This window comes from Vicugna pacos, chromosome 6 (genome assembly GCF_048564905.1).
Source record: "Vicugna pacos chromosome 6, VicPac4, whole genome shotgun sequence".
Taxonomy (NCBI): Eukaryota; Metazoa; Chordata; class Mammalia; order Artiodactyla; family Camelidae; genus Vicugna; species Vicugna pacos.
Genome location: NC_132992.1, coordinates 71,396,816 through 71,498,808, shown reverse-complemented (window position 1 = coordinate 71,498,808; position 101,993 = coordinate 71,396,816). Strand labels below are relative to the sequence as shown.

The 101,993-nt window shown below is 46.3% G+C and overlaps 4 protein-coding genes, 1 long non-coding RNA gene and 1 pseudogene across 13 annotated transcripts; 5 read left to right on the top strand and 1 right to left on the bottom strand.

The window, feature by feature from the left end:
- Positions 1–294: 294 nt before the first annotated feature.
- On the top strand, positions 295–19,006 carry PGF (placental growth factor). 7 transcript variants are annotated; one of them, XM_072963440.1, is made up of 8 exons: positions 295–516; positions 1,717–1,759; positions 6,040–6,236; positions 7,004–7,080; positions 9,105–9,134; positions 9,239–9,301; positions 17,268–17,346; positions 18,745–19,006. In XM_072963440.1, exons 1-8 carry the CDS (start codon positions 442–444, stop codon positions 18,778–18,780), a joined length of 600 nt encoding a protein of 199 aa, XP_072819541.1. In that variant the 5' UTR covers positions 295–441; the 3' UTR covers positions 18,781–19,006. The 7 variants fall into 7 exon arrangements, 6 of the variants coding, with proteins under 6 accessions (XP_072819541.1, XP_015096269.2, XP_006206139.2 ...); XR_004190436.2 differs by lacking the exons at positions 17,268–17,346; positions 18,745–19,006 and adding an exon at positions 11,948–13,076 and having other exon boundaries at positions 9,239–9,376; XM_015240783.3 differs by lacking the exons at positions 17,268–17,346; positions 18,745–19,006 and adding an exon at positions 11,948–13,073 and having other exon boundaries at positions 1,720–1,759.
- Positions 19,007–26,366: 7,360 nt separating this feature from the next.
- On the top strand, positions 26,367–43,388 carry RPS6KL1 (ribosomal protein S6 kinase like 1). Of its 3 annotated transcripts, XM_031679246.2 has the most exons (12): positions 26,392–26,491; positions 27,907–28,191; positions 29,438–29,562; positions 30,513–30,605; positions 37,386–37,433; positions 37,811–37,943; positions 38,747–39,355; positions 39,781–39,870; positions 40,036–40,118; positions 41,483–41,578; positions 41,846–41,952; positions 42,407–43,388. In XM_031679246.2, the coding sequence occupies exons 2-12, from the start codon at positions 27,927–27,929 to the stop codon at positions 42,570–42,572; spliced, it is 1,815 nt and encodes a 604-aa protein (XP_031535106.2). In that variant the 5' UTR covers positions 26,392–26,491; positions 27,907–27,926; the 3' UTR covers positions 42,573–43,388. The 3 variants fall into 3 exon arrangements, with proteins under 3 accessions (XP_006206138.3, XP_031535106.2, XP_072819537.1); XM_006206076.4 differs by having other exon boundaries at positions 26,367–26,491; positions 41,846–42,579; XM_072963436.1 differs by lacking the exon at positions 38,747–39,355 and having other exon boundaries at positions 41,846–42,579.
- A 1,399-nt stretch (positions 43,389–44,787) lies between these two features.
- On the bottom strand, positions 44,788–62,336 carry DLST (dihydrolipoamide S-succinyltransferase). The gene is made up of 15 exons (XM_031679247.2): positions 62,209–62,336; positions 61,608–61,641; positions 58,991–59,039; positions 56,350–56,405; positions 56,143–56,217; positions 55,859–55,914; positions 55,243–55,354; positions 53,565–53,720; positions 53,110–53,186; positions 52,131–52,228; positions 49,308–49,438; positions 48,372–48,445; positions 47,979–48,062; positions 47,418–47,585; positions 44,788–46,405 (listed from the first exon to the last, which is right to left on the bottom strand). The coding sequence occupies exons 1-15, from the start codon at positions 62,269–62,271 to the stop codon at positions 46,271–46,273; spliced, it is 1,368 nt and encodes a 455-aa protein (XP_031535107.1). The 5' UTR covers positions 62,272–62,336; the 3' UTR covers positions 44,788–46,270.
- Positions 46,274–49,433, top strand: LOC116281004 (uncharacterized). Its single transcript, XR_004190435.2, has 3 exons — positions 46,274–46,489; positions 48,999–49,145; positions 49,251–49,433. It is a non-coding gene; the product is annotated as an uncharacterized lncRNA (long non-coding RNA).
- An 8,745-nt stretch (positions 62,337–71,081) lies between the features above and the next one.
- Positions 71,082–71,427, top strand: LOC116280887 (pancreatic progenitor cell differentiation and proliferation factor pseudogene; annotated as a pseudogene).
- Positions 71,428–77,864: 6,437 nt separating this feature from the next.
- PROX2 (prospero homeobox 2) lies at positions 77,865–85,451 on the top strand. Its single transcript, XM_006206074.3, has 5 exons — positions 77,865–79,178; positions 80,236–80,247; positions 83,082–83,183; positions 83,597–83,791; positions 85,266–85,451. Exons 1-5 carry the CDS (start codon positions 77,865–77,867, stop codon positions 85,449–85,451), a joined length of 1,809 nt encoding a protein of 602 aa, XP_006206136.1.
- The last annotated feature ends 16,542 nt before the right edge of the window (positions 85,452–101,993 follow it).

Here is a 101,993-nt window from a genome sequence, read left to right as displayed (position 1 = left end):
GGAGCCTCGTCGGCGGTGGGCGGGGCGGGCCTGCAGCCCCGCCCCATTCGCGGCCCCTGAAACCCAGCCGCCGCCAAGCTTCAGTCCCAGAAGAGAGCTGCTGTCTGAGGAGGAAACTGCATCTTCACTGGCCAGCCACAAGAGGACCTAGGGTCGCGCTGGGCGCCCGACGGACCCTCCCCAGGGAACCGCCTGCCTTGCACCTCCTGGCCCCGCCGGGCCCTCCACATCAGGTTCCCCAGCCACAGCCTCACCTGCGGGCTCCAGAATTTCCAGGGCTTTCAGAGGATGCTCGGGCCACCAACGGGGACCTCGGGGCAGCAGTAAAGGGGGGCATCCAGCCCCTCATTCACCTCCTGTCCTCGTGTGCCAAGGACTCCCCCCAGGGGACTAGCATGGTGGTTTTCTCTTGGAGCCCCCAGGCTTAGTACGTCTGAGAAGATGCCTGCCATGAGGCTGTTCACTTGCTTCCTGCAGCTCCTGGCTGGACTAGCGCTGCCTACTGTGCCCCCCCAGGTAAGAACCCACCCGCAGCCTGGCTTCCCTGATCTTCCCACCATCAGCACTGGGAGCAGGGGTCTCTGAAATCACAGACTCATTCCAGGGACCGGCATCTCCAAAGATGTCCACACACTTCCCAGGAGCCAGGCTGGACCGCCTCGTCTGGGAGACCTCAGGCTAGGCTGTCCTAGACTCCAGCTTTGGGGTCTGTCTTGGCGGGGGCGGGGAAGCCGCAGGGAAGGGAGGGAGGTTTCCTGTCTGGCCCCCAGAGCCCTGGTGGCTTTGCTTAAAAGCATCTCTCCACTAATCTCAGGCAAGTCCCTGGCCTTGTGGTCAGGGTCAAGGCCCCATGACCAGGCAGGCGCCCCCAGGACCTCTGACCCGGCCTGGTGGAGGGGAAACCGGCAAAAGAAGCCATTGGTGGAGAGGTTAGGCCCTGCCCCCACCAGGGTTCCTGGCTGAGCCCATGGCTTCTGGGTGGGCTAGGGGCGAGACAAGGGTCCTGCTGTGCCCTCTTCCCCGGGTGGGCAGCCGGAGGTCCTGAGTGCAGGGCCTGGGGAAGTGAGCAGGGCCCTTTTCCCAGGAGCTGGGTGAGTCTGGCCAGGAGCCAGTTTGGGCAGTGAAATCCTGACAAAGCCAATGTGCTCCCTTCCCACTGTGCTGTCCTGCTGCCCTGGGAGTCCTGGGCCCCAGCCTAGAAGTGGGTGGGCTGGGCAGTCCCACAGGGGCGGAACAGCCCTACTACCCGCTTGCTGCAGGGCTGGTTAGAGGTGTAACTTCACCGGCAGCACCAGCTCATGGTGCTACCTGCTCCAGCACCTCGGCTCCCACCAGCTGATCGCCTCCCTCTGGGCTCTGGCACCCAGCCAAGGTGGGATGCACAGGGCCCAGAAAGGCTGCCTGGGGGCTGGGTAGAAAGGAGACCCCAAAGGATGTCAAGGTCTTTGGGGCACAGCAGGCAAAGGTCTCCAAAAGCCTCCAGGCTCCCACCCTTTCCAAATGATGAAACTGAGGCCAGAGAGAAGGGTGGAACCCTCCCAGGGTTCACTGAGTTTTCAGTTGCACCTGGAAAGAGTTGTCTCTGAGACAGAGTCGAGCATGTGCAGCGGGTGGGAAGGAGCTCAGAGAGGCCTCTATGCTCTTGCCATCACACTGGGTTCCAGAGCGCAGAGGCCCCAGGTTGTTCCTCTCATCTCTGCACCTTTCTGTCCACAGCAGTGGGCCTTGTCTGCTGGGAACAGCTCGTCAGAGGTGGAAGGTAAGCTGGCTGGGTGGGGAAGGGGGGTGGTGTGCATGAGCTCACCAAGCCTTCGCCTCCCAGGCCTCTGTAGAGGATGGGAAGAGATTGGCATGTAGGGTGGGAGTAGGCTGATATTAAGTTGGGGAGAGCCTGTAAGCTGGCTGATGCCCTGGCTGACAAAGTTGGCAGGGCCTAAGACCCTGAGGGGACCCACTGTTGGGACCCAGAGGCCTAGAGAGGTATATTCCTGGGCCAGGGTCACCTGGCACACAGAGAGCAGGGCTGGGGCCCACATACCCAGGGTTTGTCAGGTTAGCTCAGAGCCCTTTCCCAGCATGATGTAAGAAGGCAGATGGGGTCTTGGAGGGCAGTGTAGGCAATGAGTGCCAAGGGCCACCCTGGAGGTCTAGGAGCTGGATGCAGTGGGTGAGCAGTCAAGAGAATCAGGGAAGGGACCTTCCCAGCAGCCCAACCCTGGAGAAGCTGCAGGAATTTGTCCAGGTCTTTCCATTGATTACAAACAGACAGAATGAGTTGTGCCCTCCCCAGCCTGGGACTGCATCAAGAAGGAATCTTCAAAGGGCGAGACATTTGCCAAAGAGACATACGTGCAGAAGGCAGGAGGCCTATGCCAGGCCCCCTGCCTTGCTCCTCCCTCCCAGCCTCTCCAAGACGTGCAGCCGGGCCACACACCACTTCCCACAGAAGAAAGGGAGCATGTAGGGACATGCACACGCACACGAGTGGTAGCCTCTTCTAGCTGGGAACACCCTCTCTCTGCTGGCCTGCCCACACACACCCCCACCTGCCTGGTAGCCAGCCTCTCCTGAGCTGAGCTGGGCTCTAACATCTCAGTCCCAGGCCCCTTGGGCACTGAGATGGTGGGGGTGGGAGTAGCCTTTGACTTCATTGACACTCTCCCCCTCCCCCTGCTGTGCCTTCTGGAACTGGCACAATATTATGTTTTCTGGAATTTGGAGAAGCATCCATCATCCATCTCTATCCACCCCTGGCCTTTTTGATGCTTTTAGTATATTTCAGGCAACAGCTACCAAAGACATCTGAGCCTCAGTTTCCTCATCTGTAAAATGGGAGAGTTAGACTACATGCTACCTAAGGTTCTTTTTCTTAGATTGTAGGATTCTCTGACTCCAGTGGAGTCAGACACAGGGGTATATATCTACCAGGGACTTGGGTGAGGAGGCTTGGAAGTGTTAGGGCAGCTCACCTGTCATCCTGATCAATAAGGGAGCCTATATTATGACCAGGGAAAGAGGTTTGGACCCCAGTTATCAAAATCCGAAAAGTGTCATCCCCCCCTAACACCAGGCAAGAAACAGCATAGCCTGTCCTCCGTGGCCACAGACGCTGATTGTTACTATTACTACACATGGTGACGGTACTAGGCATTTACTCTAACTTTGTGCTGACCACAGGCTGTGAACAAGGAAGGCACTCGTATTCTCCAAGAGGCTCAGAGAGGTCCTGGGGTCACCTGAATCCCCAGACACCCCTCAGTACATGTGGCAGAGCTGGAGTGCTTGGCACCAAACCTCCCCATGGCTCACGGCTGAGCAGGCATAAGCAGAGTGTCCCTTGTGGTGGGCTGGCTGTGTGCCCTGCCAGTGACCATGGAGAGAACACCTGCTGGGCTTGGGCCAGTGGCCAGTGGCTCTGCCCAGTCCTGTAACCCCCGCCTCCCAGCAGCCTCCCCAGAAGCTTGTGCTCAGGATGAAACATTTCCCTTCTGGGGTCTCCTCCATCCTGGGTGGTAGGCAGCTGGAGCCAGATAGGAGGCTTGCCCACAAGGTTGGCAAGAGAGCCGAGAGCCCATTCATGGCCCTGGGAGCAGCTAAGCGCCTGCCTGGGCCACAGCCTCCCGTTCCTCTCCGCCCACCCCAGCCTCTGAGCAGGTCTGGGGCTAGAGGAAGTGCTCTCAGGAGTGGCTGAGCAGAGCTTTGCTGAGGGGCTCAGCCCACATCTGGGAGCGGTCACAGCACTCCCTCAGCCGGCCCCTCACCCAGCCCCCTTTGTTTCTCCCACACACCCAGACAGCAGGCCCCATGGATGAGCTGCCCTCTTTCCTAGTGGCTGCCAGGTAAACCAGGCCCAGCCCACCTCCTTCTCAGCCCTCTCACAGCACCGACAGGCCATGTGGGCCAGAAAGTGGTGAATTTCAGGGCCCTGGAGCCTGGGTCCTATTGACACAGTCTGCATGGTGGGTGTGGGGGTGAGGAAAGGAAATCCCTTCTTCTGCCGCCAAGGCCCTGCGGCTCTGCTTAACCTGGCCCTGGCCCGACAGCCCGGCTGGGTGGGCTGGGTGAGTCTACTTGCGGAATAGTAGGAGACTGGGGTGCCCCTTCTCTGCTGCTATCCCCTCCCTGATGGCTGGTCCCAAGGCAGGAGCCTGAGCCTTCAATGGCACTTTGGCAGCTGGCTATTCCTCCACTGTTATTTATGTTTTCCAAGGCGAAGATTAAATGTTCAGAGTTACAAAGTGCTCGTGAAGATTTTAGACTAAACATGCACTCACAGAGTTACAATAGGGAGGTGCTCCTCCGAGCTCTCTTTGCAAAGGCCTCTTCCCTAGATCTTTGGGCCACGTATGGGGAGACGGTCCAGGGAGAGTGAGCCAGTGACCTAGAGAGGTAGGATCAGGGAGGCCTTTGGTCCCCGCCCACTCCCAGGCCCAGCTCTAGTGCCCCCTAAGCAGACAGGGCAGAATGGAGCAGCAGACACCCAGATAAGCGTCGTTTATTGCTCCGTGGCCGCCTCAGCCAGCTCCATGTGGACACGCCGCCTCTTGGGTATTTTCCACCAGCTTGCAGCCTTTCCTGAGGGCCTCTGCTAGGGCTGAAGTTTATTTTTCTTCTGAGATTACCCTGCAACTCACCTCCTCATAGGCTCAGTGGAATGGACTTTGGCCCTTCTGCCTCCTAGGAAGGGCCATGGAGGGAAGTGAGGGGCTGCTAGGAGAGGCCGTTGCTCTTGGGCCGAAGTGTGGGGTCCCCAGGTATGCCAGCTTCCCCATCCTCCCCTACCAGCCGAAGACACCCAACAAGTGCGAGGCAGGATGACCCAGGGCTGGAGATGTGTCTCTGCCCGCAGTCCCAGGGCTGGGCTGGTTGCACAGATCACAGTCTGTCTGTCAGAGCTGGGAGGTCCCTTAGCAACCATCTATGCCCAACCTTCTTCTTTCTCCACAGCTAAGGAAACTGATATACCCAGAAAAGTGAAGTGACCTCCCCAAGGTCATACAGCCACTGTAGGGCCAGGATGAGGAGCCAGGTCTTCTGGCTCTGGCTACTCACTTTCTGTGAGCCTCTGTTTGGGGCCAGTCCCCAGGCCTTCCCCTGAAGGACCAGTGTTTTTTGAGAGACTCCAAATCAGTCCCCGAAGGATCCCAGCCACGCCCACCAGGACATCGTGGTGGGTCAGGGATGTCCCTGTGAATCTTCTACGTAGCCTATGTTTACGGGGTGCTTGGGTCCCTGTCTTCAAGGAGCCTCGACCTGCTTGTAAAGGAGATAAAAGTCACCAGTGACAGAGATAAGGCGAGCCCTCGGGGCCAAGTTATGCTCAAAACAGGAACATCTGTTCGTACTGGACAAGTTGGAGAAGGCTTCAGAGAGGAGGCAGGGAGGCAGGCCTTGAGAAGTGGGTGGTGGGCTTTATTTGGTTAGAAATGAGAAGAGGGCAAGGAGCCCGGACCAAAGGTGGGAATTATGGGGGTGCAGCCCAGGCTCGTGCGCGGGTGGTCTGACCAAAATGGAGAGTGGGGATGGGGCATATTGCTGGCTGCAATCTTGGCCCCCAGGCAGAGGAGCTGGCTAAAGTGGGGCAGGAAATAAGGATTGAGGGGAAGGCCAACCCTCCCCTTGGGACTCTGCCAGCCAATTGTACAGAACTTGCAGAACTGACTGTTTCCTGCCAATTCCCCAAGACCGAGGAAGCACTAGGTCAGGCCTGAGAAAGATCCAGAGGGCCTGGGGAGTTGCCAGGGCATGCTCCTCGAAGCCCCAAGGCACCAAGGCAGACGTGGGTGCCTGAGTTGAGACGAGAGCTGAGAGGTTAGGACGTCGTGAAATTCTGTTCCGCTGGGATTTCCATTAGGTAGATGAGCTGAGGGGTCCAGCAATAGTCCCAGAGGGATCACATCACGAGTTCAGAACTGAGGGAGCATACATAGGCTGGGGGCTTCCTGGAGGAGGGGTGTGGGCTGAACCTGGAAAGCCCTGCAGGGGCTTCAAGGAGCTGGCCCCTCTTGGCCTGACCCCGCTGTCTGTGCCTCCTCACAGTGGTACCCTTCCAGGAAGTGTGGGGCCGCAGCTACTGCCGGGCACTGGAGAGGCTGGTGGACATCGTATCCGAGTACCCCAGCGAAGTGGAGCACATATTTAGCCCGTCCTGTGTCTCCCTGCTGCGTTGCACCGGCTGCTGTGGTGATGAGGACCTGCACTGTATGCCGGTAGAGACAGTCAATGTCACCATGCAGGTAGGGAGGATCTCCTAGTGTCCTGTCCCGGCCCTCCCTGCTGTCCACACTCTGCTCATCAGAGGGCCACAGAACCTCCCCCGAGAAGGGACCTGGAGAGGGAAAGAGGGCAGACCAGGGTCCCAGGCTCTTCTGCCACAGTTCCCCTCCTTCTGGAGCCCCCTCACCTTCTTACTAGCTCTCTCAGGCTCTGGCTTAGCCCTACCCCAGGACCCAGGATATCTGGTTGAGGTTGGAAAAGAAATCCATTCAGATTCAGGAAGTCCCTGTTTATACCAGGAGCATCTGGTGCCCTGAGCTTTGCTTACATACCCATACCTACAGTGGTGTTTTGAGCACTCATTGAATAATGCCAAGCACTGTGCTAGATGCTTCCTAAATGTTACCTCAACTTCAGTCCTTCGAGCCAAGTGATATTCTTGTTTCACAGATGAGGAACTTGAGGTTCCAAGATGTTATTTCACTGGCTCAGCAGGTGGAAGAGCCAAGATTTGAACATAAGTCTCTCTGACTTCAGAGCATGGGCCCCCTCCTACAGTATTGCTATGCTGGTGGCCCTAGGAACGGAGGGACAGGGGCCTCCCTCAGATCCACATGGAGGGATGGGGGAGCTTTTTGTCCCACACTCAAAGCAGAATGAGGGTGTGTAGTCCAAAGGCTGGAGGGAAATAGGGAATCTGTTTCTCCCCAAAGTGGACAGTGGAAAGAGTATGGAAAACCCATGGGCCAGCCCCCAGTCCAGGCATCCAACCTTTCTCTCCTCACAGCTCCTAAAGATCCGCTCTGGGGACCCGCCCTCCTACGTGGAGCTGACATTCTCTCAGCACGTGCGCTGCGAGTGCAGGTGGGTCCTCAAGTGTGGCAGGACACCCGCCACCCACTTGGCAGCTTCAGCCAAGGGGCTGCCCATCCCTTCTTCAGGCTGCATTGCCTTCCTGGCTCAGGGAGACCAAGGAAATCAGCGACCAGTTGCAGCTGCCTTTTGTCTCCCTATCAGACGATTTTGCCCAGAGAGGTGGGCCCAGCAGCTGGAGCACAGCTGCCGAGAAGCTACAGGGACAGAGGGGGTCTGGGTCCCTCCCAGACTCACAGGGGTGTGGGGCACACCACCTCCCTCCCTGAGCTGGGAGGCAGCTACCATGGCCCTGGAAGAGGTGCCTGGACTTTGTTCTGGCCCAGGGTGGTGCCCACGGAGGGGGCGACTGGGCTGAGGAGCCCAGAGACGGACAAGCCGGGGCGGGAGGAAAGGGGCAGAGAGGGAAGGAGACACTGAGCCACCACCTGGCAGAGCCTCTCACCAGCACCAGTCCTGCTGCCAGTGCCAAGGGCACTCTGAACATTAGCTACCAGGAGCAGCAGGCCTGGCACTGCCAACCAGGCTCAGGGAAGAGAGAAATGGGCTCAGATGCTCTCCTGGTACCCTCAGACCATGGATAAAGTCACCAGAATAGAGGTCTTGAGCCCTCTCCTGGGGTGGGATGATGGGGAGGGCCACCATTTATGGTGTGCCTCCTCTGTGCCTTGTCCCACACTGGACATCTGAATATGTTTTCTCATTTACTCAACAAACATCTATTGAGCACCTACTCTATGCTTGGCACTATCCCAGATGCTTGAGATACAGTGGTAAGCAAGACAGACAGGTCCCTGTTCTCATAACAACCCCAGGGAGGTAGGTACTGTTGTTATCCCATTTCACAGATGAGGAAACAGAGGCTTGGTATGGTTACACGATTTGCCACAGCTAGTGAGTGAACCCCAGCCTAATCCAAAAGTCTGCCCTTTCTCATGCTACCTCTCGTGGCTGTTACCACACTCTCCAGGAGCCTCAGTACTGCCCGGGGCTTGGTCTTGCCTAGTGTCCAGGGCTCTGGCCACACTCTTGGACCCACCCCACTGTTAGAGGCCCAGCTTCAATCTGTTTCCTCCCATCCCCTCTTGCCAAGGCTTGGCTCTGTAACAATAGTTCAGTAATGAACCCTTCTGGTCACAGTGCTAGACAGTGACTTTTCACCTTCCACATCACCTCTGCCCTCACAGCCACTCTGTCGAGCAGGCAGATGAGGAGACTAAGGGTCCAAGAGTGTCTCTGACAGATCCCAGGTGGCAGAGACATGACCAGGCAGTCCCAGGAGGCCCTGGTACCCTGCCCTGGCTCCCAGGGGAGGCAGCCAGCCCAAGGCAGCCTTTCCTGGCCCCAAAGCTGACTGTCACCACACTGCCCCACGCTCCCACCGTGGTTCCCAGGGAAGACTGAGGCCCTGGCCCCTTCCAGAGGGTTGGGCAACAGGGCCACCTTTCTTATTTCTTCTGGGCCAACAGCCACAGCCCTGGGAGGCAGAGCCAGGACAGGCCTGGTGACTGTGGGGCTCTCGCTCCCCTCCCCTCACCCCACCCCTTCACCTGTGCCCCCTGTGGCTGCCTGCAGAGTCACAGGTCCCCAGGGTAGGGGTGGCAGTTGTGCCTTGACAGGTGGCCTTGACCTCATTCACCGTCCCTGAGGAAACTCCCAGAGGGCACCTTGGAAGGAAAGGCAGGTGAGGGAAGGAAGTGATCAGGGAGAGATAGCAGAGAACACTCAGTCCCCAGATCTGATGCCAAGAGGCAGAGGAGAGCAGAGGGGTGTGGAAAGGACCCCCAAGAGGGCATTCTCGCCTCTTTGGCTGGGGTCACCAGAGCCTAGAGTGGGAGTGGAAGCCCCCAGGCCTCTGGGCATCTCTCCCTCACTAGCTCTATACTACCCCCTAGTGGCTTCAGTGCCAAGTACAGGACCAGCACTAGCGATGTCCGCGGAGAAATGGCCAGGGAGCAGGGAGCCCCCAATTACTGCTTTCCTCATTCTCTCCTCCCCTCTCTTTGTTTTCTTAGGCCTCTGTGGGGGAAGATGAAGCCAGAAAGGTAAGTGGCCTGGCTGGGGCACCGGGTTGTTCTTGGGCCTGACAGCCCTTGTCCTAGCATGGGGGCCCCCAGCTACTTTGTCCTGACGCTTTGGCTTATTGCAGGAGGAGACCCAAGGGCAGGGGGAAGAGGAAGAGAGAGAAGCAGAGACACACAGACTGCCACCTGTGAGTGCGCGGGGGTGGGGCCCAGGGATGGCAAGGAGGCTGGGCCAGAGGGGAGCCCCCGCCCTGCCAGCAGGGGTGAGTGGACGGGAAGGGGCAAAGCGAGGCTGGGGCAGTGTCAGGGGCCAGAACAGGGAGCTGCACACCTAGAGATCCCAGGGTCTAGCAAGCCTCAGGTGAACCAGGACAAGAACCAGAAAGCTTTGGTTCTTGTCCTGGCTTAGCTCTAAGTCTCTGTGTGGCCTTGAGCAAGTCACGTCACCTCTCTGAACCTAGTTTTCCTCTGTGCGTAGAATGAGGTGTCAGGGGGTTCGCCAGGCATTCACTCATTCTACAAACATTCACACTTATGTCTGCCAGGTATGTCAGTGGGCAAACCAACGAGATTCCTACTCTCACAGTGCTTTCATTCCAGTGATAAAAAGTCCAACAGCTGCAGGCTTAGGCTGGGCTGCTTCCTGGTGGCCCTGGGAAAGGTGCAGTCCTGCCATGGGCTTCCAAACCAGTATTTCTTCCACCTTGGGGTAGAAGCCCAGGGTCCACTCGCTTCCCTTTCCCTCCCCATGTTACCTGCCCATCCAGATGCTTCACATCTGGAGGCCTAGGCAGAAGTCCAGGCCTGAGTGGCTGGGAGAGAAGGATTAGAGAAGGGAAAATACACACTGTGAGAGTAGAAAGAAAATATTTCACAGGCCCGGTAACTCAGTCTCCCCGCGGTTCTCCTTCAGGGGCCGTCTCCTCCCAGCAACAAGACTCAAGAAATCATTTCATGCCATGGGACTGGAGCTGATCCAAGTCCTACCACATGAGCCCGTCCTTGCACTGACAGGGACTTCCACTCCGCTCCGTGCAGATAGAGATTCTGGGGAAGTTGGTCCCCCGCAGGCATGTGGCCCTCATTTCTCCCCTGGACCAAATCAGTGACTTGGGGAGGAGCTGGAAGTGTAGTCAATGCAGGGCTCCCCTGCTGGGCAGCCCCAAATAGAAAGCAGCCTGTCGCTTTAACTTGCTAGGACAGCAGTCTTCAAACGTTTCATTCGGGAATCTCTTGAAAGGACTTTAGAAGCCCATGTGCTTCTTTGATCATTTTGAAGTTGACAATGAAATTTTAATCAAAATTGTAAATAGTTGCAAAGGATATAATTTCTGACCTATTATGAATATTATATTTTAATGTAATATTTTATTTTATTTTATTATATATTTACATTTTATCATATTTAATATAAAGCCATTATTTAACTCTTCAGATGTATCCTGTGGAATAAGCCATCCTAATTTAATACTCACTTTCATCCACCTTTAAAAGAATGAACAACTGCAACAAGAAAAATACATGAATGCTCTCCTTTAATATTTCCATTGCTTCTTCTTTCCTTGAACTTGTATTTCACTTTCCCCACCGAACTTCAGCATAATATAATTTTTTAAAATATTCAAGTCTTTTTTGTATCACCTTGTCATAGTTATCTGTCACAACAATGGTATATAAGTTTGAATTATTTTAAATTTCCTCTGAGCAAAAAACTTGAAATTAAATTTTCTCTTGGAATGAATTATCACAATAATTGCTAGTGGTACCGATTGATCAAAACAGCACAAATACATCGTATTTTACTAAATGCTAAACACAAAAGCACAGTCAATCTTAATTAGGAATGCATCTCAGTGAAATCACTATAGCTGCTTCATTTCAATTAGTTAATGAATTCAGTAATGAATGTTACCTCCTGCCAGACTGAGGCAGGATTCAGCATTCATTCCACTCAGTCACTCGAATTCCTTCCAAGTTATTTGACAAAAACTTCAAGGTGATCTGCTACAAAAATTACTTCTCATGACATATTAACTGACAATTTGGTTACCTTATTCTTCAACTTTGTAGAAAGCAGACTTGGAAACCACCCAGCCTGCAAAAGGCTCATTTACCCACTCACCATATTTCTTTTCTCAACACCTATACCCATATCTCAAATTGTTCTTTTATGCAGTGTCCCCTGGAATCCTTTTTACCTTGGGTCAAAGTACTGTTACAGAATTTGGAATGAACGTGATAATTCCTCCCTTTCTAAGGGAGAAGGGCAATTGGAAATGAGATGGTAGGAAACAAACCTCTCATGCAGACAATTTTCAGGCCGAGAACCTGTGGAGGCTGAAAACAGATTCCTTTAAAACTATCAATACTCACATACACCTTGGACAATCTTCCTGTCCACCTAGGAGTGCCCGTATCCTCGTTTGAAGACAGCTGTCCCAGTGTAACCAGAGGCATTGGTGCATGGAACCAGACTGGGTTCAAAGCTGGCTCTGTCACTGACTAGCTGTGTGACCTTGGGCAAGTTTCTTAACCTCTCTGACCCTCCGTGTCCTCATCTGCAAAAGGTTGATAGTGGCAGTGCCTTCCTCTTGGGCTACTGTTAAGGGCAAATGAGAGAGTGCTTAGCACAGGGCTGGGCACCTGGGCAATTGCTCCGTGAAGGGCGACTTCTAGCTTCTTCTTGGCCTGGTGCAAGCAGACAGCCAGGAGCGCTGCAGTCTCCCTGCGCTCCCTGTCCAAGCTTCCCCTCTGGGTTTGTCCCCCCTCCCATAGGAGGGACCCCACCCTCCACCCTGTGCTAATACCCGCTTTCTGTGTTTGGTCTCTGGCAGGTGTGGCAATACTGTTCCCCGGAGGTAACCAGCCCCTCGGAGGAGAGACCCCACACCCGCCTCGTGTATTTATTACCGTCACACTCTCAGTTACCTCCCTGCTGGCACCTGCCTCTATTTATTAGCCAATTGTATCCCTGCTGAATGACTCACCCCCTCCAAGATGAGGAGCAGGAGGGAAAGGACCCTCAGGAATTCAGTGCCTTAAACAGAACGTGAGAGAAAGAAAGAAGACAGACCCAGGTGTGCTTCAGCTTGGGAAGAAGCCAGCCATGTGGCTTTGTGAGGGGCGGGCCAGGCCCCCGGGGCCCCGGAGGTGTCCAGGGGGCTGGAGAGGAAAGGACATAGAGACCCACAGCCTGTCCCTGGGCCTTGGGCTCTTCACAGACAGGCAGCCCTTGCTCGGGGAGCTGCTGGCCAGGGTGGTGTGGAGGAGCCTGCTCTGGCCGCCAAGGACCCTGCTGGGAGGGAGGGCAAGCAGCAGTTCTTACAGCCTCTTCCTGGTGGCAGCTCTGCACCCTGGAGATCAGAACGTTCGGCTCTGGAGAACAGTGGTTGCCTGGGGGCCTTTGCCACTCCTTGTCCCCTAGGTCTCACCTCACATCTTGCCACTGCTTGTGCTGGGACATTGTTCTTTGTAGCCAAGGCATCACCATCCTGCCCCTCTCAGGGACAAGGCAAGGGTGGGCCCCAGGCTGGACATGGAGCAAACTGCCCCCACGTGGCTGTCTGACTGCCAAGTCAGATTCTCTTGAATAAAGTATTGTAGTCTGAATACAGCTGTCCAGCGGAGTGTGTCTGCCGGAGCAGTGGGCAACTGCAGGAAATGGAAGCAGGACAGAACAAAGGGGCTGTGGGCTCCCGGGCTGCCCGGGGGGTAGCTCCAGCCTGTTCCTGCAGCTCCCTGGGGTGTCTACTTCCCGGTTGCTTTAGGCAAAACCCTGAGGTCCACTTTTCCCATAAGAAGGGGTTCCTGAGATGGAGTCTTGGCCCCACACTTGGGGGCTCTGACCCCAGCCACCACTGGCTACCCTCAAATTCAAAAGCACCGTCCCCTTCCCCTCCCCACAGGGCTACCCAACACCCAGCCCGATGCCCAGCCCTCTAAACCCAGCCTGAATGGGGACTCCTAGGTTCCACAGACCCTGGCCCCAGGGTACTGAACCACACCATGTCCGGCTCACTCCGGCTGCTGAGTGCAAGGACTGGCAGATGCTGCCTGATTTTGTCCTCATTCTGTCTCCCATCTTCCATCTTCCTCTGTCTTCCTCCTGAGCGCCTTGACATGAAATGAGAAAAAAATGCTTTTTGTTTTCTTTTTTCAATCCAAACCACTTACTGTAAGACTCCCTTGTGCCTCTGACCTGCAAGGTGTGTTTGTTTTTCTGTTGTGTTGCGGGAGAAGGGGAATCCCCATTCTCTCTCCTTGGAGGCTGCTCAGGACAAAGCCATAGGGCCCAGGGGGCAGAGGCCACCTCAGGCTTTGGAGGGGAGCCATGGACGGTCCAGTGGGGTGGATGGGGTGGGGTGGTCCTGCTGAGGCAGCTGCCCTTGGTGGTCAGTTCACCGAGGCCTGGGCCCCCTGGAGGACACTCTGGTCAGAATGTGCTTCTGGCTGGTGATCACAGTGGGTGTGGGCCAGCCCTGGGGGACAGGCTTTGCAGAAGAAACTCGCTTTGTTTCCTGCTTCTCCACTCTGGGGCGGCACCCATTCTGAGCTGTTGCCTCTGATGGACTGAGAGGTGGGATGAGCACCCCTCCCCTTTGGTCAGGCTCTGACAGGGCCCCAGGGACCCCTGCCCAGCCCTTGCAGGCTTGGCTTCAAAAGTCACCCACTTGGAGGTCCACCTCCCCACCCAGACCAGCCACCCCTGGAGAGAACTAACAGAGACCAGGGGAGCATCCAGAGGCCAGAAACAAAAATCTACATCCGTGGCCAGGAGCCGCACAGCAGGAGCGCGTGGAAAAGGAACTCACTGTCCCTCTGCCACACTGGCCGTCCTTTCAAATGGTTTAGGTCCTCGAAGCCCTGTTTCATTTGCTCTTTCTGTATTTGTGGAGCCCCACCTGTGTACCTGATGCTGTCTGAGGCGCCAAGGACCTAGCGGGGAATAAAACACACAGGATCTGCTTTCACGGATCTTGTATTTGAGTGGACAGACAGACCAAAATCAGGTGTTACAGGATGTTGGGTGGACTTTATTGTTTTCCGAATTGGGGACTGGACCAGAGCTTAGGAAAAAGCAGTCTTGGGTCTTCCATGCTCTAAAACAAAGAAGAAACAATTTAGGGCTGGACACATCTGCCTACAGGATTAAGAGATGGCCAGAGTAATTCTGCTAGGCCCAAACATCACCCAGAAACCCCTGCCTCTGTCTCCATAAACAGACGACGAGGGAGGGGGAAGGGAAAGAGAGGAAGGTGAGGTCCCCGGAGACCTGGGTTGCTGACCCCTTCTCCTTCTCTCCCTGGAGATGGATTTGCCATTCAGACTAGCCCATGTGCTACCTGGCTGGGAACTGGGGTAGGGGAGAACAGAATAGTGACAGAGGACAGAGACAGCGGACACCTCGGGGCATCCGCAGGAATTTCCTATGGGTCAGGGGGACATGGGGGAAGGTGGCTGGCAGTGAGCTGCCTTGCCCGTGTTCTCCCAAGAGGGAGACATGCAGGTGAGGAGACCACACAGGCTACAGGCTGTGGGTGCAGGGTCAGGGTCAGGGCAATAGAGGGCGGGTGTCAGGTATAGGTCTGGAACGGGAACACATCAGGGAACAGTGCTGCGGGGTGACCCTGTGGTACACCCACATGAGAGTTGGCATCTGGATGCCTGTCATATCAGGCACATTTACAGCCAGAGAAGAAATGGGCACAGCTGAGAGAGACATTCCCCTCATTTCTCCTTCCTGACCCTGAGAAAATAGAAAAAGGGACTCTGGAGAGGAGTACAAGGGCAGACCATGCCTCTTCCTGCTCCCTTGAGCCAAATCCAGGCCCTGCCTAGGGGGAGAGAAAGTGGTTAGTCTTAAATTGTGTAGATCAGCCTAGATGGGGCTGGATCTTTAATAAATTAAAGTGACAAGAACATCAGAAGATCTGCCCAAAATGCTATTAAGAAACAGGAAAAGGAGAGTCCACACGGTTCAACTAGAAACAATGATGAGAGAAAGAAACTGGTTTGTTTGTTCTCCCACTGTTTGCTCAATAAGCAATTTATACATGTAAACAAAGAAATTAATGAGAAAATGTCTTATGGCCAGAATATGGTTCTGGCATATTAGAGATGGCCTCCCCTTTGAATCTGAGTTGACCAGGGTCTGCTTTTATCAATAGAATATGGCAGAAGGGACCCTATAATGGTTCCAAATCCTTTAAAGAGGACTGGCAACTTCTGCCTTGGTCTCTTGGAACCCTGAGCTGCCATGTAAGAAGTTCAACTATTGTGAGGTCACCATGTTGGAAGGAAGCCCAAGCTTATAGTTGTGTGGGGAGGAAGGAGGGAGAGAGAGAGAGAGAGAGAGGGGCTCAGCCAGCCCCAGTTGCTCCAGCTCCCAGGCATTACAGTCATCTCAGCTGAAGCCCCAGACCCCACAGAGAAAAGAGAGATGAGCTGTACCCACTGTGCCTGGTTTGATTTCCTAACCTGTAGAAATAGGAGATATAATAACAATGTGTTTGGGGTCTGTTTGTTATGCAGCAATAGGGGCTGAAGGGAAAGTAAGGAAAGGTGATGAGACAATGTTTGGGGAAGGTTGTCTAGACCAGGAGGTCAGGGAAGGCCTCTCTAAGGAGGTGATATTTATGGTGAAGTTCGAAGGACAAGAAGGAGCTGGTCATGTGATGATCACTCCAAAACAGACAATAGCCTTCCAAACAGAAAACTCAGTTGATGCAAAGGCCTAGAAGGAATCCCTGTGTGGGTGGAGTGTGCTGGGCAAGGGAGGAAGGGCCAGGAGATGTGAGTTTGAGGCAGGCAGATCATGGAAGCGCTTTGCAGGGTAAGGAGTCTGCATTTTTTTATAATGTGGAGGGAAACTATTGGATGGTTTCAAGCAGGGGAATGAAGTGACATTTGAAAGATCATTCTGCGGTCTGTGTGGCGAATGGACCCTAGGAGTGCAGGACCAGAGGTACAAATTCCACTTAGAAGGGACAGCAAAACCAGGCAACCAATTATGGTGGCTTGTTTAGGAAGAAGTACTGGAGATGGAGAGAAGTACATAGTTTGGTCTTAATTATGCACGTGGGCTCCCTGATCACTCATTTATGAACATTTCTTGAGTCTAGGACCAGGCATTTTGTAGTAGATACATGTGTGAAGGGACATGATATATTAGTACATGCAAGTCTCCCCACTTACTAAAGAAGATCCCGTTCTGGAAGAAATAAGCACAAGGAGAGAGGTCTTAGCTGGACAGGCTCGATGTCTACCTACAGAAGTAAGAGAAAGGAGACATGATGGGAGAGGAAAATGAAAGACCTCAGGGCGAGAGCTAGCGAGAGAGCCTTGTGTTTTGTTCGGAGCTTCTGATGATAAGACATCGTGGGAAGTGAAGGGTTTGGGGAATGTTGCTACATTTCCCTTGTGTTGAAGGCCCTGTTGTTCTCAGGCAGAGACCGAGCCCAGTGGAACACCCGGATTAGCCAGGGTTGCATGGAGATAGCTGACATTGTCCCTGATCCTAAAGTTAGTCAAAGGGGTCAGATACGCACAGGTGATCATAATAGAAGGAAAGAAGCCCACTGAGCTTACGGAAATACAGGTGAATTGCTACTAAAGCAATCTGGGCCACCTGAGATGATTGACACGTGGGGGAAATCAGGGTCAGCTTTGCAGAGTCAGTGACATTGAGGGCTAGGCAGGTTGGAGTGTGAGGAGCTGGCTGAGGAAGGCGTTGTAGGGGCAACCCGTTAACAGAGACCCAGAGGTGGAAAACCCAGGGATTTTCAAGTGCTTCAGTTTGGCTGATGCTTAAGGTATGTGAAGCAGAGGCGTGATGGACAAGGCTGGAAGCTGGGCTGGGCCCTGGACGCCATCCAGGGAGTTAGGGCTTTGCAAAGCAGCGGGAGGCACTGAAATTTTTTAAGCAGGAGGGTGACATGATCTTGGAATTCAAGGCTGAAAGAAAATGTGCAAAGAACCCATTTCTGCCTCCTCATTTTACAAATGAAGAAGCTGAGGGCCAGGTGTGTTCAAAGTCATGGTAGTCAGGTGGGCCAGAATTTCACAGCTTATCAGTAAGTGACTGAGATGGATCTAAATCCAGATTTGAATCCAAAACCTGTGCTTTCTACCCCTCACCACATCATCTCTTCTCAGGATGGAGAGCAGAGGAGAGCCAGAGGGGAGGAGGACTGTGTCTGCCCCAAACCTGAGAAACAGGCCAGACATCTGTGAGGTGGGTCAACAGAACAGGCCCCTCCACAAACTCTGGTGGGAAACCCAGGCTCCAGACAGGGCGGTGACAGGACCCAGCCTTGGTGTGGAAAGATGGCTCTGTCAGCACCAGAGCCCAGCAGCTGTTTTCCTGGAGAAGGCTGACCCTTCCCTTTCCTGGGGGAAGCCTGGAGCGTTCCCCCTCCCCCGACATTGGCTATGTCTGAGGCAGATGGGAGCCTGGCCCCTGCTAATCATCTGTGGGCCCCACCTCACAGGCCACGGGGCTCCAGGCCAAAAAGATGGTGCGTTTCTAGTCCCTGAAGTAACTTCGTTACTATGGAAACACCAGGGAGGCCAGCCAGGCAGAGACGAGGGGGAGCGCTTCCTCACAGAGTTGGGCACACCCCCATTTCTCTCACTGACAGGGTGTTACCTGGGTGACAGGGACAAGGCCTCTATACTGACCTCTCACTGAGGCCCTCTAGAGAATCAGTCCTGTCCTCACTGGGCTCAGAGGAGGAGAGACACCCCCCAACCCCCATCCCCTAAGTCTTCCCTTCTTTCTTCTCTAAGGCCCCTGTCCCACCCACCCAGCAGTCAGCCTGGGCCACCCATGAGTCACCATGTGGGCCACTCTGTAACGGGAGCCTCCGCTCACACAGCCCAGGCCAGCAGTGCTGGTTGTTTACAGACATGTGACCGCCTGACGCCCCCAGCGGGGGTCTGAGGTTTAGACTGTAATGGTGATATCCTCCCCTCCTTGAGCTCTTTATCCCTTTCAAAGCTGTCTCTGCCACAGTCATCTTCTGAAGCCTGTGAAGTCTTCTCATTTGCCAGACAAGCTGGAAGGAAGCACTGAGAGGGTGAGAAACCCGCCCAAGGAATTTCAGCCCCAGGGTCTCTGGAGGGTCAGGGAGCTGACAGCTGGTGGAGGCTGCCCCACAGCGAGGCAGAAGCTGAGGCCTCGCCGGCTCCGACTCGCTTCTGAACCCAGGGCCAGCCTTGTGCGGTTATGGCGGTCACCACTCAGGAGGGAGGGAGGACCCAGGCAGGACCTGGGGTGGGGTCACCCAGGAGCTATCCCCCCGGATCAACTGGAGATACAGCTTCTCACCAGACCTGGGGGTAGGGCTTTTCTCACAACCAAGTCCTGAGTCCAAATCTAGGAGACTCTGGGTGTCTTTGGAATTCTTCTTTAGAAACCAGTCCTAGCCCACCAAGATTAGCTTCCACACAGAGGCTGTTGCCCTGAGACCCTTCATCTTGATGTCTGTATAGGCTGCCCTTCCACCTCCCTTCTCCCCTGAGAAAATAACATTCCCATCCTTGTAGGAAAAGACGAATGGTTATGTGGCTAAAATAACAAGTAATTCTTAGCACCAGTTCTAAACCTGGCTTATACGACCTCTTGTTTCAGGAACCACACTCCTGGAACCGTGCACTCAATCAGTAATAGCCCACCCTTCTGAGAATCCACAGTCAGCAAGAGCCTCACCCCAGTGACCGTATTTCTAGAGCCAAAGCTCGACCATTCCTCAACACTCTGAAGGTTGACCCATCCCCGAACTCCATGCTTCCCCACAGACTACATGACATGAACTCTCTGCGTTGCTCAGAGACTGCCTTGCAAGTACAGCTCTCCTTTGCCTAAGCAAGCAGTAAACTCAGACTGAGCAATACTTTTTTTTCTTTTTTTTTTAGTTTTGGTATAAGATTGGTCTTTACGGGAGCCAGAAGTGTCTTCCTTACTTTTATCCCTTTGAGCTCCCCCAGCATCCCAGCTCCATCCCGGACCCACATGGAACACCCACAAGACAAAAAACCTCTGTTTTAATAAAGTGGATCACTTTCCTTGGCATAATTTTTATCATGTTGCATTATGTCAAAAGACCCTCTCCTCCCACCACCACTGGGCATGAAGATAGGGAGAAAGGAGGTGATGGAGGAGACATCTTTCCACATGTACTTAATTTCTGATACCAAAATGAGATCGTAATATACTGGTTATTTTAAAACTTGCTTTTTAAAACTTAATATATTGTTGATCTTTACCCATGACAATAGATATTCTTCTATAGCATGATTTTTTGAGAACTAAATTGCATTCCATCCCTTGGATATCCTGGAATTTGATGAACTGATCAGTTGTTGGATATTTAGGTTATCTTTTTTGTTCTTGATGTAATAAACAATGCTATGATGAACATCCTTGTAGATGTGTTATTGTGGGTAAAAGTCTTTCCCGTCATAAGAATAACAACAGCAGCAAAAGTTAAACACATCCCTCAACTGTGCATTCAGCCCTCCAAGGGCCTCCCTGTCCCAGTCTTGTGCTTCAGACCCACGTGTTTTGAAAGGTGTCTACACTTTGTCTCTCTCGGCATTTCCGCTCACTATCATGACACAGCCCTGCAAAAGTGACTCCAGGGATTTCCATGGTGCCAATCAATGTCCAGTTTTCTTCTTACTCAACAGCACACGCTCTTCTGAGAATTAAACTCACAGTCCTTTCCTGAGCCCACAAGCCTCCATGAGGTCAGATCCCTGCCCACCTCTCCAACCTCATCTCAGGCTGTGCCCCTTCTTTCTCTAAGGTCCAACACATTTGCCTTTTCTTAATTCTGGGAATTTGTGGTGCCCCCTCAGGGCCTTAGCTTATGCTGTTTCCTCTGCCAGGAAACCTTTCCCCATTCTGATACCCAACTCCTCAGCCTTGCTGACTAATACACACGCATCATCCATGACTCAGCTCAAAGACATTTTCTCAGGAAAGTTTCCCAAACACCGCTCCCCGTCAAACTGGGTCTAGTCCACCATTAGAGGCTTACAGAGCACTGTCTACTTCTTTGTAGCACTAACCGTTATATTCTGAAAAATAATTATATAATTTCATGTATATATATTTAACATACAAGTTTTAAAAACTGATTTATTATCACAGATAATAAAGCAGTTTAATTTGCCCTTTAAAAACATAGAACAGGTATTGTAGAGTTTTATTTGACCATTGCCAAACCCCTCCCCAGAGTCTAGGTCCCTGCCTTCCCACATTCCTGGGTAACACCACTGTTTGGAGCTTAATATGATCAGCATAATGGTCCAGAGCTTGGGTTCTGGAGCCAAAGTGCTAAGATTTGATTCCTAGTGCTCTTACTTCCTAACTGTGTAAACAAGCAAGTTTTGTAACCTCTTTCTGCCTCAATTTCATCATCTGTAAAGTAAGGATTAATAACAATAACTCATAGTATAGGTTTAAGATTTATATCAATAAATAAAAATAAAAAGAAATACAAAATAAAAAACAAATAAAAAAACAAAAACAACAACAAAAATAATATCTACATCAGATGCTCCATGTTAAAATGATTAGGATGGTGCCAGGCCCATAGTGAGTGCTGAAAAGATGTTAGCTATTACTAAATGCGACAGTTAATTTTATGTGGCAACTTGACTGAATCATGGGGTGCCCCGATATTTGGTTAAATATTATTTCTGAATGTGTCTGTGAGAGCATTTCCAGATGAGATTGGCATTTGAATTGGTAGACTGAGTGAATCAGATTGTTCTTGCCAGCATGGGTGGGCCTCATCCACTCCACTGAGGGCTCAAATAGAACAAAAAAGTGTAGGAAGGGAGAATTCAGTCTCTCTGCCTGGCTGGGCTGGGACATTGAGCTTCTCCTGCCCTTGGACTGAGGCTTATGCCATCAGTGCTCCTGGCTCTCAGGCTTTCAGACTCAGGCTGGAACTAGGCCAGGTTTGTCTAGGCCTACAGCTTGCATACTGCAGATCAGCAGATCATGGAACTTCTCAGCCGCTGTAATTGCATGAGTCAATTTCTTATAATAAGTAATCTATCCATCTATCTGTCTGTCTATCTGACTGTCTATCTACCTGTCTATTCATCCTATTTGTTTTGTTTCTCTGGAGAATCCTAATATACTATAATATACAGATAATCCATAGTATTGTTTTGTGTGTGTGGTTTAAAAATACAAATATAAATGGCACCACATTGTACATAGCTCTTACAAACTGACTGTTTTTACTCAACAATAAGTTTTTGAGATCTTGCATGTTCCTACACATAAATTTAGTCTGGGTTCTTTTAAATGCTGAATAATGATAATAATTCAATATATGATTCTATCACCTTACATTAATTCATTTCTATATTGATATTCCATAAAGTATCGAATTTGGAATTTTTGGCAATGTTTTATTTTAGTATTGCAAGCAATGCTGCAATGAATATCCACATATATCCTTATGTATCTGGGCAAGTGTTTTTTTTTTTTTTTTGATTAAATATCTAGAAATGGAATTGATAGGTCATAGATCATGTGTATTTCTACTTTAAATAGTTCTGATAAGTCACTCTCCAAAATGCATGAATTTACATATCACTCCCCACCAGGAATGTTAAAAAGTGCTTTCTACCTGAAGATCTTGCTGATATTCTTTGACACTTTCTCCTACAATGTCAAGGTTTTTGTTTTTTTTTTTTTAATTTAGAATTTTAAACTTGGATTTATTTTTGTATATGGTATGAGGAAAGGATCAATTTTTTTGTCTTAACATCAGTAGTCCCAATGCCTCTCATGAAGAATTATCTTTGCCACACTAATTCGAAATGCCTTCTTTATTCCTAAGTCCAGTCTCCCTAGATGCATGAGTATATTTTTGGACTCTAGTCTATTCTTATCACCTATTTATGTGCACCAATGCCACCTGTTTTTAAAATTACAGCTTTATAATAAGTCTTTTGGTTTGGTAAAGTAAAATCCTAACCTTGGCCTTTTGTTTTTTTTCAAGGGGCTATTGTTGCACATTTATATATAATTTGTACAATCATCTAGAGATATTATGTATAGGTCTATGTGTTTATTACTGTTTTTCTCCATTAGAATAAGAGCTCCAGGAAGGATTTTGTGGTATTGTTTTATTCACCACTATATCCTCTGTACTTAGACAGGGGTTAGGCTCATAGCAGGCCCTCCATAAGTTCTGGTTAAGGGAATGAATAAACATGTGTATTTTAGAAGCATCTTGTCAAGTTCTATGAAGAGTTTTTTTTGTATTTGATTAGGATTGCATTGAAATTTCAAATTAATTTGGGGAGAATTGACATCTTTATGATGATAGTCATCCCATTATTGAAGACAATACATCGCTCCATTTTTTTTTGTGACTTACAATACAATTTTATTCTTTTCTCCACTAAGGTCTTATATATTTCTAATTAGTTTATTCCTAAGTATTTCAAAGTTTTTGTTACTGTGATGAATAAGATTTTAAAATTATTATTACATTTTCCAATTGTTATTGTTGATAAATAGGAAAGCTCTTGATTTGTAAGTATTGATCTGGTGAACTCACCAGTTGTTGCTCTAGGTTTTCTAGGTAGATAATCATATTATCACAGATAAGGACAATTTGGCATCTTCCTTTCCCATCTTTAAACCTCTTCTTTGTGTTTAATTTCATATTGTGTTAGTTGTAACTTCCAGTATATTGTTGAAGAGTAGAGGCAGTGGTTCATTTCTGATTGCACTGGGGCATATCATTTAGGATAGGTCAAGATATGCTGCAATAACAAACAGTCCCCAAACCTAGTGACTTAATGCAATTAAAATGTATTTCTCACTTACACCTCATATTACACAACACAAGTCGTGGGTCAGGGAGGAGTTCCTTAGTGTTGTTTCTCAGAGACTCCGGTCGATGGAGGCTCTGTTCCTCCATGGATTTGTGCTTCCCCAGTCACTACAGTAGGAGGAATTATGCCCTGGCTTTTGAAGCTTCCACTCTGAAGTGACTCATGTTCTGTCCACTAGCATTTCAAAGCAAGCCCCATGGCCAAGACTAACTTCCAAAGAGGTAGTAAAGTGTGATCTTGCCACATGCTGGGAAGACAGCTGGACCGTGGGAATGCTTCTCATGCTCACCATTACACATGGTGTTTGCTCTAAGTTTCTGGTAGATAACCCTTTATCAAGTTTAGAAGTAAGTTCATGAGTTTGTTTAGAATTTGTTAAGTAAAGAGTTGGTCCTTATCATGAATGAGTGTTCAATTTTATCAACTGGTTTTATGTCCTCTGTTTGATGTGCAAATGTTCTTTTTCTCCCTTAATTAGTTAAGGCATTTATATATGCTGTTTCTCTGTCCAGAACATTCTCTTGCACCGCTCTCTTCAAATACTTTTTCTAGTTAAGTCTTTCTCTTTCTTTACAGCTCATTCATTCATCCAGCAAATATGGATTGAGCAATGCTATGTGCCAGATGTTGTTCTGGGCACATGGGACATATTAGTGAGCAAAGCATAGAAAGGCCTTTGTCCATGTGGTTCTTACTCTGTGGGGAGGAAAGAAAATAAGTATATTAGAGAAAAGGCTAATAGTCTTGAGTACAATGGGAAAGAAGCAGAGCAGGGTAAGGGAGAAAGGGAGGTGTATGGGGGAAGGTGTAGGTCTCTTGAAGAGGTGACAGCAGGGCAATGACTCAAAGCGGGGGCAGAGTTCACCAGGTAGGTATCCAGAGGCAGACTGTTCCAGGCAGAGGGCAGCTGTGGGGCAAGGTCCTGGGGTGGGAATTGCCATGTTTGTTCTAGAAGCAGCAAAGAAGCTCAGGTGGCTGGAGCTGAGTGAGTGAAATTGGCAGGAGATGAGCTGGAGAGATAGTGGAGGAGGGGGACCATGAGGGCCTTGGAGGCCATGGTAGGGACTTTGAGTTTTTCTTGGATTAAGGGGAGCCCTTGCAGAGTTTTGAGCAGAAGAGGGACAGAATCTGACTGCGCTTTGAAAGGATCCCCTCTGATGCAGTGTTGAGAACCATCTTTAGGGTGGCCAGGATAGAAATAAGAAGACAGGAGGAATCTCCTACAGTAAATCAGGTATGAGATGAAGGTGCTCCAACAAGGTCATAGCAGTTGAGGTGGTGAGAAGTGCTCAGATCCTGGATATATTTTGAAGGAAAAAACATTTTGGTATTCTAATGGATTGGATGTGGAGTGCGAGAAAATAAAGAAGCCAGGATGGCTCCAAAACTTTTGGCCTGAGTGACTGGAAAGATGGAACTGGAAGAGTGGAAGAGGCTTTAGGTGGATAAGGTTTCAGGCAGGGGAGGATCAAGCAGTCAGTTTTTTCTTTTTCATTATGATGAGTTTTTAGTGAGATATAATTCACATGTCATAAAATTCACCTCTTTATAATGTGAATTTGATGGTTTGTATATTTGTAAGTTATACAACCATCACAGTATCTAATTCCAGAACACTTGTTGACCTCCCAAAAGAAACCCATCCTCATTATCTACTCACCGTCACCCATCCTCCCTGTTATCTACTTTCTGTCTCTATGAATTTGCCTATTCTGGAAATTATATAGAGATGGAATCATACAGTGTGTGGCTTTTGTGTCTGACTTCTTTCACTCAGCATAACGTTTTCAAGGATCTGGACTTGTTAAACTTGAGGTATTTTATTAGACTGTTAAATAAGTCTGGTAGAGAGATGAGGGCTAAGAGAAACAGAAGACATAAGATATTTGTAAATAGATATACAAGATCATCAACATATGGAAGAATACTACTTAAAATCATGAGACTAGGTGCAATCCTTCATCAAGAGAGTAAGGCCAGAGAGAAGGAAAGTGTCGCCTGGGACACACATGGAAGAGAAGCCATCAGAGGAAGCTGAGAAGGGGCTGCTGGTGAAGGAGGAGGTGACTGGTGAGAGTGTGGGTCCTGGAAGCCTGGGGAGAAAGTGCATGGAGACGAGGCTGTGATCACCTGGGTCAGATGCTCCTGAGAGTTCAAGTACAATGAGGACCAAGAAATAATCGTTGGGTTTAGCAGTCAGGAGGTCATTGATAACTTCACCAAGAGCTATTTCAGAGAAATGGTGGGGAAGAAAAGCTCACCAGAGTGAGTTGAAGAAAGAATGGGAGAAGAGAAACTGGGGACAGTAAGCATAGACATCTCTTTCAAGGAGTTCTTCTGCAAACGTGGGGTGGTAGATACAGGGAGAAGTGAGGCCAAGAGTGTTTCTGTTTTGTTTTCAAGATGGGAGATCAGCTTGATGTTTGTATCAGATAGGAATGAATGATGCAGTAGGAGCCAAAATTTTATGATGTAGGAGACAGAAGGGAGAATTGCTGGAGGAGGATCCTTGAGTAGGTGATGGGACAAGATTGATCCCAAGTGGAAGGCTGGCCTTTTGTGGGGGCACAGACATGTCACCTACAGAAAGAGGTGTGGAGATGATGTGTGGGTGCAAACCTGGCTGCTCCTACCCTGCTGCAGATAGCAAGTTTTCAAGGCAAGGAGGAAGCAGGGTCTCTAGCTGAGAGTGATGGGGGAGAAGGCATTGTGAGTCAGAAGCGAACAGAATGATGAAGTATCTAGGGGAGAGCAAGGGCACTAAGGAAGGATAGTATGAGTCCAGGCAACATTAGGGTGCAGGTAGGTCTGTGTGCCCAGTTCAGATACCACTCCCTTGGGAAAGCCTTCTGACCTCCAGACTGGGTCTCACGGCCTCTGTGAGTGCTTCCCTCTCACAACTCTGATCACAACTGGAATGAAATATCACCTGTTGTTTAGTTCTTTAATCCCCGTATCCCTCGCTAGACTGTTCAGCCCCACGAAGACGTGAGCAGACACTGTCCACTCCGTCACTGTATCTCAGCACCTAGCTCCTCCTGCATGGTAGTCTCTCAATACATAATATTTCAATAGTTGAATGAATGAGTGAAACAATGAATGAGAAAAGTCCTGGAAGTGGCGCGTGTGCTTTTAGTCAGCCTAGATTTCTGAAGTAACTCCTCCTGCAACCCTCGGTGATTCGCCTCTCTCTCTGCTGCTCCTACCCCACCCCGATCCGATCCTCATCCCCATGCGGAGCCGCATCTTCTCCTCACCCCCTCCCGCAGCACTCCGTGTCGCTGGCACTGCGCCTTTAAGGGCCCGCAGAAATCGAGCCGGGCGCTGATTGGTGGTTTATTCTAATGGCTAGAGGATGAGCTCATCTGCAGCCAATCTGCAGACCCCCGCACCTGGCTGGAGGGCCGAAAGCAGCCGCACGCGGCGCAAGGTCCCCTACGGGGGCGAAGGGGCGGTGGCGGCCGGGGTTGGTCTGGCCGCGGGGACCGAGCTCCTAGCTTGGGCAGGTACGGTGTTTGCCCGGCTCCTCCTCCACTCCCCCAACCCCCACCCCCGGCGCAGGATGCCCCCTCCACTCACTCCCCCAGCCCGCCTTCCTCGGCAGACCCTCGCGGGGCGGTGCACCTTGAGTGCCGAGGAATTGCGGACTGGACGTCGCTTTCTCGGTCTAGGCGCGACTAGGCAGCTCTGCCTGGGAGGACCCGGCCCGGCGGGTGGCCCCTGAAGCCGGACCCCTACTCGAGCAGCCCAGCCGGTCGGCCTTGGTGCCCCTGAGCACAGGCCTCTGAGCGGCGGGTGACTGGGCCCAGCGGGAAGGGTGCGGTTTCCCTCCCCCTCCTCCCTCCCTCCCTCCGCCTCCTGGCCGCATCCTGGCCTGGGTTCAGCTCCCCTCTGGCTTGGTGTGGGTTTTCCTGCCCGCCCTACTCCGCATCCTGTTCTCTCCTCTCTCTCTCCACAGAGGCAGAAATGGCCTGGGGTTGGCAGTTTGTGCACTGCCCCTTCCTAATGGGGCCTGAGAAAGCAAAGGTGCCAAGACTGCAGTGAGGGGCAAAGGCAGCTCTGCTGGCCTCTTACTGAGCCCTTTCCTTTTTTGCAGCTACTGCTCTTACCCCTTTGGTCACTTTTGCTGTCTGGTCCTTGGAGGCCACGTGGCCTTTTGCCTTCTCAGAGCCAGAGCAAGGAGCACAGAGCCATCCCCTCCCTAGGACTGGGTGAGCTCTGACATCCTAATTCTAACTCCATCCAGAGTGGCACCAAGTCTGCCATTCAGTCATTTCATTTGCCCACAGGCTTTAAAGCCAAACTCTTTGCCCAGCTCTTTTCCCAGCTCCTTGGAAGTCCTCACTCCCTGGTCACACTGACCTCAGGACCAAGGGAAATGAAATAAAGCAAGGGCAATCCATCTTGTTCCAGGAGGTGCTACTGGGCCGAATCTGAACTCAAGGATAAGTGAGATTCCCATAGGAGGAGCAGGGAGAGGGAAACCAGCAGGATGGAGGAAGCAGTATGAGGAATGGCCCTTGGGCCCCAGGCCCCTGCTTCGACTTCAGAGTGTGTGACCTCCATGTGTTTACCGTGTAATAGACACCAGGTTTGCTCCACAGTTGCTCTTTGAAGGCAGCTTTGCATCATGAGTATCTTCAGCCCTCTCCAGTGCTCAATACATACTAGGTGCTCAAGAAATACTTGCTGAACTGAGTTTGAATTGAAAGGAAAACAGAGCCCAAAGCATGATATTATCCTATTATCACCACACTTAAGATAGATCTGACTCAGTGAAGGGATAGTACCCACATTAGCTCTGATCCCTCTACCTCGTGGAGGTGAATATTAGTCTCCCCAGTATTCAGTGGAGGAAACCAGGGTGCAGATGGGGTTTTGCTCCCAGCTGGGTTCTCCCTAATGCAAATGCTCATTCCAGGTCCCAGCCTCAGGGCAGCCATGAGCCTGGTAGCCTGCGAGGGCCGCCCTGGCCCTGGCTTGGAGCCCGAACTCTGCTCACGAGCACGTTCCCAGGCCCGAGTGTACCTGGAACAGATTCGCAACCGAGTGGCTCCAGGGGGCCCTGATGTGACCAAGCGCGACTACCTGGTGGATGCGGCCACGCAAATCCGGCTGGCCCTGGAGCGTGATGTCAGTGAGGACTACGAGGCAGCTTTCAACCACTACCAGAACGGTGTGGACGTTCTGCTCCGAGGCGTGCACGGTGAGGCTGGGGCTGGGCAGGGTTGGAGGCTGATGGGGAAGGGCCAGCGCAGGGCCCATCTGTGCTGGGTGAGCAGGGCTCTATGCTGGCCCAGCAGGGCCTCTGTGAAGGACAATAATAATGGCTAGCAATTATCTAACAGTTCCTATATACCAGGCACTGGTCTTAGGGCTTTACCTGTCTTAACTCATTTGAGCTCCGCAGTAATAGAAACCACTGTATAAGTTCTTGCATGCACTTCCAAATATGTAAGAATTATTTTTATTCCTATTTTCCAGATGAGGAAACTGAGATACAGGACAGTTAAATAGCTTGCTTAAGGCTCCACAGCTATCAAGTGGCAAAGCTGGGGTTTGAACGGTTTTGGCTCCAGAAGCTGTGTGCTTGGCCCCCTCTTGCCCGCTCCTGGAGCCAGGCTGGGGTCTGTCCCTCTAGGGGCTTGCATTCTGATGGGGGGAGATGGATGAGTTGATGATGGACAATTATAGTCCCAAGTAGGAAAACAGTGAGGAGGCAGTAGAGGGAGGGAAAAGGGAAACAGGCCAGGCTAGGCTGGCAGAGGACATTTTATAGAAGCCAAAACCTTAATGTGAGCACTGAAGAATAAGTGTGTTGTCCAGCTGAGGGACTGGGTAGGGCTCTAGAGAGAGAATGGCAAGTCCTGGAGGTGAGAGGGGAGGCCTGCTCAGGGCACAGTGAGGCATTTCCAGGTTGGGGGAGAGGACAGTTGGAGACCCCTGGGGGCCTTGGTGACCAGGCTGGGGGTAGGAGTCAGGCTCCGATTCACGACTCCTATCCTCCCGCTGATAAGACCTCTCAACACCTGGGTGTCAAGCCTGTTCAGTGAATTCCTTTACCCTCCAATCCTGATCCCCATTCCAGTCTCTTTCACACTGGGCATCAGAGATAAAGGAAGGAGTGCTCTCTGGAGCATCTGTCTCCTCCACTGAAAAACGGACACGGAAATCCCCACTCTGGCCCTTCCCAGGGTGTGATGGTGGCCAGCGAGGTGGTAGGTGCCAACTGTAAAGTGCTATAGGCTGAGGGGCGACCGTGATTCCCAACCTCTCCCGCCACCTTCCTTCCTCCACCTAAAGAAGGACCCAAGAACAGATGTAGGGTCAGAATCCACTGACCAGCCTCAGAAATAGGCACTCCCTCTGGTGGAGGGCAGAGGGCAGGCAATGGGAGCCCAAACCCCAGCCTCCTCCCAAGGGTGGGTCCTGGTGACCTCTTCTCCCCACAGTCGATCCCAACAAGGAGAGATGCGAGGCTGTAAAGCTGAAAATTAACAAGTACCTGCGGCGGGCGGAAGAGATCTTTAATTGCCACCTGCAGAGGACGCTGGGCAGTGGAGCCAGTCCTGGCACGGTGAGGAGACCCCAAAGGCCTGAGGGCTCGGAGGGAGATGAGATGTGACACCTCACTGGCCAGAGAGCTGTCACCTACCCTCCTGGGCGGCAGGGTGGATGATGGAGAGCGCAGGTCAGCTGGGGTGTGTGCCAGGACTGCCCTCCTCCTTCTGGCTTCCTCTCTCTCCCACACCTTCCATAGTTCATTCATTTTCAAACACTTCTGAATCATCTCCAGTCCAGTCTCACGCCCTCACAGAATACACACACGCACACATACAGACACACACCTCCCCACCGTCATACACGTGCTCGCCTATGTGCACACCCAGTCTCCCAGATCTGTTTGTGTTTGGAGGGACTGCAGTGAAATTTGGAGCAGACACACATACCCACGTGCACACACACACCTGAATACGTGCATATACAAATGTGCACAAATCCTCTCTGCATACAGCTTTACCTAGCCCAGTAGATACTCAGAGGGTTGAAGATGCATGCACACTTCTCATGCCTACAGGCCTGCACAGACACACACACCAGCCCCATCTGGGCTCACTGCAGCTTGTAAGCTGATTCCCTCAAAGCAGGTGCCTGGGCTGCACGCATGCCTTGGTCTTCAAGGCATGTTTCCTGAGACCTACATGTTCCCCGGTTATGTTCCCATGCCTGGGAGCATCTGCCTCCTGTGGGTGGGGCTTTTGAGAGGGGGCTTCTGAAGCCCTGAGAACTCCCTGGGCCTGGGAGGAAGGCTGGGTGGGGGCTGAGCTGAGAGTGTGGTCTGGCCACCTGGACGAGTGCGCGTCCCCACTAGTCAAGGCCAGCTCCTCCGCTCAGTCTGTCCCTGTGAGGTGGGGTCTGCCTATGCCTGATCCTGCCCTCTGTGGCCGCTGCTCTCCCCTGGAGAGAAGGGGCAGCTGAGGAGGACTCGCCCTGAGGTGGCTGCGTGGCTGTCTCCTGCCTCCACAGGGTTTCAGCAGCCTGAGGCTCCGGCCCATCCGCACACTGAGTTCAGCCCTGGAGCAGCTGAGGGGCTGCAGGGTGGTCGGAGTCATCGAGAAGGTAAGTGACCGATGCCCAAGGTGTGGGAAGAGATGGTGTCTGTGATTGGCTGGGGGGGTGACAGGTGGGGAGACAATGCAGCCATCCTGGATCCTCCAGAGGGCATTGCAAAGGGGTCAGAGGGTCCAAGGGAAGGAGAGTAGCTGTGTCCAGTTACTTCCCCCACCCCCTTCTCTGCCCCAGGAAAGGAAAATGTGAGAAACAAGCAGAGGCAAATAGCTCCTCTCCCCAGCCCTCCGGCTCAGACACAGAAAGCCGCTCCCTCAGAGATTCATGACAGAAGCCACAGGAGAAGCTATGGCCAGGGCACCCAGCCAGCCTGCACTGCCCGGCTCACTCTCACTTCCCACTTCCCGCAGGCCCTGCCCCGCACTCGCTCTGCACCCCCTCTGCACCCCAGGGCTGCAGCCACGGGTCTCCCCACTAAGCACAGCCCAGAAGTTCCTGTGGTGGAATGTGCTCATCTCCAGAAACCTGCCCTACTGAGGGTCCAGGGTGACCAGTGGCTTGCCCAGGGCCTTGGCAGCTCTGCCCTTTCTCTCCTGGCATCCACCCTCCCCCTCACGCATCCTGACCCCATCTAGGATCTTTTCCCTTAATTCAGGGCACACAGAAAGATAGGAGCTGACAGCCCAACTTGTCCCTGGGACACTCATTGGAAGGACAGGCGGTTGGTTGGGTCAAATGAGATTTGAGCCAATATTTGATTGCCCTCTGCCCCAACCCAGGGATACCCAGGTATTTGCTGAAGTGGTTTTTCCTCAAACTGGCGGTTTATCAGAATCACCTGGAGAGAGCTTCCTAAAATTATGGCTACCTGGGCCCCATCCCAAACCCATCGAGTCAGAATTTCTAGGGTTGGTCCCAGGCATCTGTAATTTAAAACACTCATGGGGGATTTGGATGGGTCTGGGAATGTGCAGAGAAAAAGATACCAGTGTGTGCTCCCCTACACGCCAAGGATGAGGTCCTGGCTGGGCTGGCGCCACGTGGCCACGGGCAAGCCCTTTCCCTCAGGGCGCTGGTTTCCTCATCTGTAAGTGGGGTAAGGATCTTCCCCCCACCCTCTGGGATGATGTGGGAACTAAAGTGAAACAATTTTTGGGAAAGGCCTGGCACACAGTAGAGCGTTTGATACGAATTTGATGGCTGTGAGAATTAATGACAGGAGCAGGTCGAAGGCGAGCAGGCTTCCCGTCTCCCCAGCCTTGCTCCAGCTGCTGCTCCCAGGTCCCTGGAACTGGCCCCGGTCTGATAGCCAAGACCCAGCCAGCTTCTATCTGCCCGGCCCTTCCCTCCCACAGCACAAGTCCATGTAGCTTGGCTGCTTCCATGGGCAGGCGAAGGAGGTGACAGCCACCATTGTTTCCCCGTGTGGGATCCCACTGAACCATAGTTGTTATGGAGAGAGGGGTTCTGGGTCAAAAAAGTTTGGGAAACACTGAGTTAAGGTTACATTACCTCATTTTTTTTTTAGAGTATAGGAATTTTTACGCTTTTAGGATGCAAATGTACACAGCGAGTCTCCAAGAGGGAGGTCTAGGACAGAATTCCCCGAAATTGGATTTGTTTAACCCCAGGACACGCATGTGCAAAACATTTTTGGAATCCCATATTCTGAGGCCTGTGCTCATGAGAAGTGCAACTTCAGGCCAAGACCAACCGTTCTGTCTTCTCTTTCCTTTTTTACACTTTCTTGGACACTCAATTTACCTACTCCACCTCCCTCCTGAAATCCCACTTCCTTTGCCTGTCTCACTCCCAAGCCAGGAACACCAGTCTCCCCAAATTAGGAGAGATGTTAGGGCCACTGGGCCCAAGTCCCTAAAACTAGGTCTGGATGGATGTCACCGTGTTCCATTACAGAGCTCTGCCCAGGCAGATCCAGGCAGTCGGGATGGCAGTGTCAGCCTGCAGCAGCCTGCAGACCCAGGAGGAGCAAGGGCCCGCTCAGGAAGCCTTGTGCCCTGAGAGATGCCCCATTGTGAGGGTTAGAGGGGCTGAGGAGTGGGGGTCTCTCTAGACTGAAGAGATACTGGCAGGGGTAGGGGGTGGCAGGGAACAGCGAGGTGGGTGGGTCAGGAACTCGCCAGGCAGCTGGCTGGGCTGCCAGAGTCTGCTCTTAGGGGGCCTTGGGAGACAACACTGCCTATTTGCTGAGCTTCATCCAGGAGTTGGGCCTTGAGTCAGGGATGGGGAAGAAAGAGAAGGCCAGCCAAGTAACTTCTTATTTTTTTGGCTCAAACACAGGGGTGTTTTTTTTTAATTATTATTAGTTATCAGCATTTAAAAGTTGGCAGGTTTCATGGAGAAGTCCAGATTTTCTGCTTCTGCTGGAAAATCAGAAGATCTGGAAATGCTGGCTCACGTACCTGAGCATCAGTGGGAGCAGAGGAGGGGCTGCCCGCTTTAATGGGGCACCAGCCCTCCGTCTGCCCCTCTCCGTCCTGCACTGGCTCACATGCTTGGCTCCTGAGGGCCTTGGTGCTTGAGAACCTATTTGAACCTTTTGGATTTGTTTGCTAAAGGAGATTCCTCCTGGCCTTTGATACTTTGGGCATTTTAAAAGGAAATGTTAATGTGTTTCACCAAAGCTTTAATTGTCCCGAGAACTCAGTGGGTTTTATTTTTTAAAAAGAGATTTCCACTTTTAAAAAGATGAGAGCATGTACTCAGAACTGCCTTCCACCTTCCCCGTAGCAGTACTTACCTGATATTTGTTAAGGCCCGGTCTTTTTTTTTTTTTAAGGGTATTGTTTAAATGTATGTATTTATTTTTACTGAAGTTTGGTTGATTTACAATGTTGTGTTTAGTTTCTGGTGTACAGCATAGTGATTCAGTTATATATATATATATAAATATATATGTACATATATATTTACATTCTTTTTCATATACTTTTTCATTATAGGTTATTACAAGATATTGAATGTAGTTCCCTGTGCTATACAGTAGGACCTTGTTGTTTATCTATTTCATATACAGTGGTTTATGTCTGCTAATCCCAAACTCCTAATTTATTCCCGACTTTCCCTTTTGTAACCTTAAATTGTTTTCTATGTCTGTGAGTCGCTTTCTGTTTTATAAATAAGTTCATTTGTATCGTTTTTTTTAGATTCCACATAAAAGTGATATCATCTAATATTTGTCTTTGACTTATTTCATTTAGTATGATCATTCTCTAGGTCTATCCATGTTGCTGCAAATGGCATTATTTCACTTTTATGGCTGAGTAGTATTCCTGTGTGTGTGTGTGTACCACATCTTTATCCAGTCTTATGTCAACGGACATTTAGGTTGGTTTCATGTATTGGATATTGTACATAGTGCTGCTATGAACATTGGGGTGCATGTATCTTTTTGAATTAGAGTTCCCTCTGGATATGCCCAGGAGTAGGATTGCTGGGTCATATGGTAACCCTATTTTTAGTTTTTTGAGAAATCTCCATACAATTTTCCACAGTGGCTGCACCAAACTACATTCCCACCACCAGTGTAGGAGGGTTCCCTTTTCTCCACAGCCTCTCCAGCATTTGTCATTTGTGGACTTTTGAATGATGGCCATTCTGACTGGTGTGAGGTGATCCTCATTATAGTTTTGATTTGCATCTCTCTGATAATTAGTGATATTGAGCATTTTTTCATGTGCCTATTGGCCATCTGTACGTCTTCATTGGAGAAATGTTTGTTTAGGTCTTCTCGTTTTTTTGGTTGTGGTTTTTGTTTTTGTTGTTGTTGTTATTGAGTTGTATGAGCTGTTTGTATATCCTGGAAATTAAGCCCTTGTTGGTCACATCATTTGCAAATATCTTTCCCCAGTCTGTAGGTTGTCTTTTCATTTTGTTTATGTTTTCCTGTGCTGTGCAAAAGCTTATAAGCTTGATTAGGTACCATTTGTTAATTTTTGCTTGTATTTGTTTTGCCTTGGTAGACTGATCTAGGAAAACATTGTCATGATTTATGTCAGAGAATGTTTTGCCTGTGTTCTCTTCTAGGAGATTTATGGTGTCTTATCTTGTGTTTAAGTCTTTAAAGCCATTTGAGTTTATTTTTGTGTACGGTGTGAGGGAGTGTTCTAACTTCATTGATTTACATGTGACTGTCCAGCTTTCCCAACACCACTTGCTGAAGAGGCTGTCTTTTCTCCATTGTATATTCTTAGCTCCTTTGTTGAAGATTAATTGACCATAGGTGTGTGGGTTTATTTCTGGACTCTCTGTTCTGTTCCACTGATCCATATGTCTATTTTTGTGTCATAAGTCCTGTTCTTGTTTGCAAAGCTGTTGTATTAAACCTGCTCTGGAAAAAAAAAAAAAGCTTTATACTGTGCAGTCCAATACCGTAGTCACTAGCCACATAAGACTATTTAAATGAAGTTTTCTGTTTCTCAGTGGCACCAGCCACATTTCACGGGCTTAATAGCCACATGTGGCTAATGGCTTCTGTACTGGACAGCACAGATATATATATAATATTTCCATCGTGGCAGAAAACTCTACTGGACAATGCTGCATTTTAATCATTGCCTTACAGTAAAACCCAGAGAATGAAACTGAGGTTCATAGAGGTTAAGTGACAAGCTAGTGCTCTGTCCCTCATAGCACAGATCAAAAGAAAAAGGGGATTTTTTGTTTGCTTAGTTTAATGGGAAAATGCCCCCTCTGCTACCCTTTTGAAACATGATGAAAGAGAAAGGAGTTAAAAAAAAAATTCCCATCATCCTACCTAACTGCAAGATAATCACTGTTAATGATTTGGTCCAATTCTTTCTTGATAGGTGTGTGTGTGTGTGTGTGTGTGTGTGTGTATTTCTTTTCTTTTCTTTTCAACACACTTGTTTCAATGTACTGATCAAGTTTCATTTTCTGGCTTCCCCGATCCTCACTTCTGGTTTTTTGTATTCTGTAAATGAGAAGCCTTGCCCAGGACAAGGTGGTGGGGAATCCCACTTGGCAAGAGACAGTGGGGAATTATCCGAGGTGTCAGGACTTGTGGGAATCTGTGTTATCCTAAATGACCCCAGGGCTTTCTTCCTCTCTTTTTCAAACATTGCACAAATTTGGCCAAGTTCCTGGGGCCAGGCTGGGCTCTGTCCCTGGCTGTTGGAGGAGAGACCTCTGGTGGTCAAAAGGGATGCCTCACTCCTGCAGCGGACTCCGTGCTCAACTAGTCCACCACCTTCATTACCCAGATGGCAGGGAAACTGAGGCCAGAGGGAAGGCATGTGCCAGGTCACCTATTTTGTGGCCCTATTTTCAGTTAAGTCTCCAGGACTACAGGATCAGCCTGTCTGGATTCAAATCCTGGCTTTACCACCTTTTAGCAGGGGGACCATAGGCAACATAACCTCTCTGAACCCCAATTTATCAGTAAAATGGGTCACTAGTAGTACTCACCTGGTAGGGCTGTAGGAGTAAAATTGCATAATCTATATAAAGCTCTTAGCATGATACGTGCTAGATAGCCAATGTGGGTTTCCCGTATGATGGTGTTCATAGTCATCACTATAGACTGTTGAGAGCATGTAATGGGGCAGGCACAGACTGCTGCTATATGTGAGTTGTCTGTTTCAGTAGGGTCCTAATGACCTTCCGAAGGAGGTCCTGCTATGACCCATTTTGCAGTTAAGAGAAAAACGTTCAGAGCAGCCATATGACTTGGCAAATGTGATAACTGACATTTCCACACCTTCCCATTCCCAAAGGGCCTTCCCATGTGTGGCCTCAACAAACCAGTGGTAATAGAGGGTGGGCATTTGTAATTCCTGTTTGGTAGAGGAGTAAATCACTTCACTCACTTGAGATCTAAACCCCAATCCTAGGCTGCAGGCTTCATCATTGCCCAGTGGCCTGGCCTCAGGGTCTGGCTCCCACCTGCTACCATGGGGAATATGTAAAAGGCTGGCTGATGGTTGAGAAGTCTCAACACCAAGATGAAGTCTTGCCCCCACATGCCCCTCATCTGGGCCAAATCTTCTGCCTTCCAGCCCTGACATGCCTGGCATGTCTGGTACTTTCTCTCCTATGGCTGGGGTCCATCCCTGCCCTCTACAGAGATGAATCTAGGGCCAAACTCCAACAAGGCTCTGACCCACAGATTGGCAGACTGCTGTCTCCAAGTGAAACCAACAGGAGAAGGAGTAGCTGCTCTCCCAAGACAACCTCCAGAGAGCAACACTATTTAAAAAAAAAGATTTGGGGCAGGGGATGAGATTTGAAGGCACATGCCAAGCTCACATGGTCCTGGACACAATTGGGCTTCTAGGTGACCTGGGGCCACACTCTCAGAGCCTCAGCTTCTTCACCTGTAAAATAAGAGATCAGAGAAGGTGACTGGCTCTGAGGTCCCTTCCAGCTGTGACTCCCCCAGACCCTGCAGGATGGACCACCACCACACGTATGGGAAGCACCTACTATCTCCACTTGCTGTGCAGCGTTCTGGGAGTTCAGAGCTGGACAGCGTGGTCCCTGCTCTCATGGAGCTCGCAGCCCAATGGGAGACAGGGAATTAGAACAGTGTGATAGGGGTCCCACATCAACCTGAGGATTGGAAAGGCTTCCTGAAGGAGGTGGCCTGCAAGCTAAGAGCTGCAGGTCTAGTCAGAAGAGATGAACAGGACAGGATCAAGGTCAGCTTGGCAGCGGGAGGCATACTCTGCACCACCAAAGCCTGCCCTCCCTGCCCAGCTTTGGTGGAGGACCCTGGGGGGCTAGGGCTGGGGATGTGGAGCCCTGGGGAACTAGCATGTGCAATGACCACTGCCTCCTGGACCTTGACAGGTGCAGCTAGTCCAGGACCCAGCGACTGGAGGGACCTTCGTGGTGAAGGCAGGTGGCGCCCAACTCCCTGCCATTCTCCATTCCCCTTGGGACTTTCTCAGAGCTCTTGGAAACCTCTACCCTGTGGGGAACCCCTACCCAGAACCTGCATCTGAAGCCCACCCTCCCTCCAAATCCAGCAGCTGCTTGTTCTGCCCCTGAGCATGTACCTGGCCTTCCCCTTTCCCTCCCCCCACCCCACCCCCCAAACCCAGTCTGTCTCACCCTTGGCCTGCGGGGAGGACCTGCCTTCCATGGTGGAAAGAGGGTGGAGGGCCAGGTCAAGGACTGGGGGGAGGCAGCTGCTCCTCATCCGGTTGCCCCTAAAGAGCAGAGTAGCCTCTGGCCAGTCCCCACATGACTTGTCTGCCCTCCCCTCTCCCCAGAGCCTGTCCAGGTGCCCTGTGACGAGCCGGGAGCGACTGACCATCATCCCGCATGGCGTCCCCTACATGACCAAGCTGCTGCGGTATTTTGTGAGCGAGGACTCCATCTTCCTGCACCTGGAGCATGTGCAAGGTAAGGGAGCCCAAGGGGACACCTGTCAGCTCCTCAGGCCTTTGGGATATTGTCTTGTCTCATCTTCTTAAAATGCCAAGGCCAGGTGTGCAGCAGAGACCAGGGGACCCAGCCTTTCTGGAGGACGAGGGAGGACAAGGCTGTTGTGGGTCTTTGTGTGGTGCCAGAGGGTGGGGGACATCATGGGAGGATGTTCACATTTTGGGTGAGTGAGAGGGCGAGTGAGAGGGCACTTATACAGATGTCCCCTTTGTCACCCCTCCTCCTGTCTTGGCTCTTTTCACTTTTCTAGTCTGTGCGCACCCTTCAGAGTGGCCACATGGGATGGTGGTGCTGAAGCTGTAAGGACAGGAACTGGGTCACTTAGCAGATATTAATTGATCACCTATGATTTTTTTTTTAATGACGTACACCTCCCTGGGTCACTGCATACAACATCATGGGTCCATGCCTGGTCTTTTATTTTACTTACTTAAATTTCATTACACTTTTCTCCCTAAAAAAAAAAAATTGTAATGAACACTGGTGAACCCACCACCCAGACTGAGGACATTAACAATAATTTATATCTCCTTAGGGGTTAAGCACCTATTTTGTGCCAGGTTGAGGCTGGGTCCCCTTTAGATGAGCCAGGAGGAGGAGAGGAGAGGGCGTTCTAGGCTGAGGGAAGGAGGAACCAGAATGAGGACTTGGAAAGTGGAGCGTCCATGCCCAAGACAGACAGAGGCACAGGACAGGGACCTGGTGTCCACATTCTTTTTCTCCCCTGTCCCCATGCTTGCTGCTCCTGCTGCACGGCCCAGGAGGCACTCTCTGGTCCCACCTGCTCTCCCAGCTGCACCCCCAGCAGTCTGGGACTAGCTCTGGCTCCAGCCTGGAGAGGATGAAGGCTCAGCTCAACTCCCGCCTCAGCCTCCGGACCCCAGTGCGGTTCCCCCAGGGCCACACCCGCCAGCAGGACGAAATCCCCCTGAAGCCTTCACGGACTTCTCAGAGCCTCACCCCAGCCAGGGGGCCTGCATCCCTCAGACCCCAGAGAGAGGCTGAAGGTGAACTCTCAGCCAGGACCAGCCCTTCCCATTCCTCGGACCTTCCAAAGGCTCCAAGTGGCCACCTGCACCCCCAAGCCAGGCGGGGACCTGGCCAAAGCTCGGACACAGGGTCCGCTTGGGGGATCCCTTGGGTTCGCGCAGGGGCTGGCCGGGTGCTGGGGGGTTGTGGCCGAGGCAGAGGTGAGAGCCGCCCCTCGGCCGATGGGGCCAGCCCAGTGTCCGGCGGTGGCGCCTGGAGCGTGAGGGAAGAGCAGGTGAAGCAGTGGGCAGCTGAGACACTGGTGGCACTGGAGGCGCTGCACGAGCAGGGGGTGCTGTGCCGGGACCTCAATCCCCGGAACCTACTCCTGGACCAGGCAGGTAGGAGCCCCGGGCCTGCGGGGGAGGAGGGGTCGCCCTCATGCCACCCCACCCCTCAGGTGGGAGGCCCCTGAGCTTCAAGACAGAGAATGAGTTTCCCAAAGTCAAGAAGAGGCAGGGGTTATCTGCTTCTTCCCCTGCCTCCCCCCAGCCTTTTCAGGAAGGACTCTGCCGAGTCTGGCTGGCCAAGGTTGAGCTTGGGAAACAAACCCCTTCCCCTCATGAGTTCACAGGGCCTGAGGCGGGGGCACATGCCCCTAGGGAGGCTCATGCCCCTAGGGAGGCTCAGCCCAGCATGACCGCTGGCCTGCCTTGTGGCTGTTGGGAGAAGTGCCGGAGTCCCCTGCCCCATGCCAGCAGATCAGAGATGACTAATTGCAAGTTTTGTCCTCTCTTATCCCTCCCTGTACACACTGGATGACAAGGTCACATCCGACTCACGTATTTTGGCCAGTGGTCAGAGGTGGAGCCCCAGTGCTGCAGGGAGGCCCTCGACAACCTCTACAGTGCCCCAGGCAAGAAGGGAGCCGGGTGGGAGGGCAGACCTTGGGTGTCTTTGTGTGGGTTGAGCCGGGGAACTGAGGATGACCAAGGAAATGGGCCGCATCTGGGTAAGATGAGTAGCGGGGAGACCCGCCCTCCAGGGCAAGCCTGGGACATGTGCGTTCTTGTTCCCACAGAGGTGGGTGGGATTTCTGAGCTGACTGAAGCCTGTGACTGGTGGAGCTTTGGGTCTCTACTGTATGAACTGCTGACTGGAATGGTGAGTAGTGAGGCAGGGTGTGTAGCCTGATGGGTGTCACTAAGCGTAGGATGGGCTGGGTTTAGTCCAACTAGGCAGTGCTGGGGCTGAGCCTGCCTAGTTTTCCAAGACCTGGCTCTTGGGCCCAATGTCCTGCCAGAATAGTTGCCCTCCTCCCTCTAGCCATGAGACACAGAGGAAGCCACTCCCACTCAGGCCATGTATACCCAGGCCACACCTCCACCAGACCAGTGGCTATAGCTAGTGAGACTGTCACCTTGTATGAATGAGAATTGAGCTGGAATGGTCAGGGAAGGTTTCTGGAAGAGAGCAGCTGGGCCGAGATCTGGAGAGAGGATGGAATCTGACAGCCCTTCTACTTGGAAGGCCACTGGATCATCCCCCAAGCCTCCTCTCCCACTGCTCACTCCCCCATCCACCCACTTCAGAGCTGTAACCCCCCCCCCAACTTTGGCTGGAAGACCAGACAGAGGGCCTCCTTCATCCCAGATCAGCAGCTGCCCTGTCCAGCCTGGGTCACCCAAGAGCTGAAGGTTCCCTTTGCAAGCACCCTTATTCATGATGGCAGCCTCTGCCCTCTGTCCTTCCCCAAGAGTTCAGCACTGCACCTGGGGCTGGTTAGGTCAGGTGGCAAGGAGAGGCCAAACTGCATTAGATCAGGAAATGCCCCAAGTGGATGCAGTATGACCAGTCCATCCTGGCTCCCTCTTGCTTTGGTCCCATAGCCAGGGCCTCTGAGAGCCCTGGCTGAAAACAGCCCCACAGAGTTTCTCTCCACATGGCCTCCCACCACCTCTCCAGCCCAGGGCTCCTGACCCTCCTCCCAGTTGCTTCTTGCTCCTATTCCTGACCTCCAGACAGACCTCTCTGCTCCCCCAAGCTGCACCCTTCTGGAGTGCAGAGAGGCCCTGTCTTCCCTCGCCACAGCCCTGCCTTGGCCCTGACAGTACCATGTCAAATGAGTAGCCCGTGGAGATTTTTCTTCTGGAAGGAGGTAAGTTTCAGTGCTGTTCCTGATAGAGGGCCTTTCCTGATTGCAACCCAAGATCAATGCTTCTAGCAAGCTGGGAGCCAGAGGGACCTGGGTTCAAACCCTGAACTCAGCACAAATCCCTCGACCTCTCTGAGCCTTCTTGTCTTTAAAATGGGGATGTTAATACTTACTCTGAAAGGTGTGGAAATTATGGATCATGGGTATCAAGCATCAGCCTGGCATGCGGTAGGTCCAAAGCAAAAGGCAACGATCATCATCCCCATCATCCCCTTGCGTGTGACACAGGGGAAAAATGAAATCCTGGCCGCTGCGGGAGAGTACAGGCTTCCCTGGGATTGCCTCCTCAGGGTGCTTCCTTGTGTCTTCCCAGGCACTGTCTCAGAGCCACCCCTCGGGAATCCAGCCCCACACCCAACTCCAGCTGCCCGAGTGGCTCAGTCGCCACGCGGCCTCCCTGCTAACTGAGGTGAGGTGCAGCCAGCTAGGAGGAGGCGGCTTCTTGGCCTGAGGGTGGACAGAAGGGAGGGCAGAACCCCGTGTGTGAACAAGCCATGCTGTGTACTGGGTATCTGATGTGGGCACAGGCGGGCAATAGGGACAACAAACTTCTATATGTTGGTGGACAAACATCAGTGTCCCCCAGGGTAACACTGAGGGTCTGTGGGCCAGGCTGGCAGGGAGCAATGGGACGGGGAAGGCCTGCCCAGAGTACTGATTGGACCTTTCTCTGCAGCTGCTGCAGTTTGATCCTACCCGGCGCCTGGGCGCTGGAGGAGGTGGTGTCAACAAACTAAAGTCCCATCCCTTTTTCAGTACCATCCAGTGGAGCAAACTGGTGGGGTAGAAGGGGGTGGAGTAGGCGATGGAAGCAGCTGGACTGGTCTGGATCTCTTCTCTTCACCTGCCACCTCGAGCTGGCCCCTCTAAATCAGCGGCCCTCGGGCAAAAAACTCAAGGCAGCTGCCTCTCCCAGTCAAGGCTTCTCCGTTGGGCCTCAGAGGGCTCATTGCTACACCCAGGGAGGGCCTACAGAGTCCACAGCCAGTTCTTGGAGAAGCCATTTCTTGTTGGTGCTGAGGAGGAGGGACAGAGATGTCAGCTTGGTTGGCAGGCTCCCATCCGCCCATCCATCCTTCACCCATCAGTCAACATTCGCCTGCTGAGCGCACACCCTGTACCCTGAACATGGACCAACCGTGCTAAAGGTGCCTTCCATCATATTGGCTCTGAGCTGCTGACCACCTGCTGAGCCGTGAGGTTTTGTGACTCCTTATCTGCCATGTGCCCCACTCAGGATACCTCTGGAGACTCATCTCAGGATACTAGTCCACTGGCTCAGTGGACCCAAACCAGGGCTGCCCTGGCTGGTCATCTTAGCCAAGCAGCTAGTGGGCCTCTCCCACCAGAGGCCATTCCTGCAGGGGGTTGGGAGGCTGAGGAAGCAGGGAAGAAGTCTGTAGTGAGCATGGGGGGAGGCAGGGAGCAGGATGGCCCACTCTCAACTCCTGACCATGACCCTTATCTTGTGACTGCAGACTTTAGAGAGCAAAGGAAGGGAGGGGAGGAAAATAAGGATAAGGAGGAGTCGAGGGAGGGAGGAAGGCACAGCTCTGCCCCTTACAGAAGTTTTGGAAATAAAGAGCTAGCCCTCTAGTGTGGAAAGGAAAACTGCCCCATGGGTCTGAGGGGACACAATTCAGGCTCCAGCCTGAAGCTGCTTAAAGACAAATTGTACTCATTAGGATTCCCTTCTTGGACATTCGTCCTGTTTACCATTTTGCATTTTAGTCTTGAGGGCCCAACTCAATCCAGTGCCCACTGTGACTTCATCTCCTTTTGAAGTGAAACCACAAAACAAACACATGGAATGACTGTCCAAACTTTTAGCCAGAAACAAGATGTTTCTGGTCTCTCAAGAACTGGGGTAAGTAGTTACCCCCAAAAAACAATCCCCTTCAGAGATTTGGGGTCCCTCTTCTTCATCAGGACTCAACCTGTCACTTGGGTGTGGCAACTAAACTTCCTTGAACCTCTGCCCCCAACTCCTTCCCTCTGGTGTGTCTCCAAGACCACCAGGTGGCGCCTCTGACGCCATCCTCCAGTCTGGCTGCAAAGGCCCAGCTCTGCCTGAGGGTAGGACCTGTGTTGTGGGGAGGCCACACTTCTCCAGTCCTCAGGAGTAGTCTGGGGCAAAGGGGTCATGGGGAAGTGCAGCTTTGTACAGTCCTGGCTTTCCCTGGGGTTTGCTCATATCCCTCCACCCTCACTCCAATAAATCCAGCTGTTACCAACGGTGTCCATGCTTCATGAATGTATCGAGAGGGGTCCTGCCAGAATGGGGAGATGGGAAGGTTCCCCCAGAGAAAGTGCCATCGTAATCAGGAGTGAGCTTGGAACCTGCTACGAAATAGAAAGCAGGGCTGGTCGTGAACAGCACGGCAGCCTGCATCCTGCAGAACAGCTGGGAGCCCACAGGAAAATGCTGGCATGCAGCTGACACTGGGCTCTCTGGGAAACAAAACAGGAAAAGTCTTGGAAGAGGGGCATGTTCCTTGTAGGGGTGAGAGGGGAATACTAATCTTCACAGTGACCCCTTAAACAGATGGTTCCTGAGAAGACTGGAATTGAAAGACGTAAATGACAGGACCTGGCCAGAGTCTGCGTCCCTTCTGCTACATTCCAAGTTAGGCCAGACCACCTCTAACTGCTGTGCAAAGTGCAAATTGCATCTGGAACTTCTGGGCCTCATTCATGCAATAAACACTGCACATCTGGTGCTTTGCTAGCCCCTGAGTTTAGAATACTGTGGCCCCGCCCTTAAGGGGCTTATAGTCTCTATTTGATAACAATGGGGCTAAGTATACTTCCTTTGTAGGTTTACTACAGAAATTAAAAGCATCTAGCCCCATGCCCCAGATCTGATCATTCTAAAATTCTTCCTTTCATTGAACCCAAGTTTTTTCCACCTACTGGCTCTAGCTCTACCCTCTGGGAGCCGCTCTGTTCCTGTGACAGACCTCCATACAGAGATATCACTGTAAGCAAGATCAGCGGGCAGGGACTGTGGAAGAAGCAGGCTGAGGCTAAGCATGGACACCACTGTGCCTGTCACATGTAGTCAATGCAGATTAGCTCCCAACCCTGTCCACTCACCCTCAGAGACCACTGCTCATAGGAGGTGATCTCCCCTCATTTGTTCCTACCAACCTTGAGCATCTGGGTACCCACGTGGCAATCAAGTGCAACATGCAAAATTTTAAGAGTCGCCTACCTCTCACCAATCCATCCCAGAAATAATCTAAGCCTCCACAAAAATGCAAATGTCTGGGGCAAGGGGAGGGTATAGCTCAGTGGTAAAGTATGTGCTTATCATGCAAGAGGTCCTGGGTTTAATCCCCAGTATCTCCATTAAAAATGAATCTTAAAAAAATTTTTAATGCAAATCTGTTGGTGTCTGAAGGGGTTTCACACCTGGTGGGGGTGGGGAAGGCTAGGGGAATGGGGACCAATTTCTCTTTAAGAGTGCAGCTTGCCAAGCTCAATGGGCTCACTAGAAGGAAGCCTGGGCACTTTCCTGACTGGCAGGGGACACTATGGCTTTCAATGCTAATGACAATCACAGTGCTAGAGGCTTGGTACAGCCTCAGTAACCAAAACAAGTACAGAAGCAGGAACCCTGTTTGCAAATATCTGCCCTTTAATTTGCATTTAAAATCAGTTTCTTTAAATATTTTAGTTACAAGTTCTGAATAGTGAAGACATAGTAGATGCTGCAGGCACTCAGTACTGGTTCCCACCCCTTCCCTCACCCCAACCCTCAGGCCTTGCTTCTCTTCTCAAAGTACAAATGGACACCCTGCACTAAAGAAATGGCTCCCATGTCAAGTGTCAGCAGCCTCAGGCCTGGATGCAGCTGGATACAAAGTGATGAAGCCCAGTAGCTTTCATGACAAGATATGTGCATTTAATCATGCTCCAAGGAATTCCAATGATTGTGCCCAAGCAAAAACGGGCAATACCTCAGAGGTGACATCAGCCACTTACCTACTGTGTACTAGAATCTTGGGCTAGTTTCCACCACCATCCATCCTCCCCCCAGACCTGTGTTCTGCAGAGGAAGAGCTAAGGCCCTGCTCCCTAAGGGCCATGATGCAGGAAGGAACAGAGCCACCTTTTACCCACAGGCTTTTACCAATGGAATTTAGAAGCTCAAGTCAACCAGAGCCAGTCCATAGGAAGCCTCCTTCACCCCAGTCTCTACCAGGCGCCATCTAGCCCTTGGCTGTGACATGCTCTGTCTCACTGCCATGTGCTAGAATCTGCTCTAAGTGAGAACAATGTGGTAGAATGGTTCCTAGCAGCCTGGAAAGGTGGTCACAACCACAGTAGTGTGTGGCTGTGCCAAAATGGGTCTTCCTGGTGCAAAGCTACGATGAAGAGTGTGAGGGCAGACCTGGATTCTGCTCCTGTCTCGGTGACAACATATGACCTCAGGGAGAATCTGCCCTCTCCCCCTCTTAACACTGCCTATCCATCCCCTCAACCCCCTTAATCTCCTGGCCTGTGCTTCCTGGAAGAGGTAGAAGAGGCATCTTGAAGTCACTGACAGCTGAGAATGAAGGCGCCATTTAAGAAGCAGAGCAGCACCTCTTGGCCTGTGGTCAATACCTCCACTCAGATGGAATCGGATGAGGACGTGCACAGGCAGGACAGAGGCTGCTCCAAGCTTGGGAGGCACACCACCCTCCTAGGCATCTCTGGAGAACAGACTTCCAAAAGATAGAAGCTTAATCACATGGTCGCCAGTGGTTTCCCTACAGTATACTGACACAGGGGAGAAGCAGAATCATCTCTGCAGAGGGCTAGTGGAGGAAGGGCAGGAATATTAATGAGCATCCATTAAGGCTCTCTCTCTCCCTCAAGCCTAAGGAAATAAGATATTCGAGTGTAAGAGAAGGGTGCAGAGAGAGAGAGAGCCTGGCAGGAACACCAAAGAAGAGACCTGCAACTGCTGGTTACATAGTGCCCTGGTTTCCTTGCTTGAGGCCAACAGCATATGCCTGTCTGTCACCAGGCTAACCTGGGGCCCGTAAGGGGACAGGGAGAAGACTGGTTTTCAGTTCCTGCATGGTCGATGTGTAGGGCGTGTGGCTTCCTCCTAAAGGTCTAGTAGGAGGACTCTGGGATCCTCTACCGCTGCCTTGATCTTGCGGAGGAAAGTCACAGCCTCTCTGCCGTCAATCAGCCGGTGATCATATGTCAGGGCCACGTACATCATGGGCCGCACCTCTACCTACAGAGAGGAGAGTTCGACAGGTTTGTCTACAGCAGGACAGAGAGAGCCCGTCTGAAGGGGAGAGATGACAAAGCATGGCCCGTAAGTAAGTTCCCAGTTCCAGACCCATTCCTACTATGCTTGTTGCTTCTGGATACTTGCAATATATTCAAAGACCAATCCCTACCCTTAGTGCAAAGCTCCCACACTCAAAAACAAATCTTAACCCAAGAAAATAGGAGTCTCCTTACAACTGCCTTTAAAAGGGGAAAAACAAAACAAAACAAAACACCATGCTCCGCCCTCTCACTTGTCTGCTCTCTACAGGGAAAAGTTCCTGTTCACTTCTGGCTGCCTGCAGTTTCCTCTCTAGGGTTAGAATTTAAAAAAAAAAATTTTTTTTTTACGTAAGGGTCCACAAATTCTCTGAAACTGTATGCAAAGTTGTCATATGAGTATTTTCCAGGGGAGAGCTATGGTTTTTAGATTTAAAAAGGAGTTAGTGACCCAAAAAGGTTCTACACAGGAGCCCCAGAAAACATTTTCCTACCAACATATCATCCAGGACCAGCTCAAGACCCTTTGACCTCCTTCCCTGAACTCCCAGAAAACCTCTAAACCTTATCGTACAACTTGGCAGCTTACAGGTGGCTCTGCACTGTTGTCCTCTGTTTCCCAGGGACAAGATCATGTCTTCAACTGCATCCCCACACTCCCTATAGCACCTAGAGAATGAAGCAGCAAGCTTTCTCAGCTCAATGGTTCTCAAACTCGAACATGCATCAGAATCATCTGTACTTTCTGCTTCACTAGCTCTGGGAAGGGGTCCAAGAATTAGCATTTCTAACAAGTTCTCAGATGCTGCTGCTCCACACAACACAGTTTGAGAAACAGTGCCTTAAGCTGTTAATTAGAAACTAAGAGATGCAACTTATACTTGAAATTACAGTGACTCTTTTATAATCAGCATTTACTCAGACTTCCCTCTCCTCATCATCTAGCTGCTGATGTAAGCGGTGATGGTTCCTACCTTGCCCCCGATAGCCACTGGCCTATCAAATATGGCATGCATGCCCAGGATGGCAGACTGCGGGGGGTTGATAATGGGTGTTCCAAAGAGCGAGCCAAAAACGCCTCCGTTGCTGATGGTGAAAGTACCACCATCCATATCTTCAATGGCAAGTTCATTCTTTCGGGCCTAAAAACAGAGATTTTGTAACTGAAAGATAAGGTCAACCCAGCTTTCTTCACCTACAGTTCAGAAGGCTCACATCTGAGATCAACAGTCCGAGTTCTAGCTTTAGCATGAAAGTTGTGCAGCCTGTGACTAGTGCTCCACCAGAGAGGACTCCAGGACCTTTTCTTCTCCGAGCAGGTTTCACCTGAAGAGCTCTTCAGTCGTAAGAGCTCGATGAGCCCCGCCAGACAGCTGCACTTCAGCTCTCACTCCTGACTGCTGTCCTCAGGGCCACGCACTCCTTTCGGAACAAAGCGAGTATCCAGCATCCTGAGCACTGCTCACTGGCCCAGCCTCCCCCAGGCTCTCTTCCCTGACCTGCCCAGCAGCTCATACACGTCCTTTCTACTTTACCTTCTCTCCCAGTTCACTGATGGTTCGCTCAATATCGGCGTAATTCATACTTTCCACATTCCTGATGACGGGAACCACCAGACCCTGATGAGAGTGAAAAGGTGTTTCAGTCGCAAATTAATAGTACCCTTTATGGTTATAACTCCCCTGATTTAAGCCAATGTTCTCCCCTTCCCAGAGTATCTTAATTACTCAATGTAATTAACAGAGTAAAACATTCAGGCTCGACATTAAGATAAAAGAATGTGGTATGGCTAGACATCAGTTACTCTTCTAGAAACTCCCTTCTAAGAAGTTAGAATTACAGAAGTGATCTCTCCCAGGGGTCTGCTTCTTCCCACGGGTAAGGTGAGAGTCTCAGACCAGAGCTCCCCAGCTCCTACTCCAACATACCCGAGGGGTGGCCACCGCAACGCTGATGTCAATATAATCCCTGTACACCACCTCTTTGGTTGTATCGTCAATCACTGTGAGAGAGAAAACACACATTACATACAACTCCCCAGGCCTAGGCCAATGAGGAAACATTTGCATTAAAAGAGTAAAAATCCACGCTGCTTGGTACGGTGTGGGCTGACCAACTAGCAAGAAAATCACAGCAGTACAAGCAGCAGCTGGCACTCCTCTTACTCCCGTACCAACTAATCGTAACTACTCCCGAGAGTCCCAACTAAGCAAGAGCCCAGGAGCATCCATTTCCTCGGCAGTCCTCAGAAGGATCGCCACACTGGCTAACACAGGAAAGAGAACGTGCCAAAGTTCTTGTTAATCAGCTCTACTCCAGACCTCCCTTAGCTAATGACCAGGTATAAAAAGTGCTCAAACAAAAGGGCCCCTTCTGCTGCCCACTCTCAACAAAGGGTGAGGGAAGCCTCTTTCTAGGAGACTCGGGAGGAAGCAGGATGGTCTGGCTTTAATATGCTACCCTGAGAGCAAACCAGCAGCGAAAAATTTAGGTCTGGTGCTCATGAGAAAATACAACTTGAGAATCTTTCCCACAAAGTTTATGTTGTATTGCAGGTAAGACACCCTGACGTGAGAAGTCTGGAGAGCTGGGCTGGCTCAGAACTGCTGGTTGCCAGAGCAGCTGCCAACCTGTGCACTGGGAAGAGAACCTGTTCTGTCCAACTACTAGGGAGAGAGCAATTGTGATGCCATCTGAGGAAGGTGAGTCAAGAAACTCCTGGGGAAGGTACTCAAGTTTTCACAGGTATGAAATAAGAAGTCTTCATCTGTTGACCCCCATCTTTGTGTCTGTGTGTGTGGAAACAGGTCTTTGCTCATACACACGTCCCAGGACCTCTGCGATTCTGGCCACCACAAACTCACCTGCATTTACAACAGGCTGCTCCTGCAAGGCAAAGGCTGAGGCCTTCACAAACGCCGACATGAAGCCTAGTTTGAGGTTATGTTTCTTCAGAAAAGCTTCCTTGTGCCGAGCCCTCATCTCCTGAATGTTACTGCAAAAACACATTATAAAACAAACTGGTCACAAAATGAAGCCTCAATTTTGACTTTCATACTGGTTTCTAACTCCATGGACACAACTGGGTAAGCTTCTTTCCCTTTCTCCCTAGGACCATTTACCTAGGTTCAAGTTTTGAAATAGTCCTCTAGAGGTCAACACAGTAACTTTATTCCTTTACAAAACCTGGATCCAAAGGCATTGGATCCAATCTATCTTAAGGTAGACTGAGCCCTTTCCAAGGCTCCTTCATGTTCCAGAAGACACAGATTTCAGCAACAGACAATATGAACAAGCAATCACACAGCACGCCAACATTATTGCCCTAGATGAGAAAGTGACTTCTAGCTACACTAAAATCATGAGCCATCTATCCCGAAAAAAAATTTTTTAAGCATAAACAAGTCCACAAAATAAGAACCATTCTTTTTTATTTCTTGTTAGATTTACTTTCAAAATGTCACCAAACCTGACTGACTCCCTCGTGACATTCCTCCCATCTCTTAGTGAAGACTGAAAAAGAAAAAAAAGAAAGCCCCAAACCCCACAGGGGTATGGGCTTCATGTGAGCCAAAGCAGTCGTGACTATCCTAGATGGATAAATCCAGTGTTGTTTTAGGCTCATGAGAAAGTCTGCAGATTCATTCGTCTCCCCAGAGTTAGCACTTCCATCTGCTTGTTCCTTCCAACAGGTACTAACACTCACCACACATAGGGGTCAATGCAGGGCACCAAGATACAAAGATAATAAAGACACAGTTCTTGCCCTTAAGATTAGTCTGATGGACATGGCTTCTTTGGCATTTAGAAAAGTGACCATGCGTGGACCTAACTAAGCTTTTAAAGTACAAGCACCAAGGCCTCTGGGAAGCCTTTGCAGCATGAACAGCCTTTGTTCCTTTGAGGCTGGTTTTTCACATATGTACAACTTATGTATTGCAGTTAGTGGCAAATGGCTTTCCCACCATTTTGCTGCAGAAACCTCTGTATTGATGGGAATACAGTTCCGTGATGGAAATCAAATTTAACTTTATCTCAGGCCCAAATGCTTGGTTCTCCCTTTCTCCCTATAATGGCCTAATTTGGCATTAGCACGGAAGATCAGATGGTATAACTTTAACACCCCCCCCTTCAGATCTTTTGTTTTTGAAAAAGGAAGTTTTCCTAGGGGGACTGATTGGGTTTAAAATGTTTGTTTTCCTGAGTCTAACCTCATTTAGTGCTAGGATTACCACTCTAAAGACATTACTGGTTCCCAAGACACAAGAGCTGCAGAAGAGGGAAAGAGAAGTGATAAACATCTATGCTCTCAAAACTGCCCAAATGCTATTGTCTGGTCATTAAGTAGCTTCTATTTCAGAGCTCTGCCCTTGGAGGCAGAGGCTGAGACAATAGGGGAGAGAAGAAGGTCTCAGACAGGCCCCTTACGGGTTAGCTGATCAGCACAAGACCCCAAGGGCACTCAATCCAAACCAGATTACTGACTGCAGCGAGACCCCAGGCCATCATTAAGTGACACCTCGATTAGCTACTGAAAGGAGATCCAGCTACTGCACTTACCTTCCAATCAAAGCTGTTGGGCCAACTGCATCTTTCAAGGCCACAAATATTTACATGTTTTGTCTTAAGGAATTGGGTAGAATTTCAAAGCCCAATTCAATTTGTGTACAATTTGGCCCTAATGCACTGAAACATAAACTGCAGCCCTTATGATTCATTAGTCAAGGTCCTTCCCTACATCCTCTGGGTAGAAGACAAATCTTTGGCTTGAATGACATCTACTCTTGTTAGCAAGACTCACAACAGAATGGATGACATCTAGTGAAATGGGTCACAGAGCCCTCTGCTGTGAACAATATCACAGCACACTGTCAATAAACCATTCCCCTCTTTATACTTTTCAGACCCCTTCCAAAGGAAACCAATTTCCTTAATGAAACACAGATTAGCAGATTATAAACACTTTGGACAAAAAGAATCAAAGAAATGACCTGAAGATTTGATGATTTTTACCCCCTGTATTAAATATGAACTCTTATCTTGGCCCTTAAAACATTCTAAAATATGGATCCAACTCTACCATTCTTTCCTACACATATTCCTCACAGCGATTATTTCTCAAAAGTGTCTTGTACTTTCCTGTCTGTGCCAGGTCCGTATTGTTCACATCTTTTTCCTTAAAAGCACAACTTGTTTCCCACTTCATTATTAAAGCTTGGAAAGGTGAAAGATATGGCAAACCTATGCCTTTCCACCTCCCCAATTCTGGGTCGCTTAGAACACACATAAAGAGCGCTCGGTGAGAAAGAAGCGGGTGCGGCACCCTGACTCTGGGCATGCTGACAAGTGATTCTCTGTCCCTAGGGGTCGCCTTGTTGCCCTGGTTGCCCTATCGCTACTTGTCAGCTTGACAGCAGTCAGAGTTTAAGACTATTATCAGCCTCGTTTATCAGAAATCACAAGATAAAAGTCTAAAAGTCTAAGTTTTTAAGTCACAGAGGAGCCAGGCATAGTATGAGGAAAGTCAATTAGAGATGAAACCAGTAGGTCACTGTGTAAGTCAACAAGCAGTGCAAAGAAGTACGTCTTTCCTGTTAGTTTTGGAATCAGCACTCAGTAGGGACTTGGGCAAGTTCAAGTGGTTCTCCAAGAAAAAGGGCATGGGGAGTAAGAACTAGAGCTCTCACCTCATGTCAATCTCATTGAAAGTCGTAAGCATTGCACAGGTATTCTGGGCCTCCTTTAGACGCTGGGCAATGCGCTGCCGCATCCTGTTCATTTTTTCCTGAAAGAGAAAGTGGGACAACTATTGCTAACCCTGTCTCTTTGAGCCTAGCCCTTCCGACTTAGTCTGAGGGAGCACTTGGCTTGCCAGGAGTGGATAATAAGGACTATAGTATAATCTAAATACAGGGAAAGATCTAGGATTCCTCTTTCCTGTGGCAGCCTTGCTCCTCTGAGCAAGAACAAGGAAATGCAGACAAAACTCACTCAGATGTGCCTGAAGTGAGACCAATAATAGAGGCCCAGGAAATGGTTTGATTTAAAAACTAAAACTAATTTATGGAAAAGAGGAGTGTGGTGTAGTGCTAGCCAGCCCAAGAGTCATTACAGAAAGGGCAACTTCTGGTGGTAAAGACTTGCATGAAAATACCTATTTGTGGAATGGAAACTCACAAGCAACAAACTTTTGAGGCTACAGTATTTTTAGGAGGTATTCTCAGGCAGAGGAACCCACACTCTTGACCATATTTCCTTGAGGTTTTACGTCTGCCCGACTGCCACTGTGTAGCCCTCAGCCAAGTATCCGGAAGTATGGGAATAGAGCCCACTAAACCACCTCTCTGAACTGTGTGTTATCATGGAATGGGGGGGATGTGTTACTAGGCTATTACCCCCTGCATATATTTTACTCACCCGTGGCATTTCAGTGGTAGCATAATACAGTGGGGAAAACCAGTGGGCAAGTGTTCAGAAGACCTCACGTTCTAGTCCTATCATTTGACAGTTACATGACTGAATAAGTCACTTCCTAAACTCAATTTCCTTGTCAAGATCAAGGGATCAGCTTCCGGCCACTCGAAGGTAGGCACAGCAGACCCACACTCCATTCATCTCAACACTATCCCTCTGCCTCTTTCTTGGAAGTGGTCCTCAGAGGCTTACCCGATGTTCTGAACGCAGACCCTTGCCAACTCCTGGCTCAGCTACTGCAGGGGCAGCAGTTGGTTTTACTGCAGACACTGAAAATGGAGAGCACACTGCATCAGAAAGTGAGAAATATTCACTTGAGGATAAGCCAGTGCTTTCACACCAAACTATCACTTAATCTGCAAGAGATGCTGAGGTAGCATCATACCTATTTCACAAATGAACAAACTTTTGAGGCTATAGCATTTTTCTCAGAGAAGCTAAATAACTAGCTTGAAGTCACACAGCTATAAACAGAAAGCTGGGATGCAAACCCAGGTCTTCTGATACAAAGTGTAGAGTTACTTTTACAAAGCAGCCAACAGAGCTGTTCAGAGCCATGATTAGTCTTACACTTTGCCCTGTGAGGGAACATGACATTAGATGAGATGTTCTTCCCACATAAAGACACATGGGAGGAGGAGACATACCCGGTTTGCTAGTAAGAGGTTGTGAGGGCGAGGGCACTGGTGGCATATGAGTCGGTATAGACGCTGCAGGCGGAGGAGGAACTGCTGAGGCTGCAGGCTCTGGTTTTGGGGCTGCGGCAGCAGGAGCTTCAGCTGGCTTGGCCTTCGCAGGAGCAGCTAGAAAACAAGGAAAATAGATGCCACTGGCACTATCTGAAATGGAAAACAACCAAATTGCAGATATTAAGCAGAACTTTGGTAGGAAAAGCTCTATCTCCCATCAGTTAGCAAATGCTTCCTGAGTATTTACTATATACGCAAGGCTCTGAGATACACAGAATGATACAAGGTACCATTCTACTCCCCAGGGCTCTTGGATGTCCTACATTAGATAACAGACTTAATTCAGCTGCCTTACTGATATCAAATATCTACGGATCGTCAAATGTGGCAAGTACTTTCAAAGAACCTACTAAGTCTATGGTAATGTAAACTTCAAAGCAAAAGAAATCCAGGCAATTTAAGATGCTAAAACACACACAGAGAAGCAACACATTTCTAGTTATGGTGATACTGATTGTATCCTCTTCTATGTTAATACCACATGTGGAAGAATACTCAAGTATTAAAAAATAAAAGTGTAAATAATCAAGGGCACGTTCAGACTTAAGACTTCAAAGCATTTCATCCAGGATGGCTCTCATAAAACAATAAGGTGGTCAAGCAATAAACTCATAACTTTAAATATTTATTTTGATTTAACCCATTTGGGTATCACATCTGGGTTTGTATTTTAATTACAAGAACATTCTCTTAAGGAATGATCAGAAGTTGGGATTCTTCAACTAGAAGAATGAACCTTATTCCCTAGCCTTCTACTGTATATTCTTTCCGTTCTGGGCTCCTGGGCTTGCTCTGATCAGTCTTAATGATGTCATCTACCATCTGTCTGCTTTACTATTTTAATAATGAGAAAAAAACAGACTTTAGTAGTCATAGCATTTAACTCAGAATCAAATCTAATCTCTAACTTATACTTAACTATCGTGTACTAACTTAATACTAACTTGTAAGATCCAGTACAAATTCATTTCTTTATTTCTCATTTCCTTCCAAGAGAAATTCAACCCTCCCTAAAAGTGTTATAAGAGAATAGATGTGAAAAAACTATACCAAATTCTTCATAATGGACATGATGAAATATTGCTGCTTCCCACTGTATAATAGTGGCTCCTAGCCCTGGCTGTGTATCAGAATGACTTGAGGAGCATTAAAACAACAAAAGCTATCTATGATGGATAACCAGGATCTGATTATCCCAGGTTTAAAATATCAAAATCCATAAGACACGGAGTCCAGGCATTTGTATTATTTTTAAAGCCCCCATGTGATTCTGATGCCAGGGCTGGGGAGAGGGGGAAAAAAGAAAAAACACTGTCTTTAGAATCTTCATTTCTACTTAAGAAAAGGTCCAGCACAAGAAATAACAGTACTGTGAGGTTTATTTTTTTAATACCTCTTTTCTTTTGAAATTTTATTTAAAGTTCACATGATAGAAATATCTCCCCTCTTATTGCCTTGCTAAGGGCAGAGGGAATGCCAAACGGTTTCTAAGGCATCACAGAATTAGTATGTTTTGCTCAGATCCAATTCCAAGGGGAAACACTGGAGACCTTGACAACCAGGAGAACTTCTTTACCGCCAGTTTTCCTGAGTGTGAAAAGAGGAGTGCCTCCTTCTACTTTTCCCCCATCAGGTACCAAAAGAGCTTCAATCACGCCATTTGCTGGTGATGGAACATGCACAGATGTCTTGTAAAGGAAGACAGATGGAGACAGAGACAAAATTTTTACTCAGCATTAGAAAATTAATCGTATACAGTCTCAAATATGAGTTACAAGTATTGTAACAGTTTTATAAGACTCTGCATATAGAAATACCAAGGCCCACACTTTCAGAGTAAGAGTAATCAATACTACTGTGAAGATTCACCCTTTCTGTCCTTTTTCAGAAACATTAAAGCAAGATTCTGTTAGCATGTTTCCAAGTGATACATGAAAAACACCTGGAAACAGCTCGTGCACAAAGCTATAAAACTAAAGCTATTAAGGTACATAGTATATGTACCTAGAACAGTCTAAAATTAAACTTTTAACATTTTTTTTCTTTTTAATTAGCTATTCCAACACTTCTACAACTGAGGTTAGAGCCAGTTAAAAACTATCTTTAACAACAGCTAAGTCCCTGCTCCTTTCATTGGGATAAAAAACCAAGAAGAGACCATGAAAAACTGGCACTAATATAGACAAGCCTACCTTGTCAGTTTCAATCTCACAAACCACTTCATCTTCTGCAACTGTGTCTCCAACAGCTGAAAAGACAAAGCCTACCTGTTAGTGGGGCGGGGCAGGGAGGGCACATCCAGTAGCCATAAAATCCCTTTGGCAGGTATGTTACAAGACCCCTTTCCTACAGGCCAGGAGAAAGTATACTGTGTAAAGGGTGAAGCCATAGATTCCACTGATTATCATTGGGATCAGGGAGTAAAAAGGACTTTTCAAAAGTATTTAAACTTAAGTGAGAGGGCACTAAATCTTACCTTTCTCCCACCTGACGTCCCCCTCTGTGACTGATTCTGCAAATGCTGGGGTTTTGACTGTAATCACATCATCCTCTAGGAAAAGAAAAACACCACATAGTCCATGTTTTTCCTTTTTAATTTTCTTTGATTAAATTCAGTCAATTGTTGTTCTTCCCAGTAAAACTCCATTCCCAAGAAGGCAGGGAACTGAAGGCAGGTACTTACTGCATACAGGTGAAGTTCTGAAGAAGCGAATACTGAAGACACTACTGTTGTTAATGCTACAAAACAAACATAAATGTAAACTCCTTCAGTAGATGAACCACTCACATTTTAGTTGAGATAAGGCTCCATGAATCACCTTCCCTTCAGATCAGTGATTCCTGACTAGGGGTACCCATCAGTGCTACTTGTAGGAACTTTTTTCAAAGCACACATATTCAAGCCCCATTCCCAGAAAATTCTAACTTGGTAGGTCTAGAGCAGAGCCTGGATGACTTGGGTACCTTAAGCAGTGAGTTCCTTGGGCGAGTCTAGGACCCTGTGCTGCACTGAAATACAAGCTCTCACAGAACAGACTTACATTTGGGTCTTTGAAGAAAAAGATAAGCATCTTGGTCCTCTGTGCAACCATGAAAAAGGCTTAGCTTCCTGATTTAGGTCTTTTCTCAACTAAATCCAAGTAAGATAAATTATGTGCCCTCAGGGTACATGCTATTGTGCCACATACAAGAGAATTTCTGTCCAGAAATTCAGATAAAATAGCAAGATGAGACAGCCAACAAGTAGAACAAGGTGTTACATGAACCAAAAAAAAAAAAAAAAAAAAGCCCACAAACAAAAAAACTCATATGGTATTTCCTGGTCTGTTCTCACCATGAGGCAACACATGAGTCCATTCTGGACTCATTAAAGAGGAACTTCAGAAGACTGAGGTATTTTCTTCTTTTTTTTTTAATGGAGGTACTGGGCATTGAACCCAGGAAAAGGTATTTTCTGATATGGCATTAACTTTAAACAATGTAAACTGGAAAATGATACTACCTTTTATGCACAAAACCATTAATAGGGGTTACTACTGAAGAGCGGGAGATGTAGAGATACATGTTATCTATGGTTATCTATTATATACACATACACTTTGGAACAGTGATTTGGATTTTCACTTTCTACACTTCAGGATTGCTTGAATATTGTACCACAAGCACCTTTGTAACAGAAAAGTAAAACAGATTTAAGTTACCTTTTGATATTTTTACTTTTATAACATCAAAATAACTGTATGTCCTAAGTAAAGTCAAGAGGAAAAATGTATGTTATTTAAAAATGCAGTTTATAACCATGTATAGGTACGTGTTCATGGGCAAGAACTAACAGACAATGTGCAAACACAGAGTCTGCTCTTTGAGGACACCCAAGAGCCTGGAGCACTGGCTGTCTCCGGGAAGAGGAACTTGGTGGCACTGGAGAACAAGGAGAAAGTCTTTTCATGGGTACTCTCTTTACTTTTGAACCATATAAAGATATAACCTATTAAATAAAAACAAAACCAAAAATAGTTTTACAACAGAAGATTTTTAAATAAAATGGGTACCTTACTCACAGAAAAAGACTATACACAACGCAAAAACAATTATTATATTTCTGCATTCTGTATGGTCTATGTTTTTGTATTTTGAAGATGTGATCCTCATCCCACAAAGTTTAGGGTTTTTAAGAATACTTTACTTTCAAATGGTTATTTGTTGTATTCATTGCATAGACATTTGTGGTTGCTCCAATTTTATTTCAGCTGCAAATGAGTAACACATTTTGAATTTCCCTAAGTAATTTTTAAATTACAAAAGTATTAGATGGTCATAGTAGAATATTCAGAAACAGCAAAAAGAACATTTACAATGTGAGTATATTATACAGTAGGAAATGAAATCATTTTATAACCTGCTTTTTCTCACTTACAGAATGGATATATTAACATGGCATAGCTTAACCAATCGCCTATTGTTTGGTCATTTTGAAAGAAGTATGGGTATACTATGAGTTCTTCAGTATATACTCCTAGAAATGAAACTGCTAGATCAAAAGGTACACATGGTTCAAAGATTTATGAATGCCAAATTGTCCTCCAAAAAAAAAAAACCACACACAGGAATTCACACTTCTAGTAGCATGTGCATCATTTTCTCAATAAAAAAACAAGAAACAAAACACTGCGATGCACAGTCCATAAGGAGCTAATCTGCTGACCCATCATTGAAGACTCTCCCTGTAGAGGAAGCAGCTTGACAGCTACTCAACAGGTAACTAAAAAGCATCCTCTTACCACCACCCTGAAAATACTTGGAATGCAAAGCAATATTGAGCAACATTCATAAGCAGAAGTTAATCTGAAACACATATGGGTGGCCATTCTCCAAACTTTTCATTATGCAATTAACAGCATTCCCTCCGAACTAGTCAAAGTCCCAGGATTCAACTGACTAGTCTTTGCTTTTACTTTTTTAAAATGAAAAACTATGCAACCAAAGGATGCTCTCAATCTCCACAATAAATGTAATCTCTAGCCCTTCAGCTTCACTTGTATCCAACCAGAATATTAAGGAGCACCCTTCTATAACTATTCCCATAAAGAGTTTCAGCTTTACTTTCATTATAATCTAAACACCTAAGGACAGGCATACTCCCAGTCCAGCACTTAATATTGGGCTGAAGCCCAAATATAGGTCATAAATTAACATCAAGGTTAGGTGTAGGGACTCAACATAACCACCCTGATTTCTAGTCCTGAAAGGCAGTGAAGGCAAATGATCAAGCTGGTGTCTTAAATACCCCGTGTCATATATCTGTGCTCCCCAGTAATACTTACACAATCTTCCTGCTGTCAGGGTAAACTGGTCCCTGACATAAGGAGATCCCTGCAAGAAACAAAACAACTCTTAACCAAACAACTCTTATCTTGAATACAGGATACCTGCTGGGAATGGAAAAGAAGTCTGTTCACCCCCTCACTCCGAGATAGAGAAGGATCTACAGCAGGCAACAATATAATCTTTATCACACAGAATCCTGCTTCTCAAACTTTTCCACCAAAGTAGTCGTAATGGTAGAGAACAGGTATGTGGGGTTTCTGCAGGGTACGTGTTTGAGGAAGAAAGGGGAGAATTCTATAATCTTATTATCATAGGATTCATAAACTTTCATTATCCTTGTATGTTTTCATAATAAAATGCCTCTCCTCCCCAAGGCTTCAAATACAGTTTAAAAAGACACAAGAATGCTTATCCTTTGACTGACTACACACAGCCTCACCAGAGAAGCACTGGGAATGTTTGGTCTGAGTTTGTTTCCCTGATTACTTAAAATGCACTGAGCCAGAAGTCTTGTTGCCTGAACCCTAGCAGCAAAGACAGGGCTACTTTAGGCCCAAGGTCTCCAGCTTGCTCTAGGACTGAGCAAATCATCACCCCTCCCTTCAGTTTGTCTTCCCACACTTTTGCCAAGACCTTCCACTCTGGTCACACTCAACAAGGTCGGAGCCCCTTTCTGCCCCACCAACTGTCCTTATCATAGAAAACTGCATTTCCTCAACTGACAACTAATTACCATACCTTCTTCACCTGAATATATTCTTTCATATGTCTTTTTTCAGATCTATTAACAAACTCTTCCTGAATCACGGGCATAGGAGACACCAAAAGGGACATAATTCTCTCTTGTGCCCATCTCCTCACAAACATCCCCAGGGTTCCAGGTCAAGTTACTTCTGTGTCCAGTAGACAAAGACTCTGCAGTACAAATCCCAAGTATGCCTTTGAGCTAGAATAGCCAGCAGCCCACACTGATTTTTGGAACCATTTAAGTCCAATTTAAATTTCACCCTACAGCCAAGTTTCATTTGTACAGTGCTTTAGAGCTTATAAAAAGCTTTCACTTATTTCACCTCATTTTGATTTTCGTTGTCTCACAACTCCCTGAAGTGGAACGACCATCTGCCATTATTCCCATTTCATACAAGGCTTCTGGAGGTCAAGTGACTAGCACAAGGAGAAGCCCTGAACCATGATGCAAACCCCAAGTCCATGGCTCTTCCCATTGTCCTGCCTATCTATAAAATGGAAAAAATGTTTACTGACATTTTTCAGGATTCCAAGTTAAAAAGTTTATTATTGAGAGTCCACTACGAGCTAACATTATGCTAGCTGCCTATGATCTCATGACTCTTGGGATAAAGTCCAAAAACTTTACACATTTCTGTCCAGCCCTCCCAGACAGGCTTCCTTTCCATTTCTATGACCCAAGTCCCTTCCTGCCTGAAAACCTTTGCATGAGCAATTCCCTTTGCCTGCAACATTATTCTCTTGGCCAACTCCTATATATTCTCCAAAACTTGGCTTAAATGTCACTTCTTTGGGGAAGCCTTTGCTGACATTGCGAGTGCACCCTTCACCCTCTCAAGCTGGGCTACATCATCCCACCCTCTCATTACACTCCATATTTCTCATTCACAGTAATCACAGTGTAATTATATCCTTAAGTGTGCATAAATATGTATTTGTTGTCTCTCTAGGTAGCCCTTAAGATCCTGGAGGGTAGGCACCATCTGTATCCCTGTCACTGAGCACAGCATGTAGTAAGAGTCAATGATCATTGATTACATGAGTAAATGATAACATGGTGGTTAGAAGTTCAGGCTGAGGAGTAGGTAGAACTGGTTGACCAATGGTTGGCTAAGTGACTTTCCTTGGTCAAGGCACTTAACCTCTCTTAGCCTTGAGTTATGCATATGTAAAACAGAAAACATCTCTTTTAGTGTATCCGGGTGATTAACTAAAAAATGCCCGGAAAGACTCAGAACAGTGCTTGGCACACAGAATGTCCACAATAAGATAAACTCATTTAACAAATATTTATGCCAGGCATATACAAGATTATTGGGTTAAAACCTAAATTCTTTCCACTAGTCTCTACATCATCTTCTATCTCATGCCTCTCTCTCCCTTAACCAAAATACTCTGGCCAAATCACCTTTTTTCCAGTTCCAAAATACTGCCAAGCTCTTTCCTTCCTCTGGGGCTTTGTACATGCTATTGCCATTCCTTCTGCTCTTCATCCAGCTGGCCTGTCATGTGATCCTCTGGGTCACAGCTTTAGTGTCCAGCTTCACTTGTTTCCTTCTTGGCATTTAACCAAGATTCATGATAGTTCATTTATTTAGCAATTTACACTTTGTCTTTCCCACTAGACTGTAAGCTCCAGGAGGGCGAGAATGGTTCACTGCTGTAGCCCTAGCGAGTGCCTAGCACAGTGCCTGACACACAGATATTCAGTAACTAGGTGCTAAACGAATAAATAGTAGCTGTTATTAAACAGCATTTTGTTTCACTCCTATCTCAACACGATGCGGAGAAATTCTAGCACCCCAGTTTTCTCAATGCTCTGCCCAGGAGGAGAGCATTTTAGGTGACGGCAAGGGCAGAACTTACCAGGCAGGGAACGTCTCCCTAGAGGGCAGTTCCCCTGTTGAGAAAGAAGACATTATCGACGTCACCCAAGATGAAAGGAGGGAAGAAACAGCTTTCTCTTTTAAGTACAGACTCAAAGCTGTCCAGGCGCTGGTGACAGGTGAATCTCATGACTCCAAAAGGCAAAGGCAACAGCCAGGGCTCTCAGTCCGTCAGCACATCAGGCCTGCCAAACTATCTCGCTTCGCAACGGGACTGATATCCAGTGACTTCAACGGAAAGAAAACGGGTCCCCGGATCCCGTCGGGGGGACTCCGCGCCGCCTCCTCCCAAACTCGTGTCGGGGCGGGCGCGGCTCTGGGCGGCTCCTCCGCCAGGGCGCGGAGGGCTGGGGACAGCAGGGGACAAGGCACCGGCTGTCTCGGGAGGGCGACGGGCCGCTAGGCTCTGCAAGACGGCCCCGAGGGCAACTGCGACCCTGGGCCGCCCAGCCCGCGGCCTCCGCGTCCCAGTGCCCTTGGTGCCCAGCCTGGCCGGCGCGCCACGCCCCTGCCCCCAAGCTGCCGGTCTGCCCGCTGGCGAGCTCTTCACCCGACGGGACCCAGGCCCGGCAGAACCGTACCTTCTGGAAGGCGGAGAGCGAGCGGCTGAACGCCCGGGACACGCAGCGGGACCGGGACAGCATCGCGGCGGCGGCGGAGCGGAGGGCGGGCGGGCGGACGGACACCGGATATAGGGCCCGGCAACAACCGGAAGCGGGGCGGGCCGCGGCACCCGCCGCGCGGGAAGGGGTGTTCGGAGCGAACCACTGGCGGGCGGGGGGAACCGATGGGCTGCACGCCGAGAATCAGCCCAGCTGTCCACGCAGGTGAGCCCGCTACGCTACTTGCCTGCCGGGGCCGATCCTCCCGAAGGTGCCTACGACTGTCCCGCGACCAGATCGCCACGGGGTTCTGCCCTCCCCTGGCTCTGAGCGTGTCGCCCATCAGTTCAGGGACTCGAGAACACCGCGCCGTTCCTCCCAAGCACTACGGGAAAAGAGCGGAAGGCAGCATGGGCTTCAAATTAGGACCTTGGCCCACTTGCCTGCCTGGTCTTAGACTGTATGGCCTTGGACAGGTGACATTGCCTCGCTAAGCCTCAGGTTCCTCAAAAAAAAAAGAAAAAAGGCAATAGTCACTTCCCTCCCTCACCCTGTAACAGAGACAGAGCCCCAAAGAACATCTAAAGGGCTCCCATTGCCCTTCAGCCGAGCTGAAGATCTTAACCAAATAGGCTTACTTCTGCAGAGACATCTCCTGATCTTCCCTAGTCCCTACTCCAACTCTGTCCAGCCAAGCTAATTGTTCCCAATACATCCTGTGCTTTCTGGAGGCTGTTCATTTGTCACTCTACCCCTAGAATATAAACTCCATGAGATTAGGGTCCTTGTCTGTCTTGTTCACTGCTGTATTCCCAGAAGCGTTTTTTAAACGACAGTTTTATTGAGATATAACGGACATGTATCACTGTATAAGTTTAAGGTATATAGCATAATGACTTGATTTATGTATATCATGAAGTGATTATCACAAAAAGTTTAGTGAACACCCCTCATTTCATATAGGTACAAAATTAAATTTTTTTAAAATTTTCTTTTGAGAAGAACTCAAGATTTATTCTCTTAAAAACTTTCATATATAACATACAGCAGTGCTAATTATATTTATCATGACGTACATCACATCCGTTGTGCTTATTTATTTTATAACTGGAAGCCTATACCTTTTGACTGCCTTCATCCAATTCTCCCCTGCCTCACCTCTGGTAATCACAGATCTGATCTCTTTCTTTATGAGTTTTTTTGTTTGTTTTTGAAGTGTAACGCAGCCCCAGCTTAGGAAAAAGACTGTCATAGTTTTGGTGTGCTATATATATTTTTGGGCTAAATTTGTGGACCTCCCAGTTTGGGGCAGATCATGCTGCCTGGTACCTACCTTCAAAGCGAAAGCACGTAACACCCCTCTACTCTTTAGTTTCTCCGTCTCTTAAAGCCCTAGGCCCCTGGATATTCACTTATGTAGTTCACCTTCCTAATAGAAAGGGTGTTCTATAAGCTGCTGATTGAATTAAGAATGAATGAATGAGTCACTTTCTTTAGCTGAGTCATCTTGCCTGGTTCTTAGGAACTTTATGGTGCCTTCACTCACTCATACCCTGAAAGCACTTCCACTGTAATTCTGGAGGGATGGGCAGAAGCCCTAACTAGAAATAGAGAAAACATCCTGGCCCTGCCGCTGCCCCTGATCAAGTCCTCAGCATCCTTTACCTGGATTATTTTAAAAGCTTCCTGAGAGGAGCTAGGCTTCCACTCTCACTTTCTCTAACTCATCCTCCACAGGTGTGTCAAAGATTCTTTTGAAATGCAAATCTAATCCTATCACTCCCCTGCTTAAAGTCTTCCAGTTGCTTCTCTCTGTCAGGAGGATAAAGTCCAAACTCCTCAAGGTGGCCAGGCACCTGATAACCTGGCCTCTGGCTATGTACTGATCCTCACCCTACCTCCCCACCCACATTCGCACAGTGGCTTTAATGCTTTCACTCCACATCTTTGCCCGGGCGGCTCCCAACTCCTGTTTGCCTGGGATCTCCTAGTCATCCTCCAAATATCTTTTGAATCCCTTTCTAATTCCCTCTGGCAGGGTTAACACATATCTTTTCTGTTCTTCCAAAGCATTGTGTCTGTATCTCTACATTGCATTATAATGTCCCTTTTACTTGAGTGTCTCCGCTACTGGCAGAGCAGCAGAAGAAAAGAGATGACTCTGTTTCCTGAATCCCATGCACAGGACAGTGTCTAGTACTCTGTCGGCACCCAATAGACCCAAGTGGAATGACTAAATACGGCCCTGCTGACAACACTGCTGGATGCAGCTAAAGAGTCCAAAAACAGTAATCAGGAGATATGGCAAGCCTTTGCAGAGGTTACTGTTAATATTTTTTAGATAGCTACTTAATTTTTTCAGTTTTAAATAATTATTTTTTGAGATTCTTACTGAGAGTTTAGAAGCTCAGGCCTCAGTAATGTGGCAAAGCATCCTTCTGGAGTTTCAGTGATCTCTCAAGTTAATTAGATGCTAGAGTCTTAGACAACACACACAGCCATGAGTGCACACATGCACGCACACACACAGAGTAGCGTGCAAAGTCCCTCTCACAGGATAAAGGTTGAAACTGATTTCCTTGAGATTCACATAATGAGCTTCTGTGGAGTCCAAGGTCCACACCGTCTTCCAAGAAGTTCACACCGTCTTCCCTATTTGGAGCCTCCCAGGACACAGCATCATCCATTGGGGCAGGTGTTTATGAATACAAGTTCATAAACTTGTGTTTATGGCCGTGTTCAAAAGAAAAACATTTTTTAATTTTATTATAAAATATATATTCAAAAGGGTGTATAAATAAATACATGTGTATAATTTAAGAAAAAATAATAAAAGGAATAATCAAACTCACCATGCAGCTTAAGAAATGGCAAAGCCCTGTGTGGCCCTCCTTGCTGGTCCTCCTAGAGTTAACTGCCACTGTACTGAATTATGTATTAACCATCCCCTTGCTTTCATAGTAGCTTCAATATGGATGTGTCCTAAACCATACACGTTTTTGTCTATTCTTTAAATTAAGGAAGAGATGCATTTACTTTCAAATTATGTAAGAAAAAACATGGAAGAATAAATGGCTCAGCTAAAGAAAAACATCACAGAGAGGGCAGCTCAGTTTAAATAACACACACAGCATTCTTTTCCCTTACCTGAAATCCCCCAATATTCATAAGTGTTGTCTGAGCTATACACTCACATCCTTGCTTATACTTTTTGAATATTATTGACCAGATGGTAGATGAGGCTACAGCCTAAGGTCCATAAAATAGAGACTATATCTTATATTCACTCTACTATTCATGATACCTAGAGTTCATTTTTCTATCTCTTTTTTTAATTGCAATTAAAAATAATGGATAAGATGAATACTCAGCAAAAATCTAGAAATTCTTGGCCTATTTTTAAACATAACAAATGGAATCACAGTGCCTGTGTCATTCTGTGACTTACTTCTTTCACTCAGCATTATGTTTTAACCATGTCGAATTGAACTTTAGTTCATTGATTTTCATTGCTGTATTTCACAACATTCACATCGCTCTCCAAATTGAAGAAGTTGGCAAAATTCAAGTGATGTTTGGGATAAGTGATTTGGGCAGTGAGTTCTCTCCAGCTCTGCCAGAGAAGGGGACTTATGGCCCAGCAGACAGTCTCCCCAACAGTGTTCAGACCTCTGCGGGAGGCAGAAGCCACACAGCCTCTCCTTCCCGAAGGGCTGAGATGCCATATTTTGGTACTGGGCTGGTTTCAGTATCCTCAGGATGCTTGAGGAACAGGGAGAAAGATGTTCACTTTGGAGCTGTCTTGCTTGGGAATTTAGAAGCAGGGGTCAGGAACTCCCTGCTGGAGGCCAGTGTAATGGGAGAAGCTGGGTAATTCACTACTCAAAATTTCAAGGGGCTCTCTAAGTCCTTTGGCAAGGACAGAAGAGATGACATTTCAGGAAGGTCCTCTCTGAGCTGGCTTTTCTGGGCATCTGAGTTGGGGTGGGAGGTGGCAGGGGGCAGCCAACCAGCTCTGGCCTCTATCTGCATATTCATAAGCCCCCCACACTGGTTGGCTGCGCTAGGCAGCCCCCACTGTCCCTAATGCCAGAGGCTGCAGTAGGGCTGGGTCTGTCAGATGGTGCCTTGCACTGAGAAGAGGTGGGAGGCTTCCATCACCCAGCCACAGGCACCAGGCCTGCCTGGGGAGGAAGCAGGGAAACCAAAATCACTTCCTGACCATGGCTCTGTGTGCCCAAGGCTGGTGAATGCCCTGCTCCAGCTCCTGGGGCAGCGAGCCCCACCTGGCTGAAGAGCCCAGGACTTGGACCTCCCTGAGGGCGTCTTCTCTGTGAGTAACACCATCTCTTCCATTTACCTTGCCAGATTACTTTTCTTTATGACCGAATGTTTATTTTGAAAAATTTCAAGTGTGCAGAAAAGTGGAGAGTCTAGCATAACAATAGCCATCTATATATCCATCACTTGGATTTAACCACTGTTAATATGTTGCCATATTTGCTACATCTATTTTTGTTGGCTAAAATGCTTTCAAGTAAATCATAGACAGAGATTTTTCACTCCTAATACCTGACTCTGTAATGCCCTGGCATGCATCTCTGAGCACTTTTGAAGTTCTTCTTTCATTACGTTCTTTCACAGCAGTCTTTAGTGAGGGGGCCATTACTGTCCCCATTTTAGAAAAGCAGAAAATGCAGAAAGTATGACTTGAGGGCAAATGGCTGAAAATAGAGCCCAGATGTCTTAACTCTCAGCCCAGGACACCTGTCTCTGCCACATGAAAGGATCACTCATGTCCAGGGCTGTTGTCCTAGACAGCACTAAGACATGGCACCCACTGTGTAACCTTGGGCACGTCACTTCACCCCTCTAGGCTTCAGTTGCCTCATCCATAAAGTGAGGGCATGGCTTGAAGAGCAGAGGTTCCTTAACATTGGTCTGTGATGTTTTCAGAGAAGACAATGTAAAGAGTTTTTACAAAGCTAAATTTATTTGGCTATTATGCCCTTCCTCCTTTAAGGAAAAAAAAAACGGTGGTTAAGATTCTTTTCTTTTATGAAGTAAAAACAGTAGATTGTAGTCTTCATACACTTATTTTGTGTGCCCTTACCTGCAAATAAAATGTCAGCAGCTCTCAAGTTCCTCCAATTTTCCCCCCATTTTATTAATGATTGAAATCTAAAAGTCTGGAAACCGCCCACTGTACAAGGTAATCCCTAAGCCCCTTTCATTGCTAAAGTTCCAGGGCTGTGGGGCCTCCCAGACCGGCCCTAGGGGGAAAGGAAAAGAAACTACAATTTAAGGAGCACCTTTTATCAGTTGGGGAGAGTGCAGGCACTGGGCATGCGTTAACACTTGTGATCCTCACCACAACCCTAGGAGATGGCACTGTTATCAACTCCATTTTATAGACAAAGAAACTGAGGGAGGAAAGAGGCAAAGTTAACTTGCATGAGATCATATAGGGGCTGGTGTATCCAACCTGGGCTCAATACCAGTAGATCATTCCATTTTTCTCGGGCACCAGTCACGACTTCTGACTTGGTTATATCTATGTCTGTCGATGATCAGAGCTGTGTGGCCTGGGCCATCAGTCTGACCTCCTCTCTGCATTTCAACTGTCAGCCAGTGCAGCAGGGAGGGCTGCTCAGGGCTGGACCAGAGAGGAATGGATGCCCCCCGCCCAGCCCACAGCCACGTGGGGATGATGCAGGAGGCCCCCAGAAAATGAAGCAGAGGTGAGGTCATATATGAAAAGACGTTAGTAAAGCATAGAAATGCTGTGTGACCTTGAGATGTGCCACCCTGAATGAGCCTTACATTGGCAGCTTTGTCAAGTTTGCTGAGCCTGCGAAGTACTTGGATGGGAGGCTGTTCAGAAATCCTACGGGTCAGGCAAAAATGTATTTGTATGTAAATGTGTGATTAAGTGATCACTACTGTGAATCTCTTAGGTCCCGTGGCGTCTGCATAGGAGTGGCTGTTTCAGGAGAAGACTTTTTCCTCCATATTTCTCCAAGTATTTTTGGGGTGGTGCTCTACTAGGCTGGTCCAATTGGAACCCAACTGAGTCTAGGAAATGAATGAACAAAATCCTGCAAAGAAAAAGACTTAGCTTTCCCAACAAAAACCTGGCAGGAACATTTTCAAGGAACTAGCAATAAACCTTGTATAAATCTGCACCGAGCGTCAATGACAAGGATGAGAATGAGTTAGCATCTCTTAGGCTTTGCACGGTGCCTTTGATCTAAGGACTCCTCATAGCTCACCTTGCTTTTTTGATTGGTTCTCAGTGGCCCTGCTGTAGTGTGTCAGAGGTGTTTGCTGTTCTCTAAATGTGGACACACCACAGAAGAGGAGACATAGTCTGTGAGCTGCTGGTCTCACCGTAACCAGCCCACGGGTGGCTCTTCCTCTTTGCCCTCTCTGGCAAAGCTTTGGGGAGATCTCGAGGGAGAGCCTATGGAAGGGCACAGACTCGTAGGGAGAAAGGCTTTCATGTCGGGAGGTGATCGGTGCAACTGGTAACGCCACAGACACTGCTGTCTTTTCAGCTCGTGCCCATGGCCTTGAACACTTCAGCTAAAAAGAGATGACACACAGCTTCTTTCTGGACATATCTATTATTTACTTGAAATTCAACCTCAGTCTCATTTTACACCTTCTAGCTATAAATTCCTACATAGTTTTGGAGTTATCTCTCAAGCCCTGTGTTCTATGCTTGTGTTTGTAGCTGAACTTGCTTCTCCAGTAGGGCTTTTCCTGTCTGAGACCCAGGAATGGATGTCTAAGAAAGAGTCAATGAGAGAAAATGCAAGCTTTGTTTGATTGTTTGTTTTAATAGACTTTGTTTTTTAAAGCAGTTTTAGGTTCACGGCGAAATTAAGCCCCCAAACATGCATAGCCTCGCCTGTGGTTTGTAATCATCCAAGGCAAGGGATGCCTCCTTTTTTTCTTTTTTTTAAATTACAAAGGTGAAAACATACCCATTGAAAATATGGAACATACAGAAAAGTAAAAAGAAGAAACAGAAAAATTCCTCATGGTTCCATCACCCATAAATAACTATCGCTACCATTTTAATGTATTTCTTTCTCATCCTTTTTTGAATTTGCATTTATGTATGAATTTTCTCTCCCCCTACTTATTATAAAATATGTGCTATAAACTCTTAAACATGATTTTTTAAATGGCCGCATGCCATAGCATCACACAGATGATACCATACTTTATGATTTATTTAAGCAGTCTTCACTCTTACAAATAATATTATGATAATCATATTTGATATAAATCTGTGGGTATCACATTATTTTCTTTAAAAATTTTTTAAGTACTGCTTCAAACATTTTAGGGATTTAAAAAAAATTTATTGAAGTATAGTCAGTTTACAATGTTGTGTCAGTTTCTGGTGTACAGCACAATGCTTCATTTAGGAACATACTCTTTTTTAATTTTTAAAACTGTCTTTTATTGTTTTTAATAGCATCTTGATTTTACTTCTTAGATGTAGAGTTATCAATTCAAATGATATTAACATGTTTAAGATTTGTAATTACCACATAAATATTTCCCCCAAAATATATGAAAAAATAAGTAAGAAATACAAATGATAAGATAACGTTTTCACTCATCATGTTGGCAAAAATTTAAAGGACTGACAATGATAAAGGACTGACATACTCAGTGCCAGTGAGGTTGAGGGGATATGTGTTCTTTTAAAGCCATGTTGGCAAGAGAGCAAATTGGCTGTTTAAAAGTATATATACAAGTAATGCATGAGTACATTCTTATAAAAATTCAATAATATAGAAATATACAAAGTCAAAATTGAAAATTCTCCTTCAGACCCTCATCTCCACTCCCAATCAGTTGGTACATTTCTGGAAGGCAGCTGGGCAACAAGTATAAAAGCTTAACATATGCCTCGTTTTTGACCCAGCATTTCCACTTTTAGAACTATAACATAATAATAATAGAATAAGTTCCCCAGGATACAGATAGGAGTGTTCACCCCAATGTTATTCATGATAGCAATAGCTGACACATCAGCAGTTTACTATGTACGTGGAACTGTTCTAAAATCATAACACATGTTAACTCAATGGATCCTCACAACACCCCTATGATAACAGTAGGTACTGTCAACCAAAAAAGTGCAAAACCTAAAAGTTGAGAGTTATGTTTTATTCAGTGGACATACTGAGGACCTAAGCCCAGGAGACAGCCTCTCAGATGGCTCTGAGGGAATGTTCCGAAAAGGTGAGGGAGGAGCCAAGATATATAGGAGTTTTTTGCAAAAAACAAAACCAACCAAACAAAAAACAACCAGGTAGTCAGAATATCAAAAGATTACTGTTAATTAAAGAAAGCCAGACATCTCAAGTTGATGAATTAAGCACTTTTCTGTGTATGGGAAGATGCAAGAGTTTGAGCTCACTGAAATCATTCTTTTGATATGCACCTTAACTGTCTAGGGCGAGTATCCTGTTTTCTCCATCCTGAATCCCCTCAGGGGGCGGCTGCAGTGGCTGTTGGCTTGACAGCAGCAACATCCTTTGTTTACTGATACAGCAGGCGACATGCTTTGTCCACAGTACTGTGATTATTCCCACCTTTTTGATGAGAAAGCTGAGGAAAGAGAGGTCAGAAAGCTAGTAAGTGGCTCTAAAGATTCAAATCTAGGCAGTCAGCCCTCTAGGTGGAGTGGTCACCTGTGGTCTCAGCAAATGGGCTCTGTGGCCTAGTGTCTCCCCCAACCCCAACCCTAACTCCACCATGCGTGATCACGCTCATCCGGGCTGATGAGGGGGCATGGCCGAGGTTTCCAGCAGCCCACAAGCAAAAGCATGGCAGCCATCACCTCCAGCGACTCGCTTGTGGCTGCTCACAACTACTACCTCTCTGCCTGGGTCCCACTTCCAGTGACGGCACCTGTGGAAGCACTGAGTACCCTGGGGAAGCCACCCCCCACCATTCCGCTCTCCTCAAGTCTGACTGGAGCACTGGTGGGCCACCTTCTTTTTTCAGGAAGTCCACTCTCCCATTCATGGCCACAGTGTTGGAGTCCCCAGGGCACTGGGAATCTCCCAGGCCTCCAGTGGCATGGTCACCTGTGACCTGGCTCAGGAAGCCATGGGGAAGAAGCAGCCTGGCGGCCAGCCCAGCAAAACCAACAGCAGGCCCCTGTTCTGAGTGGCCGCCACCAGCCGCCAGGCTTCCTTTCAAGGCGCTAGGCTGTGGGAGCCCTGCCCCACGGCTCCCTGCCCTCACTTCCCTTCCCCGGAGCCTGGGGTGGGGCAGGAGCAGTTGGGTTCTTTAATATCAAAACAGCAAAAACACCCAAAAGGAAACTAAGAGAACCTCACTCTTTAGTATCCAAGCCACAGAGAGCCTTCCTGACACCCCATAATCGTGGGCCTTGCACCAAATGGAAAATAAACTCCAAGCAGCCAGAAAAAAAAAATCTAGGCATACTCCAAGGTCCACCTTCTCACCTCCTCTCTACTGCTATAACAGTGAAAACATAGGAATAAATCTGTCTTTTGAAAGGGAATTAATTAAATAAGTTATGGTACATCCATGCAATGGATGATTATCGGCTTTCACAATGTTGCTACAGATTAATATTCATTGACATGAAAGAGGGAAAAAAGGGAAGCTAAAGAACTATGCATTTTTATTCCATTTTTGTTTTTTAATGCATATGATTATAAAAATTATGGAAATGTATCTGTAAAAATTTCCCAAATACGGAGAAATGTTTTGGGGAAAATGACAAACACCAAAATTTTAACTGTGATTTTTTTTCTGGGAGGCAGCATTATAGGGGTCGTTCTTTTCCTACTAGTATATTTCTATATTTGGGAAGTTAAATGATTCTGTATTACTTACACAATCTAAGAAATGCAGTGAAACTATTTTTAAAGGGTTGTAGCAATTGTGACTTCTATCAGTAACTGTGAGAAAGTGCTAGTTAATTTTCAAACAGAAAGCATGGCTGCTCTACTTTATGCCACACCCAGACAAAGGGCTCCGGGCAACACGCTGGCCCCAGCACAGAGGTTTCCTGTTTCTCCGCTGCCCAGACGCAGAGTTTCCATGATTGTCCTACAGAGATGCGCGTAAACGTCTCCAGGCACTCAACCACAATGGGGTCTGGCTGGATTTCCAGTTTCTGACTCAAGACATTCTTGTTGATTTTTGCTTCATTTAACACACTGAGCCCTGTCCCTTAAGCTAGTAGTTGTGCCTTCTGGAGCACACAGACCACAGGGAGCACCAGAAAAAAATAACCCACAAGAGAGATTTGGCAGTTGGGGGCTCTATGCTCTTCTATCTGTCTGTCTATATCTAGCTCTCTGTCTCTGTCTGTGTCTCTCTTGGTCTGTCTGTATTGATTTTGTTTCACGCACGAGGCTCTGTTAAGTGCCAGAGGGCTCTGAAATACGGTACCTTGAACGAGGAGACAACAATCAGTCTAAATAAAGTGTTGAGAGAATGATTTATTTAACAAATCAGCAAAAATCTGTTTGGGGACACTTGGCAGTCAGGCATCAATTGGGGACACAGGAGGGATCTCATCATCTAAGGAGGAAGGCACGCTGATGGCTTCAGAGAGGAGGTGACATTTCAGTTGGATTTTGAAAGAGAAGTAGGGGTTTGTCAGGTGGAAAAGTGGGAGAAGGGCCGTCCAGGTGGAGGGAACTGTACCATGCAAAGACATGGAGGCGTGAAGGAGTTTGGCACGTGCAGGGAACACAGCCCAGGACAGCACAACACAGCTAACTGCTGAGGGTAGTGGCTGCAGAGGAGTTAGAGTAAGACCATGGTTACGAGGAGCTAAGACATCTGAACCTTATAGGCTACAGGAAGCTAGAAAAGGCTTTGATTCCATGGAGGGGCATATATAGACCTACATTTTAGAAAATTAATGCCAAATACAGTGTGGCTAAGAAAACGGAAACAATCAAAAGGGACTTTGACCAACTCCTGTCACCCCATCTACCACCTGCCAGCACCTGTCCAGGTACACTGCCTTCCCCTGCTAACACGGATGAATTAAGGGTTCTTCTCTCCAAAGTCAGCCCCTCCTCGCGTGCACTACATCACAGCTCCTCCTTGCTACCCAAGAACAAGCTTCCAGAAATTCTCCCCCTCTTGCCTGTGTTAACAAATATCTTTCTAGAGCATCACTGCTGTCAGCCTACAAATATATTGTTATTCCTCCCATCCTGAGAAACCCTCTCTTGACCCCACTCTCCCAGCTACTGTCCCATTTCTCTCGTCCTTACAAAACACCATTAAGAAAGTTGTCACCAATTCCTCTTCTTGTTCTCGCCCTAAAATTCACTGCAACCAGGCTTTTCCCCTCTCCATACCACCAAAACTGCCCTGATCAAGATCCCAAATGACTCTGATCGTCATCCCAGAATTACTAACTTGAATGATCAACTCATAATCCTTACGGAACTTGACCTCTCCCTGCTCCTAGAAACACTTTCTCCACTTGGTTCCCAGGACCTCATACATCCCTAGAGTTCTTCCTACCTCACTCACTGGTCCTCAGTTTCCTTGTATGGGGCCCTTCTTACCCCAGCTTTTTCATGCTGTTATGTCCTGGAACTCAGACCTTGGCCCCCAGTTCCTTTCTATCTACATTCACTCCTTGGTGAGTTCATCCATCTACACACCAGCAACCTTCCGTTTTATATTTCTAGCCCAGATCTCCCCCACTGAACCCCAGGCTTTGTTATCCGACTGCTTTCTCAACATCCTCACTTATACATCTAATAATTATCTCAGATTTATCACATTTCAAATCAAGCTCCTGATGGTCTGCCCCAAAGCCTCTCCTTCTGCAGACTCCCCACCTTACTTCATGCAATTCCATCCTTCCAGGCACTCAGGCCAAACACTTGGGTGCCATCATCAGTGGTATTTCTTTTTCTCTTGGGCCTCACATCCAATCTGCTAGCAAATCCCATTGGCTTCAACTTCAACGTATATCCAGGATCTGACACAACTTTCCCCTTCCATCACTGTCACTCCGGTCCAAGCCATCTCACCTGGATTATCATCATGTAGATTATCACTAGAGCCTCCTAAGTAGTCTCCCTGTTTCAACCCTTGCTCCCCACTCCCTAGCCAATTCCCCACCCAGTAAAGAATGGTCTTTTTAAAACTAAATCTGGTCATTTGATGATGGCCATTCTGACAGGTGTGAGATGATATCTCATTGTGATTTTGATTTGCGTTTCCCTGATATTAGTGATGCTGAGCAACTTTTCGTGTTCCTGTTGGCCATCTGCATTTCCTCTTTTGGAAAAATGTCTGTTCAGTTCTTCTGCCCGTATTTTAAATGGGTTGTTTGTTTGCTTTTTAATTGAAATACAGTTGATTTAAAATGTTGTATTAGTTTCTGGTGTACAGCATGGATGGACTTGAAGGGCATTATGCTAAGTGAAATGAGTCAGACAGAGAAAGACAAATACTGTAAGATAACACTTATATGTGGAATCTAAAAAGAAAATGCAACCAAACTACTGAATATAATAGAAAAGAAACAGACTCACAAATGTAGAGAAAGAGTTAGTGGTTACCAGCGGGATGAGCGGAGGGGCAAGATAGAGGTGGGAGATTAAGAGTATAAATTATCAGGTATAAAATAAGCTACAAGAATGTATTGTACACCATGGGGAATATAGCCAATATTGTATAATAACTGTAAATGAAGTATAACCTTTAAAAATTGTGAATCACTATATTGTATACCTGTAACATAATATTGTACATCATTTATACTTCAATTTAAAAATATGACATTGTAAAATAAATACATAAATAAATAAAAATTTTAAAATATCAAAAAAAAAACTAAGTCAGGTCATATTGCTCATAACCTTCCAGTGTGTCCTTGTTTATCTCAGAGTAAAGGCCAACATTTTCACAATGTTGCTCAGCATCATTAATATCAGGGAAATGCAAATCAAGGCCTAGATAATGGCCTCCCATCACTTACTTAGTATATTATTATATCTGTCTCTATTATGTCTCCCTTTGCATGAATGTTAGCTCTACATGGGTAGAGGATTTTGTATGTTGTCAGCATTTAATCCATGTTTGTTGAATGAATGAATGAAGGTAGAAGAAGGACCAGAGTGAGGAGAGGCTAGAGGATGGGGACCAGTCATGAGGTACTGGAATTGTCTAGGTGAAAAATTATGAGAGCCCAAACCAGGAAAGCATAATGGGAAAGGCATGACAGAATGTAGCTCAGAGCCATTTTTGCTGAAAATTTACCAGCCATGGTGACCAAATCAATGTTGAAGATGAAGAGTTGGGCAGGAGTCAAAGAGACTCTCCAGCTTCTGGCTTGAACAACAGGATAGGTAGAAAGAGAAGTGAGGCAGAGGGGCAGCTATAGAGTTTGGGTTTGAAAATGTTGAGTTTAGGAAATGTTCACTAAGTAGTTAGAAGAACTATAACCAAGCCCCTCTCCTTTTTGGAAGCTACTTAACTGAAAATATACATAGTTTATATTATTGTTGTATAGCCCCTCTTGGTTATAATATCAATTCTGCCCCTCTAGTGATAATTTAGTTAGAAAGCAGCAAGTGTATGCAAAAATGATTCAGCTATGCTTATCAGATGATAAGATCTGATTTAAAAATCATATTTTTTCATATTATACAAATAATATATATTCATTGTCAAATGATCCTAGGAAGTTAAATGTTTCTCCAAGAGGTGGTAAACCATCCAAACTATTGGCAATAACAAATTCTTTAACTTATATTAATTGGGCAAGTCATTTATTTTTATTTTAGTAATTGACAAATGTCTTACTCAAAGCCAGGATCTTCTAATTACGCTGACCTGAGAACCTAGCCTTCTTTCACTGGCATTTCCCCCTTGAGGGCACTGCAGCTGCCACCGCCTCCCACCCTCTTCCCTGGCGCTCGGCCACGGAGAGCTTGTGTTGGGTGTCTGCCAGTTGCCCGTCAGCTCAGTTGGAGACTGCAGTCAAGTCTACAGACTAGAACCCACTGGCTACAGAAGAGCTGAGATTTCCTGAAGCAAAGAATTCCAAGTAAGCTTCAGGATGAAAGTGGGAAGAGGAAAGCAATCTCTCTCCTGCCAGCATTTGTACAAAAGAAACAATAGAGAGTGGAAATTTGTAGAGGGAAAAAAAAATCACTTAAGCTTTTCTAGGAAAGCTGCTGCTTATGCACAGAGAAGTCGGGCTCTTATGCAGGTCTTTTCATCTTTGGGGACACAGCTAAAGCGTGATTGCGTCAGAAGATTTGGAATCTTACTAGCTGAGAGCCACTCTAAGCCTTGCTGAGCCTTGGTTTCCTAATCTATAAAATGGGAGAATTACAATGGAGAATTCACCTCTATGAAGAGGACTCTCAAGGTTGGAGTGAGGTGCAATGAGGTAACGTGCACGAATGTTTCATAACTTTATACCTGCTACCAGAAGCCTCCTAGTTCAAGTACAGCGTACTCGGATATTCACAGAAATAAAACAGCTTCACTCAGCCTTTCCTAACATAGCTCCTACCTTCTCCCCATCCCTGCATCCCAGTTTCCAATACCTTACTGTGCTTTTTCCTCCATCACAGTTATCGTGACCTGAAAATGTATTTAATTATTCTTTCTTCCCTTGCTAGACAGCCAGTTCCGTGAGAGCAAGACTCTGCCGTCTTGTTCACCATTGACTCTCCAAGTGCCCAGAAGAAGGCTTGATGTTATAGTAGGTGCTTAATAAGTAGCTGTGAAATGTTGAAAGATGAATGCATGATCTGATTCTTCCAGGAACAAGACAGCGTAGAGCTCCAGCTGCTAGTTCTCAAACTTTGGTTTGCTTGTTTCAAAGGCAGATGCCCTGCCCCAGTACAGAGGGATTCTGAGTAAGTGGGACTGGTGGGCCTACTGAATTTGCTATTTTTAACAGGGTGATTCTGTTGCAGATAGTTACTCTTAATCAAGACAAATCTTGTTCTGACTCCAGCCTGACACTTAACCAACTGTATGACTTTAGGGAGGTAAATTCTTAACTCCTCTGAGCCTGTTTCCTTATCTGTAAAATACGAATGACAATATTCCCACAGGGCTGTTATGAGAATTAAATTCAGTAAAGGATATAAAGTTCCTGGCACAGTACCAGTTATGCAGTTAGCTGCCATTATTTTTATTATTATAGAATGGCTTATTGTTCTGCCCTGGCAGGAGAAGAGCTTTCCTCCTTGGAGGAATGATCTTGGAAACCTCCTGAAAGTGTGGTCTGGACCAATGGCATCACCTGGGAGCTGGTTAGGAACACAGAATCTCTGCCTCACCCCAGACCTGCTGAGTCACAATCTGCATTTTAACAAGATTTCAAGGTAATTTGTTCACACATACAAGCACCGCTCCAAGTCACAGGTACTGTTTTCTCCCATCTCTAATTTCAGAGTCTGCCCAGGGGATGGGTAAGCCCTGGCATCCCAGAGTCTGAATCCTTCTCCGTGAAGAGGAGGAACCCCCAGCTCACTCCAGGTGCACCTCCAGCTGAGGACCTCAGGAGGAGGGATCCTCTCACGGAACCTGATTAGCAGCCACTGAGCAAGGGCCTGCGGAGCCAGGGGATGGATCCAAACTCCAGCTTGCATTCTCCTCCATCCCAGGCCTGCTTGCACCTGGCACAACCTTGTATAGAAGATGGAAGAAGCCTGTCCCTCCAAGAGCAGGGCAGAGACTCCCCGTTCCTCTGGAGACAGGTCCCCAGTTCTAGCATTGCCGACCCTGACTGGTTTTGGGATGAACACATCCAGGCAAAGAGGGCCAGAGTAGAGACCATTGTCCGAGGCATGAGTGTCTCCCCTAACCCTCTGGTGCCAGGCAGCACCCCAGCCAGGGACAGCCTGTGCTGTCCAGAGAAGTCCCGGGAGCGGAAGAGGAAGCAGAGCCTTCCCGTGCAGCAAGGCCCCCTGAAGCCAGGCCCTGCCGGGGACCGGGGCAGCAGGAAGGGGGGCCCTTGGGTGAGAGAACAGCTTCACCTGCTGAAGCAACAGCTGAGACACCTGCAAGAGCACATCCTGCAGGCTGCTGGGCCCAGGGCCACAGCTCAGGGCCCAGGAGGCTCTGAGACGGGAAGGGGCCCTCTGGGGGTAAAGCAGAGGAATGGCTGGGGGTCTAGGCCCTGGGGGGTGGACAGCGACCAACACCAGGGTTCCAGCAGGGGCCGCTTCGTGGCAGAGAAACACAGAGTGTGTGAGGGCAAAACCCAGTCTGAAGAATCCAGGTTCCTTCCTTCTGGAGCAGGGGCTTTGCTGGAGATTCTGAAGAAAGAACTGACTGGAGCAGTATCGCAGGCTGTGGACTCAGTATTACAAAAGGTGCTATTGAATCCTCCGGGCCCCCTGACACAGCTAGGCAGAAGCTTCCAGGGGCTGGTGCCGGATGGCAAAAGCGAGCCCTGCCCTCCTGAGGGAGGTGCCTGTAAAGACCCACTTCCTCTGGCTGCCTTGCCCACGAGGGCCCAGCCACAGGCAGGGCTTCCACTGGGAACCTTATCTCTGGCCAAACCTCTAGATCCTCCCAACTACCCTGTCTCTCCAAGAATGATCCCCAAACCCTATCAGGGGCCCCCAGCAAACTGTCCTTTGGCTGTGCCTCCTCACAGTCAGGAAGGCCAGGTGCTCACCCAGCTACTGGGCCGTGGACCCAGAGGCCACTGGCACGGCAGTCTCTCCCAGGACTCATCTCCCCAGAGTCAGCCTTCCTCAGAGGTGGCCCTGCGACCTTGGGGAGCTGCCAAAATGCGACCACTGGCTTTGAGGCAGCAGCAGTGCCCCTGGCCTTTCACGTCCACCTGTCTGGAAAGACTGCCCCTTATTCCTTCAGTGAAGACGGAGCAGGATGGCCTTCAGGCTGTCACGAATGCACTTCCTTTCCCTTCAGTCCACATATCCTTTACTAGTAATGGAAGTTCTTGTCACAGCCCAGAGAAACAGGATCTCTGGACAATGAGGGGAGGCGGGGACAAATAACTTCCTGGTGGAGGAACAGCGCTGCTCCCCGGGGGTCTTCTGAACACTGCTTCTGGGCCTTCCTCCCCATGGCTCACATTTGTCAGGTTCCTGGGAAAGTGGTGCCACACTTTAAGGATGCTGGGAGGGTTCCTTTACCTTCTTCCGTGACACCTTAGATTCTACCACTGCTGACTTACTCCTTTGGGTGTTTGTGTTTAAACCCAAATGGATTCCCAAAATACAACAAATACCCTATGGAATGAAGAACCCCATCATTTGGTTGTCAGCTGCCCATACACCTTGGCAGAGGGGGTCAAAGGAATGGCCTCCCCTGAGGTATGGCTCCTGGAACCTCTTGGCTGTACAGGCAAAAGGCCTGCACTGAGTACATAATTCATGTGGAAGATATGAGAGACCAGAAACTTCTAGGGCAGATGGGAAAGGGGACTAGACTGGAGACAGCTGAAAGGGGTTGGAAGGCTTCAGTTTAAGGAATAGCTTCTTAGCTGCTGCTGAGGAGAGAGCCTGGGGCTATAGGCATGTGGGGAGAGAGGAGGCCCCGTGGGGAAGGCTGCAGGGCCCAGGCTGGTCTGCAGGGGTCTGAATCTTATTGCATCATCTTTGCAACCCTTAGGCAGACCCCACTCTTAAACAGTTTTTTCCCAGAGTAACTCTCCCTTAGGATATTAATCGCTGTGGAATTAGAAGAAAAAGTAGCTTGGATAAATACTTGGTTAGTTTCATTATTGCAGAACTTCTCAGAGCCTTTAACATGCTGAAGTCCCATGTAAAGCTCTAAAAGGAGAACATATGTAGCCCTAAACTCATATGACCAAAGAACTCTTTTCCAACAAACATCTTGTAGGACTAAAGTTCCTGAGAATATAATATATTTTGGATGATGCTTTTTGTGAGCTGAGCTCATGCTGCTGCTTCTCATGGACAGCCTTGAATCAAGGCTCCAGAGGTCAGTGTGTCTGTGGAGTCACACATCCAGGTGTGAAGTCTTCCTCTACCTGGCAAGCCGTAGTGAGGGCAGCAGGATGGTGTGGAACCAGCTCACTGCCACACCAGGGCTGGCTCTTGTGTCTTAAATGCTATGAGCGCCCCCTGCTGGTCATGAGTATTGGAAACACTCTCAAAGCTCGGTTGCCGCTGGGTGCTTCCCTGGCAGGCAATGAGCAACTACGAAACCAATGCTAAGAGCACCTCACCAGCCACCAGTGCCTCCTCAGGCAGTAGACATAGAGATATCAACATAGAAGTTTTCTTGTCAAGTGATAGCCCTGTGGGAGAAAAGCTATCTGTCTGGGCCTTTAATAAGAGGCCATTGGATAAGATTCCCAGTCAGAGTCAGGCAGTGATGGAAGAACCTTGGGAATTCAGTCCTCATAGATTCTTTGCTTCCCTTGTAAGGGATGTGCTGCTATTTCTCAAGTGCCTCCCGTGTGCCAGGTCCTGCCTCGTAAAATGAGGATTGGGCTCGGAGAGCTTCAGGAGTTTCGGAGCCCATCCACAGGGCCTGGCTGCCCAGGTCAGGTGCTTGGCTACCTTTGCAATGATTTGGGGACCCCAGGCAGCATCCTGGCCCCAATTATTCCCTCATTACTGCCAACATCCCAGCATTAGAGATTTATCCCTCTGGGCCACAAAAGCCGCCTAAGCATAAGATGATTTGAAGTGTAAAAGAAGTTCACATTCACATGACATTCCTGTGAAACAGGTAAGGCAGGTGTGACAATGAGACAGTAATGAGAGGAGCATTTACTACACACCTTCTCCGAGGCAGGCACTGCTGCCAGCATTTCCCATGTGAGGGCTCGCCATCACCTAGCCACAATTCTGAAAGTCAGAACCCTTTGAAAATCCCTATGATTTCTTTCCCCTAAGGTTGATGGGAAACTTTCTTGGTCATAAAACCTGACCTGCAATGATAGTAGACTATTTATGGGATCTCATTTAGTATAATTAGTCACTGATTTTGCTAGGAGAACATCAAACTATTGGATTAGAAGATTGCCACAGACCCTGCTGTGGTCATTTACTAATGTGTCATCCATGCAGAATATTGCCCTTATAAAATAACAAGGATTCTGAAACTTGAACTCCATTTGGCTCAGTGTTTCAGATAAGGGATTGTGGGCTTGTGTTATCTCACAATCCTCAAGCATTCACTCTAGAACAGCATCAGAGAGGCAGGGACAGAGAAGCAAACTAACTCACCCAAAGTCACAAGACAGGGCCAGGATTCAAACCCAGCACCTGACTGCCGAGCACAAGCTTCAACCACTACAGTCTACAGTTCAGAAATGAGGCACAGAGAAGGCAAGTGACCCAAAGTCACACAGGGAATAGGTGGCAAAATTATTATCTGAAACTGGGTCTGTGGACTCCCAATCCAGGATTCTTTCCACAGCATTTCCGAACCTCTAAGAAGGACAAGACATAGGGCCAATGAGGCAGGGGCCAGGGGGCCTCCTGGGTAGCAGTCTGGTTGCCTGGGCCAGCTATAAATGTAAGCAGTCAGCTTGATCTCCTTCAGCTAAACCGACATATCCTACTAAGAAGAGGGGGAAGGTATAGCTCAGTGGCAGAGTGCATACCTAGCATGCACAGGGTCCTGGGTTCAAGACCAATACGTCCACTAATAATAGATACAAACCAAAATAAATAAAAACCTAATTACCCCCCCCCAAAAAAGAAGTCTTAATTGTCCTAAAGCTTCAGCTCTCAGGCCTGAGCTCCAAGGTTGCTCTGTATAATGCTTCTTACCCAGCCCTTGGATTGTTTCTGGGAATGCTAAATGTTCTCGTGTAAGAATCTTTATGTCCCTCCCCCCCTGGGGCTAGGTTTTCACACCACAGCCCCCTGCTCTCTTTGAAGGGAAAGAAATCTGTTCCCAGAGTGAGGAATGGGTTGGTATAGAATTTCCATATTTGTGTATGGATTAAGGTTGACCATTTAATCACTCACTCCTTCTCTCATCCAACAAACATTTATTGAGCACCTACTCTGTTTCCAGCACTGGGCTAGGCATGTGGAATACAAAGATGAAAAGATAAGGTCCTTGCCCTCAAAGAGCTCACAGCCTAAATGGGGAGACAAACATGCAATAAAAATTCCAGTAAAGTCATTGTTACAAAAGAGGTTTATACAAAGAGCCTTGATAGCCCAGGGTAAAGAAGGCCTAATTCAGCAAGGAGAGGTTTCCAAGAGGAGGGAACATCTGAGCTGAGACAAGAAGGGTGAGGGAAAGTTCTGCCAGGCAAACGGAGAACAGGAGGTGCAGCCCAGCAGTTCAAGCTTCTTGAACCAAAGCAAACCGTGATCTGGTGCTCAGTCTGGTAGATGCTTGTTGGCTCAACACTGCAAGGGCAGTGATGAGAGCCAGGATGCAGGCCATCTAGTCGACTCCTCTCATTTTGCAGCTGAGGAAGCTGAGGCAGAGAGGGGAAGTAAATCTTTACTTCGGGTTTCGAAATGGTTTATCTGGGAGAGAGCTGCTGTCTCTTCCCACCCTATTGTGAAAGCACACACACAAGTACAACAAACTGTATCTGATGTCACATATGCCTCAGAACTTTTACACTTCCGACTGTTGTTAAAATTCTGCACTTTTACTGTACATACATGGTATTCGGCATCTGGAAAGAAAAAGCTTATCTGATCATACTTGCTGGAGACAAAAAATGGAACAGACACACCATTCAACCAAAAAAACAAACAAACAAACAGAAACCATAAGGAACAGGGCAATTCACTATTTGGATAACCTGACAAAATTATGTGATAAACTGGTGTTAGTTTTCCTTGACACTGGGATAAATCCAGGAGGGCCTCAATCCGGGTCACTTGAAGAAGGCCAAACTGATGTTTTTCTTCACACGCTATCCCAGCTCCAACCTCCTGAAGGCTTATTTCCCGGATGTTCAGGTAAAGTCCTTCAACTGAGTTTCAGCCTCTGCAAAACTCCCTAGTGGCAGCAGGTTCTTCCCATGTGAGGCAAGGCCTAGGTCAGAATGTGTGCACTGTAGCTCCCCTTCATGTGGATGGAAGCAGTGGCATCTCTGGCTCCAGGCTGAGATGCTGCCTGTGTGAAAAATCTTCATAAAACTAGGCTATAAAAAACATTTATTTTTTAATGGGCATTTTGGTTAATTCAGATTTTTCTGTGTATAACTGAAAAGGTTTGGAAAATAGCTGTGGCTTCTTTTTTAAAGGAAGCCCTGTTTAGTGTTGACAGAAGCCATACTTGTTAATCCCTGTGTTGAACTGGAAGCTCACAGTTCTGACTCTGAGCACCTCATGGCAAACGTCTGACTTCATGGACCCTGTTGTTTGTACAGTTCAACCGTTGCGTTACCTCCCAGATGATCAAGTGGTTCAGCAACTTTCGTGAGTTTTACTATATCCAAATGGAGAAATTTGCCCGGCAAGCAATTTCAGATGGTGTCACAAATCCCAAAATGCTGGTGGTTCTCCGCGACTCAGAACTTTTTCGGACTCTCAATATGCACTATAACAAGGGGAATGACTTTGAGGTAAGACCATGTACTTGGGCCCCAGGGGTTCTGATGAGTGCCTTCCCTTGGTGATCGGAGTTTTAGAAAAGATCCCCTTCCGTGTCTGTCCTTACATCACTGAGAGCCAGGGCAGCCTAGGGCTAATCTCTGTACCATCCATGAAGATTACAGCCACCACATCTTCTCTCAGGCAACAGGTGGATGCTACAAACTGAGTATACGCCCACTCTTTATTCAGAAACGTAGCCAGAGGTCAGGTGCTATGCCATTTCAACAATACTCTGCAATGGTTACGTAGCTTTGATCTTTTCGCCTTAGTGCCAGGAGGCCCAGGACTAAGTGCTGGGCTCAGCGGCAGCACCTAGTCTTGGCCTAGGTTTTCTCTACAACCGTTTCTGTTCTTTGCATCAGTTGGTTCTTATCTTTATTCTCCCCAGCGGTTTTATCTGTGGGCCCTCCATGGCGAGTCATCTCAAATCCTTTCTGGAAATAACAGCCAATACACAAGTTTCTCAGTCCTTTGGGGATCTCTATGAAGGCACACTGGTGGCACCTTAGAGGTAGAGCCTCAGTAGAGGGTGAGCAAGTGGCTTAATTTCGTTGGTGAGGAGTTGTAATCCTCCTGTGTGTGGCTGACAGCTGTTAGGCTGGCATCTTCTTCTGTGGGTGCCGGGTGAGTCTGGTCACCGACTATACTTCCCTCTTCTCGCCTTTCTCACTTGACTGTGATCACAAAGAGCAGTGTATTGATACCTCCAAGAGAGGGAAGAACTGTCGGCATCCACTGATCAGATGCTCCATCAGAGTATGTTTGGAAACCTAAGCCTATCTGCAGGGAAAATGGACCATGCCTCCTTTGTGAGGCTCTTGGGGATCAAGGCTTGTGGGTGGGGGGCAGTGCTCCCACATCTTTCCAGGTAGGGGTGGTCATTTAGCATGCAGTGGTGGCAAACCCCCGGCCAGGCTGGATCTGGAAGCCCTGTGGGATGTCCTGTTGTTAATGGTGCTAGTTTGGGTGAGGTCCTGGGGCTCTGGAAGCAGGAATGATTCCAAGTCTTTCAAATTCAGCCCCAAAAGATGGTGGCATGAGGTATGACAGTGGTAAGATTGAGGGCAGTTCTTTCCACCTTAGGCACTGAGGGAAAGAATACTAAAAACCTCTTTTGAACACAGATCTCATTTCAGTCAGAGTCAGAGTTTCCCACTTACTAAAACCATCACCCATTAGTGGAATCAGCTACTTCTACAAAGGCAGTGTCCCTAAGACGCTTTCTTTCATGGCTGTCTCATCAGTACCATCATTTTAAGGTTTGTATTTGATGAAGGAGCAAAGGATTCCTGGGGCTGTAAAAATCAGGGGCCAGCAGAGCAGGGATGCTCTTATCAGCCCACCACCCAAGGAACAGGCAGCATCAGGCAGTGAAGTCTGTATGGTGCCAGGACTTCATAGCTTCACGTCTTTTCTTCTTTGTGGGTCTCTTTGGGAATGCAGGCCCCAGACTGCTTCTTGGAAATCGCCAGCTTGACATTACAGGAGTTCTTCAGGGCTGTCTCCGCAGGCAAAGACTCAGATCCTTCCTGGAAGAAACCCATTTATAAAATTATTTCGAAACTGGACAGTGACATTCCAGAGATATTCAAATCTTCCAGCTATCCCCAGGAGCTGTTTCGGAATTAAGACAAAGTGAGGAGTGACTGGCCTGGGTTTCCAGGGTTTGTCTTAATTGGCAGTCAGTACAGCTGCAATTATATAAAAAGGGCATGAGAAACCCCTCAAATAGGTACTATTACCATTTTTGATCATTTAGATCATTTATTTCCTTTTCCAGAGTTATCAGAGGTTTAGTATTAACTATAAAGTATTGCAAAAGGAACACAACAGTTTGGAACCAGAAGACTTAAATCTCCACTCATCTCCAGGTATCATGACCTTAGGAACCTGCAGGTGTCTTTACATCTGTAAAATGAGGCTGTAAGGAAATGTGAAATGTTACCACACAAATGTTATTTTTCCCCCCTTCAGCTTTCAGATAAGGTTATCGCATTTGGGGTTTTTACAAATTGCTGTTTTTAGTTACCTATTTATCAAGCTCCACCTATTTGCGAGACACTTTCAAATACACTACCTTTTAGCTTTTTACCCTGACAAGTAGATACTATCTTCATTAAAAAAAATAACCAAACAGAAATTTTAGAACTGTGAAGTAAGTCACCAAAGGCTATGAGGCTGGGACATTTGGGTTGGTAGTGGTGGTCAGGAGTGTGGAGAACCTACGACCTTCTCATGCCAGGCTGGGTGCAGACCCCCTGATGCTGCTGCCCATGCTCTCACACAGGCCAGCATCCCCAGTGAGCATCCAGCACTGACACGGCACTACCTTCTGACAATCCCTGCCCAGCACTTAGGAGTGCTTCATTACCAGGATGTCCACTGATCATTCTAGCAAGCCCAACACAAACTTTCTGCAGGACTTGAGTGTTGCTATATATTCACATCTGTCTGCTAGAAGAGTAAATTAGCTGGATAACCCAAATAGTCTCTAGCTGACCAATGCAATTAATGCCCCAACCTCCTATGTGCAGAAGAAACTGAACTTCAGACTATGAAAGCTAGAAAGAGCCTTTGGGGCTTATCTGGCCCGCCCTGCTTAAATGAGGAAGGAGAAATCGAAGCCCAGGCGGGAGGCTTTCCACAGACTGTGCACAGCCTCAAAGATGAACAACAGCGGAACTGGGCCAAATACAGCATCACACACAGGAACGGAAATTCTGCTGCTCCTTAAAGACATTACAGATCATGGTCTATCTTTCACAGATAAAGGAATTCATGAAAACATTTTTTTCCCTGCTGGCCCAACACAAATTGTGACTTGCTCTGAGCATAAAGGCAGGACGTCTGCAAAGCTGAGTAACTGCATCTAGCTTCCAAGCTAGTCAGAATCAAGTTTTTGAAAGCATTGCCTAAGATGGGCAGGCTGGAGTGTGCGTCACACAGAGCTCGAACTCTGCTGCTGTAACTGAGGGGTGTTTGGGGCTTCATTAGCTCACTGGTTCCCATCCACATGAAACATGTTTCCATATTCAGCTACCCCACTTCCTTGACTGGAAGTGGGCTGGATCAGATGAGATAAAATCTCATCTATTCAACTACTGCTAGAGGTACCAACATAAAAAGGTAGGGAAGACGACTTTCTTTTGAATTTTCCCTCACCCCAAACATCTTAGAGGAAAAAGAAAACAAACATACTCAGCCCAAACCAGTCTTTTCAAGTTGTTTTAAGGTTATTTGCAAGTGTCCTTCAATACATCCAACTATACTCAGATGATCTTTGCCCTATTTCCTCCCACAATGTTCCCATTACAAAAATGAAGGACTCTGCCAAATCTAAATTTTTAAAAGCAGGCAAGCACTGAGTACTCTGAGGAAGGGCAACCAGTTATCTGTTTGGAGACAGGCGAACCCACTGTCCAAAGTGACATCACATATTTAAGACATTCATGGGAAATAATTCCAAGTTCACACAATTACCTAATGTAGAGCAGCCATTTTCTGTCCCAAACCTGAAATTCATTAGTGTGTGTTTTAAACACTGAGCCAAGCCACCTCCAGGGCAGTGAACCTTATCCCAGGGACCAATTAGATGAAACGCTCAAGCTCAAATTGAAAACACTTGTGTACTGCAGTCTTTCCAGGAAGTGTTCTCTAACCACTGAGCTAAACACAGAAGAATGTATAAATATATATGCTCTGCCAACAGAAGAATTCTATTTTATTATATTTTCCTGTTTCTACCAAGTATGGTGGGAACACAGTCAGAGTTGGTTCTTGTATTCTTTCAGCAGTCACAGTATTGCCAAAGGTCATGTTATTCTTTCCATCAAGGTGTATGTGGGCACTATTCTCTTCCAAATTAGACATGTTCAGTGTCTGGTCAAATACTGCTTAATTGTCTAATCCTTCGCTGATGGACAATAGAGCCTGGATTATGGTTTATGATGATGACACTGTTGAGGAGACAATGTCCAAATATCAATTAAATGCAGGCAGTTAACTGGCATTCCATGCAGAAAAAGGTTCATTTGGGACCTTTATTTCAAACACGATTTCATTTAGTATACACAGTTCCAAACTGGATTCATACGGTGAAGAAGCCCAAGGCATCTCCTAGGTGTATAAGGGGTACATGAACCATTTCCTTTCCATCAGAGAAAGGGCAAAGCATACATGGTGGAGATAGCACGCACTCTTTAGTAAAGTTCGGCACCCCAGACCCATGGAGGTCCACTTTTTAAAAATTATCTTTGTTTTAATGATGAAATGTAGAATCCTCAGAAGAAATTAATAATTTAAAATAAGACTTCCGTAATAACATAACACGTGCCTTTAGAAAATATTTCTTTTTAAAATCTTTACAAAATTTGTTGAAATTTTAGTAACCAGTTTCCTGGATGAAGTCTTATATTTTCTAAATGTTCATAATCTTTGATTCTAGCTCTTTTCTTTATAGTTTTGTTCTGTCAAACACATCAAACATAGTTTGATGATGCATGTATTCAAAACAAAATAGAAATTTTAAAAACCTGTTGATATTTTACACAGACTACTAGGTATTTGTATAGATTTCATATAATGTAAGGTCATTTTTCTCAGGACTGAGGAAATCAAGAAAAAATGAAATAGAATGATGGGTGGGAAAGAGATAGAGTTATAGTTCTTTCAGGCTGATAAGTAAATTATACACATTTATATTTGAAAAGTGCTCTATAATTTTTAACAATTGCTTTAGGACTTGATGCTTTGGGGGAAAAGATAAGCTTGTGACAATATAACAAATATAATACTTCTCAAGAGTGTACAAAAATATCCTTGGTCAGATTTAAGTGTATACAACACACTGTAAAGAATGAGCTCTGGTTACCTATGTGAAAGCATTAATAATGCATTCTATGTCTCTGCCACAGATCACGGTACCCACATTTAAAAATATGTACAAAGTACTCACCTGTGGAAAAAGATAATTCATGAAAAGAGTATTTTTCATGGGTGTACAATTCCTACAGACCAAGAAGAAGCTCTTTCAGAATATATAAACCTAAACTGTACAACCATGTGCCCAGGAGTTGAATGCTCATTCATGTTTTTTAGAAAACCAGATGCTGAGCCCCAGAGGAAGAAGGGAATACCTGAGGAAACGTTGAGAGCAGATACAGACAATGAAAACAATACAAGAACATCCACTCCAAACCTCACCAGTTTTACGTGTCCCTCCACTCACTGAGGAGTCTGCCTTCTCTTTCGCCAAGAGCCTTTCGGAGTTACTTTGTTTCTCACGATCTTACCACTTCACGCTCACAAACTCTTGTTTAGTCATTTCTGAGTTCTCCAGAGTTACCCAGCATACAAATATCAGGTCCTAGTCTTCCCTTAGAAAAACCTTTTTCTCCCCACATTTACAAATTTCTGTGGCTGAAACCCCCATCTCCATGGTAACTGCTTCTGGCTTAGAAAGTTAGCCTTAGGCAAGAGTGTTGTCTCTTCCCTTACTCCCCTCACTTTATCCTCAATTATCTGATCTGCTGCCCTTCTGCCTTCACTTTCCCCCTCAACCGATACCTTTCCTAAGTAGAGCATGGTCAAGTGCATGGGTTCTGGAGGTCTTTTCCTCCCGGCTCAAGCACCTACCAGCTATGGATCTCTGCCAGTTACTTACTCTTTTGGCCACAGCTTTCTCATCTGTAAAAGAGAGTTAATGAAATAGTACCTACCTCATAGTACTTTTCTAAGTTTTAGATAAAATCACACATGTGAAATTCTCAGCACTCCTAGTACATAGTATGTGCTTAGTAAATATTAGCTTAGTAAATATTGTTACTCAGCAGTCATAAACTGTTAGCAAAATCATGAATTTGTACTGCTTTACAGTGAAAAAGAATCATTTCTTAAGAATGGCACTGATGTGAGACATTACTGATTTAAAAATATTCTGAATTTTGTGATTACTATAACCGTGTAGTAACATGCACTAATACCTGTGATGATAACATAAAACTTGGCTTTAAAGTGCTATGTTAATATTTTCTGAGGTAAAGAAAACCCAGCTTAAAAAAAAGTCTTGTGTTAAAATCTCTATATGCATCCCTCAGTTACTTTTTATAACAATTCTATGTTGATGTGCTTACTTGACACATTACATAACTATTATTGCTATTTGCTAGTTGGTTGCTAAGACATCAACCTGCTTTTTTTTTTAAACAGCAATATAATACATTGCATTTTTCTAACCATTAAAAAAATTGAAGTATAGTCAGTTTACAATGTTCTGTCAATTTCTGGTGCAATACATTGCACTTTTGACACCCTTTTAATTATAAACTTAGTGACTCGTGATATTTCGAAAATTATTCAACTTCTTGCTTTTATCAACTGCTTTTTGGGACATTGTACCAGTGTCCATTGAATAGACTGGTTTTTGGCTTGAATATTTTCCAAATTAAGTTTTGTACAGTTGTTCAAAACTTCTGCTTCTTAAAGAGGCTGGTTCATGGCTTTCTGGATTGGGTGGGTGGGTGGGGAGAATTTACTGACACAACCCTGATTTTCCTCTCTTAACTTTTAAAATCTATGTTAAGAATTACATTTCTATAAAGATAAGCTTGCTGTCTTATTGAAAATAATTTGACCTCTTTTCTGGTTCTTTTCATTTTATAGTTATTAAAGTTGATTATTTTCCTCCTGTGCTCTTACATGAATGTGGGTAGGTGATTACCTTTTTCAGACTATTTGAGACTCTAAATGTTTCTTGGCTACTGTTTCTGAATAAACTGAGCTTTTTCAAAAATCAAGTTTCATAAGACAATAGAATTATCAATTAGATGTTTTGCTGACTTCTCACTCTATTAAATTCCTAACAACACCACCACCACCACCACCACCACCAACACCAACAACAAAAACTCCACAATTACATCTGGCAGAATATAATCCTTAAAAATACCCTAAAGCTGCTTTTGTTCAAGATTACTATCTTGGTGTTTAGACACTTCATTTCTCATTATATATCCCATTACTTCATCAGGGCTTACTGACTCTGGACCAACCAGAACAAACTCCAGAACTCTTCTTTCCTATAGAACTCTCACCAAAAATAGTGTCAGAAATAAGAGTTTCTACAGAAGAGAATGAGATGCAGATATTAGAACAGAACACACATAGTTTTTGCTAGATTGTAGACTTATGAGCAAATTCTGGGAACAGAAAGCTTAATAACACTGGATTTACATTCCTAAACAACCAAGTTTTGATATGCTAGTTGCAAAGATAGTTAAAATCCTCATGCCATGTGAATAGTAGATAATGATTATGTATCCTTAAGCTCTGGAGACAGTAATTACCTAAACAATGTGAGTGAGGCAGATTTTGGCATGTTGACAATGCTTAGAATATGCTATTAAGTGACTGTTTTCATTTCTTTATTATAGAATCATGCCTATTCACTTCAAACATATCAGGGCATTTCTCTTGGAGGTGGACAGTCTTCTCACTGTTTTAGGAACTAGAAAAATGTACTAGTTATTGAGCAAATCTCAAATGTTATAAAACTTGGCAGAAAAAGAATTTCCTAACATTCAGTCCATTGCTGTTGTGCCAGAACTGGTGAATTTGCCCCCCAAATTAAGATCAATAACAGACTTGTATATTTTGGGAAAATACTTATCAGTTCATTTCCTTCTAATAAAGTGACCATGATTTACCTCCTCAAGGCATAGTTACTGAGAAACACACCTATATTGATGATCTCAAGAAAAAAAGATGACCCAAAGCCACTTTTGGTTGCAAAAGCTATGTTACCTACCCTCTCAAAGTGGCAGCCCCCAGCAATATAAAACCCTGAACACAAGTTGGGGATGAGACTACAAGCAAAGTGATTCATTCCACATCCCTTAAATTCTTTAAAATCCCTTATGAAGTACTCTGTCACGATTGTGGTGCTAGTTACACAAAGACACCCATGATAAAACTGCATATAACTACACACATTCACTTCAGTGCCTGTAAAACTGGTGAAATCTGACAAGCTCTGTGGTGTAAACGAATGCCAATTTCTTGGTTCTGATACATAACTCTATTTGTGTAAGATGCTACCACAGGGGAGACTGGGTGATGGATGTATGCGGACTTCTCTCGTGAGGATGTTTTTCCAACTTCCTATGAATCCATAATTATTTCAAAATAAAAAATAAAAAAACCCCATGATCCACATAGAATCAGAATCTTTGAGAAAGGGTTCTATTGAAGTAGTGATGTGCCCTAAGGAAGAAGAAAATAAAAGTCCACACCATAGATTACAGTGTTTCTATAAGGACACAGTTTTCATTTTGTTAGGGTTTGTTTGGTTTTGTTCTGTTCTGAGTACACAGATAATCAGAACTGTCAGCTAGTTCTGCTCTCAGAACATAGAAAAATAACCTGTCCTGCATGCGCACTGCACTCCTCTTCTGTTTACCCTCCCCAACAACAACTCATTTCTATCTATGGTTAGGAACCTTCATCACAACTTGAAGGGCTTGGCTTGTTTTCAGACCCAGGGCACATATGTGTGTTAGATTAAAAGACATTTTAAATCTTGGCTTTATTTGTTCCCAATAAGCCAGATTCTTCCTGTGCCCAAGATTCCTTTGGAAACTACATTAACTCTTTCAGGCTAGGTGGACTTTAGTTTTCACTTGAGTTTGTTATTACCAAATAGCTTTCTTACACATCCAAATTGTTCTACACTTGCAAAGTTACTGACAGACCAGGGCCTTTGGAAATCGTGATTAAATGAACCTATCTTCACGTGGAGATGAAATAAAATTTAAAATCTCCTTTAGCCTACTGGTTCTCAAACTTGGCTACACATTGGAACTACTGGTGGGCTTTAAAAACTACTGATGCCCGAGTCCCAACTCTAGATTCTGATTTAATTGCTATGAGGTGTAGCCTGAACTTTGGGAGTTTTAACAGATCCCTGAGTAATTCTTATATGCAAAGTTTGATAGCTTTAGCACACTACTCTTCACATGGGAAACTTTCATATTTCACCATTTTTCCAACCATGCCTACTTAAAGAAAAGAGTAATCATATGCTTGAGTACTTAGAGAATGTAAGCAACTATTCAGCTAGAACCATACCAGTTCTTGGGTTAGGGCCTCCGTTATCAATACTCTTCCCTGACAATAAACTTTGGGAAAGCATTTCCGATCTTGTAGAGGCCCTACCAACATACTCAGATACATATTTAGTGAAAGCAGAAGGTGCATATGAAAAACAGGAAATCTCTCTCTCTCTCTACACACACACACACGTACATTTTATTTTTTAGAGCCATTTTGGGTTCACAGCAAAATTGAGCAGAAAGTACAGAGATTTCCCATATATATTCCCTGCCTCCATATAAGCTTCTCCATTATTAACATCCCACAGGGAGATATATTTGTTACAAATGACTGATCTATATTGATACATCAGCATCACCCAAAATCTATAGTCTTCATTAGAGTTCTCTTGGTGTCATACATTCTATGGGCTTGGACAAGTGTATAATGACATGTATCCTCTAGATCATACAGAATAGTTTCATTGCCCTAAAATTCCTCCCTTCTCATTAACTTATAGCAACCACTAATCTTTACTGTCTTCATACTTTGCCTTTTCCAGAGTGTTATATTGTTGGATTCATACAGTGTGTAGTATTTTAGATTGGCTTCTTTCATTTAGTAACATGCAGTTAAGTTCCCTCCATGTCTTTTGATGGCTTGATAGTTAAATTCTTTTTAGTGCTGAATAATACTCCATTGTCTGGATGTGCTGCAGCTTATCCCTTCACCTACTGAAGGATATCTTGGTTGCTTCCAAATTTGGGCAATTATGAATAGAGCTACTATAAACATCCATGTGCAGGTTATTGTTTGCCCATAGTTTTCAACTTCTTTGGGTAAATAACAAGGAGTGTGATTGCTGGATTGCATGGTACAAATAGTTTACTTTTGTAAGAAACTGCCAAACTGCCTTCCAAAATGGCTGTACGATTTTGCATTCTCATCAGCAATGAATGAGAGTTCCTGTTGTTCCACATCCTCATCAGCATTTGGTGTTGTCAATGTTCTGGATTTTGGCCATTCCAATAGGTGTGTAGCTGTATCTCTTTGTTTTAATTTGCATTTCCCTAAAGACATTTGATGTGAAGCATCTTTTGTTTGTAATCTGTATATCTTCTTCAGTGAGGTGTCTGTGAAGGTCTTTGGCCCATTTTTAAATTGGGCTGTTTTCTTATTGTTGAGTTTCAAGAGTTCTTTTTTATTTTGAATAATGGCCCTTAATCAGATACATGGTTTGCTAGTTATTTTCTCCCAGCTTGTAGTCTGTCTTTTTATTCTCTTGACCATGTCTTCCACAGAGCAGAAATTTTAATTTAAATGAAGTCCAACTTATCAATTCTATCTTCTGTGGGTTACACCTTTGGTGATCTAAAAAGCCACCAAAGCCAAGGTCATCTAGATTTTGTCCTATGTCCTCTTCTAGGAGTTTTATAGTTTTGTGTTTTACATTTAAGTCTGTGATCCACTTTGAGTTAATTTTTGTAAAAGGTATGAGTCTGCTTCTAGATTCACTTATTTGCATGCCAATGTCCAGTTGTCCCAGCACCACTTGTTGAAATACTATCTTTGCTCCATTATATTATCTTTGCTTCTTTGTCAAAGATCAGTTGATTATATTCATGTGAGTCAATTCTGGGCTCTCAATCCTGTTCCACTTATTTATTTTTCTCTGTTCTTTCACCAATACCACACTGTCTTGATTACCATATTTGTACAGTAAGTCTTGAAGTCCAACTTCAAGTAGGTAGTATCAGTCATTCAATTTTGTTCTTCAATATTGTGTTGGCTGCTCTAGCCATATAAACTTTTGCCTCTCCATATAAACTTCAGAATCAGTTTGTAGATATCCACACACACACACACACACACACACACACACACACACACAAAATCAACAAACCTGCTGGATTTTGATTGGAATTACATTGAATCTATAGATCAATTTGTGAAGAATTGGTATCTTGACAATACTGAGTGTTCTTATCCACGAACATGGAATATCTCTGCATTTATTTAATTTCTTTCATCAGAGTGTTGTAGTTTTCCTCATATAGATCTTGTACATATCTTGTTAGATGTATACCCAAGTATTTCATTTTGGGGGGTGCTAATGTAAATGGTATCGTTTTAAACTTCAAATTCCACTTGTTTATTGCTGGTACATAGGAAAGCAACTGACTTTCACATAGTAACTTTATGTATTCTGAAACCTTACTATAATTGCTTCCTAAATGCAGGAGTTTGTTGATTCTTTCCGATTTTCTACAGAGACAATCACATCTGTGAACAAAATTTCTTCCTTCCAAATCTATATACATTTTGTTTCCTTTACTTGAGTTACTGCATTAACTAGGACATCTGATACAAAGTTGAAAAGCAGTGGTGAGAGGGGACATCCTTGTCTTGTTCCCCATCTGAGTGGGAAGGCTTCAAGTTTCTCACCATTAAGTATGATGAAATACATTCATTGTAGAGTCTTCGGAGATATTCTTTATCAAGTTAAGGAAGTTCCCTTCTATCCCTAGTTCACTGAGTGTTTTATCATAAATGCATGTTGGAGTTTGTCAAAAGCTTCTTTTATATCGATTGATATGATCATGTGATTTTTCTTTTGGCCTGTTGATGTGATGGGCTATATTAACTGATTTTTTTGGTTGTTGCTGCTGCTCCATTCTATATCAACTTTTTCTGAATGTTGAACCAGTCTTGCATACCTAAGATAGTTCCACTTGGTTGTGGTGTATAATTCTTCTTACACATTGTTGGATTTGATTTGCTAATATTTTGTTGAGAATTTCTGCATTCCTTGAGAGAGATCTATAGTCTGTTTTCTTTTCTTGTAATGTCTTCAGTTTTGACAGTAGGATAATGCTGGCCTCATAGTATAAATTAGGAAGTATTCCCTCTGTTTCTATCTTCTGAATGAGATCACAAAGATTTGGTATAATTTCTTTCTTAAATGTTTGAAATAATTCCTATTGAACCCAACTGGATTTGGTGTTTTCTGTTTTGGAAGGTTAATAATTATTGATTCAGCTTATTTAACAGATATATAGACAGGCCTATTCAAATTGTCTATTTCTTCTAGTATGAGTTTTGGCAGATTGTGTCTTTCAGGTAATTGGTCTGTTTCATCTAGGCTATCAAATTTGTGGGCAAATTTGTTCATAGTATTCCTTTGTTATCCTTTTAATATCCGTGGAATCTGCAGTGATGTCTTCTCTTTCATTTCCAATCTTTGTAATTTGTGTAATGAATATTCTTTTAATAAAAGTTTTAATGCCTAAATAAGTGAACTAGTTTCTCTTAAGAAAAGTGGATATTCCAGACTTCACTAAACAAATACTTTTTTTTTTCCCCAAAAAGGGTACAGTATCAAAACCTACACTTTTCGGGATTATTCAAACTAGTATTAAAGAAAATGTGTGATGTGAGAAGACATTTTCTTAGCTCCTGTGGATCCAGTTGTTATTATTCTAAAGGAAGCAGAGGAAGACTTAGAAAAAAGAACTTCATGATTAAGGGAGATTATCTTCTCAACTGAAAATTTAATTTCCCCATCACTGAAACACATCACCCCAAAGCTTACTAATTTTGCACCATGGCTACTACCTTGAATCTATTCTGCTTATCCATCTCAATTCCAAATTGATTCAAAAGGCGGAACTCAAATGAGAGCAGCATATAAAACTAGAATTCTAAAATACCAAAAAAAAATTCTTTCGATACGCTAAACATTAAGTTAAGACCCTCTCTAAAACACATGTATGGATAATTATTAAGAAGACATGAAAGAAGAAATTGTTTCTCTATGGTCCAGTAATTCAATTCTTCTGTATTTTCCCTAGGAAAGTCCAAAAATATGCCCCCAAAAGGGCATTTATGAGGATGTTCAAAGCAACATTGTTATGACAGTGAAAAATTATCACATATAAGGGAAAACAATCTATGTTAAATATCTACAATGGAATACATATGTACACAGGTATATGTATATATGTATATGACATGTATATGCCTGCAAAATACATGTAAAAAAAATCACTCATGGAAAAAACAATAAAACTATACCCTTATATAAACACACAGAGAAAGGTTTGGAAAGCCGTACTCCAAAATGATAACGGTAACTACCTCTACGATTTTAAGGTGTTTGTTGCTCAATGGGAGGTTTTAGTATTATCTGTAATTATTTTTTAAATAATGAGAATGAGTTCATATTTTATGGCTGAAATAAATTTGAAAAAGATAATGCCCTAAAACATACTTTAAGAAATCAAACATAGCAAAAGTATACCCACCTTGACACTGACAGGTGCCAACAAAGAAGCTTTAAGGACACACATCTTCTTTCCCCAGTGGAAATGGTAGAAAGTAATGTAGAGTTAAGAGAACATTCTGGTCAAATTCACAACCAAGTATGGATGCTCAGCTGCTCCACTTAACCAAAGGGAATTCTTGCTGTCTTCTTTCCCTGGGACAGGCGTGTGCCTATCTCATTGTGCATACACAAGGTGCTTACCTGTATCTTGATAAATGGAGGCACTGGAAGGATGTTATCCGAGAAGGGGGACAGTATACATGCTTTCATGTGAAAGTAAGCAATGGACAAAAATTAACCCACTGCAAATTCAGCACCAGTACATTATGTATTACCATCTGGCTCAATGAAAACAGAATTGCTCATTCTGAAGTATCAGTTAAAAGGTGCTGGTCAAAATATTTTTATATAATCTATGTGATATAACCTGATGTTTCCTTCCCTATACATATCTTCTTTGCAATAACTGTCTTTCAGGATTTGCCATCCCTTATGGTCTACATCAGAAATCCCAAAATAATGACTGAAATACATTGCTTCCAGATGTGATTTGTTTTGCCTCCACTGTACTGTCCTCATAGTATTTTGAAATTACTATTTCATACAAAAATCCAGATTTCCACTTTATCTTGTCTGGTAACACTGAGTCTACCTTACTTTATGGCAACCACTGGCTGGAGAATTGTCTCACTGAGATAGGGCAAGCACTCTGCAACATCCCAGTCCTCACCATACCCTACTGCCTCCCCAATACTGAGGCTGAGAGTCAGTTGCCAAAATCATTCTGCTTCCACTGTTGTTTTTCTCAGAGTAAAGAAGAAAATTAATTAATATTTGTACTTCACTCCTACCAAAAGCGGGAAAGCTAAAGAGAGCCAGATGTTTTAAGAAAAAAATGGGAAAGAGGAGATTTTTCTGAGAATATTCCTATGTCCAATGGCAAAAACATATGTCTCTGACAAAAGAACTTAGCATGCCATTATGAAACTGCTAGCCAATTCTCTCACTTACGATATCTTCCTGTCCATAGTAGGCATCTGAACTTGTGATGCCTGATTTATGTAACACTATGGATATGCTACCAACCAAAAGATACAGAGACAGTGAAGAAGCAAACGAAAATTGGGGTTTTGTGAATTACATATATATTTACCTCTATGAATTAATTTCACATTTTACACACAATTCTAAATATGCTTGTTGAGCACCAACTATACATAATAGGTATTGCATACTTGGTGTTACAAGGATGGAACATGAATAATAAAACAGTTCTTACCCTCTAGGAGCTTGCATTTGGAAGTGGGAAGGGATGCAGAAGAAAGAATAGACAGGTGTATAAGTTACTCTCCTAGAAAGGCAAATTAAGAGAAGATTATAGAACAAATATAAGCAAAGCCCCATGAGAGCTGAAGGAGGGGGCAAAACAGCAAAGTTTCAGGAAGAAGGTAGCATGTACACTGGGCCTTTGGATAGTTACAATTTCTAAAGGATGAGATAAAAAGCAGGCAGTAAACCAGGAAATTTCAGGGAGTGTTGAGGGAACAGTAGTCATACAGTGCACTTGCAGTGTTGTGTACACGTGGTAAGAAAAGCAGCAGAGGAAGCTGGAGAAGTAGTTGGGATCATGTTATTGACAGACTTCACTGCCAAGTTGATGCATTTGTCTTTAATAAGGTGAATAATAGGGAACTTCCAAGTGAAGTAGGAATAATACCTGTCATTGGAGCCAAAGCAAATGGGCAAGTTATATTACACAAGAAATTATAAATTACAGAAAACAAAATTACTCTCTGCAAGCTAGCTGAGCTTATAGCTCAGATACAAGCTTCCATAAGTTAGCTGCTTCTATAAACATCAATACACACATGGTTTTCTAGAAGAAATCCCACTACTCTCGTACAATAATCCATTCAATGCTCTTGTCAAATTTTCAAGCTTCTGTGATTAAAAAGAGTCTAACAAGTAATGAGTGAGATCCTATGTATACAGCTACTTTATGTTTCTGAGAATTCAAGGAAGATGGTTTCAGAGGCAGTCAAATGAGTCACATTGCTCCTGATAGATATCTTTTGATTAGAATGAATTTCCAGGTCCACAGAACTCAGTCACACACATGCACATGCACACAAGTGCACATGCACACAACATACACTATACTGGAGGATTTGCCATCTAGAACTTGTGAAGGCCATCATAAAGGAGGTGTTCTAGTTAAGAATAATAAAGTGCTGGGTTACAGACCAGGAAAATCAACTTTTAGCCTTGTTTTGCCATCAAGTAACTGAGACTTTGAGCAAGTCACTTCTCTTCTTTCAGCCTCAGAAACCATCTGTAAAACGAAGGGGCTTGACAGGAATGAGCTCTAAGATCTCTTCAACCTTTTATCTAAATACCAAGTTTCAACTTGGCAGCCTTCCAGTGTGAAATAACAGGGAGTCTCTGTGGACCAAAGCACTTACAAAAAAACCCAAACAAACCAAATGGAAAAAAAATTCCTGGTGCTAAAATACTGAAGATCCCACATAAGAATCCAGTTTTCTTCTCTTGAAAACCCAGAAAATCTGGCAACACAAGACTCCAACTCCCCAGATGGCCACAATCTGCTGTGGCTGAGCAGGTGCTGCTTCCCCTTTAACAGGACCTACCTTGTTCTCCAGTTTGCCAAGTCTCCACCCTCTGCCTCACTCATGTGTTACCTGTCCGACTTTGAATGAGTGACCATTGCCATACACATAGGAGACATCCCTTTTATTTATTCACTGAACAGATATGAGCCATGCACTGAGCTAGATGCTGCAAAAGAAAAAAAACATAAGAAATGCCTAGTGAAGAAATAGGAATTCATTGTCAGAAATAATAAACCTGAGAATGGGATTTCAAGTTAAAGTGGAAGAAATAATTTTAATTCTTCAAATACCATAGGAAAGAATCTAGATTAATACTGTCAGTAACAAGAACGTGAATGTTTGATAGAAAGTTCAAGCTTCTTAAGTAGAAGACTCAAAGTCAAGTCATTCTCTACACCGTAAACTATTAAATCTATAGGCTTTGTGGGATCACAAATGCAAGTTCCTGCTTCAGGCCAAGGGCTGTCTGAAATTGCAGCAGCTCAGCCCCAGTCACGAAGAAGCTCCTTGACGCTGGTCTGATGTGAAAGCAATCGAGCCTGAGAACTGAGATCAGATCAACCTCTGAGGTGCAGAAGCATAAATACCAGGTACAGAGGACAGTGAACCATGGTCTTTAACTCCCAGTCATGTGTGCACAATGAACCATCCATCAGAGACTCTGGCCACTCTAGCCCTCTAAGACGCACCCTGGTTCTTTACTTTGTCAGAATCCTATCATGTAGGATTTTCCAGGAAACAAGATTTCTCACTTCATTTCATTTCATTATTGTCATGTCCCTTGACAGTTCACCACTGTGCTGTACTGTGCTGGCTTTTAAGCAGCTGTCACCCTCTGAGGAAGTCTATGTCAAGGATGCCATTAGCAGTGTTCCTTCATTGCTAGAAATTAGGCAAGTATAGGAAGCAGCAGAATGATGACAATATAAGAAATTCACAATTTATAAGAGCAAAAGACAGCTTAAATACACATCAATGGAGACCTGGTAAGTTAAGTTATGGTAAAGACATAAAATAAAATACTCTACAGCTGTAAAAGAGAAGTGGGACGGAATGCTACCGAGGAATAAAAAGGAACAAACTACTGATACACATAACAACTTGAATGAATGTCAAGGGAATTACACCAAGTGAAAAAAGCCAAAAAACCAATCCCCAAAGGTTATTACATACTGTATGATTCATTTATATAATATTCCTTAAATGATAAAATTATAGAAATGGAGAATAGATTAGTGTTTGCCAAGGGTTAGAGATGAGGGGTGGGAGTGGGAGGAAGATAGGGGCGGATACACAAACCTACAGGTTTGATAAAACTATACAGAAACAAACCCACACAATATATATACTCCATGCCACAAGAAGAACTGAAATACAGGTGAATTTCAAAAAGTTTTCAGTAAAGCTCCTTACTATAAGAAGGTGTCTTTGGAAAACTAAAGAGGGATAAAGAGAAGAGGAGAACAGGGAGAGGGATTAGGGGAGGATGACAATAAAACATTCTATATATGCTATATATGACCAGAGTGACCTCTAAGACATACTATAAAACAAGAAAAACAAAACAAAACAAAGTAGTGTATGTAGCATTCTACCATTTGGGTAAACCGAAACAAAAATGTTAATGCTTATCGGCAGAATTTTTCCGAAATGATACAAAAGAAACCGTCAACACTGACTGCCTCTATAGATGAGACAGTAGGGGGCTGAGGACTGGGAAGGAAGGGAGATTTTAATATATATACTCTTGAACCTTCTGAATTTTATACCATATGAATGTATTACTTGTTCATAAAAATTACTATTTTCTTTTTGAATATGTGACAAAGCAAATCAATGCTTTAGTGCCTTCACACTTGTCACACATGTGGTCTGGCAACTGCTTTTCATTACTATCATTCCCTCCTGGGTCCTTATTAACTAGACCTTGCACATAGGCGCTTCTCTTAAGCCCCCATACTGGTTCTAAAGATCATTTTCAGTGGTTACCCGAAAATGCTTCTAAATTATTGCTCTTCCAACCTACACACACTGCACTGTTTCATATGGCATAGCTCAGTTATAGTAACTTGACTATAAAAGGTTACAGTTATCCTCAAGCCAAGTGAAAATTTTGAATTTTAAAAGCAC

What these genes read in the sequence shown, in the direction of transcription:
- DLST (XM_031679247.2), bottom strand. Translation starts at nt 62,271, where the DNA reads ATGCTGTCCCGGTCCCGCTGCGTGTCCCGGGCGTTCAGCCGCTCGCTC. An exon ending in CACACTCAGGAAAACTGGCG is followed by an intron (nt 53,721 to 55,242) that starts GTAAAGAAGTTC and finishes CTTGTTTTCTAG; the next exon opens with CTGCTCCTGCGAAGGCCAAG. An exon ending in TCAGTGAACTGGGAGAGAAG is followed by an intron (nt 47,586 to 47,978) that starts GTAAAGTAGAAA and finishes CTCTGTTTTTAG; the next exon opens with GCCCGAAAGAATGAACTTGC.
- PGF (XM_031679249.2), top strand. Translation starts at nt 442, where the DNA reads ATGCCTGCCATGAGGCTGTTCACTTGCTTCCTGCAGCTCCTGGCTGGA. An exon ending in CAGTCAATGTCACCATGCAG is followed by an intron (nt 6,237 to 7,003) that starts GTAGGGAGGATC and finishes CTCTCCTCACAG; the next exon opens with CTCCTAAAGATCCGCTCTGG. An exon ending in GGGAAGATGAAGCCAGAAAG is followed by an intron (nt 9,135 to 9,238) that starts GTAAGTGGCCTG and finishes GGCTTATTGCAG; the next exon opens with GAGGAGACCCAAGGGCAGGG.
- RPS6KL1 (XM_031679246.2), top strand. Translation starts at nt 27,927, where the DNA reads ATGAGCCTGGTAGCCTGCGAGGGCCGCCCTGGCCCTGGCTTGGAGCCC. An exon ending in TGGTCGGAGTCATCGAGAAG is followed by an intron (nt 30,606 to 37,385) that starts GTAAGTGACCGA and finishes GGACCTTGACAG; the next exon opens with GTGCAGCTAGTCCAGGACCC. An exon ending in GCACCTGGAGCATGTGCAAG is followed by an intron (nt 37,944 to 38,746) that starts GTAAGGGAGCCC and finishes TGCACGGCCCAG; the next exon opens with GAGGCACTCTCTGGTCCCAC.
- PROX2 (XM_006206074.3), top strand. Translation starts at nt 77,865, where the DNA reads ATGGATCCAAACTCCAGCTTGCATTCTCCTCCATCCCAGGCCTGCTTG. An exon ending in CTTATTTCCCGGATGTTCAG is followed by an intron (nt 83,184 to 83,596) that starts GTAAAGTCCTTC and finishes TTGTTTGTACAG; the next exon opens with TTCAACCGTTGCGTTACCTC. An exon ending in ACAAGGGGAATGACTTTGAG is followed by an intron (nt 83,792 to 85,265) that starts GTAAGACCATGT and finishes TTGGGAATGCAG; the next exon opens with GCCCCAGACTGCTTCTTGGA.